This window comes from Ctenocephalides felis, unplaced genomic scaffold (genome assembly GCF_003426905.1).
Source record: "Ctenocephalides felis isolate EL2017-DRISC unplaced genomic scaffold, ASM342690v1 CF-g0.4_SCAFFOLD_01886, whole genome shotgun sequence".
NCBI lineage: Eukaryota > Metazoa > Arthropoda > Insecta > Siphonaptera > Pulicidae > Ctenocephalides > Ctenocephalides felis.
Window position 1 is genome coordinate 62,905,617 of NW_020538040.1, and position 144,179 is coordinate 63,049,795.

The 144,179-nt window shown below is 29.5% G+C and overlaps 5 protein-coding genes across 5 annotated transcripts in view; 2 read left to right on the top strand and 3 right to left on the bottom strand.

The window, feature by feature from the left end:
• The first annotated feature begins 33,034 nt into the window (after nt 1–33,034).
• Nucleotides 33,035–76,145, top strand: LOC113375186 (protein dead ringer-like). Its single transcript, XM_026615132.1, has 8 exons — nt 33,035–33,061; nt 33,298–33,370; nt 70,412–70,595; nt 73,462–73,584; nt 74,174–74,427; nt 74,515–74,677; nt 75,025–75,281; nt 76,006–76,145. Exons 1-8 carry the CDS (start codon nt 33,035–33,037, stop codon nt 76,143–76,145), a joined length of 1,221 nt encoding a protein of 406 aa, XP_026470917.1.
• A 3,102-nt stretch (nt 76,146–79,247) lies between these two features.
• On the top strand, nt 79,248–96,337 carry LOC113375187 (neuroendocrine convertase 2). Its single transcript, XM_026615133.1, has 14 exons — nt 79,248–79,296; nt 79,862–80,031; nt 82,427–82,531; nt 83,267–83,534; nt 83,611–83,648; nt 84,850–85,015; nt 85,227–85,402; nt 86,735–86,947; nt 88,105–88,205; nt 88,276–88,351; nt 90,168–90,325; nt 92,321–92,485; nt 95,896–96,013; nt 96,166–96,337. The coding sequence occupies exons 1-14, from the start codon at nt 79,248–79,250 to the stop codon at nt 96,322–96,324; spliced, it is 1,962 nt and encodes a 653-aa protein (XP_026470918.1). The 3' UTR covers nt 96,325–96,337.
• A 4,197-nt stretch (nt 96,338–100,534) lies between these two features.
• LOC113376888 (programmed cell death protein 4) lies at nt 100,535–103,845 on the bottom strand. Its single transcript, XM_026616978.1, has 9 exons — nt 103,432–103,845; nt 103,125–103,360; nt 102,955–103,056; nt 102,763–102,880; nt 102,513–102,672; nt 101,840–102,062; nt 101,662–101,772; nt 101,387–101,526; nt 100,535–101,047 (listed from the first exon to the last, which is right to left on the bottom strand). The coding sequence occupies exons 1-9, from the start codon at nt 103,622–103,624 to the stop codon at nt 100,978–100,980; spliced, it is 1,353 nt and encodes a 450-aa protein (XP_026472763.1). The 5' UTR covers nt 103,625–103,845; the 3' UTR covers nt 100,535–100,977.
• Nucleotides 103,846–104,860: 1,015 nt separating this feature from the next.
• On the bottom strand, nt 104,861–113,871 carry LOC113377006. Its single transcript, XM_026617160.1, has 10 exons — nt 113,590–113,871; nt 113,174–113,466; nt 112,283–112,807; nt 107,402–107,681; nt 107,138–107,317; nt 106,801–107,068; nt 106,246–106,341; nt 105,233–105,432; nt 105,061–105,163; nt 104,861–104,981 (listed from the first exon to the last, which is right to left on the bottom strand). Exons 1-10 carry the CDS (start codon nt 113,784–113,786, stop codon nt 104,880–104,882), a joined length of 2,244 nt encoding a protein of 747 aa, XP_026472945.1. The 5' UTR covers nt 113,787–113,871; the 3' UTR covers nt 104,861–104,879.
• Nucleotides 113,872–117,807: 3,936 nt separating this feature from the next.
• LOC113375188 overlaps nt 117,808–144,179 on the bottom strand; it is a 35,255-nt gene continuing 8,883 nt past the window's right edge. Inside the window, exons 2-4 of the mRNA XM_026615134.1 lie at nt 120,104–120,199; nt 119,756–119,848; nt 117,808–119,561 (exon numbers count right to left, since the gene is read on the bottom strand). Coding sequence (XP_026470919.1) covers nt 117,808–119,561; nt 119,756–119,848; nt 120,104–120,197 — 1,941 coding nt within the window. The 5' untranslated portion in view covers nt 120,198–120,199. The remainder of the gene's footprint in view (nt 119,562–119,755; nt 119,849–120,103; nt 120,200–144,179) is intronic.

Genomic DNA, 144,179 nt, shown 5'->3' on the forward strand with positions numbered 1-144,179 from the left:
GAATCCAACTATTTTTTTATATTATTTTTATTATATATATATATATATATATATATATATATATATGTATATATCTTCTATGTATAAATAATATCATTTTAACCCTTTAGCTGGATGTCGTCCCTGAACGACATATTGTGTTTGCCTTTGCTTCAAGATTTATCACTAAGAGTTAAACTATTGAGAACTTTAGTCTATTATTGTAATTTCTAGTTCATTACATGCGTATTTTTTGATTTTTTAACATATTTTTATCAATAATCATAGAAATATCTTAAAATCTATCGTTCAGCAACTGAGTGGCACGCTATTCCCGTACAGCAGCGACCTTTCTGCGGAAAGCACTATGTATAGTTATGTATACTTATTTTAATTGTATACATAATAGTAGACAACTACTGTTTTCAAATTATATTATTTTTATATTTTATATTTATTCTTTATATTAAATTTTTTTCATGCTAACTTTTTTTTCTAGGTAATGCACGAATTAACAATATCGAACGATAATTATAAAACCGTCTTATAGGTAAGTGAGAAAATTGTCTCGTTATTATTATTAAATCGAAAGGCAAATTTCAATTGTGCAGTGATATACATATACAATTTTGAATTTGATGTTTATATAATATATATTAGTTAGGCTTAAATGTTTTTTGTATGAATATTTTTTGAAACTTTATTTGAAACCCATATATTTCCGCCATATATTTCAACATCCTAGCCTTCATTCAGTGGAATATATTGCCAAAATTTGGTATACTTAATTAATGGAAACACTATTGCTCCATGGTATGAGAACATGCACTATAGTAAAATATGTATGTTGTAACATTATAACAAACTACACAGATAACCGTGTATGATATTGAGTAAGTTATCAATATTATGGACTGGTTGTTGTGAGTTTGTAAACCCCAAAACTGAGTTTGGATTTTTAAACCTAACTAATATATAGAGAAGACTGGGTACGATTGTGCCACTTTTTTTAACAATTTTGTTAATTTACCAGTTAGTTGGGAGCAAGGTAAATTAATTAGTAATTTGAACATTTGTCTACGTGTAAATACTGCAAAAACTAATTGCTGGTAAATAACTATTAACGATCAATAGCAAAATAACAAACAAAGTGATTTATCTGTATACAATTAACTGTTATTATTAAAAGAATTCGAACATGAAAACTTACTTTTGACTCTTCAAAAGCAATGTGGCCTACAGATCAATGGAAACAATATATAATCATATACAATGGAAACAATATATAATCAACAATAACGGAAACATGTTCGAACAAACATACTTCATCTTTCTCCCTTTGCACCCTAACTCAAAATCAGTATAGTTTAGGTGTTTTGACGACTGTCACTACCGTACCCAGTCTCCTTTATATATAGAGTGCGTGTGTTTATATATATACGCTTTATAATAATAATAATAATAATAACTGCACGAAGAATTTTCTGCCCTTTCCATCTAAAATACATTATCATCTAAACACCTAAAATATTTTACTTTAACAAAAATATGAGATATTTTACTCGATATCCAAAATTGATCTTGTCCCGTCGTTGTTAAATTAAGTTTTAGTTAAATATTTTTTTCCTGTTATTGGCGATCAGTTCATATCATGTTTTTCGTTTCTCTTTTAATATCACATCTTGCCTTGTATATATATGCATTTTTGATTTATTAACATAATATATGCGTGTGGTATAATATATAAATATATATATATATATATATATATATATATATATAAATATTATTTATATATATATATGTATATATAAAATCTAAGTGATCTAATCGTATGTGAGATAAGTGATCACCGACACGCACATATGATACACGCATGACCACTTCTACATTTATAAGTGCGAACAGACTAAAGTCCATTATGCATGACTTTGTGGTAATTTAAATATTCGCATACGATTTGGCGCAAATTGTACAAATTTATCATTTGTTGTGATTTTTTCCTATTTTCAATAAAACAAATTTCTCATTTGAATCAAATTTGAATAGAGTATGGTTTTACTGTAATTATTTTTTTATCATTAAAAGATCTTTGAGAACGCCCTAAGTTTTACCGATCATAATAATTTTAAATTCTGGTAAACCGTTCAACAAGTTAAAAAATCATGATGATAGTTTATTTAACTTATTTCCTGCTTCCGAAAAATGCTGTTTATAGTACTTCAAGCGATGAATACCATTAAAATGAGTAATGGATTTTAACAATTTTATTTTCGTCAAAAAGTAAAAATAACCCCACATTAATTCCCTATTAGGAGCATCACATATTAGAAGATTCAAGAAGAAGCATCTTTTCGATCTAAAATTGAATAGCCCACTAGGGTGACCTCCATCATATCATATATGTAGAACTCCAGTACTGTTACTGGATTTCTAATAATCAGCACAATAGCTTATAGAAATTGTATATTTCTGATTGTAAAAAAAGTAAAAGATTCGAATAGTTTTACTACAACAACATAATTAATAATATTGATAACTTACTCAGTAAATTTAGGAAAGAAAAAATAATCTAGACCTCGGCACACCAATTAAGTTTATCTTACTTATTGTTAGTAATAGTGGTTTTACATTTAAATTAAATTTCAAAAAATATTATTCATTAAAAACTATGTTGCAAAAAGCGTTGATAACACAAAATTGATATTAAATAGTAATAATTATATATAATTAATAATTTGTTAATTGTATTAACACTGTAAACTAATGTTTTTGATTGAGTTTTGTTTAATTAATTTGCTTCAAAAATATTATAGGATAAAGTAGTAAAAACCATATATTGAAGAACGTTTCACAGAATTATAATTTGTTATTGATGATGATGATAATAAAAAATCCGAATATTCTATATGTTTATCAAAATTTGCATGGAATAAATTAAATATAATATTACAATAATTTTGCTAAAGTTTATCGTGAATAAAAAGAATCCAAACTAGTGGTGCATTAAGTCAAATTGCTGACCTTCCCATACCGTAATAAAATAGCCAAAGAATTTCAAATGTTTTTAGCATGAATTAAAACTAAAATCGGAATAATCTTCAATTTAAAAAAAATATATTTTCTGAAAATTAAAAAAAAAAAGAGCTATTTTTGCCTTTCCCAAAACTAATCATTTCTTCACTTGACAAGCAAAATGTTTTTTTGAAGGATTCTAATCAGATGATCCGTTCTCTCATTAACTGCTATTTCTTTTAGCTCCGTATCTTTGGAAAGGCTGGACCTGTCTTTGCCAAAAACTAATCAGCACGTTTCCCTATCAATTGGAATCATTCGAATCGGTTTATCCGTGCGCCCGAATCGTGGACGAAAAATTGTATCCATATATACATACATCATATACGCCATTTAAAATGTATAATACGTTAATTAAAATATTTAATTAGTAGATTTATGTAATTTGGGTATATTTCTGCAATCCTCAGCAAACAACTAATAATTATTTTTCACGAACTACAATGTATGTGGATGTGTGTTTATAAAATTTGAAATTTTCATTAATTACGATTAGACAATTACTAGACAAAAACGTTTGTTAATTTAAACATTTAATTAGTGGATGCACGTAATTGACTTTAGCTTTTTCCAATTCTTTGCAAATTTTTGTTGAGTGTAGGCGACATAGTATTTTTTAGTTTAGTTTAGTAATGTGGTTTTATCTATCTTAAGATTCTTCAAAGTTTTCAATAATGTGTAAATGCTTTAATTAACGTCGTAACTTTTAATATTAATTAGCTATATCGTTCTTTATCCGTCAGTTATAACAAAAATGGCACTTGAATCTGATTTCAATTCGACAGCAGGACGGAAACTTATTCTCATTAAATCGTTCCTCTATCTATTTATCGACCTGAGCCGGTTTAAGTTCTCAATTCAACTAACTTCCTGAATTGATATATAGTTATATTGATTTGAAACAACTTATAAAGCGCGTAAACCGAGTGGTTATCACCTCAAGCTCCAGTTCATTGGCACGGAAAAATATATCTAATCGCCTGCTGCCGCAAATGGCGTCATTTGAATTAATTTAAGTAACAAATATATTATAACATTTACCGTGTGCGGCAATATCTACCTGTAATTATTATGTACACTTTTACAGCATTTACCACTGCTATTAAAACGTTAATTCACGCAAACCATATATGCACCTGGACGTGCCAAGATTCGAAACTTACGAAAGCAAAAATCTACCCAGGAGGAAATATAGATAGAAAAAAAACTACTGCCGTTGAGGAAAAAATGCTTCACAATTAATTACTTCAGTGACAAAAATAATTTATAAAAAAGCGCAATTTGTTTTTAATATCGGTTCGGATAAACATTCATCAATAAGAAATCTATACTACACACTTAATAATGATCTTCTATCTAATTATAATCAGATGTAATATAGAGTTAAAATTAGCGGACCTCAGTATAATATTTTGTAGGTAAAAAAAATATTACAACGTCCAATACCATTTTCATTTTAATATTATAATTTTCTACTGCAATTAATTTATTAACTTCCTGTATAATAATGGCCCAAAAATCGAAAATGAATTTTTTGCATATCTTCACGTTTCAGGGGTTTCTGAACATTTTGGCATACCTCAGAAAAAATGGATATGTGATTGAATGGTTCAAAAAAGGATTCCCATTGATGAGGAGATTAGTTTTTGACGAAGGCAGGTCCAGTGGCTTCAAATATATGGAGCAAATTTGCTAAAAATTCCAGTTTTTTAAGAGAATGGATCAATCGATTTAAATGATCCAAAAAACATTCAATTTGTAATATTGGGGAGAAATGGTGGTTGGATTTTGGCAAAGACCGGTCCAGTCGTTTCGGAGATATAGAACTAAAATGCAAATAATAGTACCGAAGTTACCGAAGGAAAAGGTTATTTCCGCCAGAAAATCCGATTTGTAAATTTTATGTTTTTTTTGTCGTTTCAAGTCATTCTGAATCTTTTGATACAAAAATTTTTTAAACTATGTATATGTGTATTTGAGCCAAAATTTGACCTATAGTTGACATTTTCTCAATAAAAGCTACAAAAATTTTAGCCCTTAAAATAAACTCGCGTTGATTGCCTCAAGGCAAAATGCCACTTATGCCTAGTTCTTTGGATACTCGCCAAATGACAGATTAACAAATTGAAGCAAAATGCTTACCATGAACAAGAAAAGAGATCAAACCTATTATTCAATTTTGATCAATTTTGAGAATAACTGAAATCTTGATGGCGTGACCTAAATGAGTGATGATAGCAAAACTAAAATGCAATTCATAACCCTCAGTGATCGAGCTTAAAAAGCGCTACGTTTGATATAAAGATATACATGTTATACACAAATACTACAACTGATAGCTTGTACTGATAATTTATGATGACACTGCATCGTTGCAGAAAAAAAGATATCCGAGGGCGGCAATTGCATTTTACACGACCCACCAAAACTATAATTGTAAAATGACAGGTAATAAATTCTTTTGTCACGAAAACAGGTAATTTTGGGATGGAATAAGTTTGTAAAACTTGTACCAAATCACATTTAGAAATCGTTTACAATTTTTTTTGCTTTATTACTTCTAAATATATGACATTCATTTTATCGTTCTACCGGTATTAGAAAATGAATATTGCGTGGAGGAAACAATTTCATAATTTTGAAGTATTTGTCATGATAGAATTATAAATGGTTAACATAGAATTGATCACATTAAATTCAAACTTTGTATGGAATAAATAAAATATTGCCTAAAATGAGTTCTAACTCATGACACGTAGAAATGCATATTTTTTCAAAAAAAAAAAGAAAATTAATCAATGGGAAAGAGCTCCTCAGGACACACATTAACCATCTAATCTAATTCTTTATTGAAAACAATAATGAAATCAGCAAAGCATATGTGGTCAGTGGACTAACATTTTGTCTTATAATTTGTATAATTTGCATAAATATATATTTGAATATTAATATAATTCTTCTATTGCGAACTTTAGAGTTTGATTCAATACTAGTGACGTAAAACCATTAACAAACACTATGTTATTCAAATAAGTATTTTACAAAATCAATAAAGCTATATGTTATCACGCCATATCACGTAGATAATTATAACATAGTTAATATTTGAAAATAAAAAAATATCATAGTTCCAATTGTTCACGATTTGTTAGATTTTTATCAGTTATTCAATAAATACTTTGGGTTATTAACTTCCCGTAGGGCAAGTTATAGTAATCGCAAAAAAATCGAAAATGAAAATATTTATATATCTTTACGTTTCAGAGGTTTCTGAACATTTTGGCATACCTTAGAAAAAATGGATGTATGTGTGTGTGTGTGTGTGTGTGTGTGTGTGTGTATGTATGTATGTATGTATGTATGTATGTATGTGTGTGTATGTATGTGCGGATACAAATTTTCGTCGACGATTTCGGGAACACGGATTAACCGATTTGAATAATTCAAAAAACATTCGATTCGTATTGATAAGGAGACGTGCTGATTAGTTTTTGGCAAAGGCAGGTCCAGCCGTTCCAAAGATACGGGGCAAAAAGTGCCAAAAACGGTACCTCCATTTTTAAGAGAACGGAGCGTCCGATTTGAATAATTCAAAAAACATTTACTTGTATTGACAAGATGTAGAATTGATCAAATTTTCATGAAGGCAGGTCTAGCGGTTTCGGAGATCTAATGAAAAAAGTAAAAAAAAATGCCATTCGGCGGTTAAAATGATCATTAGACATATGCACATCAAATTGTCAGATATTTTATAGAGATTTCAACAATAAGTATATTTTTTTTTTACATTTCTGTGGGTTCCGTACCAATGTTTACGCGTTAGACGGCGGCGCGGCACTAGCGAGCTTTGACATTTCGTCTCTATGCAGTTCAAGCAGTGCAGTGCAAGTGAAAAAAGTTCAGAATTTTCAAAATATGTCAAAATGAAGAAAACATTTTTTTTCAAAATTTTTTTTTGTTTTCAAAAAAAAAATTTTTTCTCAAAAAAAATTTTTCTTCAAATAAATTTTTTTTTTTTCAAAAAAAAGTATTTTTTGTCAAATTTATAGTTTCTCAAAAATCTATTTTTTTCGAAGTAAAATTTTTTCAAAAATGTTAATCGGTTTTTAAAAAAAATAATAATTTTTGTACGGGAAGTTCCAGCAATTTGCCTTAAGGCACGATGCCCTAATTGCCTTAAGACAGAATTCCACTTACAGCTAGTTTATATCTATGATTTCACATGTGTTTCTAATAACTGCCTCTGCGACATATAAATACCTTAGAAGTCACAATGTATGTAATTAAATACTGTCATATGAACAAGGTCACTTCGGTGAAATATTGTTAATAAAATAGACATCAAATTATTTTCGATAATCAGAATCGAAATTGAATATGTGTATGCTTTAAAAATATGCGCAATTCCATTTTGTTGGACGGTAATTCATTGCAACTACAGCGGTTTTAAAATTTATATTATAATTTTTTATATACCAGGATATTAACCTCGGATAATATATAAAAATGTTATTTTTTTTATAATATTATATAAACATTTGTAAAATGAGTGACAAAATTTAAGTTAAGTATTATTCGCTAATTTAGTAATTTATACTAAATTGTAATCATACATAATAGACCTTAAGTAAAAATCGATTAAACCCTTTATTGCCATTATAGCAAATGCTAGGCGTTTATAAATAGGTAACTATAACCGCCAACTTAAAATTGGTCAAGTCTTTCCTTCTTATTTGAAATAAATATTAGAGAAAGAGTGAAAATGTGTCAAAAAAGATCAAAATATACCTGACATATGCACGTCAAGCCAACGGAATTTTTTTGCCTTTTCTAGTAAACCATGTTTATTTTTCGGATGATCTTCGGGTTCTGTAATATCATATAATATAAATATAAGTTTTTGTCTGCTATAAAATGCAAATAAAAGTAATTGAAATTAGGAAAATAACAATGTTAAACTCTGTACTTCATATTAAAAAAAATAAATTTATAACTAATAAGTTATGGATGAAATTAACAAATATTGTTAATTATGTTGTTAAATATGTAATTATGAACAACAAATCAATTTTGATCAGAACTCTCTAAAATATGCAATTATATATATAGAGTAGGGCGGAGCACAAAGGTACAATTTGCCTTTAAGCAAACATATTGTGAAAACCAAACCAATTACCACATCAAATAACACATATCAAACAAACAACTATCTGACTATGTTCAGCAAAACTTCCAGCTAATTCATCATAGTAAAAATATGTTTTTTTGCTGTCTTTCAAAAATTTGTAACCTGGTTCTTTGTACTCCATAGACAGGGTAAGTTGTAAAAGGGTAGAAGGTAGATAAGAAGCAAACAGACCCAATGTCTTATTTTAATTTTAAAGAGATTTTATAAAATAATATACTATATTATTCAATCAATAACATTTGTTCTGATATTTCTTCAGAAATATTTATCACCAAAGTTATTTATTTTATTTAACTCTTGTAAAATTGTTTTTTAACTTAATTCACTTTTTTACGTGCTACACCTTTGACAGGGTAAAGGTTCAATCGGTCCTTTTCACCCCATCCAGGTGTAAGCTATTGTAGAGGTTATATAAAAAAAAACTGATGAATCGAATTAAAAATTATGAATACATCTTATAAAACAATTAAATAATGTATACTTGAAAATTACATTAAGTTGTAGCAAAACGCTATTATCGAAAAAAATACATTGTGGATTTTCAAAGATGGTCATATATCTCCTAACACCAACGATGCTTGACTGGCTGATTACACATCTTCTTCCCTCTACTTTCAAATATTGTTGTTAAAAAATTCTTAATTTTACTGTTCCTTGAGACATCAGTGGTGGTCCTTTTTACCCGCGGATATATATGTGTGTGGGTGCGTACGTGTGTGTGTTGATTTTTGTCAAAAGTTTCGAAGTCGAGGTCGTGCATGAAGTGGAATTGCCGTTAATACGAATAGTATGCAATGTAAGTTTTTATCCTGCACCATCGGTCGGTCGCATGATATTATTAGACGAGAGCCAAAACTGACATCGTGCAAGAACAGAAATGCTCTTGCGATATGGGGGCTATAAAGTTTAATAACTGTGACCGTGTCGAGCGGAATTGTGCAATGCGGCATACAGTTGAGGGCAACAAAGTCACCGTCTGAACGCGGTTCATATTTAAAATAGATTTCTAATTGATGATTTAATATCCTTCGCCTTGTCCCGTTCACGAGACCGTCGACGAACGGGAAAGAGACGGAGCGCAACTACCCTATGCATTTATTTATTACTCCGCATCCCCACCTACGGGCAATATGCTTGCTGCATAAATCCCTTACCAAAAAATGTTATTTTTGGATTTGACACACAGTGCTCCGATCACGTATTCCCATATAGTTGCGTCGGCTTCATCATCTCTCGTTGGATTTAATATTACATACATTACGCACATTGTTTACGAATAAACATCGATTACTGGATTATAGTGATAATTAGTTTTAATTGTTGTTTAGTTCATTGTTCAATTCGTTTTGTATATATGATAGTGTAAGGGTGTTACATGAACCACGTGCTAATATCGAAACGGAGAAAAACAGTGCTGCCGGGATGTCACATAATATGGTGCCGTTGGAAGTACAAATCAACGAGGTATTTTTTCTTATACAATTTTACAATTTACGTTTTAAATTAACAAACGCATTAATATTACAACATCAGGAGAATTAATGCGATTAATAGTTACATTCATTATTTAATTAATTATACTTTTTATATACATATGAAGAATACATTCATACATTCATATACATATTGTATATGTATATGTGTATATATTTATATATATATATATATATACATATATATCAATATATATTTCATAACTATAATTATGTTTTGATTATGTAAATAAAAACAAATTATTGCACTCTAAAAATAGCACTAACCTAAGTTCATAAAGTGTAAGTTAGACTTTTCGAAACCGTGATTTGTCTCACCTTTAATGTAAATTACATAATTATCAGTATGAATTACAATTATATATACATATATGCTTTTAAATGTACATATAATATATATATATATATATATATATATATATAATTCTATACTAAATATATATGTATATATAAAAAATATGTGCATATATAATGTAATTCTTTCCTTCTCTATCTATTTCTTATCTCTCTGTCTTGCACATCTCAATCCATCCCTACAGTTTCTGTGTGTATTCACTTTTCGAGTTTTTCCATATATATAATTTTATGTGATATATCCTTTAAACCCCGTTTTCAATGCATTTCGAGCATTCATGTCGTTTATTTGAAATAAACCAAAGCTAATCTTACTGATAACGATCTTAATGATAACTGTCTTGAAACCATTTCCGAAGCATTGCTGCCCAAATATTTTGTTATTTTTATGCTTTTATTATCGTTAACGTTACATATCTATAAATGCACAAAATTATGTTGGAATTGATCTTTATCTCCGAGTATGCAATAATGATAAGAATGATGTTCTACCGGTCAAGGAAAGGCTGGAGAGGGAGAAAGGACTCTTCAACAGTCAAAACCCCTTTACGTGATTTTATATCATAGAAATTTTTCGTAGGCAATAACTTTAATTCTATCAAACCGATTTTGGGATTATAGCACCCCAAAAGATTTAAATTTAAATATACTGAAACACGTTGCAGTATATGTTTGTAATCTACCTGAGTACAAGTAATTCTTTCTTAATCCTTGCCAGAAGTCTTTGTTATATTGGATATTTACCTGTTCGTGGAATAGGACGATCCATACTCGATTCACTCAAGACTGTAAAGTACTAAAAGTGCACAATCCCTTCGTATCCTAGGGATTTACATGAATCTTTCATAAATTACATTTTATACTCATTACTGATATATTCGTCCTCGCTATTTACACACACACGTGTAGACGCACTCATACTTATATAAAGATTTAATTTCGAACAAGAAAATCCAAAAATTCCTGCGCTGCGGGATCTGTTCACTTATAAACTAAAATCGATGCAATTTGTTATGCACCTTGCTTTACCTAATTATTGATATCTTGCACGAATTTCTGGACTTTAGTAAAATTATGCAGTTTTTACAACATAATTTTTTATGCGCTTTACTCACCATGATTCTCAATAAATAATTGATTTTAAGTTAAATAATATTAATTTTCATAGAGCTTGAAAAATTGCGAAGTAAGATATTTAAAAAACAATTTTCTATTCAAATGGTTCTTTCTATATAAATGTGTTTTTGTTTTATATACAACTTGTTTTATATCGAACATAGAAATACTCAAAATGATAATATGTATTCGTAACGATTATTCAAATGATACTAAGTTGTAACTCCTTTACACTCCTTATAAATTAAAGTTATATTCACTTATGAAAGGATATCCAAAAATAGTTCAAAAACGAAATATAAAGACAAATTAATTTCATGGGACAAAGGATCAAAAAGACTTTATAAATTTTATTACCTTTTCCTGTCATTTTCAATAAGAATTCAAAGCACTTAATGTGACGAAATACAGAATGTATTACAGACGAAAGAAAAAATGGTAAATTTAGAAGACCTCGCGATTTTTTAAAACTACTTATATTTCTACTTCAAATGCAATATATGTTTTCCAATAAATAATTTTGGTATAATAAAAATTTTAGTGTTGTAAACATTTATATATAAAAATGTGTTCTCCAAATTGAGAAAGATATTTCTTCAAACGATGAATATAATTTTCAATTCAATAGATAAAAGTCTTTGATATATTTTTATATTGCATTATTAGATCATAATTGGCAATATCAATTTCGGCAGTTGTATAAAATGAAAAACATTTTAAAAAATAGTGTTTTTCAAATAATTTGCAAATATAAACCTAGACGTAAACTTTATAAAATATTTAATTTTGATCATAATTATATTTATGCAACTATAATAATTGACTTTCTATTTGTAGCAATATAAATTATAAATCAAAATATTTGATTTTATCGACTCATGCAAAGAATGAATATTTTCTAAAGGTACCTTTTATAAATACAAACAAATAGTAATTAAAAAATATTGTCATTTATTCTGTAGAACTGCACTTGTTTAAACTTAACCAAACGACTCCACCACCCTTGATATTCTTTGACAAAATTTTATTATTAAAAACATACATACATTAAAAATAAAACATTAATATTTTTATTCTGGCCCGTTATGACAGAATATAATTGAAAAAACTCTCATTTATACTAGTAGTTGTACGCCTACCGCATATTTAAAGTAATATAACAAATTTTTCACATACATTCAATTATTTGTATCGCGTGTTATTAGTTGCACCATACTATATATTATTATCAATCTATCATGATAGTTTCTCTACATTCATTCTGTGGGATAAATTTTATTACATAATATTTCAAAACTATAGCCCGCTACTGACTCTTATGAGATCAATGCGTTTAAAATTAATTCATTAAGTAAAAATCAGTGAAAGTTTAGAAATATTCTCTAAACTCTAGCATTAGAGCCCGAAAACTGAGGGACCCGTATCCAAATTGTTGCAGAAAACGATATACCACACGATAAGAAATAATAAAGTAATATGTGTGAGACTTCTGTAGAACTTTTGTTTTTGGATTTGGATTTTAATTATTATACGTGTGAATTGAAAGCATTAAAAATTCCTACGTTCATTAACTTTTATATCGACAGCCGTTTCTTGTATTCGCGTTTCGGTAAGTACACGCTCCAAACAATAGCTAAACAAATTATAGAATCATAATTTTATAGAAAATATTAATTATCAAAGGAATCAGAACTAGATATATTACTATTATCAATAATCATATTATCTAACATGGCTTTATGTCATAGAATTACGAATCTTTGATATGCAGAATAATAAAACAGGTCCACAAAAAAAAGTTTTCTGTATTGGGTGTGCGGCATAGTATTCCAACTCAAAATTGAGGGTTAAATGACAGAAAATAAAAAATAAAAATTTAAAAAGATAAAGTCCTTAGATATTGTCTTTCTTTTGCATGACAATTATAATATTATAATATCTGTCTTTCAAGGCCCTTTTTACCTTAAATCACTATTGAGTATTCTCTTAAATGATTTATTAAGTTTTTTTTGTATAATTCAGCAGTAATTTTTAAACATATTTTTAGATATTCAAAAAAAAGCAATGGTTCATTTTATTGAAACCTAATAGTTAATTAAAGTAAAAAAAAGCCAGGAAACGACAGAAATGATAAAATTTTAATTATAACGGAATAGAATTACTTATAGTCAAAGATTTTGTCGTTTTTTTAATTTTTTGCTATTTGACCCCCAATTTTGACTTGAGATTCCTGTGCAGCGGTGAAAACTACATTAGAAAACATTTTTTTGATGACCTTATGTAATCAATGGCTCAATTATTTTATTAAAAAACTTATTTTCATTCATTTGATTGAAGTACGACTTGACGACCATTTGGCCCAATTGAGGGTCATAAATGACTACCAAAATTACGAAACTTTACTGTAATACGTCATAAACATAGGGTCAATAAGACACACATTATTAAAAGAATTTTTTATTAGAAATGTTATAATTCATGACATTCAAATGTAAACCATTACTGAATACTCGAACGACGCACCAGCAAGTTGCAACGATTGAATTTCCAGTAATTTTCGTAATTATATTCCAATTTCGTAGATATACACACACGTAAAATACATATACATATATGCATACATTTACATACGTGTGTGTGTGTATACAATTATAAATAATTAAATTAATGCGAACGTATGGAGTCGAATGGAAGCCGATGGATGAGTTAGTGGCCATCGTGTGTATATTGGTATCCGCTATGATGTTATCGGCATCGCTGACCAATATCGAGTAAGATAGCTACTTCAACGCTACTTAACACAATTAACGATGATTGATTTTAATCCCGATGTTGTTTATTTGGCACTGTTTTTATATGTTTGCCTTGTGGATAGAAATAATTAAAAGCAATACAATGCAATAGATAACTCAGCGATATTATACCTCAGAGAACCGACTTTATTTGAACATTATATACGGTGTTAAAATATAAGTAATGCGATTTATTAATATTGACTTAAAATATACGGCGCACATGTAACATTAAATAAAAATACATACTAGAAAAGAAATACACCATATTGAGTTTTATTTGAGGAATGATATACGCGCAACCATGTCCACACGGACAAGAATATTTAATATTTGTTTTAGAAATTAAATACAATAAAAACTACATTCATTTAATTTCATTGCACATCCTTTTGTGTGCTGCTAAACAAATGTTAAAAGTCGTTTATAGTAAACAACGGCCGCTACATCGAATCGTCAAATCTCAGAATTCAGAAACACACACGAGTATACACACATACACATATAGATATATGCGTACTGAACGTGAGAACTTTTTTATGTTTCTATTCCGATATTGAAATAATATTTAATGATAAAAAGCAAACGTGTCTATAAATTAAATATAGGAGTGGAACTGTTTTCATATGAAAGTTGGATTGGAATGGATGTGTGAAGTCAAATTTTGTCGGAATATTGAACTCGGTTTACTTAAATCACAACCTCGCTCAATCAAGATTACCAATCTGATCTCGAAAACTAATCGATTTCGAACATATAAACAAAATGTATATGGACGCAAATTGGAAGAACTGTAGATTCTCATCATTTGGATGTTTCGAAACTTTTGAAAAATTTCCCGCACCTTAATTTTTTTTTTTTTTTTGAAAATTTCAATTTTTTTTCTAAGGGTTCACTCAGCATAGCTATTTTAGAGAGTCTCTAATAGAGACGAAATATCAAAGCCCCATAAATGCTACAACGCAGTCTTGACGGCTGAACATTATGAATCTGGGTACGGAACCTATAGAACCATTAAAAATTGTACTTATTATTGAAATTTCTATAAAATATCTGATCATTTGATGTTCATATGTCTTACGATCATTTTTGACTGCCAAATGATTTTTTTATAAACTTGTTTTATTGGATCTACGAAACCGCCGGACCTGTCTTCCTAAAAATTCAATTCAATAAATCAATTTTTCATTCCGTCAATACAAATAAAATGCTTTTTTTTGAATCATTCAAATCGGATCGGATTTTTCCCGTAGGTATCTTCAAAACGGCTGGACCGGTCTTTGCCAATTTTTTTTTAATCATTCAAATCGGTTAATTCGTGCGCCCTCTAACTAACCCTACGGGAAATAAAAAATATATTTTCACAATGAATTAATTTATTTATTTTCTTGCTAATTTTCTAATATTTATGCACTTTTAATTTTGTTTTGAAATTTAACAAATCGATAATTTTCATTCAAAAAAAAATCGTCAATTCATTTCAATCAACTTATATTTCAAAATTCCTCATACATACCTCTTTTAATTTTCGTTTATCCATTAATTATATGTTAATGGTTTCCTAAATATGACAATAGACACTAAATGCTCTTTTAGATCCGTTATGGAAAATTTGATTTCACAATATATAAAACACAATCCAATCCTTAAGGCTTAATTGAAAATAATATTTGAAAATAAATCTATTTTAAAATGTGATGAAACTGTGCCCAGTTCGGCACCGATAAACACATGTTATAGATGAAGCATATTCCTGGAATCTGTGTAAGCGCAATGAAGAATATGGATTGCAAATCCCTTAAAATTATCCATCGTAATAACTTTCTCTCTTGCGTTAAATAGATAATGTTAAAGTACAATTTTGACATGTACAATACTGTTCAACATGTTTCATATTATTGATAAATAAGAATTATATGCCTTCCAAACGATGTATAAACACTTAAATCATAAAAAATATAGAAAACTACATATTTCTTTACATTCATATCCGTAGGCACAAGCATTTCTATTTAATTGCATTTTTGTAATGTATGAAACATCGCTAAACAAATATATTGAAGCGGTAATAAAATACAGTCCTTTTTAAAAAGTCAGTTAATGTAATTCGCCAGATAGTAGTGCAGTATCTTAATTTTGTCTTTTTCAAGTGTTCCTTGCATCTTGTAGCTTGTTATTGAAATTTTTTGCTGAATAGACTGAATAGAGTGTTGACGTCGGCGACCCTCAGGCCCATACGCATATGCCCATAATAAGATATGTGGAGACCGATGTAACATGATGCTGTGACGATATTTTATAAATCAGATTAAGTTAATTTTTTATGCATAAAATAATAATGAGAAATTACTAATAATAGTAATTTTCTTCTAGTTGTATGTGTTCTTAGTAAACAATTCCAGATATCAAATTAGCACAATATTTCAGTATTATCGACATAATTTGATATAATTACTATATATTAGTCTATTTTTTTAGTTAAAAAAATATTATTTATTAACTCATAAGTATTTAATTTGTTTCAAGCTGTCGCGTAACCCAACTAATTTGCCCAACTAATTTGCTAATTTATGCATATAACCCAACCCAACTAAATTTATGCATATAATTATATTAGTTCCTCTAAATTTTAGTTTTAGTCATCAATCCATCGTGGTTCTTAAAAAAAAAATAGTAATAAAAATCTGTTATATTTTAAAGAAATTCCGATCCCCCAAACATTTTTGACCAATTTTCCGTTCGATATTCATATACATTGCACGTAAAGCTAATTATCTAACGAAAAGTAATACAGTATTAGAAAAGTAGGCAGTTTGATAATTATTCCGCATTGCAGTTAACTGATTAGTGTAATGCCGACTTAGGCTATTGTAAAACAAGTGTGTAGAGCTAAAAGGCCTAGAAGCATTTTTTTTTTCAAATATAGGACCCAAATAGTCTAATTGAAGTACAATGTTATTAAATGTTTAATTTAATTTAATTTAGAAAATGTGAAATTATTGAGAATATTTTCTTTGCAATCTCGACTGAAAGTTTATACCAAATCTAGTTTCACAAATATAATCAAATTTATGTTAACAAACGCGCAAATAGAAACATATCTGCCGGGTGTAGTTAAAACGATTGTAAGACATGAAAAAACGATTTAAATCATGAGAATGTTGTCTAGAGTTGTTAAATGTAAGAAAACATGGAATGCGTCGACACCAATTTAGTATTTGGAGGTTTTTGCACAATTATAACTCAACGCAGGAGTTTAATTATGAAAATACATAAAATAGATAATCACATTCTAAGTTTATAATTATTCAAATATATTCATCTCCGCATTCAAGATTCTAATCGCTTTTGTTCGGATGAAGTTTATTAAATAGAAATCAAGTAATTGAATTTTTCCTCGTATTAGGGTAATCCTAATCTAGTGGTATTAAGGGTTTGTTCGAATGTTTTGGAATTACTAATCAATCTTAACGCGCGGCTATCTCTGAGGAGGCCGACAGGCAGCTGTGAGGCCGTGTGGAAGTGTGTGGAAGCAATCGGCGAGGTTGCGATCAGTGGGCCTGCGAGGATGCGAGGTTCAGAGGATGAGAGGCTGAGAGGCTGTGTAATATGTACTCGATACCGATGTAGTGTATATTTGTGTCGACAGAAGTGATTAGCGCGCGCCCGTTAACTTGTTTCAGGCTGAGTCAGTGCACAAAGATAGCTTGTTAATCAAACGTTAATCAATCAGGCGACGTAGAATATAGAATGCGTCACGAATGAAGAATGATCTTGCCGTGTTGTTACTGTGTATTCCAAGCATACCATGTCGAATTAGAACTTAACTGTTGAATTTTAAACGCATTGCGTCGACGATTACAATTGGCCATTTCTAATATATCGATGGCGACAGAGAATTTATAATGTATTCAAGCAATTTCAATTATATATATGCATATGCGCGTAGAAATAGCACAGTGCTATAGAAAGAAATAGATTTTGTAACGGCATTTACTGAATAATTATGCATGGATCGTTTGAAATGGAAATGTATATTTTCGCAAATTAATAATACAATTTAAGATAATTATAATTGTGACATTTTAGAATAATGGATTCACCACAGGACATTTTTTAAATCTAAAATTTAATTCAATTTAAAATATTTATTTTAAACATATTGGTTGATCGGTTGGCAAAGGTCGGTTATGTCGTTTCTTTGTAAAACAATTATAAAATATTTATTACAATTATAGATATTCAAAAACATCTAAATTGTTTAATGTTAATCATGTATATATCTATATGTGTGTGCATGTGAATGTGAATATGTACATATAAGCCATCCAAACGAACAATATGGAATGTTGTGATATAGAAAGTGCAAATAATGATTCCATTAAAACATGCGCACATAGAACCGGTATATTCAAATTATTAATAAGTATTTTTTATGTAGGAGTTAATTCTTACTCAGATAACCTCAGATTAAACCAATTGGTACATAGAACTATTGAAGATCACAAGTATTCGAAGGATAAACGCTTATGTAGACCAATATAACCATCACATTTTCTGACAAAGGCATATGATATTATTGAATGAAAACAGTAATAAATAGTCAGGAATATTTTTGTAAATATAACCTTTAAAAATTATTGAAAATTTAGAATCCTTATAGAAATTTATGATTTCACTAATAGAATTTTTAACTAATATAATTTAGTGTAGTAAGTAAATAAAAATAAATATTAACTTTATAGGTTAAAACGAAAAATTTATATTTAATCTTTACAACTATATTATATGTTCACCATAATACAAACGGGTAAAATCTTATTAAAATAAATAGATAAAGAAAGATAAAATTTGACATTATTCTAAACTATCTGTGAAACGCCATATTAAGAAAATTGCATATTTTTGTATAATGATAATTTTATTTATTGATTATTTATAAGTGTAAATAAGAATTCTTCGAATTCAAAGAAGAACTATCTGTGAACTTTAGTAAATAAATTACACGCTTATAAATTATATAAATTTATCAGCCCAAGAAATATCAATCTCTTTTGCAGACGGACACCTTGACCCGTCAAATTATAACTCTCACCCGTGGTATGAATTTTGTATAGGAACAAACAGCAAATATTTTTCAGTATTTATAAACCGTATCTAAATTATATATTGCGCATATACATAAAACGGTATTAATAATAAATTCCATCATTTTTATTGTGCTGCCGACCTACAATGTATATCATTAGTTTCAACATAGTATAAGAATCATAAAAGTCCGATCAATCACATCGCACCTTCGGATTGTACCAGTGTCGACTTTGAGCTTCGACCCCCATCAACATTCGCCGGATGACTTGTGGCATATGGTTTTATTTTTTAATCTGCGGCATACTAAATTAATCCAGCACTGTTTTGCTTTATTTGGACGCGAATTTGTATTATCTTTCAGTGTCAATAGATTGTTGCGTTTTCGCGTTTTCGTTTTCAAAACAAAGCAGTTAAGGTTCGTCTCTGAAATATGAGACAAACCCGTATTAAAAGATCCCGTAGAAATATTAATCTCGCTCACTATGTAAACTTTTAAATTTCTTAATCCAATGAATTGGCGGTATAGTTCAAAGCCAGAACGTATGATATATATATATATATATATTGAATGGTAGAGTCTTGGATTTGTGTATATTTTGTAGAGTTTCGAACAAGAATCCAAAATAATATTTTTGGATTCTTGTTCGAAACTCTACAAAATATATATATATATATATATATATATATATACAAATTTATATATATATATATATATACAAATTTATATATATATATATATATATATATATATGAAATGTTTATTTGGCAGCCAAATAGTCGAAATAAAACGCAATAAATAATTAATTATTTACTATGTGCATTTTGACGCTGTATGTGTCATCATTCAGTATCTTTGACATATTCTAAAAAAATATTTTACATAGTCAAGAAAAAAATTACAAGATTACTAGAAGTTATAACAATTAAAATTATTAAAACATAAACCAAAAAAAACAATGCACAAAGTTTGTTTATTTTGATTTAGTATGTATTGATATTTTTGTTAGTGATAGCTTCTAGTTATCTTCTAGTAAAACCTAATCTTGTATTATATTTAAACTTTGTATTTTTTTTTTAGAATTTGTTAAACATGCTAAATGATAGCAGACATACATCGTCAAAACGTATATAATAATTAATTATTCATTGCATTTTATTATAAAAATTTATCAAATAATAATATATCAAATAATAATATATTGAATAATAATTCAATATACATAATGGAATAAGAAATAAAAATTTTTTTTTTAAACCCATCCCAAGGCTGGGAGTGATTTTAAAAATTTTGAATTTAATTATTATTTACTTTATTATATTTTATTAATAGTTGTAACATGAAATAAAAAAATATCATTCGTTTTTACATTTATATTACAATATCCTGGTTTTCAACAATCTTCCTCTCTTCATGGAAATAAACCATACTATAATACTACTGAAATATGATTTATTTTTCAGTCGAACTCTAAATAAAATATCTCGATACTTCTACTTAAATAAGATCGGTTTCCTTTTAAAGTTAAATTTACAGTATGTATATATTCTTTAATTCTGTATATTATTAATTAATTCTTTATATTCTGTAAAAAAAATTAAATGTATTTTGCACCGCACAATTTATGAAATACTGCATTTGACGCAATTTGGAAAATAACTAAAATATTGAACTATTAATTATATTTTAATATAATTTTCTTTTGAACAAAAATCATCCTAGATAAGTATACGTTTCAAACAGTCGATGTTCAGTAAAATCATTCGCGCAGTTAATCACCAAAGAATGATTGAAACTGACGCCCTGTTAGTTATGAAAGCGTTGATATCATTAGTCTTTCAATTATACATTTCAATAATCCATTTGAAGCATCAACAAAGTCCAGATAATGGATTATTTGTAAAAGGAACAAAGTCGAGACGATTTAATTATAAGTGTCCATTTATAAGAGATTTTCCTCCGTAGCCAGGCGTGATAATCGGATACATTAGACTTCCCTATATTGCAACGCGATGTAATTTTCGAGGATTACATCATTGTACGATATGAGCTTGTGTCACAAAAGCTATCATGGCTCGAAAATATATCTTTAATGGAATTGATTGTATACAATTCGATTTATGTTGACATACAAATACACGTCTGCATTCATACAGTTATATTATGTATTAAGGAGACAGGTTCAATAGTTTTTAAAGCTCACGTTCATGTACTCTATTTTTCCTTTTTCGCCAAGAATAAATTTTTATATGCATTTCTTATTAATTCCATATCCACATGCAGAAAAATGGTGTAATACAGTATAATTTATTCAATATCAAAATAATAGTACATATACGAAGTTTTGAGATTCCATAATATTGTTGAAAATTCCAAATTATAAGCGAGCCCAAAATGAAAGAGGTACGACATTTTTTAATTATCGGACGTAATTCCTTCAGCATGGGGGATTCTGTATTGGTTTCTACGTGTTATCTAAACCTAAATCCCAACAATCATCCGCATTTTTCTAACAATGGATTGTACAAAGTGTCTAAGCCCAACGGTCACAGACTTTGTTTATTCGGGGAATTTTTTTCTCACATGTGGTCAACTAGTCACCGTAAAGTTATTGTATTGTGTTGAAAGTATAGATGCGCAATGTGCTATTCCAAAAGAACGGATAGATAATTCTATAGGTATATATGAACATTACAAGGAATAATTTTATTTATTTCTTAAGGACTCAGTTAATTTAGCATTTATTTAAGTAAATTCATATGAACATACAAGAGTTAAATTTCCTTTGCATTATTTGTTATTTGTCTGTCAGTGTTTTCTCTATTAGTCTTGTGGGCAGCAATATACAATAACCAATACGGGATTATTAATTTGTGTGATATTTATATAGATGCATCTAATTGATGTTAGTGAAGCACTTTGATGATGCGTGATTATCACCTTTATCAATTATTAATGGCTTATCTAATGCAATACATGTTATTTTAACGTAGTTATTTCAATTAGATATTTTTTAGTGCGAACTTGTTTAATATAGTGCGCGAGCACATATCGAGGATTAAAATATATCTTGCTTTAAAACACTTTTTTTTATATTTTTAATTTTCTTTTATATTTTGCAATTTTTTGAGAATTTTGAGCTTTTTTTTTTAAAGCAATTGTGCTGCATTAGCTGCTTATAGATGAAATATAAAAGCGCGTAAGCGCCGCGTCTCATTCTAGCGGATAAACGTTGGTGCGGGACCCATGGAAATGTGAACAAATTGGTATTGATTATCTAAATCTCTATAAAATATCTGATAATTTGAGGTGCATATGTCGAATGATCATTTTTGACTGCCAAATGGATTTCTTTTAAATTTTTTATTAGACCTCCGAAACCGCTAGACATGCCTTCCAATCAGTTCCTCATTTCGTCAGTACAAATAGAATGTTTTTTGAATCATTCGAACCATATGCTACGTTATCTCAAAAGCTGAATTACCACTTTTGGCATCTTTTGCCTAGTATTTTCGTAAAGGCAGGACCTGCCTTTGCCGAAACTGATCAGCACGCCTCCCCATCAATACGAATCGAATGCTTTATCATTCAAATCGGTTAATTCGTTTCACGAAATCGTCGACGAAAATTTATATCCGCACACACACATACATACATCCATTATTTCCAAAGTATGCCAAAATGTTCAGAAACCTTTCAAACGTAAAGATATATAAAAGTTTTAATTTTCGATTTTTTGCGATTACTAGAACTTACCCTATGGGAAGTTAATAAATGTTAAGAGCATTGATTGCATTTCGCTGCAGTTTGAGAGTCTCCGTCTTCTCGGCGCTTGGCGGGACGCTAATTAATCAGAACATTCGACGTGATGCATGTGCGACCATGTTTAATAAAATTCATGTCACCTTCGACCTTATTTCTATATAGTGACGGTTCTATGCGATTGATATTACACATCCGTGTTTGGGATCCCGGAAATCCAAATTTCGAGTGTTTGCCCTTATAATTAGTGTTTCGAGAATAAATAGCAAGGGGCCTAATTTATTGGATTTTGCTTCCATATGCTTAGATGTAGATTTCTTTATATTTTTATATAAATTTATAATAAATACGCTCACAAATAATAGGTACTAAAATATTATGTTGGATAATAATAATTAAAGTTTCAGAGCTTATGAGTTGTATTAAATTGGTTGGATAAAAAATCTAAAATGAGTTTTTTAATTATTCGTCCGTTTGCTCACCGAAATGCTTACAATGTTTTAATAGATTAATTACTTTATTAGAATAAATGTTGAAATCAATAAAAAACATATGTTTATATTAGAGTTTATTAAAATTATAAGTTTTTAAAATATGAATAGATTGTTTCCCGACCTAACCTAACTGATGATTTTTTTTTATATTTCGTATATCAGAATTCGAATATGGTAACGATTCACAAATCAGTCAATTCCCAAGGAACCCAAAATATTCATATCTACCCTATTTTCTGTAACGGTGCATAAATCGTTTATTAACAAAATATTCACTGTCAATTCGCACCTAAATTAACCGCATTTTTTGAATTATGTGACAGGGGAATATGAATCCGGTATTTTTCCACTCCGACGCCTTTGTAAAAATGAAATTTTTCCTTAAGGGTTTGATAATAATTGTTGTACTTGTAAACCACCTAATGAACATGTTTTGACATACAATCAAAAAATATTCGACCCCATTTTTTGTTGATAGATTTGGGGCTAAGCACGACGTAGTAATATGAATAATAGGGGACATATCATTCAGAAACGCAGGTATTGCAACGATTATAGATTGTTATTTTGAAAGATGGATAAAGACATTAAGTTTTGAATATAAAAAATGTGAATTATTATATATTTATGTTAATGAGAACATATAAAATATACAATGAAATCGTATTAATCAGTATCAAAATTCTTACTCTATAAAATCACTAATTCTTTTATTAAACCTTTTGCATTCCAGCCATTCAAAAATATATAGTTTATATCTTATTATAGATAAATAGTTCAGTCATAGAATTGTCAGTACTTGTAATCAGTCAGTATTTGCGACATTTAAATAAAAGTTATTCGTTAGACGAAAATCCATAACAATTTTTTGATGCAACATCCCATCTTTAAAACTCAACTCATTAATATATATATATATATATATATATATATATATATATATATATACACATATAATATATATACACAGAAAGTATTCAAAAAATATCGAAAGGGGCTGTTTATAGCAGTCAGCTGCTCATCCGAAGCGCCTGAACTATTAGCTGGTTTTATTTAAAAAAAATAGTATAATTCAGATTTGAACAAGCGAATGTTATACCATTATTATACACTTATAATTATTATACATTCAAAGCTAAGTGTGTGTAAATGTTAAATTTTAAACAGATTTTTAATTTTTATAATGCCTCATAGAAAATAGAATATTAATTAGAGAAATTATAAAATGATTTCTCTATTCTTCAATTTTTTAAAAATAGGACCTTCTTAGAAATGCGCGGTTCGGGTAAAGATTATCATAACATTAAAATTCAATTGACACTCAACATACTAGTATTCGTATTTCCGTCGAAGTGCGGAAACTGATCAACCAAAGCAAATAATTAATCATACAAAATTCTGCTGAAATTACTACAATCTGTACTCGGTGATGTGGTTATATTAAATATTCACAAGCACAAACATTGAGCCTTTTTCTTTATTGAAAACGCCTGAGGTGAATCGAGTTGTTCATTTGCTTCACAGGCTACGTAGCCATGATCTTCAGAGATCACATATGGATGGTGATGGCTGATTACGAGGCGTCAAATATTAAAATTGAGCAATTGTAAACTGCTGTTCTAAATTTTTTTAAAAATATGTGATATAGTAATCTTCAGTTTATTTTTATCTTATGTTGTTAATACACTTTTTGTAATATCAAACCCTCAAATGAATTTTTCTACTAGATTTTAGGAATAATTCTAGTAATTTGGTAGTAGCCCCATGTAAATCCAATTTTAGCCAGAAATGTCATCAACTCGCATTCGAATCCATTATCTACTGCCTTCTGTGAGTTCATCGAGTTTATAACACGATCATTGAATATGATTAACGTACGCGTTCTGATGTACTCCAAGTCAGTCGATTTGGCGCATTAACCTAACCCTATATAAATTTGATCATATTGATATTTGTAATCACCTCGAAAGAAAAGAGTCGAGATGAAATGAATCTCCACTGGTGCGGTTAAGCATTATAATCGAGTGAGAGTTCACGGACCTATAAGACGAGTATGATTAATTTACTAATATGCCCGCCCTGCGACGCAGATCATTATTATTATTAATAATAATATTAGCCTGGAGAACGTGAAGATGATTAAAGGCAAAACATTGGCTCCGGTTGGCTGGCGTTGCGTTGAACTCTTGAACCGCTCAAAGGATATGTCCAAATGCTTCACTGCAAATATTGCCCTTTCACAAATATGAAATGCTTCGGTCAAATTTAATCACTTCTTCATTGTGCATTCAAATATCTACTCCAATTCAAGCAAATAAATAATTAAATCTAAATTTTCATCCCCTTTTTCAATCCATTGAAAGAAATTATATCCAATGACAATTTTACAATATCGTACTAGTTGAAATTTCTGTTGCTCTTTTGATAGTCTATCATAATCACATGTCAAACAATATTTAAGATAGAGGTTTTGTATTTTGACTTCTCATTTCCGTATCCAATGGTTCATTTTTTTCTACTAATGTGTTATATACTAATTCAAAAGAAATAAGAGAAAAATATTAATATTGTCGTTGAAAATATTAATATATAATTAAAAAAGTTTGTTAATATTGATATTTAAAATTTTTCTTAATTATATGAGCAAAAACTTAAAATCTGCATGGATTCACCTTGCAATTACTATGCTTCAACTTAACTTACTTTTGCATTATTATGCTCATATTGTGCGTGTACTACTACTACAAACACAAATGTTGATTTCATGAACGAAAAATAAACATATCATTGTTTAATTAACGAATAGCATTATTACACCGTAAAATCATGCGTTTATTTGTAAAATGAACCTGCCCAACATCAATTAATAATGTACGTTGTTATACGGTAAATTACGCATTTAATGATTGTGGATCTTTTCTGGATGTCAGAATTGTATACCTGCCCAATAGTCATTGAATCTCCCTTTGTAAAGGGCAAATTTAAATGTCAATTAGTATTAATTATAAAGCAAAACTGTTTGAAAACTCATTAGTCTTATTCATAATTGATTTAAAAACGCACAAGTAATAGCATTAACAAGCTAATTCTAAATATTTAAAAATATGCAGGTTTTAGAACTAAATAAATATAATTCCGTCGGCTATTTGCAGTTAGTAATCACTATCACGATAGTTAATGATTATCTTAAAATAAAAACATAACATTAATAACTCGATCTTAAAAAAAAACTTTTTAATTCTGACTCTGATTAATGACCGTCGACGTCCATTGGTCAACCACACCCAAAAAAATGGTAAATTGTCCCCGCTCGGCATTTTTCTTATAAAGGTAGCATTTGACATCGATCAAAACTTAATAAGTCAAACATCTTGAACAGAGAACAAGAGAAAATATTTAGTAACAAATTCAAAATAGAACTGATATTCTGATAAATATGAGTGTTACAATAAACAATACTCATCAACTACTATGTAACGTAATTCAATCATTCATTCAATCATTTTTAATACATGACCTAATTTTGATGAAGTCTTTGACGTAATTAATAAATAATTGTATTGTTGCGAGTACTAATTATGCAAGTATGTTAGCCGAAATTACTCCCTCTTATTACCAGTAAATAATTCCGTTCACAAAATACGCATATGTGAAGTATCTATCTATTTCTGGCACATTTTCGACCGCTTTTTAACATTTTTCTTAATTATTATAAACGATGTGGCATGACAAATCTAATAACATCAGATCGTATATAAATGAGCGCAGCGTTTATGTAATAACCAAAACCGTACGCAAGATCTTGGATAGAGCAGTACTCTTAAAATTCATTTACAATACTTATTATTCTGATGGCCTATTTGAAAAATACAATAAGCTGACGTAATTGCTGTTAATACGAATTAATGTTAATTTCGCACAGATGGGCCAGTCATCGTGAACGCTAAACATTAGCGTTCAAAAGTTTATTTAATCATAATCGTGTGGGGTACAGGTATAACGGCTCTTTATTTATATAACTTATTTCGCCTTTATATGCATTATTAATATACATCAAAAAATCATCTGTAGCCTTTTTAACATACAAACGATTTCAAGGTTCAAAACGAATTAACACTGTGGTACAGCGAACCAATTAAGCCGGGTTATTTTAATTACAGGGTTCTTCTATCCCCTTGGTGTATCTGACACTTGTTCGGCTGTACCATGAGTAATGGTAGGATATATATGAGTATCTATGCCTGAAGTACCTATATATAACTAATGTAAACGCGCGCGAGCCTTTTATGAGGAGATACTTACTCGCACTCATTTTCTTTGAAGGATCCCTACTTAAAACCACAATCTTAATTACTTATTTAATCGACCGATCCGCATTTGCATTTAGTCATCTCACTTGAAATTGAGCGTTATCAGGATTTCGCACTGGACGGCAGCGATTCAATTGCGAATAAAATGATGTTCCTGATCTAGTTATTATGATTGTGAGACGTGTTAATAAATATTTAATGCGCCATGGATTAGATCATAATCATTATTGATTATGATCTGATCCGTTCAAATACCGATTCAAATAAATCATTCCGAACAACGTGAGAATCGAAACTATTGTTTAAACTTTCTTTTTGCAACTATCTCTTTAAACTCCCTGTAGTTTTCTTCCTCCTCAATATTAACCATCTATACACTTCCTCTGTGTGTTTCGATCTGTTAATTATACTATCTACATACAAAAGCAGATTTTTAGATATGAGCAATGCAGTTTCTCTTTCTTCATAAATTTAGTTCCTTATGAAATTTTATCTAATACACATATTCTTACAGATTATTTGCGATGTTGTTCAGACTTAAATTTCAGAAAATTATTTACCAATTTAGTATTTTATTTTTATTGGCCTCGCTTACTTCTAGCATTTCAACATTCTATTTTTTATATTCTATACTATCTTTATATATATGTTCTAAAATATGTTCTACACTATCTTTTTATATGTGTTCTATACTATTTTTAATATATTTATTCTATACTGCCTTACAATATACCCTTCTATCCAATAGATCTTTTTGCTCTTTACAACTAATTTCTTCATTTCTCTTTTTCCCCCAAATCTACTCTTCTCCAATTCTTATCTTGCTTTTTAATGCTAATTTAATTCAAACTCAATTCAACAATTCAAATTCTATTTAATTTCAAACTAACTATTTTTAAATTCTACTTCATTTTTCTTTTTTTTTGTAATTTCAAATCAAATTAAATTGTACTAAATTTTAACTCCACATTACAATTTTTTATGTCATTGCCAAGAATCGATCCGAGGATCGCTAGCGTATGAGTCAGGCACGCTGCTGACTGAGCAATTCCTGCCAATAATTTAGCATTTATCCAGTTCCATGATGGTGTGGAACCTATGGATTGACATATTATTTATACTTCAAAATCCACAAATGAGGATTTTTAATTTTCTTATTTTTGTTACATTGTCAATGTCTAATAAATTTCTACATTAGACATAATCTTAAAATATTTGTCTTATCTAATACCTCGCAATATTAATTCGATAGCCATTTCATTTTTTTTCCATTATTGTCCAACACATCACATTACAAAACTTTCCAAATTCTTTTTCTCCGTTCTTCAGATTAGATAGTTTTATTATTAGTATAAATATATCAATTGTGTATTTACTTAAGTTAATTTAATATAAGTCTGTTCAGTTATATTTCGGCCAAGACGTTGTTGATTGGTTAAGCATTTACTATGTATGTGTGTATATAATGATATTAGCGTCTAATTTGTTTGCTCTGTTTTTAAATGGTTTATGTTTAATTTGTGCTTTTATATTTCGAACCGTTGTGAAAAAGAATCATTGACTAGCCAGCCTATATCAAGTATTAATATAAATTAAACATAATACTTACGAACATTATTAATATGAATCAAAAATATAGTACGAGGTCAATAATGCATTAGTGATACAGTAATTAGCGTGTGTTGCATATTGGTAAAAAGTTCAGGAACTGCGTAATTATGAAAAAAGGCAACAAATTACAAAACTGCATTTCGCAGATTACATATTCAACAACTTTCATTATTTGTAAATATTATCATATAAAACGAAATAATATAAACGGGCGGCATTTCCATGGATAAATTTAATACGGCTGCTGTAGTAAATGCCGCAAGACTTTCGTTGACGATGTTGACATTGGTTATAGCTGGTAATAACACGTGTAACACACGATTGTGAGGATAAGATTACGGCTCCGAACGGTGTGAGACATCCCTCATTCGTACGAAATGAACACGCACTCTTGTAATGCTGCAGATGAACAATGCTTATTTTCAACTGGTAACACATTTGGGTTCCATATTTTTAATTGAAAATTAAAATCACCGTTTCATGATGTCAGGTTGTGCAAATTTCATGTCTAAACCTTGTAGTCGGAAAGCAGGACGTTTAACCACAACCCTTAGCAATACCTTAATAATAAGAAAACAATAGTCTGCCCGAAGGCAAGTCCATGGTATAAGATCACCACAAATCAATGATTCCCTTTCCCTCCCCTGTTTAATATTCTCATTGCCATTTTAATACCATTAATCACTTTTTATACATTCTTATGAATTTTCCTTTCCAAACTTCTATTTCCAGGCTTTCTGATCATGTGCTTCGTTTTACAGTTCCCTGTATTTTCTCTTCTGGCGTAAGCCATTAATCTGCATTTTTTTTCTTGTCCTTTTAATTATTCTATTTAGATTTGAATAAGTCGTGTAAGGAGGCACTCTTTTTGCAGAATGGGTCCGATCCAGTTTCCTTTCCTTTTAACGATCGTGCTCAGTTAATTTTCGCCGACAGAACTTCTTCATTTATTACCTTATTTGTCCATTCTATATTCTCCATTCGTCTCCAGCACTACATTTCAAAACTCTCCAAATAGTTTTTGTCGGTCTTTCTTAGAGTCCATGTCTCTGATCCGTAAAGAACTATGCTCCAGATATAAGACTATTATTACCATACAGCTATAATATATTGGTTTAAAAATAGGATATGAATTATGCATTACATTATGTTTTTATATATAAAAATAGAGCTCGATAAAATGTTAGGTATACGTAAACTCTAAAACGGCTGAACGGATTTAGACAATTTTAGTCTTGAAATATTTGTGCTAATCAAGAGATTGTGCAAAAGGTGAAAAATTATTTCAAAACCGCATAGAAACTTTACATTTTTAAATTAAAATTTTGTATAGAAGGGTAATTCAAAATGAAACATTCGACTGCGACTCATACGTCAAATATGAAATGGTACTGACAGATAGATTATGTACAATGTAGTGTTTTAGATGAATATTATTTAATTTGCTGGGTCAGCTAGTACATTTTAAAACATGTAGTTTTTTTAAAAAAGTGTATTTGATATACGTACGTTTCGACTAAAATCCTAGCCTTCATTCAGTAGAAAACAAAGATTGATATCACTATATTAAAAATAAAAACACTAACATTCCATGATATGATGAGCACTATGGTAATATTTTTTTGGCATCACAGTCAACAGAAATAAACAGGAATAACAATTATTAGAAAATCGCAAAATGTGTACTCTGTCCCTGTGTACTCTAATCACAAGACTTTCTATTATCTTATCTTAATGTTGTTATATTTAAGGATATCAAAGTTTATTATCCACTGAATGAAAGCTCCACATTACATGAGGGATGTTAACTGAAACGCATATAAATAAAAATTCGCTATTTTTCAATTTAGTGTTGAAAACCAAATTTTGTCACTGAAAACTATTTGACATACAATAAGAGAGCGTTTTGATGTAAGTCCATATCTAAAAAACATTGTTTTAACATCTTTGCATTAATCTTCATATTAATTTAGTATTACATTCGTTAATTTTTTTCTAGTTAAGTATGTCAATGCGATGATTACGATTTCCTCTAGCAAATTACATCGTGTATACAAATTTTCATTCTCTTTGAAATATTTGTCAATTCGTGAATTAGGATCAACTAAAAAGTGTTTATTTATGTTATCTCGGAATAAGTTTTTTTTATTTGGTCGCGCGATGATTGAAAATCATTAAGATCACGTTTACGGGCAGAATAATAACATTGAAGAGAACGTCTCCGTCATATGTTCGGGGTGATTAGTGCGGAGCATCTCGTCAGAAAAAAATAGAATGTCTGATTCTGTAGGAAGATCGTGGTGCTCTATGTATAAAACACTACTTGATGAACGATCAATCAAAGCGCAGGTTGAATGCTCCCATCCATTTCCAATGAGATTGTTAACAGATCCGCTCCTGCGAACTCATTCAATACCACATTTAATTCCGTTCAAGTAAAATAGAGTCGTAAAGATGTACATACGTGTTTCCTAATTGCTTGTTTATTATTCATTATCACTGACAAATTAAATCATCACGTGTTATTTGAAACATATGTTCCTTGGATTAAGTCAAATTTTTATTAATTTTAAAGTCCCAAAACTTTTCAATAAACAAAAGACATTTTTACATACACCTATATCCCGTTTTACACGTTTTTGATCTCACGCGGTTTTTGAAAATGATTTCTTTAACGAAGTTTATTAATTTTGTATTTATACGAAATTCTAAAGAATAACTTTGTAAATTCTAACTACAACTTGTTTATATCTACAATAACATTTTCATTGTTTTACTGTCAAAATACAATACTACAAAATTACTACGAATTCATAGTAGTCTATGTCTATGATGGAAACATGTAGATAATATGGAAACTACCCGTTTTATGATCAAATCTAAATTATATGTGTGTTAAAATATTAATATTAAACAAACTAGCCTATACTGTGTATAGGCTAGTTTGTTTGAAATACCTAAACAAAGAGCATCATTTTTTTAACTTTATTTTCAATTGGTGTTTATATATAATCGATAGCGTTAATTCATTTTATGTGAGAAAATAACCTAATTATTTTTTACAAAATCTATAATTAATAAAAGAAACTTTATAGTTTGACAATGACAAAGGAAAAAAAATAAAAAAGAAGTTAAAAGAAAGGTTATATCTTTACAAACCAAAATTGAAATTTTGAATCGTCTTCTAATAATAAAAGAATCATGTATGTTGCTATTTTTTATGCTATGAATGAAGCTCCAATTTATTTAATTGTTCAATGTGTTTGTTATTCATCATATTCAAAACTAACAAAAAGGGCTTGTTTATACCGATTTTCATTTAGCACATTTTTTCTATATAAGAATGAGATTTTGAAGTTACGCGGTTTTTTATGGAACCTATCTTTCATGTAAAGGGGTATTAATTATAGAAGAAACAACAATTCCGATATGCACAAAATACAAAATACGTCTCGTTCGTGAAATAAAAACATTTTCCAAATTATTAACTAATACCATGTAAACTATGTCTTTTTGTTGAATATGTTTTCTATCTATACCCCACCCCATTACGTATGTATAAATTTCAAGTCCCAAAACTATTAAATTCATATTGAATGAAATTCATTATGAAACTTGACCGATAATTAAAAATCGTTGTGATTAAATGCGGCCCTGGTTGATGCATATCATTATTTATATGCTGTGATTTATAATATGAAAGGTATTGGTGGACGTATCTAACTCGTTTTGTTTAATGCGTTGTTAACAAGCATTTAATTTGCAATAGAAATGATTATATCTGGCTCTACGAAATTGGTCAGGCCCATACGATTAGTATTTTGACGGTTTTATTCGATATATGATAGTATGATACATAATCGAACTTAACTAAATTTGCTATTGCGTTTATGTTTATTCCCTTATTTCAATTTTCAGTACATTATTTAATAAATAATAACAGTTTATTTAAGTTGTATAGTACATATCTTATAAATTGTTTTGTCGATATTTTTTGCCATATATATTTAAAGCATAATTTTCTTTTTTTTCAGCTGTATGAAATTAATGATGACCCCAAACGAAAAGAATTCTTAGATGATCTCTTTCAATTTATGCAGAAACGAGGTAAGTTTTTCTTTTCTTCGATAATATAATTCACACGTTAATCACCACGATATGAGAAATTTTTTCACATGGACGATGGTAACTTTATTAGATACGTTAGTTAAAATGTATTAAGGACAATTTTCTTATTTGTCAAATTCCTAGAAGAACATTATTTTTTATGTCACACATGTATGACTGACATGTTCTAATATCAATCTTTCCACTCGCTAATTCCGAGATTTATATGAATTTGGCCGCCGGCGGCATCCGAGTGGTAAGGGTTAAAACATTTTTTCTCGAAATTTCTTGTAATAAGCCAAGAAATTTTCAGGTTTTGTTCCTGACAGGCCAACCTGTAATCGATGTGGCTTTATACCAAAAACGCGTATGTTAGACATATATGTAGAGCTTTTTTGTGTGAGACACATGACTGACATGGCGATTAACGTGTTAATTAAAACCAGATAATTCATTGAATTCACAAAACACATCAATATGTCACAAAGCGGCCACATAGCCTGCTCATATTTAAATATCTATATCTTTCCTATACTCCATAAAAATATTTGATTTTAATATGCATTTGTATTAAAAGGTATGTTGTAACAGAATATTAAAAAAAGCGTTATATATTTTATATATATATATATATATATATATATATATATATATATTTTATATATATAATTTTGGCATTTGGAAAACAGAAAAAAAGATATATTAAATGTTCTTCTCAGTAATCGTTATATAGGGTGTCCCAGACCTTGACGTCAATCAAAACAGGGTGATATTATTGACCTAAAACTATCGTGAAAAAATTAGAGAAAAAAGTTATCTCACGTTGTTTGGAAATTTTGAGCTTTTAAGTGCAACTTAGAGCTTTGGTTATTATTGTATAACTTTTATTAATTTTGTTCACTTACTTTGGAACCGTAACTGTGAAACGATTGCCCCCGTTTTCAAGAATTAACCCTTTTTGTTGAACTAGAATAATCTTATACATAATCATATTGTTTTCATGCGGAACTCGATGCGCTAGTGATAGATTTCGATCGATTTTTAACTTTTTTAATTTCGCGTCTCTCGACTAATAAACTCCAGAGTTGTCTATGTAGTAATGTTTCAAGATCTATACAAGTTATTAATAAATCTGTAGAGCCCCCAGTACAAGATCGAGCTCAGAGCGTGGGCGAAGATGATGGTGTACACACGGCATTTGTCTTGAAAATCGCTTCAACTTAGGGCACGTTTCCATGAACCATGCGAACATTAGTAATTAATCATTTAATCGAGGGTTAAAGAAAGTATCAGAATATAATTATCATGAAATTTTAAAATTACTAGAACTAAATATTCCAATAAATAATAGGAAAAAATGAAAAAATATTCATTAATGACAGTATTATACAGATCTTTTTGTAAGGCAACGATACATAGTTTTGTGTATCCGATGTGTTTTACAATCATAATCAGTAATTTTTTAAGTTAATGATAAAAATCTAAAAATGCAAAAACAAACGATCATGGATACACAAACTTGACATATACGTGTACATGATGTATACCTCGTTTTATTACATTTACAAAAGAATTTATTGCAGTATGAAGATGCGCGTAAATCGTTTACAATTTAATAGTGTCAATCCCAAGCTGGCCTTGAAGAAGTTGATATGCGTCACATTGATTTAGTTATCACTTTTAGAACTAAAATGTGTTTCATATTCCCATCATAAACGTTAGTTTGCTTTTGCCATTCTTGCCAACAGAAAACTGACCACACGTATATATTTGATCATTAATTTTAATTTTAACACAAATTTAATCATCTCTTTTCGCACGTCTGATGCATGTTATTATTAACTATGATATATTTCATCTTAAATACTAGTCTTTAATAAATATTAAAATCTTCAATTATAACAATACCTCAAAATATAATAACTATATTAACCCTCTACGGGCCCGCGTAACTTTTAGATTTCATTAAATAATTATAGCTTTTCTCATGAGATGACGTATAAATCTTACTTCCATAATTTTGTCAAACAAGCAATATCAATATTTATTACATTTGCTACGCTTTTCAACCAGAAATAAAATTTTAAAACACAGAAGTTCAAACTTGTGACTTGAAGGTCGCATAACAAAAAAAAATTGTTTAAAAAGAATTTTTGCTTTCCGTTTGCATCATATATGGCTCATACTGGTTTTTTGCTTACCTAACTTTTGTGGATGTAAAACAAATTTAGCCCATAAAGGTCACTTTTATTAAATAATTTCATAATTATTGTTAATTCATTTACTTATAATCTATTGCCCAAGTCACTAAAATTGTCTATCGTAACTTTACTCAGGATACTTTTCAAAATCGTCTAGAATTCGTGGAAGACTTTTCCATGTACAACATTTTATGAATTTACTGTTTTACAGGTAATTTATTTATAGATTTATGATTACTGATGCAATATTCTTATAGGCTTATAATCATTGTTAGTTTTCGGTTTTGAAGCAGAGGTAATTCGATCGGTTTACAACGTTATTTTTGACATTATTGGTAATAGAAACTTTTATGGCAGAAATATTTATACATTTGAGGTAAAAGCAGGCAAACGAGCATCTACTTACTACTTATACATAATAAAAACACACACATATAAGATACTTTATATATAATATGCAATGTATGAACTGGTGGTACATGGCATCGCTCTAAGGCAAATTGCTGGCTTCTCGTACCGTAATTTAGAATTTTTAAAAGCTTTAATTTTTGTTGAGAATTTATTTTTTGAGATTTTTTGAAAATTATGAATTATTTTTAACATTTTTTATAATTTGACGTTTTTTTAATTTCCATTTTTTTTTTTTTTTTTGAAAATTTCGGATATTTTTCACAGCGATCACGAAGTCGCTAGACCTGCTTTATTGAATAAATGCTTAGTTCGGCAATACAACTGAAATATTTTTTGAATCATTCAAATCGGATGCTTCGTTCTCTCAAAACTGAATTGAAAACTGAAGTTTTTGCCCGTATCTTCAATAAGGCTGAACCTGTCTTTGCCAAAACTAATCAGCACGTCTCCTAGTCAAAAGAATTCAATGCTTATTAAATCATTTAAATCGGTTGATCCGTGCTCTCGAAATTGTGGACAAAAAATTGCGTACACAAAAATACGCTCAGACAGATTCATCCATTTTTTTAAAGGCATGCCAAAATGTTCAGAAACCAATGAAACGTGAAGATTTTTTTCAAAAATTTTCATTTTATAATTATTCGAGATTACTACAACTTACCCTAAAAGAATTTAAAAATAAACCTATTCAGCTTTATAGCTTTATATTTATATAATTGAACGCATGCTGATTTAGGTATTTTGTTCAAATCAGGACTGAAAATGCAATCTTCCGTATTTTCGTAGATAGTTTGGGTAGTCGTTATTATAAAAGATATTTAAGTTTATTATTGATATTTTAAGTTGAAAAGAAATATTTTAAAATTATAGCCTTATGATGCGAACGACACGTACGTTCAAGTTTTAGTCTCACTAGAGGCTGGACAATAGGGCGCAGAAATAGCTTTAAAAAATAAAATAGCTTTTAAAAATAAAATTGAATATTATTAGAATTGGCAAACAAAGGCCTATTTCGTAGTATCTAATACCAGGTCGTCTCTACCTCTGTGTCTGTGTCTGTCTGCTAGTGTATGAATAAAATTGAATATGATTAGAAATCAGTAAAAAAAATTAAATTGCTAATTATAATAATACATAGTATGCGTTGGTCGAATTGATATCAAGTCGTCTTTCCACCTCTGTGTTTGTTTGTGTCAGTGTCTGGTGGGCGGTTTCGCGAGATGGGCGTGCGAGCACACGAGTACTTTGTATGGTAGCTTCGCTATATTCTGTTAAAGATACGCATTCGTCATATGCGTTTGCTGATTATGCTGCGCTTTTAACATGTCGCCGACTTGAAAGTTTTGCACCGTCCGCGACTATAGAACGTTGACCTAACACACTGTTGCGTTCCCATGCTGTAAAATGGACTTACATATGCTTACCTTATTGTTTTTCTAAGAAAGACCGTGAATGTGATTTGCTTACAATTTGTCCTTTGCGGATATTATGCTTTGTTTTGCGTCGCACAATGTAGACTAGAGTTGTTGAATAAACGATCATTTGTTCTATGCTAGCTTTACAACTTTTAATACGTTTTTTGTTATCTGCGTAAATCTATCTCACGAACATATTAATCTACATAGCTGCTTATGTATGATCTTCGATCTAGAATAATTAGTAATTTATACAGAACAAACATTAATTAGTGCTAAACCTTGATTTTATTCAACGAATGTATGTGATGACAGACAACGAGAATGTTCGTATTGTATTCTCATAGTCAATAAAGCAACATAAAAACAATTATCCGGTTCATTTTTCATTTTTACAACAATTCTTTTTAATTTATATCATTCATAGTTTCAATTATATACTACAGGTTAGTAATGTAACTAGCTCTTGTATCGTTTTTCTCAATCCATTGGTATCAAAATCGTGAGCTTTTAAGCTACCACCGAACAGAATGCAGAAGTAATGTTTATTATGATTGTTTTGTCATTGAGGCTGGGAAGTTTGAAAGCCGGCGATATGTGTGATTTGCTTCGCACATATATGGCTTGTTGCACTATCGAACCGTGTTCGCTAAACAATAACATCTCAACATTGTTGCTAAATTTATTACAATATTTATAGTTATACATTACCTTCTGCTCTTTTGTTTACATCGTATTGTTAATATTCAGCATTATATACAAGACTACGTCGACTAATTAATTGACAAAGAGAAATTACTATATATACTTTCGTCACTGCGCACAACAATGATTTTGTACCAAACTCAAAATACTGTACACAATTATAAGGTATACAATTATTAACATGCACACACTATCGTTGTACATAAATATTGTTGCGTGGTAAATAGTTTATGCAGAAATATAACGCAAACATAACCGACCGGCGAAGAATACATTGTTATTTCGCGATTGGTAGCTATTATTGGTGGCTATTACTCCATGTTAAACTTACGCCCAGTGATAAATCAACTTCGTCATTATTCCTGTCTCAAATATATTACATATTTCTATTTTAATTCCGTGAAATCATATTATACATACACGCACACAAATATATATACATATTTGACGAAACGTCGCTGATTGAAATCCGACGTAATTATTAACATAGATGATTCTCAATAAGACTCCTTTATTTGTTACATTGCGCTATATTATTATATTATTATTAACTTTCCATGGGGTAAGTTATTGTAATCATCCAAAAATCGAAATGAAATTTTTTGTATATCTTTACGTTTCTAAAATTTCGACATACCTTACAAGAAATGGAGATGTGTGTGTGCGTTAGTTGATCCAATTTTTTGTCTACTATTTCAAGCGCGATCAACCGATTTGAATAATTAAAAAACATTCGATTCCTACTGATGGGGAGACGTGCCGATTAGTTTTTTGCAAAGACAAGTCCAGCCATTTTGGAGATACATAAATTAAGTTTTTTGAGAAAACAGACCATCGGCTTTGAATGATTGAAATCATTCATTCGTAATGATGGGAAGAAACTAAATTGCAAAAGCGTCCGATTTGAATGATTCAAAAAACATTTTGCTTGTGTTGACGGTGTTAAGAAACGATTAATTTTTGGGAAATGCATTTTTTTACTTCCAAATTAAAAAAAAAAATTAGATATATATATTTTTTAAATATCGAAAATAATTCGGATTTTAATTTTAATTCCGGCTAAATACAAAAGCTCACTTATAAACTTGAAATAAGTAATTTTAACTTAACAATTCATAGAAATATGAGAAAAAAAACCTTCCTTCTAACTCTGCTTCTTTAAATTTGTTTATTTACTTTCATGCATCATATATAAACGTCGTCCAATTTATAAGCTCATTTTGTCTATAATGGAAGCTACAGTATTTATAATAACCAATTTGAAAATTTTAATATTTTTCGAATACTTCATTTGGTCGTGAGGATCGTGCAATTGACTTTAGGCACGATGCCATACATCACTAGTTTAAGATCCTTTTTTTTATCAGTAATTTCTATATATTAAATATAAAATTTTCAAATTATTAATTATCTAAGCAATCGTAAGCTACCGTATTTTATTTATTTATAAAATAGCAAATGCTTCTTACAACAATCAACGACATCTATACATATACAAGTGGATCAATACAGATTCGAATAGATAAGTCCTAATTATTTTAAATAATGTTTTATCGAAATATATGTAATGTTATTCAACTGCCTAATCTAGATCATCAGAAGATCTATGTGACATAATTCACTGAAGACAGAAATAAATAATCAGTAGATGGGAATAAGAATACTGTTTCATTCATTATTAATCGGTATTCAAATAAATTCAAACTGTGACACAACACAGAATATATATAATATATATATATATATATATATATATATATATATGTGTGTGTGTGTGTGTGTGTGCAGGTTAAGCGTGAATTTGTATAGAGGTAGGACTCGTACATACATTAATGCATATGTAAATAATGTGGTGTGTCGTATGAGAGATATATAAGCGTCTACCAGATATGAATAACTTAATAATATTTATAAATGAATATAAATGCGTTACGAATGGAATAATATTAAATCACGAGTCCCCAGATCGTATAAATATGACAGCGCGATATCCATCAAAAGTGACATGTCTTTTGGCACAAAGGAGAACATCTCTCAGAACAATCGCTGAGCGTTCCTTGAATGAGAAAAAATATTTCTTTAGCTGACGAAATACTCCGGTTTGTGTCACTATTCCACAACCTCTTGTGGTCTTAAGAATGTAAGTAATTCATTTGTCGTATCAACAGCACAACGGGCACATGCTCGGAATTTTAATTTTTTCTTCATTTGTTCCATATAGCCTCGCTATCGGTATTAAATATATTGTACGTCATAAAATATACACTCATTACCACGATATGATAATCACGCTTTTTTAATCTTATACTTTAATCTTAGTCAATTATTCGATATGAATAAATTAAAAATAATTCATACGAGCAATTATAATTACGTATAAAAAATATAGTACAATGCGAAACGTACGCATTTGATGAGAGTTCGGTACTAGAGATAAGGCATATTTATTACCATTATTCCAGGAACAAACGCTGGCATTTTATGTACTCCGATTATTTAATTATTAATAACTCTATGACAAAAACTGATTAAAATAATATTATATAATAAAATCATGCAAGTATAAACACTTAAATTATAGTGCTACGCGGTGTTTGAGTACATTAACAACGGTCATGACTTCAATAAAAAACTTTTGCTTATTAATTTATTATAAATAAATTTTATAAAAAAATCCATACGTTTCCGCCATAGTCTTCTATTCGGTGAAACTAAAACAATTTTAGAATCTAATATGCAACAATAATAGTATTCGAGAACTAAAAATAAAAATTATAAAGTACATAGAATTTGCTTAAACCGAATTTACTCGAAGCGAAACTTGGATTGAATTTCGGAGCTTAAGTAAACCGAATTTACTCGAAGCGAAACTTGGATTGAATTTCGGAGCTTAAGTAATAAAAATAGCCGCGAAAAATTTCACAACCAGTTTCACATATGTTAGACTCTTATTAAAAATATGCGTTTAATTTTTTTAAAACTTTTTTTTATCATTATACCTACGTTAGCCTGCACATTGCACACATATTTTCTTGCAAAGATATCTATTACAGTAGAACCTCGATTAATGTACGAAGAATGATGATGTGTATTTATCAAAAATAACAAATATATAGATATCAACAAAAATTAATGTTTACTAAGAAATTGAAACTTTCTTATGTATGTACATACATATATATTTCCTTAATTATGTTAAATACATGTACTTAACTGCATCATAAATCGTGCAAAAATTCGAATTCTAGGTATGTACATATATATAACTCTATCGCGGTTGATAGTCGGGATAATCGCGAATCCGTATAACAGAGGTCCGGATAATCGAGGTTCTACTGTAGTTAAATTGTAACAAATAATTTTACAAATATAAAATTTAATGTTTTTATTACGTAGTGTAATATTATACCATACCATCATTTTAACTTCTCAATCACTGTACATGGTTACATACTTTATTCTTGAAAGTTTTTTTATTTCTATTGAATGAAGGCTACAACTATAGCCGAAACGTATGAAATTTTATATTTTTTTGAGAAAGATTCATGTTTACGGCTCTTATATGTAATGTAATCGAAGGAAATATGTATGTACATACATAAGGAAGTGTTAATTTCTTAATAAGCATTGATTTTCATTTGAGATCTATTTTGTATGTAATTGTTATTTTTAATAAAAAACACAACATTATTCTTCATACATTTGATTTATAACCATAACATTTGTACTTTATCCGAAATTGGCTCCTCTGTCAATATCAAATCAAGAATTATACCATATATTTAAGTAAGCATATTTTTTTAAGTCAAAACCGGTACTGCAATTTGTAGTTATGTTAATCTGGCACGAAGGGGGCGGCTTTTTGCTAAATAACTTAAATATGAATTTAAAATAGCAAATACTGTTTAAGGCCACAATAAAAACAGTTTTTTTTAATAAATCAATTTTTTTTAATCAGAATTGCAGGCTTTTAATAAGAACTTTATTATTCGATTATATGAGATACTTTTTTTTACCCCTGATATAAGGTATAATTTTAACTTATATTTTTTTATCTATATGTTTTCTTCGCTTTAGAGAAAATTGTATAAAATGTAGTTAATATAAAAAAATAATACTTGTTCATTCGTTTTCATAATTTTGTTAATTTTTGTAAAACGAAAAATGAAAGTTCGAATTTATTAATGTAAGAGGCTATTTTAGAATTGTATAAAATTGGCTTTATTTATATGAAAAAAATAATACTTATTCATTCGTTTTCATAATTTTTGTTAATTTTGTAAAACGAAAAATGAAAAGTTCGAATTTATTAATGTAAGAGGCTATTTTAACCCGTTTTTGGGAATTTTGTATTCGGCAATGTTCCCCTTTCATAACCTCGATTAACCGGACTAATTGTTGTCGATAGGCATCCGGATAATCAAAAATCCGGATAATCCAAAGTATGAAGAATAGTCGTGTATTTATCAAAAATAACAAATACATACATAGATATCAACGAAAATCAATGTTTGATAAGAAATTAACATTTCCTTATGTATGCACATATATATTTCCTTAGAATATATTACGTACATATACTAAACTGTTGCATAAATCGTGTTAAAATTCGGATTGTAGTATGTACATACATATTAACTCTATCGCGGTTGGTAGTCCGGATAATCGCGAATTCGTATAACCGAGGTCCGGGTAATCAAGGTTCTACTGTAAATCATTTTCGGATATTTGATGGGTAGTTGTAATTTTATTACAACCTTTTCGAAATCCGGGACAAAAAACCCAAATCCGTAGCAAATAGTGCTTTAGGAAAACCCGGAACACAGGTGGAAATCCAGGACTGTCCCGGCCAAAGCGGGACGTATGTTCACCTTACACACACATATGTATATTTAATTTATACATATCTGTGTATGCAGTTCGAATTCTTAAAACTGAACAAATCATTCAAAAATCTAACGGGCATCCATCATTTGTCGCCTATGAATCTATGAGTCTACGAACGTATTAGTGCAGTTGTACGTACATACTCTACGACGGTAGATAGGATAAACGCGAACGCAAACGCGAACGCGAGCGCAATAGAGGAACGGAACGCGTATGAGGTGGGCACAGTAGATTTCACTGAAATTTTAGAAGAATGGTCGTATTGACTTGACTTCCGTTGAACTGCGCCATGCATAATTATTTATGACGATACCGTTTCTTTATTATGTTGGCAACTAAGTAAGTGCCTAAAGTGAACTAATTAAGTTCAATTTAATTTTTAGCTTTGCTGACCTAGTAATAGTCCAATGTAAAATACCTTTTGTTAATGGATTGTAGCTAATTTAGATAGCCATCAGTAAAAGAGTTTTTGATCTATTGCGTAGTTTTTTTTGGCGCTCGTTGAAGAAATATGGACAATCAAATCAATTTTTAACTTCCCGTAGGGTAAGTTATAGTAATCGAAAATGAAAATTTTTATATATCTTTACGTTTCAGAGGTTTCTGAACATTTTGGCATACCTTAGAAAAAATGGATATATGTGTGTGTGTATGTGTGTGTGTATGTGTGTGTGTGTATGTGTGTGTTTGTATGTGTGTGTATGTGTGGTGTGTATGTGTGTGTGTATATGTGTGTGTGCGTGTGTCTGTGTGTGCGGACACAAATTTTCGTCGACGATTTCGGAAACAGCGATCAACCGATTTGAATAATTCAAAAAACATTTTACTTGTATTGACAAGATGAAGAACTGATCAAATTTTCATGAAGGCAGGTCTAGCGATTTTGGAGATCTAATAAAAAAAGTAAAGAAAAATGCCATTTGGCGGTCAAAAATGATCATTAGACATATGCACGTCAAATTACCTGATATTTATATAGATTTTAACAATAACTATAAATTTTGTTTACGTTCCTATGGGTTCCGTACTAATGTTTATCCGTTAGACGGCGACGCGGCGCTTACGCGCTTTAACTTTTCGTCTCTATGCAGTTCAAGCAGTACGATTTGCTTTAAAAAAAGTTCAGAATTTCCAAAATATGTCAAAATAAAGATTTTTTTTCAAAAAAAAGTAATGTTTTATCGAATTTATAGTTTTTCAAAAATCTAATTTTTTCGAAGTAAATTTTTTTCAAAAATGTTGATCGTTTTTTAAAAAATAATAATTTTTTGTACGGAAAGTTTCAGCAATTTGACTTAAGGCACGATGTCATGCGCCCCACTAGTTTTTGACATTTTTACTTTTTTATATCTGCTAAGGTAAAATGGCGTTAAAGCTTAAAATCACAAAAAGTCATAAAATGTTTATGGTGACGAAGTCTTACAAAAACGGCATTGTCAAAATTGGTTTGCCAAATTTCGTTCTGGCGATTTTTCACTCAAAATGAAAATCGCTGTAGTCGTCGAGTTGGATTTGATTCCAAAGGAATTCTCTACTTTTACTCTTACTACCTAAGCGAACGATCAATTCTGATTGAACAATTAACTAATTAATCAAAATGTAATCGAAGAAAAGCATCCTAAATTGTCAAATCGAAATGGTGATTTATTCCATTATTGATATCACACATTTTGGCCAATCGGCAAAAATTACAAAACTTAAAAGATGACAAAAAAGTCATTGACCAAAACAGACAATGCATTACAGAATAAAGTTTTAATATAATTATTCATCACAATTACAATTGTTAAAATGTGGAATAGAGTAGTTATCTGTGCTAATCGGATGTGAATGGTATTTTATTTTTCTTTCACGGAAATAATATATAAGAATTCGAAACGCAAACTTATCATAATATTTTATAAAAAAAATCTTAACAAGGTTGTATGTTATTTATCACTCAAAAGAATATCCTTAGAAAATGACATGCTTATAGCATATTAGTTAATAATTTACACACAAGCCAGGCATAATATAGAACTATAAAATAAAAAAAACTATATTATAAAACTGTATAAAGCAGATTGGCGTATGAATAAACAAATAAATAAATAAATAAATAATAAATATGGTCAAAAATATGTAATGTCAACGTATTTTGACAACGACGTTTTTTTAAGGCTTTGTCAGCATAAACAGCTAATAACTTTTTGTGAGCTTAAGATGTCTTTTTCCCTTTGCAGAAACAAAAAAGCAAAATAAGACAAAAAATTTCGATTTGATTTTCCATCAAAAAATTTTTTTTTACAAATAGACATTTAAATTGTCTATTATCCAATAATTATTTTATATTAGGACTAGGTTATGTATGCCAGCAAACCTAAAAATTCAATTAAAACAAACTTAGCTGTAGACCACTTAGATACTAACTTAATATATAGAAAGATATTAATCATGTAATTATAAGAAATTGTAACTTTGTAGAAAGCCGTAATTAAAAATTAAACTATTAAAATCTCTTGATAAACGGACATATATGGTCTGACAGAAAAGACCCAAAAGTTATGAATAACAGCTATAGGCGATAGTTCGGCAAACAAGATTCTCTAGTCAATAATAACAATATTATTATTACTATTACTACTATTATTCGGCAGGATACTCTTAATAATGCAGACATTCCACTTCGTACAATAGTGCCCATACCTTTTCAAGGTTCAGTTTTTGTCGGTGAAGGATTGTGATCTAATTTTATCGCATTATTTCTATTGTGGTTTCTTGGTCTGTTCCTTTTGATCTCTTAAAATTCCTCTTCTCGTCCCGTCATCGATATGGTCTTTGATTCGGGTTTTACTAGTTTAGATCGTATTAACTATTATTACTATTTAACGTTCGACCGAATATTATGATTTATTGTGCTTTTGCATTTGTCTATGTTCATTTTTATTCTCAATCCTAATTCTCAATAATTTCAATTTTTGTTTTAAACTATAATGCATATATATATTTGTAATAAAAATATTTAAGAGCGAATAAGTACATATGTATTTAGTACAATAACGATTAATTGTCTTCGCCGTAACTAAGTTCATACTTATTTAAAAAGAAAACATCAAAACAAAGAAAACTTTTTTTTATCATAGTATTTGTTGTAGACATCTTATGCCTGTTTTTCACGATTTTATCTTTTATTTATTTATTTATTTATTTATTCATAAGCAAGCCGTAATCAATAATAATAGATATTATTTCAGGCTCTTGTCAAATTTCAATCATTTCAATTATATTTTCAATAAATGAACACTGAATATCCAAAAACATTATTGTCTAAGATTTGTAGTTGTCGTACATAATATTTGGAACGATGTACTTATGTGTGCTTTAAATAATCTTGAATTTGATGTTGATATATTTTATTTTGTTTTAAAGATCGGGCGTTGCATCAAAAAAATTGTACGAAAGATTTTAGAAATTTATTTAAAATCCGTACGTTTCGGCTAACATTCTAGCCTTTATTCAGTAGAAAATTCTGTCATAATTCGGTACACTTATAGCAATTAATGAACACACTGTGATGCATTATCATATTCTCATACCATAGATTATTTTTTCGTTTTTGATACGAGTATAAGCAAATTGTAAGTACTTTTTACTTTTTACATGTAATTTTTCAAACTCAATAGTTACATATTTTAGTTCTGAAACTAATTTTAGTTCCGCTGAATGAAGGCCACGATTATAGCTGAAACGTATAGATTTTAGGATATTTTTTTAAAGAAATATATGTTTTTGATTGATGTTATGCTCGATTATTAGACTCAATATTTATTTATAAAAATAAAAGATTAGTAGTAAAATAAATTATACTTTCCAGGATACAAATATTTTTACTTTAATTTATCTATGTTTGAATTACGTTCTAATATAATTCGAATACATATCAAAACGTATCAGCAATAAAAAAGTAAATCATTTTTCATTGACTTGCATATATGTGTTTGTACATATTGAACATATAATATATGCATATATGTACATATTTATTTATGTGTTTTTGTAAATATATGATATGTGTATATGTATGAACGTGTGTAAAAGGTAATAAATTTTATGTTAAGTATGTGTTTGAAAAATATGTCAGCGGCTCCTTAGATGTGTAAATTTTTCAATTCATTTTGTACCATTCGTGTTTGAAAGGTTATTGAATTTTCGTTATTGGAACATAACTTCTGTTCAATACATGTTTGGTGTGTGTAAATTTGTAAGACATATATTAAAATGAAATACACACAATTGCAGATACTTTTATAAAGAGTGCTATGACCCATAAAGAGATAGCTAAAATATCATGATATTTAAATAGAAACAACAAACAGTCTGATTCAATTATAGAAATTCCTGAAATTAATTATAAAAAGCATTTGATAAGAATAAAATAAAAATCTTATTATCAGTCATGTTGCTTTTTCAAAATCGTTTTAAGTAAAATATATTATATTATGTCAATTTTGTGTCTTAAAGCTTCTGAAATCGAATGTAAACTAGGATTAGTTTTTGTGAAAAAATTTAAAAGTTTCTTTGAATAATACTAGATGGTGTATAAATTATGGTGTATCGTTAAATCGAATTTTCTGGCGTTTAATGAATATCATTTTTCTCTTTTTAAGCTACCCATAGGAGAAGTTTGTTTTCGCAAAATAATCCGATTTGCTAATTTTAGGGTTTCTCGGCGTTTCAAGTCATTGTGAATCGAATGAGATCAAGTTTGGAATAAGTATGTGTGTGTGTGTATGTGAGCCGATTTTTTTAAAAAAAAAAATGTTTCGCCTACAGTCTTGAAACGATTTTAAAAATTAAAAAACTGTTAATGACGATAGATTACGTAGTGTGAATTAACATACTAAAATATTATAGGCCTACGATAAGCGGTTGAATTAAAAAATTTCGCCGCGCGTTTAAGCGATTTCAATTAGAATCTCTTCCGTTTCGTATGTAGCTACTGATTACAGTCGACGTCCACACTTAAATAAAATACATTTTTAAGAAATGGATAAAATGAAATGTAGTAGATAAATTATTTTCATTTATACAATTACATATGTTATAAGTTTGTTTGAAAATATCAATTGAAAATTCCCTTGAATAATTTTTTAGTGAAAGCGAAATTTTTATTTTCGTAATGAACAATTGAACATTTTATCTAAAGAACTGAATTTAATTTCTCACTGATCAATTTGATTATGTATACGTATCGGGAAGTTAATAAATACTACTTGCAGCTAGTTATTTCTTTGTTTCAGTAATATATATATGCCACTAAAACGCTAATATTTTTTAAACATAATCAGTATATCATTATTACCATTACTATTGTTATTTATATGAATGCCCTCAGTGTTCTAAATCATTTCGCTTACTGACATTTCATTGGCCGCTTGTTCTATTTTGCTTGAGCATTTTATATGAACGTTTGACATCGCTTGATTAATAATAATAAGAATTATTTCTTTCCGAACGTTCCTGGAAATTTATAATCGTTTTGACGACAATTCTCATACACAAGTATTTATGCGTATCGTTAATATTGCGTTCCGAAAGCGTAATACGCTTCAGACAGTTAAATATTTTGTATGGAAAAATAATAAATCTGATATTACCAATAAATAATTCACGGTACTATTTTTAGTGAAACGAGTTTTTGAATGTCGTTGTGTTGCACATAATGAAATCGTGTTTTAACATGCAGATTATAGCACGGAATACATGGTAATTGAGTTAGACTCGGCATGACTGTACTTTTATATTTGTGATACCGATATAAATCTTATGGCACAATATGTAATGCGACTCTTTTAATATTTCTAATCTTTTAACGACGTCCGAGGCTACCGTGAGTAAATTTTAATTAGTTTTGAATTCGATTACCGAATACTGTTAAAAGGATCAACTTCATGATCATATATATGGCGATAAAATCGTTGTATAGTTTGTTGCTGTTTCATTCACTGTTTTTTTCGGGCACCGAAAATTGATTTATTGCAGCCAGTAATAAAACCTGCGTCTTTATGCCCCGTATCAGTCAGCGCCGAAAATTCATTTTTATATCAAACCCAAGTCAAAGATTTATGCCTTTTTATAAGTTATGTTGCCTTCGTAGTGGCGGCGGAGCAAGTGATCGCGGAGGTCTTTCTGCGCAAGTGTTATGTTATTAATAAAGTCTATATATGAATGCGATGCAAGAGTTTTTTATTCATGTTATAAAAATATATCGTCGTTCGAATTAATTACATATAATATTAAGATTTTATTGCGGCGACGACGAAGAATTATTTTTAGCATACATTATAATTATTCGGATACAGGAGATTTTCACGCTTGCGACTAATATTACAAAAACCTCCTTAATAATTGACGCTTACTTTTACTACAAATAATTATAGATTTTTTTATATAATGAGAATAGTTATTATTATATAAAACTGAATGTTTGGATTTTGCTTCGTGATTCAAAACCTTAAATCTTCAAATGTGCCAGTTTAAATAAAATCAGCTTCATCAGATTAGGCTGGCATTTGCAATGACTATCAATATGCCCCATAAACATTTATATGTGGAATTCGTTGCAGTGGGTAAACCTCGCATATAATTTGTGTTAGCTGCCTCTTTTACTCATATACCAAATACTTTCATACTTCAGTTAGTTGTTTTTTATACTAAGTATTTTCTAAAAATATTTTTTAGAAATAACGTTTGCCGGGACAGCTAGTTTTGAAATAAAGACAGTTAACCCTTTCCACTCGCAATTTCCGAAATTAATATGTATTTTGCCGCCGGAGTGGCGGCATCCGAGTGCAAAGAGTTAATACATATAAGCTATATATCTCTCAATCTAAATAGCAAATTCAAAAAGTGAATAATTTATTAAATTAATTAAGATGGTATAAATCCTAAAGATTGCCGGGGTATAAAAAAACAGAGATAATGATGTGATTCAACTAGAAATAGAAACTGTCGAATAAGAAATTGTGTTAAATATAATTCATATATCAGTTAGTAATCAAATATTGTTCCATAACAATATTGACATAGTCATAAATATTATAGAGAAATTGGTCTTTTGGCTTTTTTAAAATTTTCTGATTGAATTATTCACGGGCAGTGCATTAAAAAGTTGCATGTACTCCAAAGACGTCAATCATGTTAAGAGTCTGTGCTTTATAAAGTTCTAATAAAACGCCTTACTGTTTACAAAATTTCGCAATTAGGGTGTTTGTATCTTTGTCTATGTTTTATTTAGAAAATGTGCCAAATTTTTTTACTAATAAAGAGAATCCGCGCGTTGCCGGCATGAGATTTTGATGAAACTTGTCTAATGTTAGATTTTATGCCCAAACTGAACGGCGTAAAATATTAGAGGCCTATGAAAAGCGGTTTAATTATGAAAATTAATTAAAGTTTGAATTATAGCAGCGCGCAGTATACATAGCTTTGGACGCTATAAGATCTAGAAGAATTCTAAGAAGTATCAGAAGCACTTCAAATCTAAAGATTTATATTTTTAATAGAATATTAGATATATTTTAATAGAATATTAAATATATTTTCAATAGATTTTTGATAGAGTGCCGCGACATTAAAAGTGTGTTATTATATGTTTACAAATTTTTAGTGTGTTATTATATGTTTACAAAATTTTATCTTCTATTGAACAATCAAACCTAAAAAGTGTATTAATAAAATACACATTTTTTTGATTATTTAGCATTTTTGCTATCAAATTGAGATCAAGGATTGCATATTCTACGCGATCTGTCGAAAGCTTCAAACTTAAAAAATTGAATCAGACGTTTGACCCTTATACTTGGCTGTTAAATGACCTGATAAGTAAGTGAAAATCGTTATTAATTCCAGTGTTTTCTTGGTTCATACAAGTCGTTGTGATTGCAAGTTCATCGTTGTTTTTTGATAAAATGTAATGATTATTTATTGTTTATAGTTTTGGACATACGCCGCAGTTTATTGCATGTGTGTATGTGTGTATATATATGTAGGATGTATGTATATAGACGACGTACGTGTTGGCAATAGCATAGATAGATATATGTAATTATAATTATCTAATCATCAGTCATCGCGGGGTGCGTAAGCGCGGTGTAGCCGGCATCAGAAATAATCAATCATGAATCACGGCTATTTCGGTTGCGGTGTTAAATTAGGACTTTGACAGTTGCACTTGTACACAAATATCTCGTCTTTATTGACAATGCGTTCTACATCTGGTCAACTTGTGTTCTACTTTTTTAATCGACGATCGTTTTTTCTATCTCATAGATGCGGTGTTAAAATGAGCGCTAGCTTCGAATGACTCTTCGGAAGTGTGTGATCTGTACAGAAACGGAGATATAAATATAAATCTCATCAGTTTTAAATTTCATTATTTCATGTTTATGTTTTATTTAGTCCGCCAGTCTGAGGATGACAGAATGACATTTAACGTTGATTTTACATCATTAAGTCAGGCCTCGCCAACTTATGATGTATTTATATACACAGAAACGTGATGGGAGGATTTTTGTCTTTTATATGTACTGATTGTAAACTGCGTATAATGGATTATCGTCATCAGATACAAAAAATCTGCTATAGAACTATTTTCAACATTTGTTTTTAATTCAACGCTTATGATCGTGTATGCATGTGCTATTTATATTGAAATCTTCTGACAAACAATATACGGGCCGTCTATCAAATATCAAATAATTTATATTGTTAGTAGATTATATTATTAGCCTTTTCAAAATTAATTCTTACCACATTTGATATAGTGTCTAATATATTTTTTGTTATATTTAGTATATATAACTGCGAAAAAACCAATTTAATCTCAGAATAAGAAACTAAATGTATGGAAATTTAAATTATGTAGTATCAACTTAATGCCATATCAATGCTATATATAGAGTATAAATAATGGATAGTACTGCCCTAGGGCAGTCCCAACTCTAAATGGACTATTTTTAATTGGAAACATATTTTTGATCTATATTTTCAAGAGATAAAAGAGAAAATGGACATCGCTACTGCACGATGTCAGGTTGAGATTCGAATTCACGTATGTGTATGTGTAGCGTATACGTATTTTTCAGTTGTATTCAGTTTTTATTTAAATAATTACTTTAAAAATAGATATAATGTAGATAAAGATAGAAAGATTTCTCTAGATTTCCATCTCAGAATCTATTATTAACTTATGTATATAACTAACAAGGCCCAGAAGCAATAATGAAAAAAGGTTAATTCCATTTAAAAGTCTATTGAATATCGATCTGCTAGCTACGTGATGCATCGCTTTGACGAAATAAATACTAATAAACTTCTTCTCATACTTGAACTTAGAACTGAGTAGTGTATGAGCAGAACATCTTAAGTAAAACTCATCAAATTCGTTTGTGGTTTATGTCGGTCCCCTTGTCAGCAGAAAAGTCAAAAGGCTCAAATTAGACATCTAACAGTTGGATGCACACGTATCAGACAGCTAAAGCATTTTATTCTGAAGCAATATTTAGTGTACGGAGTACTTATTACTACTGCAGAAGTGCAGATACGGCCAGTGTTTCCTATGCAAAACGAACGCATCTATAAATTCGTCACTGTTTGCATCACCTACCTGTACGTACATTCGCGACCGCTAATATAGTTAGGGAGAATGTTTATGGTGGGCATCGTAAACTACTCGACCCGATCGAGCAGAACTGAGTATAATTCAGTTGGATTCTATATCCCATTATCTGGTCGTAATTGGACGTCGTTAGTATATCAACCCGACGCGTCGGGCTAATATGAAAGACTTATGTTTTGTTAGACACATACCAAATTCATCGCAAGAGCGCCGCGTGCTGTGAACGCGTTCGAAAACGCAACATAAACATCACCGCTAATCGAATTCATCCTCGGGATTCCAATCGATCAGTAGCAAATATCATTTCACTAAATTTAATGACAGGGTTAAGATGTTTCGCTTTTATCGCCAATCAATATTTCGACTAAATTAATAGCTAATTTCGACTTAATTATATACCATGAAGTGATCTACATAGAAACCATAATACTGCAACTATCCACTCTTTTATATAACACACACTTTATCCATAATGCTATCGAAATATCCAACATGGTGAATGTATTTTTTTCTATAAATATTAAATTATTTGTTACACTTACGGCATTCACGCTCAAAAAGCTTTGTATTATATTTTTCATAAAACTTTAGCTTCACTTTAGTTTATAGATTTCAAATACGAAATTTTCAAGTATTTTAACTAGTATTTTATCTTTTTATATATCGCTCATCTAATATAATGGTCAGGACAATTTGATAAGGCATAAAACAAAGCATTATTCAATTGATTTAAGGGTAAACAGTACAAAACAGTACACATTACTTTCTGGAACTGATAATTTTAAATATTGCTCACAGGTTACACGAATACAAAAATTGAATGTCAAAATATATTTAAGCCATAACAAATGTATAATTAACGTGTAAAATACGATCAACTTGTTACAAAAAATATCTGTATAAATTTGTATATAATAGATAAATTTTAGTAACTCATTATTCGACAGTTATACGACCATAACAACACGTATTAAATAAATTCCATATCGATAAAAGACGTAAATGAGTGATTTTTAAACAATAAGCCAATATTTAACTATTATAAAAATACGAAAAAGGATTTATTTTTATTAAACTAATTATGCTTTTATTATTATTATTAACAATCGAGCAAACTGCGTCGTTTTTCCATGTAAAAATGTTACATCTTTTTTCGATTGTTCGATGATTCGGTGACTACTGTAGACCCCACTCTCTACATACTCTTCTCCTGCGGCAACATTCGCGAGAAATTGATTCATTGAATAAAATATTTTGTTATTTATTGATTAAGTAATTTTAGTAGATTTCATCTGCTTTCATCGTCGAAAAGTTATTTGTAATTAAAACTAATGCAAAGGGCGTTGAGCTCACCGACAACGTGAGAAATATGACCATACCATCATTTATACGCGCTGGGAATCTTTTTTCAGATTTATGACATTTTAATATAGTTTATAAATAACAATATGATGTGAATAAAAATAAGGAAACTATTTTATAGATAATATAATTAAATAAAATAACTACAAAACTAGTGGTGTATAGCATCGTGCCTTAAGGCAAATTGAACTTCCCGCAGTGTAACGAAATGTTAGAGGTGTATTAAATGTTTTCAAATAAATTATTATAAATAATGTTACATTGTCTAATATTTATTTATAAGAATTATATAAACTGAATTACAAATTTAAAATTATTTATTTGAAGTATGTAAGTGAGTTTTAGAATTAAGTCAGAATTAAAATTAAAATTTAAATTAATTTTGATATACAATATTTCCATTTTTCCTGAGGTACGCCAAAATGTTCAGAAACCTCTGAAACGTGAAGATATGCAAAGATTTTCATATTCGATTTTCGGTCCATTACTATAACTTACCCTACGGAAAGTTAATAATGATATTTTTTTAATACTTATCTTTTGAAGAGCAATCTGAACTGTTATCAGCTGCTAAGTAGTTAGCAAATGGTTGGCCTATCTGTATTTGATATATATTTTTATTATTAGAATATATCTAGAGTTGATGAAACATTTTTTAATGTAATGCACCAATGCCCGAGGACCTATTTTCATTACGAAAGAGAATTTTTGATCTATCTACTACTGTCTAAATAATGTGAATTTTAATCAATTATTGGCAATCTTGTATCATCTTACGTCTATCACAACTTCAACGATATCTATTGATTTATCAAATTCTTGGCAACTATACAAATAAATCGAGATTTGATGAAAAATTACGATGTACATGCAATGATGAACAACATCTGTTGAAGATACATTAATTATAGCACATTTAATATTTAGTTCAACACTACTTCAAATATTTATAGTATGCGCGCAGTAAAGAATAATGAAATGGATTTGACTAATAGATGAAAATGTCAGTGTGAGCAGCTCATCGTTGGTGTTGTATGAAGAATCCATTCCTGCAAATATTTGCGGGAGTTAGCAGTGCTGTCCAACGCGCGGTAAAGGGCACATTACAACATTAAAACATTACTTCTTATCAATCTCTATTATGCAAGTAAAACTAGCATAGCTAAATTTTATGAAAAGAATCAGAATTTATCCAAACAAATTCACAATAAAAATGAACTCATTTTTTAAAAACTTTCCTTAATATTGATTCTGTATCAATTGAATGCGAAGAATAAACTAATAATTTTGAATAAGAAACATCTGTTCGTCATTAATGTCTAATCCTGAATATAATACGAGACATAAGCTAATCAAATCATGTAGTAGATTTTAAAAATTAACTACCTTTACGCGTTCGAATGCTCAATAATGTAACATTTTTCACAATTTTTAGTTAATGCATCCCAAAATTTGATATTTTATACTATTTGTAAATTTTTAGATTTTGATTCTGAATATTGGCTAGTCCAAAAAAGGTTTTTTTTCATCGCATCGATTTGTCGGACGAGAAAAAAGAGCATGGAATACACATATCACATTGTTAAAATAAATTTGCAAAAGCTATTTTAACCTGTTTTTACAATTATCTAAAAAGTCGAATAAACTTAAATAAAGAAGTATATTATGACATAACATAATTTCTTGACTTTTCATTTGAAATCACTCATACATCAAATCTATAATCATTACTATATTGACCAAAAAATTAGGGAAATAAAAAATCAAGAATTTCAAGTCTATATATGCACATAAAATTAAAAAATTCTTTAATCAAATGCTTTGGTATTAATGAATTTGTGACCCTCAAGTCACAGCGGCCTAGAAAATGTTACATGAATTATGTTAGAATGAAAACACTAGCAAAGATCATAAATATTGATATTGGTTGTCTTAACAACGTTATAGAATTAAGATTTATTTGTCATCTCATGAAAAAGCTATTATTTGGTAAAAAAATCGAAAAATTTAGAATGTGACGTGAAAGTTATGTGGGCCAATACAGGGTTCAGAACAGCTGACTTCTTACTTTGTATTGCATTTTAATATAAGTTTATCAATAACTTCTTGGACTTCAATGAACAGCATTTAGGTTGCCCATTATTAATCTAATATAAATCTAATATATTAACATGGAATACTGGATTGCCATAGCTCAACACCTGCCAGGTGCCTCGTTATTTGAAGCTACTATATTTTAACTACTGTTCATTTTTAAGTACTTTCCAGTCTTATACCTACTATGAAATGTAATAATTTTAAGAAATAAGTTTTACTAAAAAAATGGAAATGTAATATTTCCTGATATTGAATCAATACTATGTATTGAACTTTTTTTCAAGTTTGAATAAAAACTGTAGAAATTGCGTGGGTAATCGAGAAACTAAAATAAAATCATGGTAGTTTAACATTGTGTGAAGTGAATAGTAGTAACCGCGAAACTGTTCGAATGAGATTTGAAATAGTCGTTTGGTCTTCTCATTCCTCACTCATCGAATATGTCGTTAATGAAGTGTCATTTCAAATCTGTTTTATATGTGTTGCTGGTTCGCGAATAAAGCGTCGACAAACGCGTTCGATCGCTGTTTTCGACACACGTATGTCGATTATTTTAACACGAGCGATGCGTATATTTCACCTTCTGTAGGTATCGAAAATATATGTAGAAGACGATTATCGAAAATGACGGCAAGGAACTGAAATTAAGCACACATAATAAACTTTGAAAAACTTCGTAACAATCCAGATTTCTGAAGAAATCAAGCTTTCTTCAGCATTGTTAACATTTATTTTCTTCCTATTCTAATAGATATTATGTATGGAAGAATATTATGAAGCAGCGCAAACAAAAAGTTTGCAAAAATCAGCAATAATTTGAACACATTCTGTTAAATAAAAGCATTTCTTATGAATGTGTATGAAAGCTTTGCTACAATAGAAAAGTTGCATACTAAACTTTGCTTGAAATGGAGCAAAGATTATAAAATTTGTTCATAACATTCCAGATTTCTGAAGCAATCAAGGTTAGCGATTGTGAACATATATTTTCTTCCTATTCTAATAGATATTTTGTATGGAAGAATTTATTATTGCTTATTATTTTTAATTTATTATTTATTAGTGCAAACAAAAATCAAAAATATTTGCAAAATCAGCAATAATTTGAATCTGTTAAATAAGAGCCTTTCTTATAAAACTGTATGAAAGCTTTGCTACAGTAGAAAAGTTGCATATAAAATTGAAATTAAGCAAAGATGATAAAAATTTATAACATTCCAGCTTTCCTCAATATTGTTAGCATATATTTTCTTCCTATTCTAATAGATATTTTGTATGGAAGAATTTATTATTGCTTATTATAATTAATTTATTATTTATTTGTGCAAACAAAAATCTAAAATATTTGCAAAAATCAGCAATAATTTGAACACAGTCTATTAAATAAGAACCTTTCTTATAAAACTGTATGAAAGCTTTGCTACAATAGAAAAGTTGCATACAAAACTGAAATTAAGCAAAGATGATAAAAGTTCATAACATTCCAGATTTCTGAAGAAATCGAACTTTCTTCAACATTGTGAACATATATTTTCTTCCTATTCTAATAGATATTTCGTATGGAAGAATTTATTATGAAATAGTACAAACAAAAATGTAAAATATTTGCAAAAATAAGCAGTAATTTGAACACATGCTGTTAAATAAGAGCTTCTCTTATAAAACTTGTATTAAAGCTTACTTACTGCATTAGAATAGTTGCATACTTTTTATTAACTCGTTTAAAATTTTAAACGCCAAATATTATGATTTTATATAAAATGCCTTAAATCTTTATTCGATTATTTAATGTAAAATGGATGAAGTATTTTGTCCTTATGTTAGAAATATCAATGAAATACTATCGCTTCAAACCCATGAAAAAGTAGCGCAACCGGTCGCTTAATGACTTATTTAGTTCAGTTTAATAATATATAGTATGTCAATATTTATGCGATAATCTAGAACAAAACAATTTATTATACTTTAACTCGTCGCTAGATCCGAGGTAATTTGATGTACTATAACTAACGTATATCTATTTTTACCTTTAATATTAAGTGAGATATTACGCGATTGGAAACTAAAATTGGAAAGTGTTTCATCAAACGGTCGTCCTAATTGACATATGAAGCTCAAAGTACACATCCTATGCTCTCTTTTTACTTATACTATATTTGTAATCTAACACTGTTCCTCATAAACATACGCCTGTGATCAACATTTCAAAACAAGGAATTAGTTGCCAAGTATTCAGACAATTGCTGTTTAATAATATAATTAAGGGATAATTTCTTAAAAACTTTATTAATTAAAGGATTCTTTTATAATTGATTTGATATAAATTTTGTCAATAATATATTGCATTTTAGGATGGCATGAACTACATTAATTAAAATTTCTGCTTCGGTAATGAAGTGACATTATATTTGTTTAATATTCAATTGCAAATATTTATTTTCGTGATACTAAATACCCCATATCAGCAACTTTTGTATAATTATAAAAGGCAACTCGTACTTGCATATTCTCATTTCTCTATATTCTATATTTATTAACTTCCCATAGGGTGAAAATTTTTGGTATACCTTAGAAAAATTGATGTATGTGTATGTGTGTGAGTGTGTGTGTATTTCGAGAACACGGATCAACCGTTTTGAATAATTCAAAATTATATTGATAAGAAGACGTGCTGATTAGTTTTTGGCAAAAATGATAAATACAAATTTTGTTTACATTTCTATGGGTTATGTACCAATGTTTATGCGTTAGACGCGGCGATTACGCGATTCGATATTTCGATCCTAAAACATCAGCGCAGCGCGATTGCTTTGAAAAAAAGTTCAACATTTTCAAAAAAAATTGCATTGAAACCGAATGTAAAAAAATGAGATTTTTCAAAAAAGTCATTTAAAAAAAAAAAATCAAAATTCTTTAAAATCTAGGTTTTTTCAAAGTTTTTAAAAAATTTCAAAGCTTTTTTAAAAGATTTAAATTACAGCACGGGAAGTTCCAGCAATTTTTCTTAAGGCACTATACCATGCATCTCTAGTTAAATTAGTAATTGCTTATAATACTAGCAACTAATGCTTCTTCAAGAAAACGACGCGACAGACGGCGTTATATCCTTGGAAGTCCTCTACATGCAAGCAGCTGATACTGGTTTATAAGATGCGAAGGGCAAACCTTATAAATTAATGAAATGAAATTTGAACGTGTCTTTTTCTAAGCTTAAAATAATTTTTTATTAGTTCGAACCTGAAACAAATGTATCGTTACATTTGCACCGGGTACCGGGCGCGGCCCAAGCGTAGAGCCGGCCCGTTCGTGCTCGCACGATCGCGATTCTCCGTTCTCAGAAAAGAAATAAAATTTATATTAAAATCTAAAAATGGCGGCACGGCGACTCGTTGTTAAAGGCGAACCGTGCCGATCGTAAAGTTTGACTCGCGTTGTATTTATTTTTTGTCGCCCGTTCCCAAACGCCTTAGTATTGGCCGTGAGTGGAACGAAGCGAGGGTCCGTCTTGGGCCCGGACAGAGGCACAGCACAGGGGTTGGCCTTCGACTATTTACCGATCGATCTACCGCTCGATTTACCGCCACCTACCGCCATTTACCGCCGACACGACGCTATCTATGTCTATCCATATGCACTTACCGCAAACGACGTCAAACCCACTTGCGTGGACCGTGTAATTTGATGTTTTACGCATTTGTTGCGATCACTGTAACTCCGTGAAACAATGTTGTAAATAACACCACCTTTGTTATGCTCGGCACATTCGATGCATTCATCACATATTCTAGGAAATGCAAACGATCACAAAGAGTTGCAGCTGAAACCCAAATACACCGATCACTTATTAGCATTTATTGTCATAATTGCGCTAATAACCGCGAAAAGCAGATTCAACGAAGTACTGGATTCGTTCTATTATTATAATCGCGTGCAATAAATAATGCACGTTGCACGATTTATGTCACATCAATCTGATCAACAACATGTATGCTATTTTTGTATTTCATCCAGTTTGATAATTACCTTTATCACTCTCAAAACAAAAAAATTATTTCTTTAAAGGCGGAGTTACAAAAAGTGAAATTTTACTGTTATTTTCTTGTACTCTAGGGCTATTTCTCGGATAAAATAAAAATGTTATGGAAATACTATATTACGGACCTACCTTCGTTTGGTGGTAGCGAACTACTAAAAAGCGATGTATCACCTGTACGATCGGACATAAATATGTAGTTTTATACATAAAATCTAAATCATGTGTGTGTTATCAAAGAGACATCAAGAAGTTGCACTTATTATCAAATTGTTATTTGACGTTAGTGCGTTTTGTGGGTTAAGTTTTATGTGTAAAGCATCTGATCGCACAACAATTACACAGCTTTTTGACAGATCATTACTACCAACTCATACGATTATCATAACTTTGTTCATTTATCCGAAATTTGGCCCCTTTGTCTTATTTTAGAGCATCCTTCTACTCGCGTAATTCTCAGTATGAGTGCAATTTACTACCGTTCATCATTGAGATGTTTACATGCATTTAAAAATAGTTATGGTAAAATTATTACAATTCAATTTTATTGATAGCTCAAATTTTTAAGGCCCCAACTAGTTGAAATTGAAAATAATATTGTTAATATTCTCTTATTATAATATCATACTTATACTGTGTTTTAAGACACTTCTCTGTTTGCAATATACAAACGCATCGCTAAATTTTAATAAAATGTTTAAGAAAGGATATCGTGTCAATTCAAAATATAATAGATAATTTCTCTTTCTATACTTATTAATATTTTAAAAGTTAAGCATTACAAATATGTTTACAAATAATAAACCAATCTAAAAAGAAAACTTTTATTGCATTTAAATGTGATATAAAACATTCTCGAAATGAGAGCCGAAAAGGTGAAATGCTATCATGGTACCAAGTTGATAGTACATATTCAGTTATTTTGCATTCGAAAATAGTTTAAAATGGTTAATAATGTTGAATGATTGTAATAACTGAAGAAGAAAAAAAATCCTCAGTTGATAAATATAGTAATAAAATATATAAGATAAACTAGCTGTAAGTGGAATTCTGTCTTAAGGCAATTAGGGCATCGTGCCTTGAGGCAAATTGCTGGAACTTCCCGTACCAAAAATTATTATTTTTTTTAAAAACGATTAACATTTTTGAAAATAATTTACTTCGGAAAAATAAGATTTTTGACAAACAATTAGACAAAAAATTACTTTTTTTTGAAAAAAAAAATTTTAATTTTTTTTTTATTTTAATTTTTTTTTTTGAAAAAAATGTTTTCTTTATTTTGACATATTTTGAAAGATCTAAACTTTTTTTCAAAGCAATCGTACTGCTTTAACTGCATAAAGACGAAATATCAAACCGCGTAAGCGCCGCGTCGACGTCTAACGCGTGAACATTGGTACGGAACCCATAGGAATGTAAACCAAAATTATACTTATTGTTAAAATCTCTATAAAATATCTGATAATTTGATGTGCATATGTCTAATGATCATTTTTGACCGCCAAATGGCTCATTTTTTTACTTTTTTCATTAGATCTCCGAAACCGCTAAACCTGCCTTTATGAAAATTTGATCGGTTCTTCACCTTGTCAATACAAGTAAAATGTTTTTTGAATTATTAAAATCGGACGCTCCGTTCTCTTAAAAACTGAGTTACCGTTTTCGGCACTTTTTGCCCCGTACCTTCGGAACGGCTAGACCTGACTTCGCCAAAAACTAATCAGCACGTCTCCTTATCAATGCGAATCGAATGTTTTTTGAATTATTCAATTCGGTTGATCGGTGTTCCCGAAATCGTCGACGAAAATTTGTATCCGCACATACATACACACACGCACACACACACACACACACACACACACACACACACACACACACATACATCCATTTTTTCTAAGGTATGCCAAAATATTCAGAAACCTTTGAAACGTCGAGAAAAGCAAAAATTTTCATTTTCGATTTTTTTGCGATTACTATAACTTACCCTACGGGAAGTTAAAAATAAATGGATAGTACTGCCCTAGGGTAAGCCTGTGAACTGAGTTGAACTCCAACTGAAGAATTGTGTGAGAAATTTCCCATTGTCCTTTCACATTGCAGTGCCCGAAATGAGCTATTTTCAATTGAAAACATATTTTTGATCTATATTATCAAGTAAAAATAAACATCGCTACTGCACGATGTTAGGATGTCCAGATCGGGGTTCAAACTCATGACCCCGTCCACACGAGTTCGTGAGCCTAACCATCAAACTATAGAATACCCCATATATAAGATTTTATTAAAATTAAATTTTATTGAAGTTTCGATGTTTAATTTTATATATCGAATTGACACCTGAATTTATTAATAATTAATAAATTAGGAATTGGATTAATGCATAAAAGTTGCAAAAACAATTAAACTAATGAGTATACACAAAATAGCAGCTTGGGAAAACGATGTATATTAACTATTGCAACGAGTCGAATTGAAATACTATGTTGCAACAATGATGTAATTTACGATAAAGTATGTTCCATGTATATGTATGTATATAAAATAATAAAATGAAACAGAACGCGTAATGAGTTAAATCGGATTCAATGAGTCAAATCGCGGCGCAGGTTATGGCGATCGGCCGTTTATGCACGGTCGCGTTTGAATAAATATTCAATGATCGGAAGTAATTCGACACCGATAATGAAGTCACGATTGGATTTGTCACGTTTGTAGATACTTTGCGCCACATTTCTCTTTTCTCATGTTGACATTGTAGTCGCGGAGCAACAACCGATTCGCTTACAGGAGAATCGACACAGTTTCACCACTTGATTATTTTTGTTTACCATTTCTTTGGATAATGGATAACGCAGATACTCTTAAATAAGTATACATAACTAGATAAATATTTAAAAAGATGATCATCATAAAAAAGCTTACAATTCGTACCAATTTTTCTTACATATTTATCTAAAATTAAACCTAGGGGTAAATTTCAGTACTGAACAATATCATTTAGCATTTCAATTACTATTATATTATCATGTAGCTATTTTATTATTTTTAGACGCTACTTATACCTACCTACACGTTTTCATTCATTTTCATAGGTTTAAATAAACATTTTTGAAACATTTATAACATTTTAATAATCAAAAGTGAGTACTCTGATAATAAATCGTAGTATAATATCTGTAACTGTAAACAATAATTTAATCTTTGTATTTGCTTTGCGATCAGGCAATTATTTTTAACTTCCCGTAATCGCAAAAAAATCGAAAATGAAAATTTTTATATATCTTTACGTTTCAAAACCTTCTGAACATTTTGGCATACTTTAGAAAAAATGGATGTATGTGTGTGTGCGCGTGTATGTGTGTGTATTCGGATACAAATTTTCGTCGACGATTTCGGAAACACGGATGAAGCGATTTGAATAATTCAAAAAATATTCGATTCGTATTGATAAGGAGACGTGCTGATTAGTTTTTGGCGAAGGCAGGTCTAGCCGTTCCGAAGATATGAGGCAAAAAGTGTCAAAAACCGTAACTCAGTTTTTAAGGTAACGGAGCGTCCGATTTGAATAATTCAAAAAACATTTTACTTGTATTAACAAGATGAAGAACTAATCAAATTTTCATGACGGCAGGTCTAGCGGTTTCGGAGATCTAGTAAAAAAAGTAAAAAAAATGTCATTTGGCGGTCAAAAATGATCATTAGACATATGCACATCAAATTATCAGATAATTTATAGAGATTTTAACAATGTGTATAAATTTTACCAATATTTCGTACCAATATTTATCCGTTAAGCACGGCGGCGCGTCGCTTACGCGCTTCAATATTTCGTCTCTATGCAGTTAAAACAGTACGATTGCTTTGAAAAAAAGTTCACAATTTCCAAAATATTTCAAAATAAATTTTTCTTCAAGAAGTCTTTTTTTTCAAAAAAAAGTAAATTTTTGTCAGAAATTTATAGTTTCTCAAAAATTTAATATTTTCGGAGTAATTTTTTTTTCAAAAATGTTAATCTTTTAAAAAAAAATTTTTTTTTGGTACAGGAAGTTACAGCAATTTGCCTTAAGGCACGATGCCATGCACCCACTAGTTAGTTTCTTCATTTTGAAAGTTTTTAATACGACTTTACATGAAAACCGCTAGGTAACATAGCCTTACCATAGCATTGGTCTATTTTACGGCAGAATCGGCCCGTTAGTCTTACTGTTAACAAAAAAACTTAAAGATGAATCTGATCTAGAATTACACAGTTTTGTCACAAAAAAACTCAATGCAAGCTTCAATATCAACACTGAAACAATCGTTTAGGGCTGGCCCGTAAATTAGTGGTTATACCTATGAGTTCAATCTAGGTTTCAGGATTGAGACCCGCATTGGTCAACAGTAGTGACATCAGCTTTCACTTGAATATATAAACAGCAATATGTGAAAATAGGCTTTACCGGGCATTGCTGCTTCATAAAAAAAACCACCAGTATTACAAAAATTGTAATAAATTCATAAACAAGACATAGGCCAAACGTTGGTTGGGTTGAAATCATCACAACAGCTTCAGAACTCATAAGTTCTGCTCCCTAATTCAAATAAAAATCAGATAAAATCATTAATGAACAATCGAGCGATTTCTTTAAATGTTGGTCGTACTCAACGAAATCGTTGGTCCGTAGTCTCGTGTCCTAATGTCAAATCGAAAAGGGAGTTGGTCGATGCGTGACAGCTTTGCGTCCGTTGGTACAATGTTGCAAATCGCTCTGCATTGCACTGCGCTGCACCGCACTGCACTCGGTGAACGGACTCGTCGCCGCTAAGCAACTGATCGAGACGTTAATTGCAGACGTTTTCTGCTTCACACTGCACTTTGCCACGTATAAATAATATGTGATTCTTGTGCATTGCGGACACCTTATCTTACTCGAGCAAATAATTGATTCAACAGCACGTAGTTGATTACATTATACAGAGAACGAATAGAACTAGATAATTCTGTATGAATGCGAAAAATTTTATATATGCATTAACGATATATTGATGCATCATTTTTTACCACAAGGATATTTGGGTTATGTTTCAAACTTTATAACTCGAATTTTGAAACGGGACAGGATTATTTCATATAGAGAAACAAACATACTTATCTAAAATTTAACCTAGGGGTAAATTTCCGTGCTACAATTAGTGGCGCCTCTATGTAGCGCGGAAACAACTAAAATTGAAATAATGGCAAAGCGATCGTGTTTGCGATCTATTTATACTTCTTTTATTATTTTTTTATGCTATCTATGAGTACTATTTAAATAAAGAATTCGAACAATTAGTGTGAAGAAACTTTTCCCTCTAGTTTTTATCGAAAATTATAAAATTTCTGTAAAATTGCGATTCAAAACGACACTTTTGATGAAGAATGTATAATTAAAGATTTAAATTAGGTGTGGCACAAAAAATATTGAACACTCCTTTCCAATATGCTCAGACAGCAAAGGAGATATCGTTTTTTTATTTCTTTCAAGAGCAGCATATTTCTTTGCGTCCAGTGAACGAATGTTCCAAAATCAAAGCTTTAGATTTTCCGTTTGAAGTTCCGTAAGAGGATCGATTATTAAATTCTATAGATAGTAATAAATGCATACAAGATATTTATTAGCTTAGTTAATGCGAATATTGATTTTCTGTTACTTACGTACTTTGTAATTGAATGAATTTATAATTATTTGAAATTTATTATTACAAGTGTATGGCTTGTGATTGTAAATCATAATAGAGAAGATAATACTGCTTCTCTATATTTCGTGTTATATAATAATGTAATAATATATTACAGAAAGTACGACTCAGAGCAGCCAGCAGTCTTATTTATAAACAAATGAGTTTTTTTTAATAGTTTGGAATTATTGAGCTTTTAAAATATTTGAATATGCTTATAAAAATCGACGCATTTCTCTCCGATCCAAAAGAATATTTCAACGACTGTTGTAACTGAATACATAAAATATAAATATGCTACCAATTTTAATAACATTCAAAGAGATAATAAAAATCTCGAATTTTATTAGTGTGAATGAACAAAGAAAAGAAACTAAAAATAAACTTTAGTTAACATAAGTTTTTCTCATGAATAATTAAATAGCTGATTTCTGCATTGCGTTTCGGCCGATAAATCATACTTTAAAATCCATAATTATATCACCTACAATACAAATCATCTACGTGTGGGTTTGAAAACATTAATTAAACGCAACAATTCCAAATACGCTGGACGCAGGTTACGCAAATCTCGCTCAGGAGCATGTTTTACGACATTACAATTTTCGGCGGTTTACTTTCGTCGAAGACACGAAATTACATCTGCCGAATTCAATACGGTCGCTTGTTTATTGAGGAACAAGTTTATTGCAGGAAAAGATTTCAATTGCAAATACACCACATGGGGTTCGGGACTAATTACTGGCAATAAGGGTGCTCGTCTCCGTGGCGCATGCTACAGGAATACATGTTTTATTACTCCTGGCCGAAATAAGGGAAATTCATCGCACTCGGAGAGAGCTCCAAATGGTCGCATACCTTTCTATATACGCAACCCCGATGCACATTTTGGCATAACTCGCACTAATCAGGACTGTTTTTAAAGTTAAGATTGTGGAAAACTATACCAAGTGAGCTAGATAAATAGTACAATAATTTTCCCTAATGAACTACATATGCAATTGAATTGAAAAGTATATAAACTTTTATGCAAGTTTGAATTAAGGAGTAAATTAAACCGCCAAACAACTCGGATGAAATATAGGTTGTAATTATGAGTATTCAACACAAGAGTAAATTTCGAAAGTTCAAATATTATTTGGAATTTAATATTTCAAATTAAATATCTTTATTCTTTTTCACAAATATTACTGTTAATCTAGTCTTTTATTCATTAAGTGTGTTTTTATTTATTTATTCATTTATTTATTTTATTATGTTTACCAAATAATTTGTGTGATCCACTAAAGAAGAGTCAAACTAGTTTATTAAAAATGATTTAAAACATAATATAGTTTTATTTTAGTAACTGGATGAAAGCCTGTTCCAAAACTTTTGCTTTTAATTACTGAAAACTTATGTACGCGTTACAGAAAAATTAACGAGTTTTTAAATTAAATAATATAAATATGCAAAGTGTATGAAATTTTTTCAGAGCGGTTAATTATAGTTTAATTCATCCATAATGATGAATTTATAATATGCTGCGAAAATGCAAATAACGTTGGAATTAAATATGCAATTACACGCAGAAAATTTGTTAAAAATATCATTTCGTCTAGAAATTAAACATTCGGATCAATTTAGAGACAAATTCTGTGACAATAGGATTCTGTTCAAAAACACTTTGTGTCAGGCACCCTAAGAATGATAATAAAAAAGTTCTTCTCGGTTAAACATTTATTACATTGTCTAACATTTTGAATAGTTACATTTTCCTATACATCTAAATATCATTGGAACTCTACACTTGCTATTGAATATTAATGCAGATGGTTTTCGTTGTAACTCATTTTATTTAAGATATAAATATATTCTTTTCACAAAGAGACTGGAAGTTATTATGTATACGATTCTCTAAGATATAATTATAAATGTAACAACCTTATTTATGTCCTAAGTGAATTGTCACATCGTTTTTCATATTTTTGTCAACGCTTTACAAATATGTTTGCATTTGTCTTTTTTTGTTATCCCGGTATAAAACATTTCGGGACCAAGGACGTGTTAAACACTAATCAAGTCCGACAGCTATATAAAGCCATTAATAATACCTGCAAGAGCAAGTTGTATTCAAACTGTTTAAAATGATTTTATGCATATGTCATAGAGAATTTCTGTATTTAAATAAAGTTGACAATAGAAGTGAAAACAATAAACTTTTTTTTTATAAAATATGGTTTAATTAGAATAAAAGATTTTTCTTATCATATATACAATGTATTATTCTGAAACTAATCCCGAATAAAATTAGCGGTTATATTAGAGTTATTTTTTGGTATAGGAGAGACTAGGTACGGTTGTGCCAGGTTACGGTGGTGACAATCGTCATAACAGCTAAACTATACTGATTATGAGATAGGGTCCAACAGAACAGAGATGAAGTATCTTTGTTCGAACAAGTTTCCATTATTACATTGAGTCAGCGGCCTCAAGTCAAATAAGTTTTTTTGTTTTACCAGGAATTAGTTTTGTTTTAAAAAACATGTATGTGCTGTGACATTTATTTTTTGTCCTTTTCGGGTAAAATTTAAACAGATAAAGAAAAATGTAACGTAACTAAGACAAAATACAAGAGACGAAAATATTTCACGAAGATTTTTTGTTTAAATTATTATGTTTTGTCATATATTGTTATATTGATAAGCCTTGTATAAATGATTATGTTGTGTTGTGGCGAAACATATTTCTGACAATAAACGTCGTTATGAATAATTTTTGATTTTTTAACCTATTTTTATATCTGTCACAACCGTCTCTCGGGTATGGACGGTTTCTTGTATGATTTGATTTTATGATTAATTTATCGTATTTAAGGACAGTATTTCTGTATTTCCTCCTAGACATATGTTCAAATTACCATTTAATTTACTTTTCTCCCAGCTAATTGGTAAAAATTAACAAAATTATTGTTGATCAAAAAAAAAGTGGCACAACCGTACCCGGTCTCTCTCCCCTACTTGGTCTTATAACGTATGAGCTTCTTGTTTATGTACAAAGTTGTTTGGCTGCTACAAAATGGTTAGGAATATTGGTCTAATAAGTAAGTACATTAGGTACAAATATTTAGATAACGAACTTAATAATAAATATAATGCTGGTCTGATTTCTAATTTTAATTTGCTATAGCAGATAAAAACTGAAAACCATTAGGTTATCTCATGCGCTGAGGTATAAACCGTAAATATCTCTTATGCACGGAGCAATTATTTACTTGGCCTGTGATAGACAATGAATTTATGTTGAGTACCTATGCGTAAACTGAAAACTGAAATACATGTTATCAATTTTTAATAATGGCTCGCAAAAGGCAATTGAATTTGATGAATCTGTATGTTATGAAGTGTTTTTGATAGTAGTTAAATATCGTGTAGAGTCCGGGGTGGCGCTCCGGTATTGAGTGGTATTGAACAAAGCGAGATGTGTAGGGATCGTCTGATGCACGATCATAGCGAGTGCGAACGCGAGTGCTCCGTTGTTGCGGACTAGTCAATAGTCAATATTGAATAGTGAATAGTGAATAGTGATGAATAGTGCGATTGCGATGATAGTGTAATGATTCGATAGTGTTCCCGCTTCCCGGGTATCGGCCGTGCACTGGAATATTTGTAGAGAGGCGCGACCGAGGATGCTCTTATCATTGGATGCGTGCACAGGGCGCGCGCGGCGGCCTTGTGCTGGCCGTTGGCCACTCCTCGTGCGCAGCTCAGCGCGTTCAGCTATCTCGAAATGCAAATATCCAAGAGTCATTAAACCAGCCGACGAGTGCGCCATTTTGAAAATGCAAATGTATTATTGTAATGTTTTCCTATAAATATTTCATTGGGCGCTCTGCCGAACTCGCATCTCCCGTTGAAACAATACGGATTGTTTTAATTCTCATATACTGAACGCGCTGTTTGTACAAATAATTATATATATATATATATATATATATATATATATATATATACATAATATAATATAATATAGCAAAGATGGCTGCCGTGATACGCATTTTGTTTGCACAAAAGCGCCTTCTATATAAGGGCACGTAAAAACGCACTGCATTCATTAGCATTCGAAATTAGCAAGATTTATATACAGAACTGGCAAAGAAGTATCGCTCACAATGGCTTTTAGGGTTGCTTATTTCTATTTAAGTAACATAAGAAAACAATTTAATATCTTACAAAGAAATCAATGTGAAACGAAAAATAGTTTCGTTTAATTAAACATTTAGTACATCTAACTTGAGTCTCATTGTATTTGCTTTTTACACACACATACTCGAGTCACAAACATATAAAATCATATTTGTAATGTTAGCTATATAAATTATTTTTCATTTTCTTCTTCAATATTACTTTTATTCGTGACAGATTCTTCGATTAAAAATAATCTAATTATTTTTTCTATAAATTTTTGCATTTGATATGTTTTTAGTCACACTTGTACATTTCTATATAAATTTCATTAAAAAAACAATATATCTACTAAAAATAAATATATTTAATAAATGTATATAATAAAAGATTTATCTTTTGTGAACAGGCACGCCTATAAATCGACTTCCTATAATGGCAAAATCAGTTCTGGATCTGTTCGAGTTGTACAACTTGGTCATAGCACGAGGAGGACTAGTAGATGTTATCAACAAGAAACTCTGGCAAGAAATCATTAAAGGACTTCACTTACCCAGCAGCATTACATCGGCCGCATTTACATTACGCACACAGTAAGTTTTCTTATAATATTCTTAAAGGACATAGTATCCTATTGATTATCTTATCTTAATAATTCATCATTAATTGTAAGGATTGTATGGAACAATATGCAAACGCTTTTGACTTAAAATATCAAAGTATAAGTTTATTATCTCTCTTTTCCCACGTGGTAATTAAAGTTTTTTCTATTTTTTTTAAATAATTTTAAATAAAATTTTAAAGAACCTCTACTGGAACGAAGGGTTGGTACGGATGGGGCCAATGCTCTAGTAAAATAGGCTCTAACCGTAACATAGCGTTGTTATCTTATTTTATAAATAAAACTTGATCATAAATATAATGCGATATCGGGCATCGGTTTTACCAATATTTAATAGCAAATTTCTAGTAAATTTAAGAACTAAGCAAGCAAAATCCTATTTTTTTATCGAAAATCCTATTTTTTACTAATGGAAAAACATGAAAATTGCAAACTCGCGAGTCTATTGAATTTTTGATCGATCGTCCAAATGATAGACAGTTTTTGCATATCATCAGACATACGTTGGACGCTTTGGCGAGAAAGCGTAAAACTAATGAACAAAAATCGAATGCATATGTAAATTAAAAATAAAACAAATGGCAAGAATTTATACAGAAAGACAATTATGATTGGCTTTACGAAAGAGTAAATAGCGGCTGGGTATGTGTATGTGTGTATTCAAATATCGTTTCGTAAGTTGTCAGTGGCATGTGCAGCCTGTCATTAGCGCACCGACATATTTTAAGGATCGCTTTTTTGCTGAACGCTCGCTGCCGAACACACGTTCGAGATATAAATTTAATATTATATGTATGAATATACACATACATACACACGCACACGCACACGCACACACTATATATATAAATATAAATATCTATGTGTGTATAATTTGTCAATATAGAATATAATTCTCTACATGCATGTTTCTGCATTTTACAAGAGATATTGAAAAATCATATCAATTCACACAATTTATGCATCAACTAATTATTATAATTTCATACCCGAAGAACAGAACCAGAACAAGAAACGATCAGAAACCTGACCTATTTCTCCAAACCAGTTAGTTATTTGTGAAAAGCAAATTTATGTTATGTACAATATGGAAACATTGTTTATCAATGAAATTAATTAATATTTTTCAAATTTTATTCAATCACGCCATGACGCGCAGCTATTGGAAATTTAATTTAGAAAAGGGTGCTGTCTTGTGATCGAGTAACACCCAGTACGGTCGTAAAATTATGAAAAAAATTCTAGATGGGTAATAAAAATTTATGTATGAGAATATTTTGATTTTATGCATTTGTATTTGGGGACTGGTTCTATGCAAATAACATGCCTCATGAAATAGTTAAATGTTTAATGTAGATACTTCTTCAATATTGTTATTGATACTAATGACTGACTGATTAAAGAATTAATTTACAATTGCCTTTAGAGCTTTAACATCGATTTGAAAGCGGTACTCGAAAAAAAATGAAAAAAATAAAACATCTATATAGTGCTCAGTTATATTTAACTTTTAAGGTATTCCTTTGCAATTATTATGCCAGAATAAATATTCCAGACATAGCTTTTCTGATAAGACATGGATCGCAAGTTATATCTCACTACGTAGAATAATAGGGCGCTCGAGGATTTACATAAATCATTGACGTTTCGATATTCTACTAAAAAAGAACTATTATTACGAGCGCATTACTTGCAAGAAGTGTGGTTTTTGGTGCAACTCAAATTGGGAGATTTCGAAGAAACACTGCGATGTTTTGTGGAAAATCAATGGATTGTGGGAATATCAAGCCAGAATAGATTTGCAATAAAGATATCATTTGCTTGGTGTTGCTTCAATAAATATTTTGTTATTCCTCATTCTCGCTTCAAAAAAATCGAAAGAGTAATTAATCAACAAATTTAGGTACTCATTTATAGCTTTAAATTTACTTCAATCAAAGTCCGTACAATATTATTTAGTCTCAAAACCAAAAAAGTCAACACCATTTAAAGTTGGCCACAAAATTTTACAAAACAGTGTTTTAATGCTGATAAATTGTTTCCTTCTGGCGTGGTAATTATGAGTATCGATTCATGTTATCCAGGAGTTTGGACTAGCGATGGATGGATGGACTATCTTTACTAGTTATATATATGTTTTATCTCTGATTTAGATGAAGTTTCTGTATCAGAGAAGGTCCATTCGAACCTTGAAAACTGATGATTTTTTTGCTTCGGAGCGACATACGAGTATTGTACATATTGCATCGTAAAAATGGTGAATGTGTCAGTAAATCCTGTTGCAGACAATGGAGCGGCTTCAAGAGGTTGAAACTACTTATGATGCATAATGATAGGTCGGTCGGCACGATTAGAGCACAAACCTTGTTATAAAACATTATTCCACATTTTACTGCGATGAACGTTATTTTAATTGCTTCTAAGTCCTGGCTTTAAGTAATAACTCATATAATCGTTTTGCATACTTTGTATTTTTATATTAACGAAGAACTTTCAAAGATATTATACGTGGAAAATGAAATCATCATTGTCGATTACTTTTTTCATCAATTCATAATTTAATAATACAATTTCATAAACATTATATTTGAGGATAATATTACAAAAAAATATATCAAAAACTACTGTTAATATTAAAAGTAAGTTCAATAGGATGTTTGTACGTGACATTTGATCACTAACGTTGACTTTCTAGCTAGTTCAGTAGTTTTAGATATGTATTTATGCTATTCGATTGTATGTTTACAACCTGATTCAATAAAAAATGAGATGTAAAAATAACTTTAAATAAACGTATTCGATAAAGTTAATCATGTAACTAACACTTTTTTTTACAGATACATGAAATACTTATATCCATATGAATGTGATAAGAAAAATCTGAGTACACCCAGTGAATTACAAGCAGCAATTGATGGAAACAGGCGCGAAGGACGACGATCGTCGTATGGACAATATGAAAATCAAATGCAAAATCAATTATCACTCGTAAGTCTTTATTTATATAATACACTCTTAGTCTTAATATTAGCGCAACGAAGCGAATTGAAACTGTCAGTTATGATATCTTATTGAAACATGATGGAACAGTTTTAGATGAGTATTAAAAAATCGATCTTCAGACGTTAAATTTCTTTGTATTTTAGTTATTAATTTTTGGTGATGTCATGAGTCAATTTACATGTAATTGAATCAAATTACTTATATAATGAGATCACAGCAAATTTAAAAAAATACACTAATTATTACTTAAATTCTATTTAAAGTATTATAGATCTATTGAATATTAACAAAGTGTTTTACTTTAATTTCTCGCTAGTTCAACACATTCTTCTCAGAAAGTTGTCAGAAAAAACGATAGGCAAGATAAGTCATATTATTAGCTCAAAAAGATGGACAAATTGTTAAAAATATTAGCGTTCTATGTAATATAGTAAATATAGTTGTTTGGTGGTTGTTCAATGCGTAACATGACAGCATTTATTGCATTTGAGAGGATAGACTATTATATTCGTAATATGTATAATAATCAAATTATATTATTCAGCCCGCAGTTCAACGTAGCCCAGTGCCTTCGATGCACTTGTCACAGCAAATGTCGCCGTTGTCGCTGGTGACGCACCACGCGCATCATGTGCACCAGGCGCATCAGGCCGCGCAGCAAGCGGCCGCACAGCAGCAACGAGTTGCTGGATTTTCACTAATGGGTCATGGACCCGTCGCCGGTTTAGCGCCGCACGAAATCGAGCAGCGCATGATGGAATACATGAAACTGTTCCAGCATAAAGAAACTAGGCGTCTAGGTCAGTATTAAAAGTAACACATTAATAAATGCCACATTATTTTTTTGGATTTATGAATGATTTACATCAACGAAAATATATTTCTAGGTTCCCAATCGCCCCCAGAAACAGTGTCTCCCCGTGATGCGGCTTTGAGCGCGCTCGAGATGTCACGTCTAACGTTATGGAATCTATATAACAACAATACATCCCCGCCATCTAGCATCAACAATACTTCACCGCCAGGCACTCTGGGTATCGAACCACAGCGGTAAGTTCGTTTACACCAATTTCATGTAATGGGCGCTACACATGATACTATTATTTGTGCAAAACTGTGTTTGCGCAAACACCTTCAAACGTAAATAACGTACGAAATTAGATACACACATTTACGATTTTCCTGAATTTGCGCAAATAATCGTATCATGTGTAGCGCCCATAATTTCAATATGTTACTTTTCATGTCGTTAAATCAAAAAGAAAAAGTTTCATAGGCTTTAAAGGTTGTTATTTGAGTTGGTTTCATGTTCTCGAGTAGAATTTGTACCATACCTATTTTTTTTAACGAATTTTAAGTTTATGAATATTCTTTAATATGTATATTATATAAAATAGGGAAGCTCTAAACTTGAGTGAATCGCCACCACACACGAACCAGCACAATTCATCGGGATTGGGAAACGGAGTTAGCGTGAAACGCGAGTTAACCGAACGCGACCCTCCGCCACCAGCAAAGCGTGTGGGAGGATTGGCGTCAACGGATTTGGCCGACGGTGTAGATAGCGCGACCATCGCCGATGAAGAAGAACCCGAAGGTCTGGGACAGCCAGCACCGGTTGTTTTAGGCACACACTTCAAGATCACAAGTAGAGGTACTTAATTATGATTACATATATTTTTTGAATATATGTTTATAAAATAAAAATACACAGTAAAAAATTAATTGCAGTGTATGAAGAAACTATCAATAGTAATTTTTTTGTGTATTTATTAGCATACTATGCATGACAACCACATGCAAAACTGTTAAATATGCTTGAGTTTTGAACTTCAATATTTAATAACTCGTTTAAAATTAATACTAAAGTAATTATATATTGAGAAGTAGTAATGATATTGGCACAGATAAGCCATTATTTTTATACGATCTACACTAATTAATAATTTCATTAATTACATGCAAGTTATTATTTCATAAAATGCAGGTTATTACTTTCGCCAAATTCTTTTGTTGTGAAATCTGAATTAAAAAAATATACGAATGGTATCAGTTTATATTAGTTCCTCAACTATGCTTAAAATTAAACATTTAAATATTTCATTTAACTTGACTTCGTTCCTTTAAGTATATTAACACTTAAAGCTTATATATGCTCCATAGTATGTTCAATGAACATTCCTCAATTCTGTATAAAATATTATATTGCTTTACCTGAATCTAGTAAACCATTTTAGAAATGAGGCAGAAATTCTCAAAGCAAAACTCAAAATCTTTTCTCAATGTTATGCATATGTCACATGTCTGACCTGTTTTTAATTTGAAACTTTCTAATATTAAATTTTTATTAAGCTTACATACGTGTTTTGCATTTCTAGGTGATTCGAGTGCAGGTGACCAACAATTAGTAGTGACCATAGAACTTAATGGTGTTCTATATGAAGGAGTATTATTTGCTAATAATTCAAGTGCACCACATTCACCACAAGCGCAGCGCCCTCGTCCCATGGTAACATAAATAAGCTGAAAGCAATTCAAGATATTATTTTCAAGACAGTAGTGCACAGAGACATTTATAACTACTATGACTTTCTTGACAATCTTGTCTGTGAAAATATTTGTCGTTAAAATAAATTATAAGATATTAAAAGATAGTAAATACATAAGTGAATCTCTTAATTATAATGAAGTTATAAGTTAATAAAAACTTGGGTAAATTTGTGTGAGCAGATGTGTTTAGTATGAAATTCAACTATATTATATAAACAGTAAAAGATTATTATGCATATCCATAACCATGTAAATATAGGTTTAGGTTGTTTAGATTGTATAATTTCATTACATGCAAACATGTGAAAAATATAATTTTGTTCCCTACATTACAAATGAAATAACTTTGTTATTTCCTCTTCTGTTTGGAAGTGCTATGTGAATCAGAATTCATATAAGTGCATTGAAATTATTTAACAGATTTCTTACATGCATTTTTATAAAAAGTCAATTTAGAATTGTAAATAATATATAATACATATAAGAGATAGTTAAGAATAGCTGTGAATTTGTGTATGTCTTAATATGATATAATAAAGTTTAGAGAAATAAAAAATATATCAAAGAAAAATGAATTTGTTCATAAAATAATATGTTTTAAATTATAGTGCAAACCTCAAATAAACAGAATTTACATTAAAAATACCTTAGATTTTTTTTTAAATATACAATATGCATGCAATTATATCAACACAATAAATTTTCTACTTCAGATCATTGAATGTAGCTTTAGATTTCAAAAAAAGATTCAATATAAAAAACAGATTATGCATTTCATGTGAAAAATGAACATTTTCATTACAACTTTATTAAGACTTAAGAATATGCATAGAATATTCTGCATTTAAATTTTATGTAGTTACTCATAAATATGTAACATATAAAATTAAGGTAGTGTAAGATAGATCCTAAAGCGCTAGTTCATATTAGAGTACATTGAATGATTGCCAAAAAGACTGTTTTTATTTTTATGATTATATGTAGCATTATTATAATCAAAATTAAATTCAAATGCTTATATATGAATATAAATATATTTATATAATTATACATACACGTATATGTATATATACACACATACATGAATACATACACAATTTCTCACCACACACAGAAACGTATGGAAAAATTAATTTGATACCAAATTTTGTAATAATTCATTATAACTGAGACCCCAAAACTAAATTTAGTAATTGAAGTAAGATAGAAACAATTTGCAATAAAAGTTCTTTTACTCAACTGTGCATGTGTATATATATACATATATATTGAATATTTGTTCATGTATGTTTGTAAGTATGTAAGTATTTAATGAGTTACTACAAGATTATGTATAAGCATAATATCTATAATAAATATATTAGAGAATATATGCCAGTAAGAATACACCATATAGTTAAATTATTGCATGATGAAATTCATGTTGATAAAGAAAAATAAACAATAAATACAAAACCGTTTTTATTTTATTATAATTTTTAGACTTAATGATTCTTACACATATTTATTTTCTAGATACATATATAAATTGAATATATTTCAGAAAAAAAAATTAAAAAAAATGATGTATTTTATCATCGTCGATAAGATTTTTCAGAACATATTTACGATCTGTTTCAAAACCTAAACATATTTCTAAAAGCGATGACTGCCTGTTCATGGTCTATTTTGAATATTAATTTGTATGCTAAGCTCGTTATCTATCATTATGAGAAATATTAATTCTTGATTTTCTAATTGCTAATTTCTTTAATTTGATCAATTATTTTGTAATTAAATAATTTTTATTATAATTGAAAATGTTTTTGAATATGAACTGAGTACCCTTATCTTATATTTCAATATAAAATTATCATACAGTTAAAAAGAAATTAATATAAAGCCTTTGTGATATTTTTGAGCAGTTAATTCTTCTTGTTTATATTTCAGAGCACGGTGTAGAGACTTTGGCTTGAAATTTCTGACAAAAGTTGCTATTGAATGACTAATTTAGCAATAAGATAAACGGAAGAATAGCTAATACAACTTTCAAAAAAAAAATTGAACAAGCAAGTTGAAAAAAAGCTTGTAATAAAATGTCACAATATTTCTTCAAAGACCATTTGAATTTTTTTTAAAACAAAAGTGATAATTTTAACATGTTTATTTACAAGCAGTCTATAAGCTGTTATCATTATTTATTGTAATAATTATTTTCCTAATGGATAGTCGAAGGGTTGCCTTCAATTCAATGTTTGATCTACTCTAGTTTTGATATATTTTTTTATTAAAAGGCAACCCAATTGTAATGATCTTTGAAACTTTTTGCAGTAATGCGCGGAAGGACTATTTTCACTTGAAAACGTATCTCCATTTTCAAGTACAAATAGTTATATATAATCACTACTGCTTGGTATCAGGTTGCACTCATCGGAAGATGTGAATTTAAGGTATAGTCGAACCTCTACCACTTACGACACGCACTTCCCAGAATTTAAATTTACTGGTTTATTTAAAAAGCGTTTAAAAGACATTAGTTGGGAATAGTGCTTGCAAGCCAATCTAAGACCAGATTTCATTTACCATTAACAAATGTCATGCTATAATCATTCGAGTCTTTCTTATTGTTTTCAATAAGACATTTCAGACAATCATTGTTACAACTGACTGGAACAAAGGAGTAAAATTTTTGGTACAAGGTTGAAAATACAAAATCATCTGATTAGTGCAGACGATCAGCCGATAGTTCTGTTAGGTTATTTATTGGGAAGTTTAAGCAGTTAAAAATATAATTTTTGTACGGCGTCTATCCAAAATATTCGAGGTAGATTATTATAGAAACTCCGATAGGCAACGGTCTTCAGCCGATCTTTCTAAATGCCCAAAATTGTTTGAAAAATATCAGGAACCACTATATTGCAATGGTTATTAATTGTTGACGAAATAAATTTCAGCTTACTCAAAAAATCATAATCCGAAATTAGAAATTCTGTATTTATCTGAAGTATATATTTTAAATAAAATATATTCGCTAGATCTCAATTCTTGACTTAATCTATCAAAAAGTATATGCAATCAGCTTAAAGACAAAATGCCACTAAAACCTTGTTTAATGGCATTTTATGTCTTAATTTATAGCAGTGCTGATGCTAGATAGGGGATAACTTTTATTAATATCGCAAATGATTTATTGTCGATAAAATCGTATAAAAACAATGGCTTTTTTAATATAGTCAACGTCACTATCCAAATTGTGTACATGTGTAACGCGCAGTTGCTTTGAGAGCGCGTCCACCACGCGCATGCCGCTCTTCAGAGTAAAAAATCAATGAAGTCATGATACGAATATGATTTCAATTTACTTTGCCGTGTTTGTTACTATAAAGGGCAACGCATTAACATAAAATAAGAGAAAAGTTATTTAATAAACGACGTCAAAAAAAACTATCGTTGCAGTTCTGAAAAAGCTTGCGTTTCTCTGAAATGTTAAGTATGCCGAAGTTGAGTGTGCGCAAATCGATATAACATATGTTCCCTTAAATCAATTTTTGTGACGTCATATAGAAGAACAGGCCAAAAACATTCTTATGTGATTGGAAATCAGTGACGTTTACAGTCGCTTAACAATCGCAGTCTCATAATAACTATAGCGACAGTATTATTTGCACGTGACGGTTAAACAGTGACTAGTTAATGATTCGTTAGCGATGATTTGCCAAATTGCTGTCGCTTTTCCGTTTTTATTTGTTATGATTTTAAGCCGATGTTCTGGTGAGGTATTCACGAGTTCCTTTCTAGTTAAGTTCAGGGATGACGTTAACAATGGTGTAGCACATCAGATCGCTAATAAGCATGGCTTCGTTAATCATGGACCGGTAAGTCATCTGAGTTAACTGAATTGTTCACCTAAATTATTAAAGCCTATTGAAAGAAAAAAAAAGAAATCACTTGTGTAATTTGAATTCTCTCTAAACATTCTAAAAAAAATTGGATGCAAAATAGCAATAAACATCAAAAACATTAACTATATTTATCATAAAAAGACTCTGTTTGCGATTAATCTCGAAAAACAATTTAATTTAGTACATTTTAATAATAAAATAGGCTTTTTACTGAATATATTATTCTATACCATTTTAACACGTAGGCGTTCAACAAGTGTGAAAATTCGAAATAGAAAATCATTGAATACATGAACGAGACAATTTCCTAACTGAAAATTCTGGAAGATGTTATGATATCTATAAAATATATTTTAAGATATACATTATAAATTTGTAGTCGAAAATTAAATTTACGAATTTAGCAAATATTGATAATATTAAAATTTGTGTGTTAGTCTATTGATGTCTTTCATCATTAAATACACAGTTTTTCATAGTATTTTATATATTTAATTAATGAAAAGAATATTGTAAAACACGTAAAATATGAGTCTATACAAATATTTTTCACGGTCAAGAATAAAGGGGTGGTTATTTCATTGCTGTTTACTCTATATAGATAATTAAGTTCTGAGAAATAACAGAAGACAAAAAATCGAGTTTTGAAAAAATCGGTTAATTTTGACATACTGAAGAACGCTGGGGTCGGTAATATATTCAGTGAGCTCCAGAGTTTGTTTCATTTGATCATATCATTCTTAGAACTTTTATTATCATCTTATTATGAAATATTATGATAGTTGTACAATATAAGGTAGAAAATCCGTTTCTGTGTATTTCAATTTTGTATTTTTTAATAATTTATATTAAAATATATCTCTACTTCAAGCAATATTGATGAGTTTTTATCAATCGAGCTATGTTATAATAAATGAACGCATTCGCATATTACAATTAAAGTATGACAATATATAAATATATTATCTTATTTTTACAAATGGATCCATATACACAAATATTGATGCATATTAGGATGTAGCAAATATTGATAATAATAAAATTTTGATAGAATAACAATAATCACACCATTTTTGTTATTAGTCTCTTAGCAATTCTCATTATTTACATTATTTTGTTAAGTACAAATGTCTGAAAATCTGGATATTATATTAAAACATATATTGTTTGATCACATATATTTAATTTAATTGTACCTCTGCACGATATTTTCATAATCATAAGTGATCAATTGACCATATGGGATGAAAAATTCGCAGAATCAACGTGTCATACGCGCACATATATTGATTGGATTTAATATAAACGCCACGTCATAAAACTAAAACCATACGCCGAAAATTGTATCATTATGGATTAATAAAAATTAATTACACGTGTCCCACGTATCTATTCTTAATTGTTCGAATTTTACATATTTTCTAAAAAATAAATCTTAACCCATTGAAATTTGATGGAAAAAAACATTCAAAATGTACTATTTTATAAGATTTCTTCTATTAATTTAGATTTATCACTAAATTAATAAAAACTAATTTAATCCAATTGTTCGTATATGTTAACAATTTTCAGCTAATATAAAAAAATATTGTCTACATTAAAAAATTGCCAGTCACTAAACGATCAAAACTTCAAAATCCTAGCCAATATTTTAATGATAACTCAGGAATTTGAATATATAATAAAAGATTCAACTAAGAATGAATCCGTTTTCCGAAGTAATGAAATAATTTTTTTTTCCAAATCAGTTTACGTTCTTCCAATTTAGTTGCCAGATGTAAGTGGCATTTTCCTTGAGGCAAGTTGCGTAGATTTACCGACATGTGTAAATACATAATCGACTTAAATAATTAAACATCAATATATTATTTATAAGTTTCTGTATACCATTATAATATAGAAACTTTTGCAATTGATCAATTTTGCGTCAATTGTCCAAACATTTCAATTATTTTCGATAAATGTTTTGAATATTACACATTAATAATAAGCGAAATTGAAAACGCGCCTAATACGCACACTGAGCACTTTCTAAAAGCGCGACTTATTAATCTATCGCTATTATTTTTAATATAAAAGGGTATTTTTTATTTAATAGGTTGTCAAATATCTCCCTTCCGCCTTTTTGTATTATAAACCAAAAGCAAAAAAGCGGAAGGGAGATATTTGACAACCTAATATAATAAAAATACTTGTTCTAAATAAGGAAGTCTAATTGGTAATTAAGTCAATTTGATGTTTTATATTACATACAATCCTTATCTATGGGTACTATAAATGTTCAGCACCACATTACGAATATTTTAGATTAGTTTTCACAAAATTATCTGCACAATACGTATATATCTCAACAATTTTATTATTTCAGGTGCTTGGATCATCGAGGGAATATCACTTCCAACATCGAACGTTGCCGCATGCACGTTCTAGGAGGAGCATAGGGCATATAAGACTGCTTAAAAGAGAGTCACTGGTATGTTATAAATTGCAACAACAACAAATACTGATTTATATTACATATTTCCAATTTTGAGAGGTTTTTGAGAGGAAAATTAAATAATTCCAAAGATAATATAATAATGATTTACATTTTTATAGTTATGATTTTTATCCGCACTTCATCGCAATAAATATTGAAAAATGCATTAGATTCATTTACACAATTCTGCATAAATCTTCCCTTGAGATAAAAAAAATTCTCGAAAATAAAATACTTTATATATCTTCAAGTTTCAAAGGTTTCTGAACATTTTGGCATACCTTAGAAAAAGTATATGTATGTGCAAATACAAATTTTCGTCGAAAATTTCGGGAACACGGCTCAACCGATTTGAATGATTCAAAAAACATTCGATTCCTATTTATAAAAGAGATGCTGATGTACTTTCTTCTCTAAATCAGCCACGCAGCACGATTGCTTTGAAAAAAAGTTCAATATTTTCAAAAAAAAGTAATCAAAATATAAAAAAATTAAATTTTCAAAAAAGTTTTAATTTTGGGTACGGAAAGATTTAGAAGTAAAATTTAATTCTTATGATACAAAATATCTTATTTTCCAAACGTCACAATTGTTGGATTCAATTTTGAACGTGACAATCGTTAGATTCAATTTTAATCGTGACAATCGTTAGATTCAATTTTAATTGTGTCAATCGTTCGACCCAAGTGATCAAATTGACAATTCATTATATTTGTCATTGATCAACAGATAAATTCGGCGGTACAGCAAACTGGATTTTTGCGAGTGAAACGCGGGCATCGCAATCTGCGCCCCCTATCTCGTGTTCCGCCCAATAATCCTGCCAATGACTTGGAGGCTTTGCACAGAGCGCCTACAGATCCCTACTTTCCTTTGCAATGGTACCTACGCAATACAGGACAAAACGGCGGCAAAGCCCGATTAGATCTCAATGTGCAGGACGCTTGGGCGCAGGGCATTACAGGCAGAAATGTTACGACAGCGATTATGGATGATGGTAAGTACTTATCGATAAAAAAAAACCTATAAAATACGCAGTAAAATAGCAGTTATATTTTTATTGTATTTCACAGGCGTTGATTACATGCATCCAGATTTGAAATACAATTATGTAAGTATATAATCCACATATATACATACACAGAATACACACAATACATGTTCGTATATGTGAAATATGGCTATATACTACCAAATATTAATAAAACTAATTGCCCTGTTTTGAATACATTTTGGTAAGTATTCAGCGCTAAAATAATTTGGCTGTTAAAATGTATGTAGTACGTATACTTAAATTGCCGGAGTTCTAATAATTAACACTTTGCCGTCCGCACGTCTTGTAAAAATTTATTCACTTGGCGCCGGTAGTGCTAATTCGTTATCACTTTGCTTGTCCCCGCCCATTCTGAATATTATCGAAAAATTATAAATTTTTAGTTCTTACTAATGTTGAGGGGTGTAACTTTTTGTTATCTAAATTAAAACACCAACAGGATGGAAAGATTTCTGCCACTGGCCAAAGGAAGATACTGTGCTCATGACACCACTGTGGTGTCGCCGGCTGTTAAGCGCTAGTTCGCGCTCGACACCACTGTGGTGTCGCCGGACGGCATAGTGTTAATAATATATTAAATAAAAAAATACAAAAGTAGCAACATGTTTATGTTAATTATATGCGAATATATTTAAAAAAAGCTCGAGCTTTTTAAGCCAAAGTGAATTTTAAATTTAGAGATAAAATGTATAAAGCTTTTACCAAACTGAAATTAACAATAATTTATTAATATATTTATTTTATATTATAATTTAAATAGTTCTTATGGAAATCCGCATTAAGAAAAGACGCATAATAAATGTACAAAAATCGCAATAATAATATTCGCGAAACAATTGTTTGTTACTTCATGCTTTTGTATTTTTCTATTCACATTATGCGTGGCATTGCGTTACATTAAATAAAGTTACTGTATAAAATTAACTGTTTAAACCCAATTTGCGTTAAACGGCTAAATTTTATAATATAGAATTTCATGATCAATGGAAGCATGCCTTAGAAAAATTATAACCATGTTAAGCAAACCTTTATATTTTTGAAAAATTAAATAATAATTTAATTATTTAATTGAAATAGTTTTCAACAGCAGTGGTCATGCCATACATGACTTGAAAGTATTGTTTTCTTTTATTAAAACAATTCTATTAAAATCGAATGATGAATGAATAAAATTTTAATAGCCTATTTGTGTTGGTTAATAATTTAGTATTACTGTTGTAATTATTCAGAATAACCGATTCATAAACGATATTTGCAGAACGTTGAAGCCAGCTATGACTTTTCTAGTAATGATCCTTTTCCATATCCGAGATATACCGACGATTGGTTTAACAGCCACGGAACAAGATGTGCTGGTGAAGTTGCAGCAGCGCGAGACAATAAAGTTTGTGGAGTTGGCGTCGCTTACAACTCGAAAATTGCCGGTAATGTTATAAATACTGATAAATTTAAAAACTGTTAAACCACTTTAGATCACATTTCTTTTTAGTAAATAATAATGATAAAGATGAATCACTTATTTAATATTTCCATTACTAAAGATTTATTTTGCCTTTTTCCGAGATCTTTTGAAACTTGTCTTCGCTACTTTTATTTTCTCTGTGTATGATTCTCTCTTATGTATATTATTTTCAGGCATACGAATGCTTGATCAACCATATATGACCGATTTAATCGAAGCTAACTCCATGGGTCACGAACCACATAAAATCCATATCTACAGCGCTTCATGGGGACCCACAGACGATGGTAAGACGGTGGATGGACCACGTAATTCTACCATGCGCGCCATAGTGAGAGGAGTCAATGAGGTTAGATATCTCTTCGGAATATTACTAGATATATGATTATATTCTGAGCCTTACATAAAAGATATAAATTTTTTACAAATAATAGCCGCGCTATTATGACCTTGCATTAAGGGGGTTGTTCTTTTTTTTGTTACAAAAAATGCAAGGTATTTGTTTTTATTTTTCTCGAAATGTATTGATCATAGAGACATGCGGTTTTTTTAAACAAAAATTACAAAATCATAGAATATTAAGAAATTTTATATTTTTTTTTGTCGCCGTCATTTGTTAACCAGGGGGCGCCAAAGTAGGCATTGCAAAATCGATCTCTTTTGCGGTGCCACAGATAAATCCGTTGCGCATCGCCTGAAACAAAAAAAAAACCAAAACTACGTTGAAGAAGAAGTTTGAATCCAGTCCCCCTACCAAAATAAAAGAAAAAAAAGCAAGGAGGAAAAAAATGGCAGCTATTTAAAAAAGTGTTAAAAAGGGCCCTTTTTTGGGACGAGAAGCTTCGCAATTTTTTTTTGCGTAATGTTATCAAGTTGTTTGAGGTAGGGGGATTAGGTATTGCAGTGGTGAACAAATTAAAAAAAAATGCAAGTCGATCCGACTTGTAGTTTTTTTTAATTTGTGGCACCGCATTGAAAAAAGTCAATTTGAGAAAAACGTATTTAAAGTTTTTAATGTACTAAATACACCATTTAATTTAATGTACTAAATACACCATGGTGTTCAAAGATGGTGACACATTAAAAAGGTCATGTGCATGAGGTATTATAATGAAAAAGAGAGCAGCTGGCATACAATAGCTCCGGAGCGATGAAAAAACGGTTTCAGAGGATCATACATATAGAGATATATATAAGGCTGTCAAATAGCTCCCTTCCGCCTTTTTGTATTATAAACCAAGAGCAAAAAAGCGGAAAGGAGATATTTGGCAACCTAATATCTATAACTTCGTCAAAAAAATAGATATTGAGATGATTTTTTTTTTTAAATAATTTTAAGGTTTTTAGCTTTCATAATATCAAAAAATCTCGAAATCGAAAAAAAAATAAATAAAAAAAGAACAACCCCCTTAAAGCATCCATTTGGCGACTTTGGTTTGCCTCACTATCACTAAAATTTAAATATTTTGAATGGAGTTCGTTAACAAATGCTATTCCAATATTGGAATAAAATAGCAAACATTTTACAATATGTCATGTACTGAAATATTCCTATTTTGTGAGAGTTTGATCCGACAAGGTCCTACACTGAATATAACCAACAATACAAAAAATGTGTACTATAAAATAGAGATATATTATAATATATTAATAAGTGCCGAAAACATCATTTACATAACAGGGCCGGAATGGTTTGGGAAACATTTATGTGTGGGCTTCCGGTGACGGTGGTGAAGAAGACGATTGCAACTGTGATGGCTACGCTGCATCTATGTGGACAGTATCCATCAACAGTGCCATTAATGATGGACAGAACGCGCACTACGACGAGAGCTGTTCCAGCACGCTTGCTTCCACTTTCAGTAATGGTGCCAAAGATCCCAACACTGGAGTGGTGAGATTATTTCACAATCACACTTACTTTACATGCAAAAACTTTATCTGAACACGATAGGATGTACAAATTACGAAATATTAGCAACTCATATTCTCGATATAAGGAAAAATATTTAGCTTTGATTACACAGGTCCACAAAATAAAAAAATATCTGTATTGGGTGTACGACATATGTTTTCCAGTGCATTTTTTACCATTATCTCCTGTCTAGAAATTTCTATATGATAATTACAATGTTATAAATTTTGTCGTTTTCTGGCTCTTTTTTCCTTAACAACGCATTTTTCATTTCTGTTGAGAATATTTTTTAGCTTTCAGCAATAATTTGCAAAAATATTTACTTCCTATTGCTTCTAGATAATTTGAAAACATATTTGCATTTAACTGAAAATATGTTTTCAAATTACTGATGGAAGTTATGAAAAGTTACTCAACAGAGATAAAAAAGCGTTGCAAAAATCCGTTGTACGGATTTTTAAGGAAGAAAGGACCAGAAACAACATAAATTATAAGATTTTAATTATCTCGTAGAAATTTTTCTAGATCGGTGATTTTGTAGTATTTTTTAATCTTTAATTGCTTTTGCAGTTTGCCCCCCCCCCCCAATGTTTACTTAGATTCGTGTTCAGTGGTAAAAACTACATTGGAGAGCGTATGTCGCACCCCCCCAATACAGACAACTTTTTTATTTTATGATCCTGTATTATTATTACTAGCTTTTATGCAATTAATTTCTTTGTAATGTACATAAATGCTTATTAACATTCTAAAGAGTTGAAAGTCGAGAACGTGTTCCATCATACGTGAAAATTTAAAATAAAATTAATAAACTCGCTATAGAAATATTTAAACTAATGTGATAAAATATTAAGATTAAGTTTAATAAAAAAGCACTTATGGATATGAAAATTAATTTACGAAAATATCTAGATCTATGTAAGGTATCTCAACAAAAATAGTGGTTTTAATCAAAATTAAATGTATCTTCAACTACAAAATTAATATAATATATTTATATATAATAGAAATAATTTTCTATGAAGAAGATTTAAACATATTGAAATTTTCACGATCACTTTCTAGTTTATAGAGCTATGAAAATATTCCTAAAATATGAATATTTTGAAATGTTGAACAAACTATTTGTCTCTCAGGCTACAACAGATCTATATGGAAAATGTACTACAACGCATTCAGGTACTTCAGCCGCTGCGCCGGAAGCTGCAGGAGTGTTTGCACTCGCGTTAGAAGCCAAGTACGTTTAATATAACATATTATATTATATATTAAATTAATTTGCAATAAAATATTATATTTAATTTCAGTCCGCAACTGACATGGCGTGATATTCAGCATCTCACAGTTTTGACATCGAAAAGAAATTCATTATTTGATGCAAAAGTGAGCAAAACTTTATTTAGTTGCTGCTAAATATATATTAATTATTAATATAATATATATTATTAATATAATATATATTATATATATATATATATATATATATATATATATGTAAATTACTAAAAATAAATAGAAACTCATTCAAAATGCCGAATAATAAACAGTACCATAACATGGAATATTAATTTTCGTATCTTAGAACGTAGAAAAATATATGAAAATTCGTTATACTTAAAACGAGTAAAACAAAATATAAACACAGTGGTACACCGACATATAAGTTTAATTTGTATCGCTCGCATTTCAAAGCAAATTTTTCCATATAAATACATTGAAATGCCATTAATTCGTTCCATCGTTGCGCTTTTTGTGAAGTTTTTTGAATATTAAAAACAAAATTACTATTTATTAATTAATTTACTTATTTTTTCTTGCGCAATATCATTTCCATTCATGATATTGCAGAAATAAGTTTGACAAATTTCGCTGAACAGCTCCCATGCACGAACTGTTGCAACCGTTTCGGCGTGATTTTTATTCACAAAATTTTAGAGCTCAGAAAACTGCTTAGAAAACATTCAAGTTCAAACATTCATCAATTCAAGAGGCATGATCCTTTTCTTTCGGCCCTTGGATATACCAGTAAATAGTATTTTTTTAATGTACAAAAAGCAAAAACGCAAACTTAGCATATATAACTGCACAATGACCACTACAACGTATAGTTAAATCAAAGTTTGCACCAATATTAAGGACAGTTATGCCTCTTTTAAATGAGCAATTCCAGGTATTTAGTTCACAGTATATAGATATATATATATATATATATATATATATATATGTAAATTACTACAAATAAATAGAAACTCATTTAAAATGCCGAATAATAAACAGTACCATAACATGGAATATTAATTTTCGTATCTTAGAACGTAGAAAAATATTATATGAAAATTCGTTATACTTAAAACGAGTAAAACAAAATATAAAACAGCTCGCATTTCAAAGCAAGACATATAAATTTAATCCATATAATTCATTAATTTATTTAAATGTATAAACATTCGTTCCATCGTTGCGCTTTTTGTAAAGTTTTTTTGAATATTAAAAACAAAATTACTATTTATTAATTAATTTACTTATTTTTTCCTGTGCAATATCATTTCCATTCATGATATTGCAGAAATAAGTTTGGCATATTTCGTTGAACAGCTCCCATGCACGAACTGTTGCAACCGTTTCGGCGTAATTTTTATTCGCAAAATTTTAGAGCTCAAAAAACTGCTTACATTACATTACATTCAAGTTCAAACATTCATCAATTCAAGAGGCATGATTCTTTTCTTTCGACCCTTGGATATACCAGTAAATCGTATTTTTTTAATGTACAAAAAGCAAAAACGCAAACTCAGCATATATAACTGCACAATGACCACTACAACGTATAGTTAAAATTTCAAACGTTAAAATAATCCTCGATATATTCACCTGTGTAAATCGTTACTACACAATAATATTAATATATAACTGAAACTGACTAACTACAAAAGAATTTACTATTATAAGAACCAAAATATTTCCTTGTTTTTCATATTTTCATTTTGCCATCAACATTTTTTTTTTTGGAATAAATTCTCGCAAAAACTCGTATCACGAATTTTGCTCGTATGTCGAAGCAACAAATCGCTTATTGGCGGCTCTTATCTCACCACACTCGAATGTTTCGATCCGACTTATGGTCGCTCATAAGTCGGGGTAAAACTGCATATTGATATATTTTACGCGACTGATTAAATTACTTGTCTTTGATCTTTAGGGACGGTTTCATTGGACAATAAACGGTGTGGGTCTTGAGTTCAACCACTTATTTGGATTTGGGGTACTGGATGCTGGTGCAATGGTACGTCTAGCTAAACATTGGAAAACAGTGCCGCCAAGATATCATTGTGAAGCCGGATCTATATTTGAGCCAAAGTAAATATAAACTACTTAATACAATGTACGATCTTCTATGTTTTCATATTACTATGCGCATTTGACTCAACATGGCAATTTTAAAAATTGATTACAAAACCATTTATTCTAAATCTAATTTAAAAATAAAATTCAATTCTTTTTTGCACATAATATATTTGATTCTATTTTCTCTGGAAAATTAATAAACAAAATTTCTTCTACAGAAATAATTCTATTACGGGTTTGTTTGGTGTGCACAGTTTGTGACGATCCACAACTGCCCCAAAGACATTCCGAATTTTTGCACTGTGTAAACAAAAATCCACAAAAGTATGGAATTCCTGTTGGTACACAACCCAAACGGACAAAATGGGTCTGCGTATGTGTCTGAAGGTTGTGGACTGTCATCTCTTGCACATCAAACAAACTGTACATTGCATATATTTATAAATTTACACACACACATACAGTATATATATATATATATATATATATATATAATAGTAATAGTAATCTGCCCAAAGGCAGGTCCATCAACCATTTGCATTCTTCTTATTCCCTAACCATTTAGTCCTATTTTACCTTGGACGACATCATGTAGAAACCACTCGCAGAATGGGTCTTATCCAATTTCCTTTCCTTTTAATGTTAGCGCTCAGAATTCTTTCTTCGCTCATTCTTCTTAAAACTTCTTCATTTGTTACCTTATCTTCTCCATTCGTCTCCAGCACCACATTTCAAAACACTCCAGATAGTTTTTGTCAGCTTTTTTTAGAGTCCATGTCTCTGATCAGTACAGAGCTATACTCTGGACATAACACTCTTCACAAGCCTCATGCGCAAGTCGAGACTCAGTTTGCTCGTCAGTAAATTTCCCTTCGGCGTGGATGCCGCTTGTGATCCTTGCCATGATCTCTCTTGTGCAGTATCCGTCCCTGGTCAAAATGTTTCCCAAGTACATACTTAAAGTGATCTACATCATCAAACTCTCGAGTTCCTACAGTTATCCTCAGTGGCTTTCTTCCTTTCAATATCCTCATCACTTTCTATTTGTCAATGTTAATCCCCATTCTGTATCTTCTAACCACTTCGATGGTTCTGCTCATCAGGTTTTGTAACTCGGTTTTAGAAATCACCACGATATCAACTGTGCACTTGATGCTGACAATTCTTCTTCCCTCAATCGAAATATCTCAGGTGTTGTAAGTGCCTCATTGACGAGCCATTCTCCCCACAGGTTGAATGAGATCAGTGACATGCAGCATCCTGCTGCACTCCTCTACCTATTTCAATGCTGCTTGTGCCTCCATGGTTCACTTGAACCTTTACTTTCAGTTCCATATACAGATTCTAAATCAACCTGTGGTCTCTCAAATCGATGCGAATAGATTCCAGTTGATTGTCAAACGCTTTTTGCCAATCTATGAAACAGAAGCAAATGTACTCATCAACTATTGCTTTCTTACTTCCCTTGTCTTGATTATCCTCTTTCTCTTCTTCAATAGCAATATTATATATATATATATATATATATATATATATATATATATATTTATATATGTACTTTAGATTTTTGTTCGATGTTGAAAGATACTCTTAAAACACTTTTAAAATGTTAGTTTGCAGTCAAATAGAGGAAATAAAAAGCAACAAATAATTAACTATTCTGATGTTTCAACGCTGATTGTGTTATCATTCAGCATGTTTAACAAATTCAAAGCAGGAAAAAACAACTTTCAAAGACAATTTTCATAAAGCAACCAACCAATAAATAAAATAATTAACTAAAAGGTAAACAATAAAATTATGTAGTAGTCACATGACTGACTTGCTTTTCATTTAAACTATTTGGCTGCAAAAAACACTTCAAGTGCATAATATATATATATATATATATATATATATATATATATATATACAACCATATATTATATATAAATTTATATGTGTATAGATGCATATAAATCTTATGGTGAAAAATATATAGTGTTAATTAATATATTATGCTTATAGCCAAATTCCTTCAGATCGATCATTAGTGCTAAAAATTACAACGGATGTGTGCGCTGGTACTGACACTGAAGTACGATATTTAGAACATGTACAGGCAATTATTAGCGTAAATGCAAGCAGAAGGGGTGATTTAGAAATGTTCTTAACATCACCCATGGGTACAAGGTATGTGTATTAAAGTCTAAGATTCATATGTCTACCTAACTATCTATCTATCTATATATCTGTCCATCCATCTTTATATATACATATACACACAATAATATATAGTAATAATATATATAGTTCATGTATAACATGAATAAAAAACATGGGATATGCATATCTAGTTATTTTGAACAACTCAGGTGATAACAAATCATTATTGTAATAAAGCATGTACAAAAAACATGGTATGTGCAATTCTAATTATTATAAACAACTCAGGTGATAACAAATCATTATCATATCAGTCAGATGTATATGTATACTTCAATAATAAAATAATGATTTGTTATTAATTGTATTGTTCAAAATAATCAGAATTGCACATACCATGTTTGTTATTCATGTTATATAAAAAATGATTATTAAAATATGGATATAGAACAATTTTTATCGAAACACCATTATAAATGGTGCTTTCTCAAAAATTATTCCTGCAAACTAATATGCAATTCTTTTGTATCAAATATTTTTCAAAATTTTGCTTAATCGCTTCTTCTTTGGCATAATCTAATATACTAGTTGTATATAAGATGCAATTGCATCATTAAACTTACAATTAGATTTTTTATGTCTACTAGATAAAGACTAATTATTGGTACATACACAAATATAAGACTTCACCAGTTATTCTATGCTAAAAATAAATAATTCCATACATCATTTTATGTTTCTCGACAAAGTCAATTCTAAACGCTCAAGTGATACATGAATGCAAAATATTTTGAAAACAATTTTGACATATGATAATATATTTAAACTTACCCCATAAAATGACTAACAACAACATATTGCATTGAATGTTGTTACAAGCCTTCAAATTACAATAATCTTTGCTCATAAGCCTTTTCGTCTCATATAGTTTCAGAGTAAACTTTGTACGTGTTTGTCTATGATTGTATTAAAGAAATAGGTTGTTATTAAATAACAATAAAGTAAAATGAGAATTTAAAAAAAATAACAGTATACCTTTGAAGTTCCGAATTCTGAAGAATTTATATAATTATAGATTGTCACATCAGTTTTATACTGTGTTAATATACATAACAAATATATTATTCAACAATCTGAAAAATTATTAAACACATGAGAAACATAATTTATTTTAACGATATTCACTTCAAAGACATAAGCCAATTCTGTCACTCTGTGCACAAATGCACAACTGCACGTGTTTAAATATAATAAACGACATTAGTGCCGCAGCGTTTCTGAGCGCCTCTGGCGACGAATCACCGAGTCAAAATTTGCTGTTTGGAGTTTAAATATTTCCATGTCATGGCATCGTGCCTTAACTGCTGGAACTTACCGTTTTCGAGAAATAAAAATATTTTTTTTACATTTTTTGAGAAATTGGAAATTTTTGAAAATATCCGATTCTTTTGAAAATTTCGAAAAATTCTCAAATTTTTGTAAGAAATCGTTTTTTTTAATTTTGATATTTTTCGAAATATTTTGAAATTCAGATTTTTTTCAAAATGATGAAAAATTTCGAAAAACTGTGTTTTTGAAACTTTAATTTTTTTTTGAAGTTCGAAAATTACAAATTTTTTTGTAAAACCACTTTTTGCACACCGTCTACACAAGCAAAAGGTTTTTTGAATTAATCTAATCGGATGATCTGTTCTTTTAAAAACTGCATAACCATTTCAACACCCTTTGCGCTCCATATCTCCGGAACGGCAAGATGTGCCTTTTGCAAAAATGGCTCGTGATCGAGTACAATCCGAATGTTTTTTCAATAATACAAATCGGTTATTCCATGCTGTCGAAAATATCGAGGACATTTGAGTTTATTAACATGTTCAAACATGTTTGAACCATATAAATAAACTTCAACATTAAAAATCTTGGTGCGGAACAAAAAAAAAAATACACAAAATGTGTACACATTATTAAAATATCTATAAAATATCTGAAAATTTGATGTGCATATATCATTTTTGACCGCCAAATGACATTTTTTTACTTTTTCTTATTAAAGAGTCCATAACCAGTTCTTCGTTTAGTAAAATAAGTAAAACATCAGTAATAAGTAAAATGTTTTTTGAATTATTCAAATCGAACTTTGCGTTCCCTTAAAAACTGAATTACCATTTTTGTTTTTTTTAGCCCCGTATCTTCGAAACGGCTAGACCTGCCTATGCCAAAAACTAATCAGCACGTCCCCTTATCAATACAAATCGAATGTTTTTTAAATTATTGAAATCGGTTGATCCGTGTTCCCGAAATCGTCGACAAAAATTTGTATCCGCACGCACACATACATCAATTTTTTCTAAGGTATGGCAAAAATATGTAATTAAAATTAATACAAATACACACATATTCCAATGGGTGTTCTGCCCTACACCGCAGAGCCCGATATGGGCACTATTTTCAATTGGAGAAAATTGATATCAATATTACATTATATCAGATTGTCTAGAGCGGGTTTTGGAGCACACACACACTACACCTGTGTATATAATTATACTCACACACTATATACCATGTGTATATAATTTTGTTCACATATTGTTTTTAAATGGCATCTATCGAGATGATAGAAAAAAATTAAATTGTTTTCCTAAAAAATTTCGAGTCCAGTTTAATAGGGGGTACAACACAAAAATTATTTATAAAACACAAAGGCCACAATCAATGAATAAAATATTTGAATAATGCATATATCTTCAAATCAGTTTATAATAAATTCTGTCTTCATAAAATAGTCTGTCGTGCATAATAAATCGTTAACAAAGAATGATTGAATGTATAATATTTTGAATAATAAATGACCAATAGATGCAATTTTAAAATTAACCACTCCTGCTCTAAATTTTATATTTATGCTTTTGATTGGTTATTTTCATTAAAATATATGTTGTCAATTAGAAATCGCCTAAAAACAACGTGTCGATATTGTACGAATTTTCTTCCTTTTTAATTAAGTTAATTGCCACATATTTTCATATTATTATATAACTTTTTACAACTGATATAAGATATAAGCTTATATCATATCAGTCGTAAAAAGTTATATAATAATATGAAAATATGTATATCTATCTAGATAGATTACAGATTTTTCTGCTTTTCTAGTATCATATTATTTTCGTTAATAGGAAAAAAATCTAGTTCGAAAGATTTTAATTTGCTACTACATATAATCCAAGCATTTCAAAAATAATTAAAACGTTAAATACAAAGTGTCATAGAAGCAAAATTCATAACTCGTTTAAGAATATTTCTCAATTTCTCAGTCATTTCAATCAGTGACCATATAATAAAAAATAGAATAATTAATTGAATTAGATTGAGTAAAATTGCCATCATTATATTTGAATGTAGTAAAGTTTAGAATAATGTTTAACTGATTCCATTTACAGATCAATGATATTAAGCAGAAGACAGAACGATAATGACCAAAGGGACGGTTTCACTAAATGGCCATTTATGACCACACATAGTTGGGGCGAATATCCAAAAGGAACATGGATTTTAGAGGTAAATTCATATTTATCACTTCAAATATGTAATAATTATATAATATATTATATATTTATCACTATAAATATAAATAATAAAAGTCAATAAATAGATTGGTGTACTCTGAAATCGCATATACGCAAATGTGTAATACTATATTTTCTTTTCAGGTGAGATTCAACTCGAATCAGCCCCAGTCGGGATGGTTACGCGAATGGTCGCTTGTACTGCATGGAACAAGGGAGCCCCCATACGATTCATTACCTCCGGCAGCCCCTCACTCAAAACTCGCCCTGGTCAAAAAAGCACACGAAGAAAAGAATTCTTAATCAATTTATTTAACATGATATGCATCCATATATCAAAACCCATATGGAACTTGGAATAAACGGTTTATTGATTTCATTCTACACGCTTGTAGCACCAGGTGCAATTTGCTTTCGAATACCTTTTGGAAAAGTGATATGTATTATGTATATTTTATTATCGAAAACCACATGTGGTGTTGTTTACTGTGGTTAAAATTAATAAATGTTATCAATTTATTTAACATGATATGCATCCATATATCAAAACCCATATGGAACTTGGAATAAACGGTTTATTGATTTCATTCTACACGCTTGTAGCACCAGGTGCAATTTGCTTTCGAATACCTTTTGGAAAAGTGATATGTATTATGTATATTTTATATCGAAAACCACATGTGGTGGTTGTTTACTGTGGTTAAAATTAATAAATGTTTATTTATTTTGTATAAAGATATAAAAATATTTAACTGGAAAATGTGATGTCTTTTAATAGATGCTATTCATTGGTTGCAACAAAAATATACATGTAACCTACGTTAATTACTTGTGTAATATATATTTAATGCAAAATTTTGTATAGTTTTATGTGAAGCATTGAAAATAAAAATATAAAAACAAAAAAAGATTCATAATCCAAGTATCATACAAATTTTTTGATTATTTTTTATTGCAAACATGTAACAAGTAAAATTATATGGTTTTTAGAACATAATTAACTCTTTATTCGATCTATTAAAATGCAAGTATATAATCAGCTAACCTATAATAATATAAAGCTATGTCCATGCTAATATTATCACTTATATCATTACTGGGTCCAATTATTATTATTATTTTAAAACACATTAACATGTTATCAATACTGATATTCGTTACATTATAGTGAAGCTGAAAAGCAAGCATAAATAATTTAAACCATAAGTACTCCAATCAATACAACCGGATAAATTGAAGTACATATAGAACTTAATATCCTTATCTGTACATATATATTGTACTGAAAATATGATAAATAAATCAAAACTAAAGATGTAGTTCGTAATTTTATTTGACAATAGAATTGAGTCAAAGAAAAAAGACATGCAGACGCTATACTTCCACTTTCAAAAAATGTAAAAACATATATGTGCACCTTACACCCAGTGGTGTTGAGCTATTTTTTTTACCAGTTCAGCAGAAAACCTTTCCCGACTCCAATTCACGGTTCGGAAAAACAAGCCGGTTTGTTCCGTTTCGAGTTCGGTTCAAACTCGTGTTTATTATTATGAATACATATAAAAATTTGTCAAAAATTAGAATTGAGCTAAGCAATTCATTTTAAATTTATTTCAATACGTCAGCCAATTCTCGATATTAAAAAATAATCTTTAGTTCCGGAACGCGTTCCTAGCCAAGAAGAAAGTACCGGAACGACGTTCCGGAGTGTTTAGGCTCTACAACACCACTGCTTACACCGATGTACTACCAATTTTCAGCTAACTACATAAAAAAACTCGTAAATACATTAAGCATTATTCTATTATTTATAATTTAACGTTTGTATAACTTAATTTAATCATCACATCAGCCTATGTGTTTATTTTAAAGAATACGAATAAAATATTTTTACTGACAATTCATTATGTGCATATCATTCTTAAATTTACAGTACAATTGTATTTACAGAAAAAGTGTGGATATTAAAAAAAAAACCATTATATTTAATAAAACTCGAGTTGGTATTAGCATTTTTAATTTTTCTCGAAGTTTTCAGTCATTCTGAATCGCTTGCCACAGGAATTTGAGAAGTATGTCAGCCAAAATTATTACAAAAATTTAAAAACCATTCGATGATACTCGATAAGAACTTGTAGCTAGTTTTTTAAGGGGGTCTTCCTATGTGATGGGTTGAAAAAATCGATGTTTTTTTCATAAATTGCTCCCTCAACATGTCTAGAATACGGTAGTAAAGCGATTTTAGAAAATTCGAAGTCGTGTTAAAGATACAGCAGGTAAAAGAAAGAGCGGTTTGGAGCGCTGAGTTGGCAGTTAGAGCCCGGGCCTATTGTGTACTGTCGGTTTTATACCCGGCCTCCCTTTTATTCATATATCCGTTTATACAAAGTTTGTTTAGGAGCAGAGACACAAAACAATAACGAATCTTTGAATTCTTTGATTTGGGCTTTCGCTCCTAAACATCTTCATTCTGGTCCCAAAATTGTTGAAATTGCTAGCTACTTAGCAGTTATTATCTTTAATGAAGGTTTTCAAGTTATTTTAAAATTTATGTTTATATTATGGGATGTCCTGTTGGTCGTGAAGCCCAAGCGTATGTTGAGAAACGGGATGAAAAGCGAATCTTACGTTCTGAGCGGCGCGTAAGTGATGTCGTTAAACAAGCCAGGATTGACTCAAGAGCTGAACAATCTGCTTCAAAAGAGTTTCACGAGGAAGAGGAAGGAATACTCTATGGACCAGGCATCGCCGATTGAGAGTAAGTTGATATTTTAATAGTTTTTAACGGACTTGAAACTTTAAACGCGTTTTTCTCAAAACTGTGTTTTTCAAACTTTTCTCCATTGTATCTCAGAAACGGCTGGACCGAATTACTTGAAATTTACAGGGCACACTCAATATATTTAAACGCATGGAATGAACTATTATCAATTTTCAAAACTTCGATTTTTTTATAGTAAAAAACAAAAAAACGCCTAATTTGCAACTTTTATTTCAAATGTCTATCAAAAATCCAATTTTTTTTATATTCATTTGATTATAGGTCATTCCCTGCTTTTAAGTCTACAAATTAAAACGCCGTTTATTTTTTTTTTTTCAGATAAGTCGATCAGCCGGAATCGTGGAGGAAGTGGGAGCTCTTTTTTTCGAGGCGGGGGTGTTCAGAGCGCTGTAACTCTATTTTTAGCTGAAATTTTATATTTATACTGTCCAAATATGTGTTAATAAATGATAAAAAACTTGAAGCTCTAAATATTTACTGGTCGTAGAAAAAAAATCCTAAAATATCCCTAAAAAACAGGCCGTCACATAGGAAAACCCCCTTAAGACAACAGGCCTTTCTTTTTAAAACTCGCATAAAGTTAAATAGATTTTTTTGATAAAGATCTGTCGGGCCGTTTCTTTGCAGTAGATTGTTTAAAAATATTTTTTTACGATTTTAATGAAAAGTAGAGACCATAAATAAGCATAATGGTTTTAATATCCTAAAATATTGAGAGGATAATGGTTTAATTATAATAATTTTATACCACTAATCTCATAATATAAGTTTAAAATTGGTAAATGTCAATTCATATTGAATAAGTTGATTATGTACACGTATCAGAGTTTTTGCAAAAGGCAAAATAAATAATTACTTAGGAAAATGCCACATACACCTGATTACTTATATGTGATAATTTTTCAAGGCTATATAAAATGTTAACACAGTAGAAGCAAATTTTAGGAACGTAAGATGAAATAAGATATTGATAAAAATACAACTAACTTAAATTTATATAATGTTACGATTATAAAATTCATTATTAACATAAATGAGCACCTTCAACTATTAAGTAAATCGCTAATGCATCAGACACATCTGATAACCAAATAGCCTATATAAACCCTGCTTTTTCTCCTGTTTTGACTTGTACCTATCATACAACCTGTACTTTTACTCTAAGAAACCCTTTTACTATTTTTGGTATGCTCACGTTTACTATTTAGCAGATATTTTACAAGAATAAAAATTTTAAAATACCCTTGAATCCATACACTTTAACATCAACAAACTATAGTGTTACCACAGCTAAACTCTTAGTATTATTATATAATTCAGAAAAAACAAACTATAATTCAGGAGAATATATTCTTGAACAAAATTTCACAAATCTAACAATTTATTACTAATACATTTATTGACATCAACATCAAAAAGTTGTTAGGCTTGTATACATTATAAATCAATTTTGCTCATAATAATATTTAATTTATAATCTATAACATTGCAAATGAATGAATTAATAAATGAAATATGAAATGTACGAATCTTCAATTCTAGGTCGTCAACATTGTGATATACATTATCAAAATATTTACAAACAAAATAAGTAAATTCAAACTAGGATAAACTGAAATATACATTATAAATCAATTTTGCTCATAATAATATTTAATTTATAATCTATAACATTGCAAATGAATGAATTAATAAATGAAATATGAAATGTACGAATCTTCAATTCTAGGTCGTCAACATTGTGATATACATTATCAAAATATTTACAAACAAAATAAGTAAATTCAAACTAGGATAAACTGAAATATAATCAAATACTATAATTACTATTTTAACAAGATATGAATAAAATATAAAGAATTTCATTCAAAAACACTTACAAACAATTACCAAATCGGTAATTTCTAGAACTCCCATAAACCATCTGAACTATGTTCGAAATGCAGAAATACAAAATAGCTATGATGATTAATCAATTTAGTTTCTGAATACCATACAAGCCGCCTAATTTGCATATTCAATATGATGTCAAATTTTACAGAACTTTTATCAGGTCAAATATAGAATATCTCTTGATTTTGCTGTTTATATATATGCTCATATATATATATATATATATATATATATATATATATATATATACATGTACATATATACACATAAAAATATGCATATTATTCCCTTACAAAGTTGTGTTCTTTAATATGTCCACCATCACCTTCAGAAACGAATCGTTTGCGACCTCTGAAATACAAAATAAATTTTGTGTAGAGTTAATGCACAAACAATATAAAAATCAATTGTAAGTTGTATGAGAAAAAAGTAAATTTTATGTGTATATCAAATTAAATCCATTTAATTTGGTCTTGTTCAAAAGTTTAATAAAACAAGACTTTTCACAAATGAAAGGATCATATGAAGTACTTCATTATCAATGACAGTAATAGTCAATATAGTAGAGTCAATAAAATCTCAAATTAATCCAACCATAAATTTTAATAACAAGAAAGCCTTAACATATTTAAAATATCTATATGTTTAATTATATTAAACAATATTTTTTAAACTAATAAGCAAGCTCACCTATTTGGCATTTTCTTCATAACATTTTCAGATATGAAACCAGCATTATGACATCTCTCTACAAATCGATCTAACATAATATATGCAAGCGGTACATCTAGGCATATGTCAGCCATATCATCAAAAACTCGTTGAAATCCCTTAGTGAATTAAAAAAGAATGTCAATAATACTGATACTTATAAGATTACTGATGATTTTTAGTTAAGATAATATATAAATAAAATAATGATGAAAATGATATTCCAAATCGTATAATTATAATAAATATCTTACTCTTTCCATCATATGCGGAGTTATGATAACTGCTTGATCCAAAGCTTTGAGAAATGTGCAAATTTGTGCTTCAGTATTAGAATTAACTGCTTCAATAGCTATAACCACTGCCTAAAATAACAACAACATTTCAATATTAACTAATTTTAAATATGGATTAGTTGATGTATGATTATACCTCATAAACCAACTCATGATGAAAATGAGGAACTTCTAGTACTTGTAAACATCTAATTGCTTCTTGAATGTCACCCGAAGACAAAAATTCTTTAAGTAATAGATTCATCTGGCGGGTCAAGGATTTCACTGGTCTCAAACCACCACCAACCCCCCAAACATTATCAAGACGAACCATTCCATGTTTCATGGATAAAAGAGTATCTGCACGACTTAGTGCAGTGCTTTAATAAAACAATTCCCAATTTAAATATATGAATGAGCTTCCAGTGATTTTTATTTTTTTCCGCATTATAATGAATGAGTGTAGATACAAAATCTAAAACTATCAATACTACAAATTTCAATATTGCATTGCAACATAGGTAATAAATTGAGCAATTCTTACACTAAACCAAGCCAAAAAGATCAAGCTTTTTCAAAAGTGTCACAAGAAGAGTACCCTGTGAGATATGTGCATTATATTTTCTGCTATATATCTATTCTATTTGTCTTCGGTATATTTCTTATATCTAAATTCTCAAAATGTTCTCATCTTCAAAACATTCTGTATAATCAAAGTTTTGCACATGAAAATAATTCCAAAAATTTGACTGAAATTTTGGCTTTACATCCTTATTGTAAACAAATAAGATTACCATAGTGAATACACTCTAAGAGTTAAATTTATGTACCTGGCATGCTCATTAGCTGGATTTTCTCTGTGAGTCGTAATGAATTTTGGTGGAAGACAATCATCAGCTACAGCTCTTGCTATAAAATTACCAAGCAGTGTTGGAGCTTCTGGAGTGTCTAGTATCAAATCTGGCAAATTTTTCAGCAACTCCTCAAATGCTTTTTTCATAGATCAAAGTTTGATTATTGTTTTGAAGATTATAATATAAGCACAATTTTAATAACCATAAAACAAGCAAACTTCATTACCATAAGCAATGTCTTTTTCACTTATCACAACTCCATAAAGGTCTGAAATAAGAACAGAGGTCATCTCCCGATGAGAGGGTTTATGATCCATAGCTAGTTCTATAGCCAATTGGGTAATCTGGATACAAAGTGTAATTATAACATAAAAAAGTAGCCTGCCCTATGTGTTTAAATAAACATATATTCACAAACCAAATATCTTCTAGGTCCAAATATGAACTCCTCAAATGATTGCGCAGCTTCTTGGGTATCCCCATGTTCAAAATATTCAAGAATAACGGGTTCAGCCTTTTTCTGTTCAACATAGATAGAGAAATAAATACAAACATATCATTTATGAGAACGAGAGAAGCAAATTTTACCAAGAATTCTTCTGCAGAAACTTCAGGAATAACGGCCTTCAACTCTATATCTTTGTGACTTATACATTCAGTATCAAAGTTTGGATCATTGATATCTTCATACTCTTCTAAAAGCTCTGAGCCTGGTAATCCCCAGACTCCTTTACCCCCCGCGCCACCTTTTTTGGGCAGCCCTCTCCCATGACCATTTCTAGGTCTGCGGCTGTTTTTCCAAGAACGTTGTGGTAACACCGCTCCTTTTTTCATCGATCAACATTATTTTCATTCAAAATTGATTTCATTTTTCGAGCTAATAGCAAATACTTACCTGAGGCCACGTTTTCTCGACTATTTTGTCGTACAATTCTTTTAGCTTTACGTTTAACTCTTTCTTGGGCTAAACCTGCTGCGCCAGTGGCACTTGCAGGGGTTTCGTTCCCATCCGTGACCATAGAATCCCCACATGCATCTCCAGCAACATTTGGAACACTTCCAGATGCTTCGACGTTTTCAACATCCATTGTTAAAGACACGCAATATTATCATCAAATGTTATTTTATGTTCAACTTTCCTGCTTAAAACTTAACACAAATGTGCATTCGACAGTTATTACAATACATATATCCACCAATAAAAGGATTCGATTTGAAAGAAAACTATTGCGTACTCAATGTGCTCTCTGTATACAAACAACACCGACCGTACACATACGTGCAACAACCACCCCGCTTTCATGCCAATAAATTTTCGCCAACATTAGAAATTGAAAATTTCCAAGTGCGTATGAAGACAGAAGGAAAGGGACTATCCTGATCTTTCAAATTCAGGTAAAGCGTTTATGACAAACATATCAATAAAAAAAATATCTCTCTTTAATGAAAACTGTCAAGCAATTTAATTACATTGCATATTAAAATATCTTTCATATATACAAGCTGTTCAAAGTTTATCAATAACGCATTAAGTGACAAAATATTCAACTAATTTCAAGGTTATATCGTTAGTGAATATCTAAATTCTATGGCATAACGTCATTGAATATGGCCATTCAATCTAATAAAAATATTAGACTATATGATTATTATTTGTCTAGCAAACGGTTTTTGGTGGGGCGTTACTAATATATAAAATAATAACTTTATTTTTCAGTTAATATTGATCAAAATATTTTTAATCTATCACGAAAGTACCTATCAGAATTCTGACAGTGGCATGATCATGGTGTGAATTTGCCTGTTAGAAAAAAAATTCTAGACGTTTATAAACCCTTTTTTCTTTTATCTCCTAATGTTGTTCTTTCTATGAAATCATTTTATATACTATAGGAATGGTTACATCACATCTTTACCGATATATACCACTATATTGGGTAGTAGGAAATGAATGCTCAGCACTGCTGCAAAGCTTTGTCTGTTGATTCCATAGCAGTCTGTTTTAATAAAGCATTTACTTTCTTGTGGTATTGATTTAATTGCAGATGTAAATACTGAAATTCATTAGTGACTCAAATTTGCGTGAAATAAAAAATAAGAAGCTTTATGTTAAAGATACAACGGTAATATATTAAATATTCAAACACCATCTCCATAACAGAAATTTAATATTTATTTTTAACATGTGAGATATAATATATATATAAATATATATTAATGTTAAATACAATTTAATTTATCATATATTTACATAGAATTTGCTTTATCACATTTGTCACAAAAATAAAATTCAATTAATATTTTTAATAAATTGATTAATAAAAGGAGTATTGTATATAATGATTAGGCAAAATAATTAAAATCTTCTAGAAACTCATTAACATTGTTATATGAAAGAAGAGAATCCTTTATCAGCTGAAGTTCAACTTGATTTATTTTATGTGCCTGCAAAAAATTATCGTTGAAAAATAAAATACAAATATAAATGGTTCCATTAGAATTTCATATTGCATTACAAACTCACCTTTAATTTCGTTTGTGTGTACCGAGCACCTTTTATCATTTTATCACATAAGTAATGCAGCCATAGTATATTAGAATACGGCTGGTAAGCTACCCAATTATTACTGAAAATATCAATAATTATTAATATTAAATATAAGATAATTTAAATTGTATTAAAAAATAATTATTACCAATTTTTTTCACGCATAAGCCTATAAATGTCAAACTGGTAATCACCGTCTGCAGAAAATAGTTCTTCATCAGCTCCGAGATCACTGTATAAGGCTTGATCATTGAATGTTATACGTGAAAAGGTAAAATCAATTATTGTTGCTTTCACTCCATGCAAAGGCAATGTAATAGTGAGTCCATCCAACTTATATGTAGCAGTCTAAAATAATAGTATATATATATATATATATATATATATATATATATATATATATATATTCAATAGGTAAGTCCTGGATTTTTTCAATATATTGATTGTTTTTTTTTTTTCGAATAGTAAATCCAATAATAAAAAACAATTTGTTTTTTGAAGATGTTTAATAACGACGTTTTGAAACTAGATACGTTCCATCATCAGGTTTATTCTGTCAAAGACAATGTTTTTTAAAACTATTGATTCATACATATGCATATATCCATATATTCATGTACATACAATTATATACATGAACATATACCCAAGTACATGTATATAGTGTATATACAAAAACATACATATAAGCACATATATGGATGTGTATATATTACTACTTATATACATGTATATATACACACAAAATTATTAAAGGATTAATCGTTTTTAATTAGGTTTAAAAAAATTTAGATATGAATCATGAATGATATTATGACTGATCTTTTATTAACACAATTTGACGAATTCAAAAAGATTAAACTGCTTTCAGAAAAAAGTCTTTTAAAAGTCTCTCTATATAAAATATTGGGTTCAAAGGTAAAAATATGTGAATTTTCAATGAAATGTTGGACAAGAGTGCTTTGGAAACTTCGGCTTTTATGATGAATGACGCTTAATTCATGTTGTCTCATTCTCTTATGGATGTATTGTGATGTTTGGCCAATGTATTGTTTTTGACAATTTTTGCAAAAGATTGAATAAACTCTATTAGTATTGAATTTTGGAGGGTATAACATTTGTATAACATAATATTTTGATTATAGTACTTATAGAAATTACCTTTTCAGATGTTGTTACAACAAGAACATTTCCCCAGTGCAAGTCTCTATGTTCAAAATCTAATGCTTTTTCAGCTATGGCTAATGACAATGCAACCTAAAAAAATTACTAATAAAGTATATATATATATATATATATATATATATATATATATATATATTGAAAAAGAATATATGATCAGTTGGTGATATACATTTGTTGCTCTGAAAGAGTGGATATCTAGTCATGATAAAAACTACACGCACTATATATGCACTCTTCTAGAGAAACAAAAAAGTTATTTACATATTCCATAAAATGATTCAATTCACACAATATTCAAAAATGAGTTCATATCAAATAATATTTGTAACATATATAAAACATTACACATAAAATATTGTCTCATTCTCACTCACATTTTATTCAACATTTGACTAAACAGCAAAAATTTGTTCATTAACAAAAAAAAAAAAAAGACTAAATAAATGTGTTACTGTATATATAGACAAATTTAGTTTATATAAGTGCAATACACATATTTATAAAAAAAAACTGCTACAAACATAAAATTACCTGTCGTAAAACACTAAGACTTTGTTTTGCATGTGTAAATTGAAAAGCTTCCAAACTTCTACCACCATTTCCTAGCTCTAGCACAATATACAGTTGATCATCACCAAACATTTCAGGATTATCATTCTCAGAACAATACTGTTCATCATATAGATTCCATAAATCAATCAACACTTGAGGATATTTGCCTCTCACACAACTAATTTTTTTCAATTCTGAGAAACCAGAAGTCGCATTCTCCTCATTGCTACGCAAATTGCTCAATTCCCTGAACATAAAACACAAGTCAATATCTTTGTCAATAAATAGATAAATGTTATGAAAAAAATATGCTTACATAACAATAATAATTTCTGATAAAATTTCATTAAACTTCTTTTGCTTTTCTCCATTAACAAGTAATGAACCCTCTATGGGTATGATTTTTATCACAGAACATTCTTGCGTTATTATATCTTTATAAAGATATACCTCACCAAACAACCCTTCCCCGATCTTGTGACACTTACGGAGAGATCTACACAAAAATAAAAAATATTTTAAATAATCGAAATCGTGTTAATTAATAGTAGTAACTAATTTAGTACAATAATATACATACATGTCAGGATAGCATTCACTAAAAGGCAAAGGAGATGTCTGTCCACATCTTCTTAGAACTATTTCATAAGCAGTAGCAGGACTGGGATCAAATTGTACGATGCTATTAGAACAGGAAATAAAACTTGATAGCACTGATCGAGATTTGGCTCGAGATTCATGCACTTCATTTGGTGCTGAACTATAGTTGGTATCATCAGACGATATCGAAATATATGACAATTGTTTATCAACAATTGATATGTTTGTTATGTTATCATGAATATGACCTCTCTGATAATCTGTGAATTATATTTCACATCTATTAGACTTACAACACATTAGACAATGAATATAATTTTCATATACATATAGCATAAGTAGAATAAATTTATAAAGTAGTTGGAACAAATAGCACAAGAAATCACTTTACCAGTCTTCACCAAAAAGGTGGAATGTTGAATACAGAGACAAAAAGAGTGAGCTATTATGCAAAAAAAAATGTCACCTTTATATATATTTTTTTGAAAAGAATAGAATAAACTTGATATAATTACAAAACACAAAAGTAAGATTGAATTATTAAAAGACTATAAATAATTATTAATAACATTGAGATATTTAAAGGATATCATAACAATAAATGGCTAGAGACGCTATTTACGAAGAACTTGTGAAATTTAAATACTAAAATAATACATTTAAGAAGCATAATATATAGCAATAATGCATAACATATAATACGTCCTAAATTTATTATTTTATAGTATTTAAATTCTGAAACTCTAGCATCTTATACTTCAATATTTAAGTACATAATTGGTTTTATACAGCTATATAACATAAATACATATATATTTGTTTAATAATATATAATAAAGGATAATGTTATATATATTACCTTGACTTAAAAATCGTCGATACATACACTAAAATTGGAATTACTTTTTAAATAGAAATAGATTCACTACCGCAGAACACAAAGAAATCTTGACTTTGAAGGATGTGAAAACTATGAACGATATGAGTCACGGGCTCAATTCTGAGAATACAGATACGTCGTATTAAGATTGCGCTGTGATAAATGTTTGAATTTTTAAATTGGAATCACTGCTTAGTTACAAAAGCGCAATTACAAAATTTATAATCAAATCAAAACAAAAAATTTTCGGAACAATGAATTACTTAAAACACGTCACTTTACGACCTGCTTTGATTAGTCAAGTTTACACTCCGAGAACAGAGGTACGATTATTGAAGGTTGCCAACTTGAAATGATATCTAGACTACGTCAGGTCGTCACACTAGTAAGGCCATAGATAAAAGAACAGTGCTTGTTAAGGCTACAGACACACTACAACGAGCGAACTTTTCATCGGTATGGTTTCTTTTTCTTTGTAACGAATAACTGAATAATCGATAAAAATGATTTAATAAGCGAATAATTATAAAATCTGTTATTAATTTCTTTAACATGTTTAATTACTTCTATCATCGTTAATTTAATTAAAATGTTATGCTATCAATAAATATTTTCAAACTGATGTAAAAATTATTCTTCCTTAGAATTAACTGATGTTAAAATCAAATTCAATATACAAATTAGTTTTGTTAGATAAAAAATAATGATTGTGTAAGTCGTCTAACACCAAGTTAAAACTAGCGGTGTATGGCATCGTGCCTTAAGGCAAATTGCTGGAAATTCCCGCAGCGTAACGAAATGTCCGATGAATATTAAATTTTTTCCAATAGATTATTATAAATAATGCTACATTATCTAATATTTATTTATAAGAATTGTATAAACTGAATTACAGAATCAAAATTATTTGTTTAAAGTATGTAAGCGAGCTTTAGAACTTCAGTCAGAATTAAAATAAAAATTTGAATAATTTTCGATATACAAAAAAATTTTTTAAAGAAAATCGAAACAAATTTTTTTTCCCAAAAGCAGTTTTGTCAAAACAAGCAGAAGTTTTTTGAATCATTTAAATCGGATGCTTAGTTCTCTCAAAAAACTGCAATTTTTTATACATTTAGCTCTGTATCTTTGGAATGGCTGGACCCCTGCCTTCCTTTGCAAAAAACTAATCAACTCTTCTCTCAATCATTACAAATTGAATGTTCTTTGTATCATTCAAATCGGATACTCCGTTCTCTCAAAAACTCGATTTCTATTTTCTGCATTCTTTGCTTCGTATCTCCGTAACGGCTGGACCTGACTTCGCTAAAAACAGCACGTCTCCCTATCAATAGGTATCTAATGTTTTTTGAACCATTCAAATCGGTTGATCCGTGCGCCCGAAAACGTGAACAAAAAAAATGCTGACTCACAATCCATTTTTTCTGAGGTATGCCAAAATGTTTAGAAACCTCTGAAACTTGAACACACGCAATCATAATCATTTTCGATTTTCCCCATTTACCCATTACAATAACTTACCCTACAGTAAGTTAAAAATAACGATTTAACGATTTTCATTCTGCAGTTATTATCAAACAGTGAAAACAAAATCTTATAAAAGCAAACAAATAGACCAATTTATTTGTAAAAAGCAATCTCCCTGCGTAGCTGTTTTAAAGACAAAACATCAAAGCGCTTAAGCGCCGCCTCGCAGTCAAACGGATAAGCATTGTTATTGAACCCATAGAAATATAAACAAAATTTGTACTTATCTCTATAAAATATCTGATAATTTGTTGTGCATATGTCTAATAATCATTTTTGACCGCCAGATAGCATTTTTTTTTTAAATTTTTTATTGGATCTCCGAAACCGCTCAACCTGCCCCTACCCAAAAATATATTCAGTTCTTCGCTTCGTCAATACAAATAAAATGTTTTTTGATTCATTCATTCGGAAAATCATTCAAAACGGACGCTCCCTTCTTTCAAAAACTGAATTACCATTTTTGGACCTATTTGTACCATATCTTCGAAACGGCCTTTGCCAAAAACTAATCAGCACGTCTCCCTATTAATACGAATCAAATGTTTTTTGAATGATTTAAATCGGTTGATCCGTCTTCTTGAATTTGTCGACGAAAATATGTATCCGAAATCACTCACTCACACACACACACATACATCCATTTTTTGAAACGTAAAAATATATAAAAAATATAATTTTAGATTTTTTTGCGATCAATATAACTTACCCTACAGTAGGTTAAAAATTGGTTCACTTTTTCTAGATGCATAATCACAGTCAATAAAAGCAAATATGTTACTATTATTGTACCAAAAGGGATTAAATACTTGAAATTAGATGAAAATTATTTCAAATTCATAATTTGGGTGGGCAATTAAATGTTTTACATGAAATTTAAGAAAATTTAGGGCGAAAATGTATCATAAAATATAAATTGATGATACAGATTGGCAATTGAATTAACTAATATTGAATTTGTAGCTAACCCTCAGAGCAAAAAACAGAATTCACCTTAACTGTAATTCAATCGATAAATTTTTTTATGGAAATTTTATTTTAATCTACTTAAATTCTAATTCCAAACTCATTTCAATACATGTTTCAACGCACACGATTGAATGGAATACTGTGAGGTTGTATGCTTAACCACTAGCCACAAAACACTAATATACATTGATACCCTGCCAGTCTCGAACGTTCCACACAACGAACTTTGCTTCACACAACGTACTAAAATCATTGTCATTTGTAGTCAAAAAAACGTATGTTGGAAATAACTTGGAAATTTTTGCTCTGCTATGAAAATATACTTGTTGTACTATACTAAACTATCAGCAGTTTCTTTGAAAACTCGGATGATAAAAGGGCACAAACGGAAGCAGTATGACTCTAATAATAACTTGTTTCGTAAATCAGTAATATTCTTTAAAATCTCCTTAATTATATATAAAATATATCTTATTTTCTATGAACACATTTCGAACTACAAAACAAATAAATTTTACTTTCATGCATTTGTATGGAAAACGCGTTTCCCATAGCAAACTTTTCACACAGTAAACTTTTTTCCTGAATTAAGTACAAAATGTGGAGAATCAATGAATTTCTTTGAGAGTGTAACATCAAGTAAAAAATAATTGCAGTAAAAGAATTATAAAACATCTTTATTTTTCGATGTTAAATTCTACGTCATCATTCTACTATTTTAAAATAAACAGTAAAGATAAAAATAAAAACTAAATATGAACAAAAAAAAATATAACTAAATGAACTATATCAATATATATATATATATATATATATATATATATATATATTAGGGTGGTCCTTAAAATGGTCAATTTCGAATTTCCTTGCTCCCAGGGGCTCAAATGGTTCGAAATAGATGAAAAACAATTCTCTGAAAGTTTTAGCTCTTAATATTAACGTTCAGATAGAGCGCAATTCAATCAAAGTTTGTATGGGAAGAGCATGAAAAAAATTTTGAAAATTTAAAAAACATGTTTTAGGTATAACTTAGCGACAAATGAATGAGTTTTATTCATTCATTTGTTCGCTAAATTACATCTAAAAAACATTTTTAAAATTTTTGAAAAATTCTCCATGCTATTTCCATACAAAACTTTAATTGAATTGTGCTCTATCTAAACGTTAATATTGAGAGCTAAAACTTTCAGAGAATTGTTTTTTATCTATTTGGAACTATTTGAGCCCCTGGGAACAAGGAAATTCGAAAATGACCATTTTAAGGACCACCCTAATATATATATATATATAAATCTTGAAATAAAAAATTACAGAGAACAACGCTTATTGACCTTCTCAGACTAGCACTAATACATAGTAAAGAGAGTTAACTTGTAAGTATTATGTTCTACTTGATGTTACACCCATATATATATATATATATATATATATATATATATATATATATATTTCAAGAAAGATAATTAAAATGTTAATTGCACTTACCTATACTTGTAGAATTTGTTAAATTCAATGAATTATTCTCATCTATTATTGATGGTATATTAAGCCCAGACTGTAAGCTTTTATTATGTATGTATACATTTAAAGAACGACGCCACTTCTTCCCAGGTAAAAGATTTATTGACAAGGGCTTATCTGGCCGTCTGCAAGGCTTATAATTTTCAAATTTTTTATATTTGCAAGCTATGTTTGTGTCCTGTTGTTGGTCACCACATTTATTTTCATTGTTTGTAACATGCGCAGATTCACTAAGATTCAAAGTACATCCAATATGAGATAATGAAGAAATATTATCTGATGATCTTTTCATTGGAGTGCTCTTGGCGACAGGTTGAATACTATTTTCTCTGACTTTAGATATAACTTCATTATTATTGGTATTATATGTTTTATCTGGAGTGTCTTGATTTTGGATATAAATTTGTGGTATGGCTTTACAATTGAAACTCAACTGTTCTCCAGAATCAATACATACAATATCTTCTGAAGTGTGATCATTCAAAATATCTGTAATTTTTTGGTTAATATGTATATTCCTATTATTGTAGTAAACATGACAAGAATTACATGACAAGAATTACATATATGAGATTATTATGTGCATTATGTGTGAAAAATATAGATTATATTATAGTATAGACTGAAGAGTCTATAAAGTATAATGGTGCATAAACCAACAAATTTCGTTAAATTGAGCAATTGGTTTCTAATTGACAGCATATAGATTTGAATTTGAAGTCTTTTCTAAGCGATTTTAAACAATTTTTTGTATGCCAAAATAATATCTATAAAACATTGAAGTAAATCATTACTTTAACATAAAGACACTAAAAAAAATTAAGCTATTTATTAATAAGTAACATTTAAGCAAACCTGAGTTGTGTTCAGCATCTTGACTTATTCCTGATTTATATAAACCGCAAAGAGATTTTTTTACAGTAGATTTTCGGTTTGGAGTTTCATTCGTTAGTTGTTCAGCATCTCGACTTATTTCTGATTTATATAAACCGCAAAGAGATTTTTTTACAGTAGATTTTCGGTTTGGAGTTTCATTCTTTACTTGTTCAGCATCTTGACTTATTCCTGATTTATATAAACCATGAAGAGATCTTTTTACAGTAGATTTTCGGTTTGGAGTTTCATTTTTTAAACATTCGTTTTCTGGCCTGAACATCAATAAACAAACTTATATAAATAAGAAAAATAACTCTTAGTTATTAATTACATGATTAGGTTTAAATCAATGCTATTTAGTTTCTAAATTATAATATTAATAAATTTTACCTCACCTCTCAGAAATTAACCTATCAAATGTATCGTTCCAGTCAACTCCGATAATATCAGGTGAGTATGTAGCATCACGTTCTCTGGTATCATCAAAAATATTAAAAGAATCTTTACTTTCGAAACTATCACATAAAATGCAATCACTTGAAAATGAATTGTTCATTTCTAATTTACTTTTTATAGCTTTTTTGAATGGCATTTTGCACAAATTTAGTTAACATAAATCGAAGTTTGATCTATGAATAAATGAATCATTTAACAGGTTGTGTTTAAATAACATTGAGCACATCGTCTTATAACTTTCAAATGAAGATTAATTCCAATGATTTCTGTTTTGTTTTGATCGTTCCGTTGAAAAGCGTATTTATGCATCAACGACAAAATTTAATAGCGAAGAACGTGACGTATTACAAACCATAGATACCATAGAAGAAATTTTCGAGATGTACTTAACATGAATTATATATGCTACACGGCATCGTTTTCCTCATCAGAGAGTGGCGGTTGTGGCCATAGATAGATAAACATGGCGGTTGTGGCAATCATCGAAATTTTGATTGCAATACAGAATGAAGACTAATTTTGCATTAATACATTTTTAAATTTTTTAAAAAAGTTTACATTTATCAAAACAATTGTAATTTGCAAGTAAACTTATTAATTCGTCGTTTTATATTTCATTTCTTAGGGGCCGTCAATTAATCATGTTAGGCTTAAAAGGGCGGGAAGGTTTTGACAAAAATCTCGAAATATCACAAGGTGAGGTAGTAAGATATTACCTGAATTCATTTGTTCCATATATTTAAAAAAATCTAATTTTTTTCAAAAAAAAATCTAGGTCCTAAAAATACACCCGATGTTGGGTAGCATAGAATTTTTTAAGTTTTTGATTTTTTTGATCATTTTTGAATCTTTTAGAAATATTTGAAATTTTTCGAAAAATTTGATAAAAACGAAAGTTTGATTTTATTTGTTTACACTTTAAAAACATAAATATTGGTACGGAACCCAAAGAAAAAAGAACAAAATCGTTACTTAATAATAAAATCTCTATAAAATGTGTGATAATTTGATGTGTGTATGTCTAATTCATTTTTTAACTTTTATTTCTGAATCTGCAAAAGCGCTGGACCTGCCTTCCTAAAAATTTAATCAATGTTTTATTCCGTCAATACAAGTGAAATGTTTTTTAAATCAATCAAATCTGACGCTCAGTTCTCTCTAATAAAAATTGTTTTTTTTTTTGAATAATTTAAAAGTGCTTTCGAAATTGTCGACAAAAATTTGCACATACGCGCACACGCCACACAAAACATCAATTTATTTAAGATATGCCAAAATGTTCAGAAGGGTTTGAAAATGAAATATATAAAAAAATTCATTTCCGATTTTTTTGCGATTTCTATAAATATGGTATAATATAGAAAGATAAAACTCATTTATTAATTATAATTAATAAGTAATTTTTAGAATTATTTATTTTGATTTAATACAAATATACCAAAAAGCTGATAATAAATATTTTGCAGCTTATATCAAAAGAAGAATTTATTTGATATATAACAAAGTTGAATAAAAATTAACATAAGATTGACAAATATTAAATATTTGTTATTAAATGAATTTGTTATCATCAAAATATACTACCATTAAAACTTGCAAATATTTTTTATGATTATAATTGTGAGTTCTCGTATTTATTCTTGGAGAGACAAAATGATTGCAATATTGCATTTAAATATGCAACCATCAATTGTGATATTTAGATAGTACGATAACGAATGTTTTTTATCTGAATAATAAAATATAAAATTTATAACACATCTGTATGCCGTAATCCAAAACCGGATTTGCTTTCAAGTTTGTTTGAAGAAAATAAGGAATTCAATCATTGCAATTTTGTATTTGAACATTTTAGATTGCACTATCCAAACGTCCTGAAATCCTATACTATAATGATTCAATATTACTGCTCTAACAAAGCAAAATAAAATAGCATATTCAATAATATAAAATTGATGAAAGTTATTAAAAATTAAGGGCAATAATTATGACCCTCGGTGGCAGAAAAGAAGCATCTACATTCTACACTGTTCACATAAGCCAATTCTGCAGTCTTGAATTTATTAGGAAAACTAGTTGATATTGGTATTTTGCCTTGAGGCAAGTTACATGAACTTCCCGATATGTGTAATTAATCGACTTAATCAATAAAAAATAAATTAATTTATTTTAAGTGATTAAAAGTATTCCAATTGAATTTATTAAACATAACATATTTGAAAACGAACACGTTAGCTCGGAGTATTTTCTAAAAGCAAATTTTCACAAATCAATAATTTTTACAATCGAACCAGTTTCCGTAGGACTTTAATGGTTTAGTATGTTCATTAAGACTACGTACTCTATCGTTATATCAAGTAAATCGTCTAATTTCAATTTTAACAAACGTCAAAAAAACTATTCATTTTCTCAAATTTTGATAAATTTCAAAAATTAAACTACTTGTCGTAAGGCCGTTATATTTCAGTAAGTTCTATAAGACCATGATATATATCGCCAAAAAAAGTTTCATAAAAATCGGCTCAAATTTTTGTTTTAACAACGAATTACAAGAAAACGGCTCGGTAGATTTTCACCTAAAACTAATCAGTATCATTCCCAACTAATATCTTTCGAACAGTTTTTGATTTTTTAAAATCGCTTTGGTAGTATGAGTTTAAATGTGGACGAAAAGTTTAACACTTTTTTTCAAATTTCAAAGAAACGGCTCGGCCGATTGTTGCACAAAACTGACAAGCGACAGTCCTCATTGAGACACATCGAATAGTTTTTAAATTTCTGAAATCATTTCAGGCGTTTTTGAGCAAACGTCGATGAAAATTCTAATTTTGACAAATGCCAAAAAAACAATACTAATTTTTGCAAATTTTGACGAATTTTTAAAGCTAAACGACTTACAAGAGAACGGCCCGGCCGATATTTACCAAAAACTCATCCGCACGATTCCCAACCAATATCTTTCGAACGGTTTTTGAATTTTCAAAATCGATTCAGAATTGCGAGCTAAAAAGTGGACGAAAAAACGTTTACTTTTCTGCTATTTACAATAAAACTTGGCTGATCGTCGCGCAAAATTGATGATCGCTAGTCCTCATCAAGATACGTCGAATGACTTTTAAATTTTTGAAATCGGTCCAGCCGTTTTTGAGTAAATGTCGATTTACGGCAAAAAATCTGTTCACACACACACACACATACATACTTTTTCCAAATTTGGTCTCATTCGATTCAGAATGGCTTGAAACGTTGAGAAAACATAAAATTAGCGAGTCGGATTTTTTGATAAAAACATAAACTTCTCCTTCGGGAAGTTAAAAATTTGAAAAAGAAAATAATTTGAATTATATTTACACTTAAATATTTATAGCTATATTTAAAAAATATTAATTAAATATTAGAAATATATTTGCATGTTGATAAACTTCTTATTGAATTTATTTATTACTAGAAAGACGAAAATATCTGAAAAGATTTGTTATACAATTCAAAACTACAGATTTGATTTATATAAAATTTATTGAATTTTTGTTTAGGTAGGAGATAATAAAAATATTATGTAAATGTAATTATTAAAAAACAATTCTTTGTTAACAGTTCAAATTTTATAATTTGATTTAACAAATTATATTTAAATTGTATGTCTTTTTTAGGTTAAAGCGCGAAATTTATTCACAGTTTTTATTCTGTTTACATGAATGTACATTATTTTTAACTCTTATATTAACATGTCTCGTTTACTTATTCAAACAGTAGATTTTCTCTAAAGTAGTTCACGAGAGAAACATTCTATAAAATAGATAATTGCTAGAGTGTAATATGATATTTTATAATTCGTGACTATTACTATAATAAATTATTTTTTTGTATATGTTACGAAATTGTAAATCAAGTTTTACATAGGGTTATAAAGTTAATGTTTTCCCTAACTGTAGAAACCACAGACACATTAATACACACATGCACACACATATATAGTTATATATATATATATATATATATATATATAAATTAATTTCATTTTATTTTTCAAATTATACATGTGGCTGCGCGTTTAATATGCATTGATGCGTTCACACAAATAATAATATTTAAGACTATTTAAACTTACTACAGATTTATAAAAAAATAAATTTAAATTATGTCGAATTCAGTTGCAATTAATGTTTACCTCTTAAATTTCTATATTTAATCCAATAATAAGAAGCAATTACTGATAAAATAGATAATAAGCTAAGTGCTAAGCCCGATATTACTGCAAATCCAATGAATGATACACATACGCTGTCGAATTTATCCTCATCCAAACCCAAATCTTGAGGAAGAATGACGCGCAGTCCTCGCGCTACTGTAATGGGTTCTGCAAATGTTTGATTACTGATATTACTATATAAATCACGACGTCTTCGTCCAGGTTCTGTTTTCTGTCCTGGTACTGGGCACATTTCACAGTCGGTTTTGCATAGTTCAACATTGCATTCCATGATCAAATCCATCATATCCGGAAATTTGAATGCACTGAAATACGCATAGGCAATTATTGACGCGCCTGTGTTTTGAGTTTGACGAGTTTTCTGGAAAGCTCCAAAAAGTTTCGGTTTTAAGACACATCCATTAGTATCGGTGAGCATGATAATATTCTGAGAATCAGAATCTCTGGCTCTGCAGTCCCGCACGCGAATGTCAAAGCCTGGATCGCCGGTGATTGATACTACCAGTGTCATTATTTCTCCAATTTTTACAAGACCATTTGCAGGACCGGCAAACGGACCACGACCTTGCTGTATTTCTAAGCTAGCCATGGCGGTATCTCCGCTGAATGTAACTATTTCCTGGTTCAGCATGCCCACGCTCAACGGAATGCTTAACGCTTTGTTAATATTACCTTCCCATAAACATCTCACGGAACGAATTGTATCCCATACTTCTTGAATACCTGGTTCATTTTGCAGAACTAACACGTTTTCCAAATAAGACTGACCTTGCGTATCAAAGCCATTTATAAATTCAGTACCACATGAGTTCAGACTGACTGTAAAGGAATACTTGGTTTGGCCGGAATTTGCTTGAACGTAACGGCATTCAGGATTATTAAAGAAACCCTTCGAATAAATAATTCCATCATATTGTCTATTGAATTCGACATTGATGGTCATCATATCTTTTGCGCATTCTACATCGAGAGCGTGGATATGAGGTGGATGGTTGTCATCTAGTGGTTGTGAAGGTTGCGCGGGTGAAGTTGGAAATGGTTCTAATGAGGATGGTGGGGAAGTAGGGAAGGGTCGAGTACCTGGAGGCTGGTATCCTGGTGAACTAATCGATGGAGTAGGCGAGGATGTGTAGGTAGGGAATGAAGGCTGGGCTGACGTATAAGTTGGAGATGATGGCTGTGGTGGTTGAGATGGCTGTGATGGTTGAGCTGGCTGAGATGGTTGAGATGGTTTAAAAGTAGTGTATGTTGGTGATGATGGTTGAGAAGAAGTGTAACTAGGTTGGGATGCTGTGTAACCAGGCTGCGGCTTATATGGAGGTAAAGCTGGTTGTGATGTTTGGGGCCTTTCGGGTTGATACGGCACTTGAGGCGTCGATAAAGCATCGGATGGTGGAATACTTGGAAAACCAGTTGATGGCCGGTAAGGAGGTTTTGTATCAAATGTAGGCACTGCTGAGGGCGTTGAACCTATTGGAAAACTAGGCTGGGGTGTTGAACCTGGATATGGATAACCCGTTGAAACGCTGGAGCTAAATGGTCCAGGTTGTCCAAATCCTAAATTATTTCCGCCATTGTAAACTACTCCAGTTGATATTGTTGGATTATAAGGTTTTTGAGTAGTTGGCATTTCAAATGGACGAGGTCTTTCTGGATTACTAGAGGGAGGAAGATAACCACGTACCAAACTCTGCTGGCGGGCTATAACAAATAAAAATAGAATCAATGACACAAATAAAATGAAATGTTTGCATAACTTATGAAAAATTCATAATTATAAAATTGAAAAAAACTGGTAAATAAATTTATTATGATATAAGATTCTGAAAGTAAACTATATAAAAGAACTGTGTATAAAAATATTAAAACTAAGAGTCAACGATTTGAATACATACTTTTTCTGGTGTTATGCTTATAAATGCTTTGTAGCCATTGTAGTATGTTCTGTACCATCTCATCAGCATCTGCTTGACGAATGTATCGATTTCCTGTATTAAACAGTTAACTAATTACTAATGGTATCTGAGTTTTACTGTATTTAACTATTAAAGAAATAGACATAGATATAATTAAAAAACAATAAAAGAAACGTTTTATCATTTTTTCTCAAAGTAGACATATTGTTCTAGCAAAATAATTTAATCCTAATTTGATTACACTGCAAATCAAAATATTGAACATAATTCATAGATAATACTAAAATTGAAATAGTACATATAAACCTTCAACAATTGAAAATGTACCGAGTTTACTGTTTTTGTATCCATTGTAATTGTACTCTTCTGATAGAACAGGCAACGCCAATCCAAACATTAAACTAAAGAATAGGAGCTTCATATCTGGAACAAAAATAATAATTATAAGGTCATTAATGCAATAAGATATTATCACAATCCATTACAAATATGCCATAACCCTCACATATATTGAACTATTTATATAATATGTAGTATTTTGTGTTTGGATTTCTTATTTGAAGCTTATGTAGTATATAGTGCATATTTGCAACAAACAACAATAACTTATCAGAGAATAGCATTTAATAGGCAATTAAACACATTTGAAATAAATTCAGATTTGTTTCTATAGTTAGAAAAAAACTCAATGGCAGTGTTCATTCCTTTAGAAATTAATTAAAAGAAGTTCTGTTCAAGATAGGATACCTTGACATGTAAAAAAATGCACATATATACATAAATATAATATAATAATATAAAACAATAATATTCGTGAAATTTGTAATAGTTATTATTATGTCTTTATGAGCTTTCTTTGTGAATAGTCGAGAGCAAAGCAGAAATCAAAAGATTTAAAACTTCAGGTAAAAGATTTTTTTAAAATAAATATATTATTAATAAGTATTATTACTAATGGGTCTTAAATGTCATTTTCGCTTGCGCGATGTATTTATGCAATTGTTACGGTTCATCAAATACATTTTGTCCGCGGTTTAAATCACTTACAAGTCATATTTCTTCATTTTGAATTATGAAAACTCGACCGCAAAGTTCAACTTATCGAACCACTGAAATGAAATATTTTAGTGGCACAAGCATAGAATATTATCTAACATCAATTATTGCAATATTTCTCTTAAATATATTTGAAATCTTAAGAAATATATTTGTGCTTTATGTGCAAGAAATTGCATTTGGTGATGCAACTTGTGGACATGTTTTCGGGGGTATTTAACTGACAGTGATAGTGTGTCTTGTTTTATATCAAAATACTTCTTGTTAAATATTGAAGAAGTATTTTATATGAAATGAAACCAAATGACGCGTCTTGAAATTGTTAATGCATATTACCAAACATCTTTATCCCTTATGGTTAAGTTTTGAAAAAACGATGTTGATAGCGCAAAACTTAGTTTACTTTAAAAAATTAAATTAATCTTATTATTATTTGAAATTAGTGGGGCATGGCATCGTGCCTTAAGGCAAATTGCTGGAATTTCCCGTACCAAAAATTTAAGTTTTTAAAAAAGACACCATAAATACATGAAGTATTTATGATTTCTGTTAAGGTAATTAATATTAATATGATCCACAGATGGATCAACAACAAATCGAGATTATACAAATTCGAGGTGCTCGAAAGCATGTGTTTGGGGTTATACAATTATTATATGAATTTTTTAATTGACATTAACCTATTGTTAAATTATTTATCAATAAGCAAAGAATCTTTACTAGTTGTTAACTTATTCTAATGTGCGTAATGATGACGTATGAATAGCAGAATATTAGACAGTTGCCTTTAGAATAGTCATGTACTTTCTACCAGCAGACCAGTATTTGATGATGAGCTGTGAAAGTGAAGTATTTAAAAAGGCTAATTATCATTTAATAATACGTCGACTGGGTTTATTTTGCATCTTCACTATTTGGATTATTATTATTAAAGTAATAGCTTCGAGTTATATATGGTTTTCTGCCTGTAAATAAATTGCATGATATATTAAATCTAGACGGCATAGTAAATAATTTGATGATTATAAATTCGAGTACTATCGATCTATTATTATGTTTATGTTTTTAAAAGTTTTTCTTTGCGGAACTCGTTTAAAATCCGTCGAAGTCGTAGGACAAAATTCGCATGGCGACAGAGCCAGTATTTTCTGATCGTAAATAATGAATCCTTACTAATTTACAAAATCACGAGTTTTTACAGCACACGTAATAATTAGTTTCTGAAATTTCAAAAATTACATACTGATACACACTATATATAAATATGTACTTTTATCTGTATAACAAAATAGGACTAACATGTGGTGGTTCCAATTTTGAATTATACTGCTTTTATATATGCAAAAGTTTTCATTTTATTTAATTATGGTCGATCTTGGAAACTACATTTGGGTTGTGGCTCTTAATGGTCATTGAACATTTAATTGAACTGTTTAATTGAACTATTAATTAGGGTGGTTCTTAATATGGATGGTTTCGAATTACCTTGCTCCCAGGGCCTCAAATGATTCCAAATAGATAAAAAAACCTCTGAAAGTTTTAGCCTTAATATTAACTTATGATAGTCCGGACTTCAAACAAAGTTTCTATGAAAATAACATGGGTATATAATATCTTAGCCATTTGTATATCTTAGCGACAAGTGAATCGAAATTTTGAGAGTAACATTGCATTTGTTTATTTTGATCATAAATAAAAAAAATACAACAAAAATTTGATATATTTCATAAAATAAGTATTTACTTAGGAAGATGAACCAAGAAACTTTGGTTGGAGTGCGGACTTTCTTAAGTTTATACTAAGAGCTAAAACTTTCAGAGAATTCTTTTTATCAATTTGTAATAATATATATATATATATATATATATGGCGGAATGAACACCATATGAAGTTGAAGGACGTCAATTGATGACAATGGCGGAATGAACACCATATGACAGATGTCAGTTGAATAACGTCAATTGATGATAAAACTAAATTATATTGGGCTACGTTGATTCGGATCTGGCATCAAGCAAGCTATAACGATCTGATTGTTTTTATACGATCGAATATTATGGTCGCGCTTTTTAAAACGATCGAAAATATTGTATCGAGTTTTTTGCCAACGAGCGTTTTCTCGTGATCGAAATTTAGATTTGATTTAATGTAATATCAACATCTTTATCAATTGAGACATTAATAAACAGTCATTATCGAGTTGAAATAAAATTATTGCGATTTCATTCAAGAATTAATTAATTAATAATATATGGCCCACCAGCGCCATAATTGGTGACCCCGACGTGATATGAACACGCAACCTTCTGATAGATATTCAAAATACTTTAAAGCCGCAAAGATGGCTAGTAGTTCGCGATCGTAAGTTGAATATCGCTGTTCAGTAGCTGTGAGCTTTCTGGAAAAGAAACCTATAGGGTGCCATGCACCATTTTCTTCCTGCTCCAGAGTTGCTCCAATGGTCTGGTTGAACGCTGGCATAGAACTCTGAAAGCAGCTTTAATGTGCTCTCCTGAGCCTTGGATCGAAGTATTACCTGTAGTCTTACTAGGTTTACGTTCTTCATACAAAGAAGACCTTAAAGCATCTCCTGCTGAGATGGTTTATGGAACCACATTAAGACTACCAGGCGAATTTTTCACAACTAAAGAACTGTCATCCGATCCACAAGCATTTCTGGACTACCACAGAAGAATAATGCGGGATATTAAACCTACAGCCACAGCTCATCATAATAAAGCCAATATGTTTGTGCTTAAGGACATAAATACATGCACTCATGTATTTGTAAGATCTGATCATATCAGAAAACCACTTGAGCCTCCATATAGTGGACCATATGGAATTATAGAAAGAATTTCAGACAAAGTGTTCAAAATTTCTATGGATGGTACTGATAAGAACATATCGGTTGACAGACTAAAACCAGCATACACAGTTAAAATAGATAACAGTCAACCAAGCTCATCTCAAGAATTTAAATCACATAACTTGGAGTTATCGATTGACCCTCCAAAAAAGATGAAGCCTAAAAAAGTCTCCTTCAAATTTTAATAATCAAATTCATTTATTTTTACCGGATACCTCTTTTTCTTTTGAAGGGGAGTTATATGGCGGAATGAACACCATATGAAGTTGAAGGACGTCAATTGATGACAATGGCGGAATGAACACCATATGACAGATGTCAGTTGAATAACGTCAATTGATGATAAAACTAAATTATATTGGGCTACGTTGATTCGGATCTGGCATCAAGCAAGCTATAACGATCTGATTGTTTTTATACGATCGAATATTATGGTCGCGCTTTTTAAAAAGATCGAAAATATTGTATCGAGTTTTTTGCCAACGAGCGTTTTCTCGTGATCGAAATTTAGATTTGATTTAATGTAATATCAACATCTTTATCAATTGAGACATTAATAAACAGTCATTATCGAGTTGAAATAAAATTATTGCGATTTCATTCAAGAATTAATTAATTAATAATATATGGCCCACCAGCGCCATATATATATATATATATATATGTAATGGGTAGTGCTGCTCTAGGGCAGGTCCGTGAGCTGAGTTAAACTCCAACTTGATTCAGGGAAGAATAGTGTGAGAGGTTTTCCATTGCTATTTCGCGCCACATTGTCCGAAAATAAAAAATCCTATTCCCCTGTTAAATAATCCTACTAAAATATTTTTAATATATATTTTCAAGTGAAAATGGACATCCCTGCAGCACGATGTCAGTTTGTCCAGAACGGGGTTCGAAGTTACGACCCCGTCCACACGAGTCCGTGCGTTATACCGTTACGACATATATATATATATATATATATATATATATATAATTTTATATGAGTGCAGTTAAAAGAAAAAGGTGGCAGAATGAATAATAACTACAAAATTTTCATCTCAATCGAAGTCTTACTCCACTAAAATCATGTCTATATATATGATGATAAGAATTAATAAACAACAAAATTTTCTTTTGTTAAAACTTTTATATAATTAATGAATTATTGATGAATTCATCAAAATCATCAATTTTACAATCGATTATAAAAAGTCTCCTTCAATTGATAAAAGATTTTAGAAAGTAATCTCGTAATTATAAATTTGTTAAAATCAAGCTGAAGCAATATGGTATCGACATTTAGTCTTTATATTTAATATTAATAAACCTATTGTGATTATTTAGGAAGTTATTAACTCTTGGCAACACTAATGCGTAAAACGTTGAACAAAACAACCTTTGCATATCATTGTTTCAACTTAATTGCATTTACTATGAAATTTATTATGAAAATAGTAAGTGCATAGAAATAATTAAATATCACGTACGTTATTAAAAATATATAATGCAATTTGTTATATAGTTTCATATTAACTCTATTAATGGTACGAATCGATTACATAGATCATAACAAAAAAAGAACTTTTTATAATTTTAAGTATAATGATATTTAGAAAGTTTTATTATACGGGTTCAAAATTTAAAAAAAAGGAAAACTATTATTGTTGATACGCTATTATAAGTATTTTTCCAAGATAAGTTTTTACTTGATTTGCTGGTGTAGGTCAGGACATTCTACTTATATGGTTAATAAATATTTTTGGAAATGTAATTTTTGTGGAACCTCTAAAAATATACTACAAGAAAAACAATAGCCTTTCGAATAATGGTAATTCGAAATTAGTCCACACGACCGCACTGCCAGAAAATACAAAAATAATATTTCATTTTTTTTAAGCACTAGCAAAAAATTATTCAATATCAATTGTTAAAAATAATATAGAGCAGATCTCAGTAAAAGCAAATACGTTTGAGATGAAAAAAACTTTATTTAGTATAAATACTATAGTCCAGAAACACGTGAATTTTTTTTTATAAATTTTATAACGAGCCATATTCGATAATATTTTGGCCAAATGCTGATGTGGAAAGTAGAAAATTGGTACATTTATCGGATGTATCGGATTTTTTTGAAAAAATCTATAAAATGGAGTATAAATAACAGGATAGGATTGTATGTACCATATGTTTCCAATTGAAAATAGCCAATTTTTGGGCACTGCGGTATAAAATGAGAATGGGAATTCTCTTACATTATTCTTTCTTGAATCGAGTTAGAGTTAAATTGCCTGCCCTAGAGCAGTCCTACCCATTATTATTTTTACAATGTAAAACAAGTATACAAAATTTGTACTCAACAGTCATAAAAATGTTTTGATAGTAAAGATGTCTAGTTAAATACTTGGAATTTATACCCAACTGATAAATTTTCAAAAAATAATTTTTTATTATGGACATTTAAGAGTGTTGGTATATTAAAATTGTGCATAAATCATGAAAATTGTGAATATTTAAATGTAGTAATTCTTATATCCTTAAAATCCAATTAAATAATATAAAACAAATTCAATTACACTTCCCAATGTAATTCTTAAATTTGCTGTATTTTACTACTATAGCCGAACGTAATTTCCAAATTTTTAATAAATAAATTGCAAGTGAAATTTTCTATTATAATGCTGTAACATGTATGACAATTGTATAATGGAATCAAAACGCTCAGATCTTTATGAATATGACGATGTTTATAGCGTTTGAATTTTTCATGAGATTAGTTGACATAAATGAATAGATACGCTAACTTGTTATATTCATAAGAGTAAAATGTCTGCAACAAAATAATAGTAGTTACAGGTAACATTTTAATAGGCGATATCTAGCATCATAATGTGCAATAACAGGGTTTATGTTATTCAAACATAGATTCGGAAAGCACACGCTTATTAATAATCATACAAAATATCAACAATAATAAACATGTTGATTAAATCTATAATTATTTTATATTTAATTAGTAAAACTGTGATATTAATATTGATTCTATCTAGAAACGCTAGAAACTTTATTGAATTTCTTTAGGGTAAATTGTAATAATCGCAAAAACATCGAAAATAAAAATTTTATATATTTTTACGTTTCAAAATTTTCTGAACATTTTGGCAAACTTTAGAAAAAATCTATGTATGCGTGTGTCTGTGTGAGTGTGTGTATGTATGTGCGGATACAATATTTTTCGACGATTTTGAGAACACAGATCAACCGATTTGAATGAATATTGGATTCCTATTGATAAGAAGACGTGCTGATTAGTTTTTGGCCAAAGTAGGTACAGCCGTTTCGACGATTCGTGCCAAAAGGTCCCAATAACTATAATTCAGTTTTTGAGACAATGAAGTTTGCGATTTCAATATTTCAAAGTACAGTTTTACTTGTATTGACCAAATGAAGAACTGATTATTGGGCAGACAGGACCAGACAGGACCAGACAGGGACATTTGGTGGTCAAAAATTTAATAGAGATTTTAATAATAAGTACAAATTTTCTTTTTTAAGATAGCAACGCGGCGCATACGCGCATCGATATTTCACCTCTGAAACAGCTGCGCAACCCGATTGCTTAAAAAATTTTAATTTTCAAAAAAATAATTAAAAAACAAAAAAAAAATAGTACAAAAAATTCAACGTTTTCAAAATTCTCAAAAATCAATTTTTTTCAAAGTTTTCACAAAAATTTTATTTCATTACGGGAAGTACCAGAAATTTGCCTTAAGGCACGATGCACCACTAGCTCTATTTATATCTTGTTATTATAAAAATAAGTTACTTATAAAGATAGAAATCACATTAGTGTTTAAATGTGAAATTAAGAAATTATGGTACATGAATGAACTCTGTTTACTATAATTTTGTATAATTCATATTACATGTAATTTGTAAGTGATTATGAAAGACAAATTGTAGTAATGATTTTTTTATAATTGATGAGTTTTATAGAAGTTTATTATAAATAGTAATAAATCAATTGGCATATTTTAATAAAGCAATAATACTATAAAAGTACATGTATAAACATATATATGTATATAAGTTTATCATCTATATCTAGTATAGTAATAGTTTAGTATATAATTTTACAAAAAAAATACCGCCAGTTTACAAATAGTACTTATGCCAATATATTATTATATAAGTATATACCTATACACTAATATAAAAATATGCCATACAATAACGTATATATATATATATATATATATGATATTCAGTTTTCAGGGCAATACATCAATTAAAAAATTTGTATGACTTTAAAACATTTTTATTTATTCCATACGTTTCGACACATTGTTTTGTGTCATCTTCAGTGGACTCTAGATTGAAAGAACAGATAGAAATTATTAAATAAAACTAATATATAACTAATATTTATATATTAGTTTTATTTAATAATTTCTATCTGTTCTTTCAATCTAGAGTCCACTGAAGATGACACAAAACAATGTGTCGAAACGTATGGAATAAATAAAAATGTTTTAAAGTCATACAAATTTTTTAATTGATGTATTGCCCTGAAAACTGAATATCACATATTTCAACATCAAAATTATATAAAAAATTTAATATATATATATATATATATATATATATATATATAATATTAGTACACCAATGCACATAAAGCACATAAATGCAGCATATAAATTTTCTAGTGTACCAAGATGTGTCTTATATATAGTTCTAGATAAAAGATATTATATTGGGTAAATTAATATATCAGTACGTCCATACACAAACATATTATTATGACATATATCAATATATCAAAATACCTGTATGTCAAAATACTAATAAATCATAAAACCAATATATCTCTGTATTATGCAACTGAATAAATACTGTATTACATACAAGTAATACATCTCGATGTAAACTTGTAGAAATGTAATTGTTTTATATTTAAATTTAACATTAACTTTTACATGATTAATGTTATTGCTTCTTGCTAAAATTAATTAATTTCATTGAATTTCATACAAAAATGAATAAACAGTAGATGAAAAATATTAATTCAAAGTAAATGAAAATTATAAATTCAAGACATATTTATAAAACAATTTATTATTTCATTATACCTATATACACATACATACAAATATAAATATGTATATATAAAGAGTTAAATGTACTAGCAAAAATCAAGCATTTGTAAGTTTTTATTTTTTACTCGAAGTTTTCCAATAATAAAATTGTCAAGTAGTTTACCATTTTACAATCCTGATTAAATGCGCTAACTTTTTACGGAACTTGCCATCACACTTTAGTACTTATTTTTAAAGGAGAGCTTCTCAAAGTCAACCAAGCTTAAAAATATTAAATTTATAGTTCAACAAAAAGTCTTATTTCATAAAGCTTGGAGCATTTGTGATATTTTTTCTACTGTGATTCTAGAAATATTATTCACGGTTACTGCTCAAAAGTTTAAACAAACAAAGTTAATAAAAATTAACCGCAATAACCAAAAATTGATCATATTTATACCAAAAGCTCTAGGTGGCGCGTAAAAGCTCATCATTTCCAAACAACGTGAGATTTTTTTTTCAAATTTTTTTTTAGTTAAGGTCAATACTATCACCTCATTTTGGCTTGACGTCAAGGTCTGGGAACCTCTGTATATATATATATATATATATATATATCTGTATATAATTGCGCACTATCTAAAAGTTAATATTAAGAGCTAAAACTTTCAGAGAATTGTTTTTTATCAATTTGGAACCATTTGAGCCCTTGGGAGCAAGGAAATTCGAAAATGTCTATATTGAGAACCACTCTAATATATATTTATATATATATATATATATATATATATATATATATATATATATATAATAGACAGAATTAATTTGTTGTTAACATTATAAAATCATTTTAACATAAATTGAATGAGGCACATGTGTCTATGAACATTATCAATAAATATTCCTCCATAAAAAACATCTATAAACAAAATGCACCTCATTTATTTTGTATCAAGATTATCGCAACGAGAAGAAATTGCACCAATTCGTTAAAATTTTGTATCATCGAAAATCACAAAAAGTAGATCAATAGGTTTTCATATGATAATGCACAAATAAATTGATAATAATTGATTGATGTTAATACAATTAACTGATAATGATTGATTAAAGATGTGCTATAAAACTTACAATCAGATTGATGGTAATATCATTGGCTACTATACGATTAGTAAATAAGACTTAAAATTTAATTATGAATCAATCGAATGAAAATGAAATGAAGAGATTCATTGTACTGCTCGTTTTGAATGGTTCTAATAGTGTTGTCTAAGTAAGACGTAAATCAATGAGACAGTAGTAAAATTTCGACAATAAAATTTCTATAATATTGCCCATCCTTGACTGCGTCAGAGTACCAACGACCGCAGCGCAAATCTGACATTAAATTAATAACTTGACCTTCCGTGAGAACCACGGTGAAAGTATTGGAGACATAGACGCAAATTCAATCGCACTTATCATGTGCGCAGTTGTGTGTTTAGGAATCTTTCTAATTGGCGACAGCACATCAGACGAATCATATTTGTTTCGTGCAAATAACCTAACACGCTTCTTGTATTTATTCCGATCATGGCAATCAAGGAAAACATCACGACCACGACCACACACTTTGGAAGATGGAAGCAATCATAAAACGATTCCATAACCTTACTTCTGTAATTTGAATTTAATTTTATATTCTTGTTTTTTGTTCTTTAAATTTTAATACATTGATAGTGAAAAATATTGTGAATAATTAAACATTTATTTGCAAACAGAATTCAATTCTCTTAAAAATTTGGTCAAGTTACAATTACTCATATCCGCACGTGCGATCACTGGATTGGCATTCGATTTAGGCATATTTAAGTACAACCTAAAATTCGCTGATGTTTCTTCATGGAATAGATAAAAATATATGTTAGGATGGTCCTTAAAATGGATGGTTTCGAATTTCTTCGCTCCCAGGGGCTCAAATGTTTCTAAATTGATAGAAAAAATTCTCTGATATTTTTAGCTCTTTATCTTTAAGATAGTCTACACTTCAACCTAAGTTTCTTGGTTCATCTTCCTAAGTAAATACTTATTATATGAAATATATCAAATTTTTATTGTATTTTTTTTTATTTATTATCAAAATGAGCAAATAAAATGTTATTCTGAAAATTTTGATTCACTTGTCGCGCTGAGTTATAAAACAAATGGAATTTTACTTATATTATTTCCATAGACACTTTGGTTGGAGTGCGGACTATCTTAAAGTTGATATTAAGAGTTAAAACTTTCAGAGAATTTTTTTTATCAATTTGGAAGCAGTTGAGCCCCTGGAAGCAAGAAAGTTTGAAAACATCCATATTAAGGACCACCCTAATATATATTAAATATATATAAAATTTCCTTAAGACGTCTTCTAAGAACAGGATCAAATATATGCGAGATAGAGTTAATATCTATCAAAGTCGATAAGTAGTCCATTATACGACAAAACGTATTAAGCATTATTGTCTCAACGGAGTTCTACTTCATATATATGACATTCAACTTAATACTTAATTTGCTTAATAAAAAAGTTATTAAAAATTAAGTTCTTAATTTTAGTTTAGTGGTATATGAAGAGCTTGTTCATATTCGTGCTCTTTGTTTTCCCCTTAACATTTTTTAACTTTTTTATCATCAAAATGCGTTTTTAGAATCCATTTATTTTTTATAATATTAAAATTTAATTTGGTTAATCGTTTAACCAAGTTCTTGATCATGTTCTTGACAGATATCCTAAAAATTGAACCTTCATTGTACCGAAATGTGGATATTAAATAATAGTCTTTCTCCTGGTGAACAAAGAACCATTGTAGAAAATCAAGAACTACTTTGTTTTTGAAAAAAATTTTGATATGTCAGTATAAACTAATTAGCATTCCCTAAATTATTTTACTTCAAAGAATATCTAAGCAACAATGCCATACTTGCACAGCTATATTTGACAAAAACTTTCTCCTGTCGATAAAATACTAATAGTGTATAAGAAAAATATATGCATAATGTTTTTCTGAATTCATTGCTTCCTGGTTTTACATTTTATGAAATTTGTCTATTTAATTATCTAATAAATAATATTTTAACAACTATAGGTTTATTCTGTACCTGATCACGAATTCAATTCATATATATTAGTACCAACTTTATGTTTATGAAATTTCGTGATCAAACGAAAATTGACTTCTCAAACGAAAAACATTAAAATTTTTTATCAGTTTAATTGTTTTATATTTAAATAATCTTCCTTATTTTTATTTGAACCACAAAGAATTTGTAACTTGAATTAATTAACTTATTTTGAAAGTCATTTTTATTTATCACTTTGTGCATGATTCAGAACTAAAAATTTAAACAAATATGTCTATATACAAGATTATTATGTGAAATATTACATAAAGTAAAAGTAATAGTGAAATCATAACTCATGTAATTCACTTTTATTCAAATTCTAGATGGAATGACTTAAAAGCTTGTATTTATAGAAAACAGGTATATTATATTTATATAATGTAAAAAAAATGAGTAGCATCATATATTTTTTGCTTACTTCAATAACAAAAAACCGCATGTAATAAACGTTGATAAATCGAAAGTGATGAGAATATTCAATCGAGATGATTTAAAGATTTCTGTAGGAAGTCTTGTAGAAAATTTCTGTAGGAATTAGAATAGGTGAACGAGTATTCTTACTCAGAACGTATTCTTCTCTTCAGAGTAAATTTCAGTCATCTTTGCTTCGGATTGTATAACAGAAATCAATCGATATATTGCTCAATTAATTAATTAGTTTTTTGCATCGAGATAGAGAAACGACAGTATTTTAAAATTAAGTGAATATGAGAATTAAACAACAAGAGTAATCGTAGTATACTCGATGTATTAGAAAATACGTTTCGATAGGAATAGGGAAAGTTTTCAACTTAGTTTTTATGAAAAAACATCAAATCCAGATTATAACGTTAATGCATTTAAACAAGACCATGGCTACAAATTCGAAATAGTTGCAATATATCTAAGAATCTTACGTGTACATACAAAGCATATCAATTTAAATATATATAAAAAAGGGTGAAGTTTGCTCTCAAATTAAAAAAAAATCATTTATCATAATTATCTGTCAATTTTTTGAAAAAAATTACAAATACTTCAAATCAACACACCATTATTTTTGCCCCTTTGAGGCAAACTAATTTAATAAATCATTTAAACTGATGATGACTATAGATGTTTCTGCCTATATAAAAAATGGGAGGTTTTTATTAAATTTCCGTAGGGTAAGTTATAGTAATCGTCTGTCCACGATTTCAGGCGCACGGATTAACCGAATTGAATTGTTCAAAAACATTCGATTCCTAATGATGGGGAGAAGCAATGATTAGTTTTTGGCCTAAATGTGCAACAAATGGTATTCGTTTTGAATGATTCAAAATACATTTTGTTTGTGTTGAGCGCGTGAAGCAACAATTAGTTGTTAGGGATGACAAAATTTTTTTTATAATTTTTTTAACTTTTTTATTTTAATTTCCAAAAAAAAAAAATTATATTTAGTTTATCGAAAATAATTCGAATTTTACTTTTAATTCTAGATAAAATTCGGAAGCTCACTTATAAACTATACCGCTTTATTATAAATTTCATATAAACACATATAAACGTCGTTGTCCAATTTATAAGCTCTTATATTTTGTCAGTAAACTGAAGAACGAAAGCTCTGACGCGCGTTTTCTCGTTTTTTCATTTTTATCATTTTACGTAATTGGCGGAAAGATACCAAAAAACTGAACGAGACAAAATTGATTGTATTCAGGATTAAATTCTTTTCTAGTTGAACCTAGAAAACCTTAAAAAAAAGTTATAACTAACCCGCTTTTTAAAGAATCTAAAGTGAAACTTTTTATAAGAAAACATGATTTTTTCAAGTCGCGAAAATTTGGTGAATTTCTCAATTATTTCTGTTTTTTTTTTAAGTTCAACTAGAATCTATACAATTGTAAATATAGATTTGTTTTGTTTTTTTTTTTGTTTCGGATGGAAATTGAGACCTGCATCTTTCCCACCAAATTGCAACTGCACGCTCGTGGCGCATCGGCTAAATGCTTGAACCCGGCATATTTTGACATATGTTTTAATGAAAAAAAAAATGAGAAGAATGTTGAAGTATATAGCAATAAAATCTGGAAGTTTCGTTTCTATTAAATATTTATTTCCTTTCCTAAAAAATCCTCAAAAAGGCGATTTTTTAAGCCTCTATAGCCGGCTCCCCTCTTAAGACGCGATGCCACGCACCACTAGTTAATTTTTGCATATGCACGTTGATATTCTTACGGCGCAGGGAACACCCTTATGGCATGATTGTAACATTTCAAAAAGTATAATTTTCTAAAGCTTGTTCAAAAATATGTTAATAACAAATTGTTCTTAATTATTAGAATACTTTGAAGGTTACGAAATCAGAAACGTATCCAGTAGTTGATAATCAGAATAAATGTCCTTTATTAAATGTTACAATTTTTGTATAAAGAAATGTGTTTGCGATGACCAAAAATGGTCTGCTCAAGTGTTGACTAATTTATGCCATCGTGTCCCAATCTGAGTGGTTATTATTAAATAGGTGTCTAGTATATAACGACCTAGCAGTCGGCTTCAGTGCTGATTTTCAGCGTTAGTGAGGCAAGCAAAAGCAACGCACGCGAGTACTCCTTCGTATAATGTTAACTTTGATTGTAATAATAATAAGATGCTTATCAAGTGCGTCTTTCGAAAAACGTGGGAAGAGAACGCTTTCATCATTTTTGTATGTATAAGCAGTTCGTCTTCGTTCTCAAATGTTGAAACTAGATTATATAAAATTATAATATCTCATTGTTGGTAATTATTGCATTTAACATCGAAGTCAGCACAATAGATGTTTAAGAAATAGATTTAAATTAAATTCAAATTTTATATCGAATGAGTCATTGTCATTGAACAAATGACAAAATTGTTTCTAAATTTTGTCTTACGATTAGTCATTTTGGTAATTTTAAATTAAATGAATATTCAAATGTTACGTTTGTCTTTCTCAAGCTGAGAAATGTTTGTAATAATTAAAATTTTAGAATGTTGGGTAAAACCATGCACTCGATCAATATACAAAAAAAGCTATACCGAAATCTATCGATATCTTTCGAATCGTTTTTCAACATTCAAAATTGGTTCATGATTTTTTATGACAACGTGGATTTATAATTTTGCAGTTTTCTGCAATTTTTAAAAATCGCTGTACCAAAAGTAACCGGCGCGAGTTCCCATAGAGTTTTATCAAATGGCTATTAAATTTTTGATATATTTTTATGTTTCAAATATATAATAGACTATGATGCAGCATAAAATCTTCAAAAATATCTCAATGATCAAAATGAAGGAATTTGATTGGCTACTGCGTAAAAAGTCTAAGCTCTCTGTTGAAAATAAGTTGCTGCTATATAAATCAATCATTAAATCAATCTGGACCTACGGAATTGAGCTCTGGGGATGTGCTTACAGATCAATTATAGCTATAATGCAGAGAACTCAGTCAAAAATTTTACGTACAATTCTTAATTCTCCGTGGTACGTGACAAATGAAACCATTCACAGCGACCTCAACATAAAAACGGTGCAATTAACGTTAAAAAAAATTAAGGAAAAATACAAACGCAACATTCAAACAATGTCATAGTTGACATTACTCAACCTTTTGGCATAAGGAGATTGAAACGACACTGGCCTTTAGTCTTAGTCTAGTCAGAATCTTAGTCAAAGATTAGTTCTAATATATTATTATTATATTAATTGTTAAACTGAGAAGATCTCATTGGAGTTCTTCTTAAGCATTGCTCTTAAATATTGTCAATTTAGCTCATAGCAATCTTTATGTATTTCTGATTGCTAAATAAACAAGAGTTTAAAAAAATATATATATCTCAATCAGTTCTATATGGAAACCCCAAATGTTTTAATAATATTTTAGAAAAAGCAATATCTATTTCAAATTAAAGTTCATGTGTTTGTATCGAAGTACAATATATATTTTTTTTTTTAAATTCAAATATAAATTCTTACTTTATTAAGATAGTATTTGAATAGTTTTTTAGAATATCGTACAAAGTGCTTCAATACTTAATGATTTAGCATACCATACTTTAGCATCAATTGTGGAAAACGAAATTGAGTAAAATAAATTAAAAAATTCATTACGATTTTTTTGCTAAAAGTAAATTTCAATATAATATGCTTAGAATTTTGCATAGGGTAAAGCAAGGCTTAAAAGTCCGCTGGTAAAAAAGGTGTACCACCAAGCAATTTTACCCGTCTTTGGAATAAAATCAACCAGATGAAAAAATTTAGAAAAATAGTAAAAACACATATTTTTACAATGTTGAATTAGCTGGATTTTACTGAACATAGTTCAATAGTTGTTTGTTTGATGTGTTACTACATTTTAAATGGATCTTTGTCCCCCTTATAATATATTTTATCAAGCCGTTATGCGCCCAACTAAAACAAACTACAACGTAATAATATTATTTTGAATAAACGTTTTCTTCTGTTCGCAGAGATTATTTATTTTCTGCATAGAATCTCAGAAGGATCATTTCCGTAAAACTGCCATTTACCTTAATTATTGCAAGGAATAGTCTTTTATGTCTTTTTCTACTGGGATATCTGTAATTGCAAGCGCAACATTGTGAAAGCTTTTCTTATTCGAACATAAAGTGTATTAATTAAGATGTACAATTAAGTTGAATGGTGCATTACCATTGCAAATATTAATTAAAATTTACTTATTAATATATACATGTTTTACATCTCTATCTGTGGACTGAGGTATGTTATTATGTAATTTACTGATTGCAGGGTTGTGTATAAAGGTGCGATAAACTGTATTAGACCAAATTTGGCCATTGTGTAGTTTCCGAAAAGAAATTTCCGAAAGGAATATTTGAGTGTAATTATTACACATTGGTTGATCCATACAGACGATGTCATCAGCACAGTAAACGATAAAATACGAACTCATTCAGATAAGTACAAAAGCTGCCTCAAAGATCACCCGAAATCACTTGATGGAAAAAAGGAGTTTATTCTAGATTTATCTCTGTCAATCTCGAAATCACTGTCAATGGTCAGAAAATATTGTATTCTTTATTTTTACTTGTCTTTTCAGGATACTGGTAAAAGTTATTGTCTGTCAGAAACAAAAATCTAACTGCATGTGTCAGATAAAACTTTCGTAATTAAACCCTTAAAGAAAATGTTATCAATTTGTTTATAACCAGGATACGTAATATTCAACAAATTGGGTTCACTTTCTACTCGTCTAATAATTATTATAATATTGGGCTAAACTCCTTAAGTTAAGTTGCGTTTATCCAGTTTGAATTGGATTTTCTTCGACCTTATCTGTTAGATATCTCCTTATTAAAATAAACACATTGATAATAACGTGAATACAGTTGATTATGGACGTCGTTGCAAATCAAGTAAAACAACTACATAAAACTTCATCAAAATTGCTAACGCACCTTTTTGCAAATTGTACATTTTGTAAGAGCTTTTTATATATAAATATGGAGAAACGCTGTAATCGTAGAAAACATTAGCGGTAAGGTCAAATAAAACTATCTATTTCTCAATTAAATTGACATATTCATACTTGATTCTGATACTTATTTAATAACTATAAATTTAATAATAGCAACATATTATATTGCGTGATATATAAAATAACAGAGGTTATTAATGTAAGCGCTTTTGCTTTCAAGTCCTTAATAACCACTAATATGCCATATTTTAGAAGACCACCTAAGCAATTGTTTACTAAACAACGGAACGACAATACATCATAAATATTATGAAACAATGTTGCACTTTAGCTTAAATAAAGCAGAGCTTCCGTGGGTAAACGGTTATGTATATATATATATATATATATATATATATATATATATATATATATATATATATACGCCGGTCTGTGAGCTGAGTTAAGCTCCAACTCGATTCAAGGAAAAATAGTGTGAGAGATTTACCATTGCCATTTAACACCGCAGTGCTCCAAATGGGCTTATTTTCAATTGAAAACATTTTTTTAATCTATATTTTTAAGTTAAAATAAACATCGCTGCTGCCCGATGTCAGGTTGCCAGAGCGGGGGCTTGAACTTGCAACCCCGTCCACACTAGGCCGCACGTAAACCGGTCAACATAAGACACCCATATATATACACACACATATATATATATATATATATATATATATATTACAACAAATAACACATATCAAACAAACAACTATTTGACTATCTCTAGTAAAACCAGCTAAATCATCATAGTGGAAATGTGTTTTTTGAAACCTGATCCTTTTTATTTCCTAGGCGGGGTAAAAAGAGACGGCCAGAAGGCAAACAGGTCCATTATCTTATTTTTGATTTTAAAGAGATTTTGCGAAGTAATAGCTACTTTACTTTACTCAATCAATGCAGAATATCAATTTTATGGGTACATTTTCTACAGAAAATTCGTATTCGTCAGAAAAATTTATCAGCAGAGTTGGAATAACTATTCATTGAATTTATCTCTTATAAAATTGCTTTTCAACTTAATTTGCATTTTTATTTACTATTTTTTATTGTTTACACCTTTGCCAGAATAAAGGTTTAGTCGGTCCCTTTCACCTCATTCACGTGTAAACTTTTATAGAAGTTATATGAAAAACTGTCAAATCTAACATAAAATAAAGGTTTCATCTTATAAAATAACATATACTTAAAAATTATATTAAAGCATCGTAAACTATACAACAGTGCTTACAACCAAGAAAAATAACAACGAAATATTGTACAAATATTGATTTGCAGGCATTTTTACCTGCGGACCTTTAAGCCCCGCTCTACGTAAATCACAAAAGAATGAGAAGAAGAATGAGACAGATCATATATAGAAAAATCAATTATAAAGTGAATTAAAAATAAATATAGAATTGTTTTATTCGCCTTCTTCTCAACCAGCGATTTTATCCAAACCTTGCAATCACAAAAAAACTAAAAATTTCAAGATTGAAGGTGTCAATTGAGGTCGATTACACTTCGGCAAATCAGAAAAAAATTATAAAATTAAAATTTTATCATAATACTATTCATTAATAATGTTACGTAAATAAAATTATTAAAATGTTGTTAAAGTTATGTACAACAAACATTGCTACCGAAATTACTTTAATATTTATATAAATCATCTTAAATATAATCCATCATATTTTCCCCTTAATTACCCACTGGTCTCATCTAGTTATCTTTCATCCAAAAAAAATCTCTCAGGTAATTTCGCTGCAATAACATACAAAACAAAATTTACTAAAGTATAGCTTTAAAAATGCATTTGAACTATATGTACCTTTTTATAAAATTTTCTATTAAATCTTTTGAAATCATTTTGAAACAGTACATATTGCAATTAAACTTTTTCAAATGTGTGGTGCTGTTATTGCACAAGAAGTTCCAAAAATAATTGTATTAGCACTCTTGTTTCACTTTGTAACTGATCATCGCTAATAACAAGCTAAACTTTCATTTTCACTATGCAGGTACTAATTAATAGTAATTTTGTAAACCAGGGTATTATTTTGTATTTTCACTAATTTGTTTGTCGTTGGCTGAATAGGAGATATAAATGAAGTATTTCATTCGACAATAATGCGGAGATTAAAAATGGTCCAATGTGTACGTAAGTAAATATTTCCGAAGTATTAGAAATATTATTTAGCTGATTTGTCGATAGTTTTATCTATATTTAAAATTTCTTTAATATGGTTCATTAACTTTCCGAAGGAGTTTTTGTTTTCATCAAAAAAATCCGTTTTGTTAATTTTTTTTTCTCGACGTTTCGAACCATTCTGAATCGACTGAGACCAAATTTGGAAAAATATTTGTGTGTGTGATCAGATTTTTTGCCGTAAATCGACGTTTTCTCAAAAACGGCTAGACTAAAATAATGGACCAATCTTAAAAATTTAAAAGCCATTTGATGTATCTCGATGAAGACACGGGTTTTTGAAAATTTGAAAAAATCGTTCGAAAGATATTGGTTGGGAATCGACCTGATTAGTTTTTGGTAAAGAATGGATGGATTGGAATGGATGGAAACGGCCGGGCCGTTTTCTTGTAATAAAGTGTTAAAAAAAATATTTTCGACGATTTTAATGATTTTTTTGACGGTAGATACCATAGTCTTATATATCATACTAAAATATTACGGCCCTACGACAAGTAGTTTAACTTTAAAAATTCGTCAAAGTTTGCAAAAATTAGTATCGTTGTTTTGGAATTTGTTAAAATAAGACCTTTGATCGACGTTTTCTCAAAAACATCTGAGCCGATTTCAGAAATTTATAAGCCATTTGATGTATCTAAATAAGGACTATTGTTTTGTGCGACGATCTGCTAAGCCGTTTCTTTGTAATTTGGAAAAGTGTTAAACTTTTCGTTCACATTTAAGCTCATACTACCGAATCGATTTAAAAAAATCAAAAACTGTTCGAAAGATATTAGTTGAGAATGATATTGATTAGTTTTAGGTTGAAATCTACCGAGCCGTTTTCTTATAATTAACTGTTGAAAAAAAAATTGAGACGATTTTTAAGGAACTTTTTTGGCGATGTATATCATAGTTTTATAGAACTTACTGAAATATTACGGCCGACAAGTAGTTTAATTTTAAAAATTCATCAAAGTTTAAGAAAATTGGTAGTTTTTTTGAGGTTTGTTAAAATTAAAATTAGACGATTTACTTGGTATAATGATAGAGGTGTTCGTTCGATTTCAATAATATGTGATAAATCCACTCGAGATAATTTATAAGTTATTTTATTCATTTGAGTTATATTGTGACAACCTACTACTTATCGCATTTATTTGGAAAAGTCATTATTTTTGTTTAATTAATATAATATTACCTCATATTAATTTGTTTTACTTTTGGACATAATAGCTAGATAAAATTCAGTATAGTAATTTTATGTTCTAATGCTACGTTTGACTTATGACAACAATGTAATGCGTTCCACCAATAAAACTTTTATGAATGTTTTATATGTTTATTTAAATATTCATAAAATCCATCAATTCATTCAGAAGAAAATAAAGTTTGATTTCCTTATATTAGATTTAACAAATCTAATAGTCCATTGAATTTCACATGTAATATATGTTTAGTCATGAGAAAAAATAGATTATCATAGTGTATATTACCATACTAGTATCAAGGAGTATTAATGTTGAAATATTTAATTTAAGGATATCGGACATTATTTTCTGTAACGATCATTAATTGTTACAATACCAATTGTTTTCCATCAAATTTTTAATTTGATTGCTTCAATAAATAGCGGTTATTTTTCACCGAATGAAGACCAGGATGTTAGCCGAAACGTATGGATATCAAAATAAACAATATTGTAAAACCGAAAATAATATTTAGAATTCAATTATATATGTTAATAAAAATTATATACAAAAATTAAATTAGTGATTAAATTTAGTTCTTTTAAAAATATTGATTTTTTATGAAAATCAATTATTTTTAGATTCAGCTAAATTACCTATATTTAATAAATATTATGTATATAGTATTAGAAGAAGGCAAAATTCCAATGAAATTACGTTACAATGATTATTACCACTCATGAGGTGTGAATGTAATTACCAGCAGATGCATTATCTAAACGATTACAACAGTATTAAATATATCTTTGATGATTGATGCTGGATTTGACAAAGAACTTTGTTTATTGGTATTGGATAAGAAAATAATTTGAATTCATTAAGAATGAGTAGTTTGCAATGTTTGTATTGTTTGAAATACTTGGATATCCATTGTTGACTATCACAATCTTTCTCCATTAAGACAAGACCACGAGATCGTACATTAATTTAGGCAAATGTGGCACTTGTGATCAATTATGAATGAAGTAATTTATTGATCTTGGTTGGAACAAAAAATTTCGAGGACTTCTTACTATTTTGCGGTAATTGAGAAAAAAAGTAAAGATGCATATGCGAATGTATGAAAGTATGCATGTGCGTTAGAACAACTTTTCGTCTTCTATAACTCAAGGACGATTCGACTGATACATGTGGAAAAATTCAAAAGCTGTTTTATACATATATACATAATAACGGTCTTTCGTGTTGATTAGTTTTATGTTAAGGTCGTTTCTGTGTAATTGACCCACATGTGTGAATACACTTTTTGTACATTATAATTCATGAACTTACGAACTGTTTGAAAAACCACACAAGCGTTCGATAAATGCGATGCGATTTGCTTTGTTCAAACTCTTTTTAATTATCGCGAATAGCATAATAATCAATAAAACGTAATCTATACTCTGTCATTTAACATTACACAAGCACGGTAATGTGCAATGTCTTTTAGGAATATATATTGGCTGAACAATCCTCATCCTCGTTCTTTTTACTTTGACGAAAAGTTTCGATTTTTAATTAGGGAAACTAGGAAAAAACACAGTAACCTGTGTTTAATCACAAAAACCTGTAACAAGGATAAATAGTAACAGAAGTTTTTCAAAATAATCTTAGAAAATATTATTTTTTTTGGCTCAATTAGACATGCGAATCCCCCTGCATAATATTGTCATAGCCACTGTCCCGCAGACCGACGTAGTAAACAGAACTGTGGAGGTCCGTCATTTTTACAGGCAACATACACTTGATCTATCATAAAGTTTCGAGTTGCGTTATTATTATCGACTAGATTTAAATTTCATATACCTTATTAACATCACGTGGGGTAAGTTATAGTAATTGCAAAAAAATCGAAAATGAACATTTTTATATATCCATGTTACAAAGGTGGTAGTGCGGTGTGTGTGTGTATTCAGATACTTTGCGTCGACAATTTGGGGAATACGATTCAACCGATTTGAATGATTCAAAAATATTCGATTCAATATGATAAGGTAATGTGCTGATTAGTTTTTGACAAAGGTCTACCAGTTTTGAAGTTACGGGGCAAAAAGTGCCTAAAATGGTATTTCAGTTTTGAGAGAACGAAGCGTCCGATTTCAATAATTCAAAAAACATTTTATTTGTATGGGCAAAATGAACAACTGGTGAAATTTTTGGGAAAGCAGGTCTAGCGGTTTTGGAGATCCAATAAAAAAAAAGTTTAAAAAATGCTATTTGGCGGTCAAAAATGATCATTAGACATATGCACATCAAATTATAAGATATTTTACAGAGATTATAATAATAAGTACAAATTTTTTGTACTTCGTACCAATGTTTGCACGTTATACTACAACGCGGCTTACAATTTGTAAAATTTGTAAAAAAATCACAATATACAAAAAATCAAATTTTTAAAAAAGTTATTTTTTTTTAAAAAATTTCAAAATTCTCAAAAATCTAATTAATCTAAAAACTTTGAGAAGTTTTGAAAAAAGTTTAAAGTTTTTTAAAAAAATTAGTTTTTGGTACGTGAAGTTCTAGCAATTTGCCTTAAGACACAATGCCATGCGCCACTTAGTTTTGTTCCAAATTTATCAATCTTTGACAACATGTAACAATTTTAGTGATTGCTAAATTGTTTAAATAGTTATCTTGATTAATGTAAAAAAATCACATCTGGGGTTAGTTGAAACAAAACCTTGTGGCTAGTTATAACATACAAGAATTATATACAGATTCAAGATTGGATGGAAACTTATAGATATACTAAAAAACTGTTACCACAAGCCCTTAGCTCCCTTACAAAATTGATTTTGTAAGGAAAGAAAAGTGTTGAGCAGAACGAAATGAAACATTCTTTGACTTTTCTTTAAAGAACTTCTATTAAGTTTTCATCAATGCCCTGTTCGTGCTGGGAATCTTCCTCCTTCCCAGTAATCGGCTTACGCAATTCATAACTCCCTTTTGTAGTTATTATTTTCGAATCGATGAGTTTCTGAATCTTGCGTAGTTCTTGCGAGATTGTAAAAGCAAATAATTATGGCCGGGACATATGCCTAATGATTGGTTTTGTTTATGTAACTACAGGTGTGACATAATCATGTTTTGCAATGATATTCAAATTTTTCTTAATAAATGTTTTATTTTATTTGAACAAAGCAAGATGTGCTAATTACGCTAAGTGTGCGTACGCGAAGCAATTAACGAAACTTGATTAATGCAGCAGATGTCAACATGCCGGTGAAAGTTAACAAGTTAGTAAACTATTAGATTCAAATTCAAAATTTGTCAATTATTGTAATTATTCGCATTTATACTTATTTTTTATTTATGCGAACTTATTAGCACATTGACAATTTCTCACAATCAGACTTTATTCATCATTTTGCAAGTTTTGCCTCCGTACTTTTGCGG

Coding starts and splice junctions, on each gene's coding strand:
- LOC113375186 (XM_026615132.1), top strand. CDS start 33,035: ATGATTATATCTGGCTCTACGAAATTG. Junction 33,371..70,411: donor TCAATTTATGCAGAAACGAG/GTAAGTTTTTCT, acceptor TTTTGTGAACAG/GCACGCCTATAAATCGACTT. Junction 70,596..73,461: donor GCATTTACATTACGCACACA/GTAAGTTTTCTT, acceptor TTTTTTTTACAG/ATACATGAAATACTTATATC.
- LOC113375187 (XM_026615133.1), top strand. CDS start 79,248: ATGCCACTAAAACCTTGTTTAATGGCATTTTATGTCTTAATTTATAGC. Junction 85,016..85,226: donor TTACAACTCGAAAATTGCCG/GTAATGTTATAA, acceptor TATTATTTTCAG/GCATACGAATGCTTGATCAA. Junction 86,948..88,104: donor AAGATCCCAACACTGGAGTG/GTGAGATTATTT, acceptor TTTGTCTCTCAG/GCTACAACAGATCTATATGG.
- LOC113376888 (XM_026616978.1), bottom strand. CDS start 103,624: ATGGATGTTGAAAACGTCGAAGCATCTGGAAGTGTTCCAAATGTTGCT. Junction 101,527..101,661: donor CTCCGCATATGATGGAAAGA/GTAAGATATTTA, acceptor TAATTCACTAAG/GGATTTCAACGAGTTTTTGA. Junction 101,048..101,386: donor ATGAAGAAAATGCCAAATAG/GTGAGCTTGCTT, acceptor TTTGTATTTCAG/AGGTCGCAAACGATTCGTTT.
- LOC113377006 (XM_026617160.1), bottom strand. CDS start 113,786: ATGCCATTCAAAAAAGCTATAAAAAGTAAATTAGAAATGAACAATTCA. Junction 106,342..106,800: donor GTCTTAGTGTTTTACGACAG/GTAATTTTATGT, acceptor TAATTTTTTTAG/GTTGCATTGTCATTAGCCAT. Junction 105,433..106,245: donor TTGTAACAACATCTGAAAAG/GTAATTTCTATA, acceptor CTATTATTTTAG/ACTGCTACATATAAGTTGGA.